Below are 115,943 nucleotides of genomic sequence, written 5' to 3'. Positions count from 1 at the left end.
TTTCGACCTTTTTTAAATCCAATTAATATGCACTAATATTACTATATGTGCACGTATAGTGTCATATTATGATCTTATAGTGTCATGGGATCACTTTATGTCGAAAAATAAGAAGGTCGAAATTTGGTCATATACTATAGTACAGGGATTTTTTGCAAAATCACCCAAATTTTGACTAATATTACTATATGTGCACGTATACATTATGTATGATATAGTAATTAGTTATCAATTATTACTACTTATTTATCAGTACAAAACTAATTTCCAAAAGTTCCCCTTATGAGCATTTCAAAATATATTTTAATGATTTTTACAATCACAAGCATGCTACTAATTCAGATTTTAAAAATACCCCATAAATATATGACCTGTGTTTTTCTAAAAATCAAGTGAAAACCCCCAAAATAAAAGAATATATATATATATATCATTTGTTTAAAGATGTATTGTCCCACAAAACATGACAAATAAAGATGAATGTAAAATCAAACTTTAAATAGACTATTTTGTAGTTTTAAGAAGATTATTTAAATTTAAAAAATGATTTCGGTTTAAAAAAAAAAAACCGAGAATTTATCTAAAAAACCATTTGACTTCCAGGCAATTGGCTTCCTTTTTCCTTTATAATTTTATAAGGTAAATCATCTATTTTTTGATCCATTTTTAGTCCAAGGTGAATAACTGTTATGTGACATTAAAATGGCATACAGCATAAACTAATTTCTTTGAATTATTTTTTGTGGGGACAATACATCTTTAAATCTAACTGAATAGCATCAATTTCCGTAATTCCAACTCTTTCCAACACTAATAACTTAACTCTGTCTACACTATCAACCTTAAGTAGGTATCTTAGAAACCTTATCTAATGGTTGGTTATCTACTCCATTTCGAAAACCTAACGAAACTGTATAAAATCGGCAACATATGTTTGCACATAGCAATTAGTATGAATACTATTTAAATAAACAACTGAGTTTCTAAAAATTTAAATACTGTATTTACAACTCCCCATCAAAAGCAAAATAAAAGTGGGGTGGGGTGGGGGAGGGGGTATGTGTGGTGGGGGTTAAGAAGCAGTTCTATCTGGAAGGGGTCAAGAATGTAACCAAATATATACGAAGATGTACTTTTGCCAAAATCTACCACAAAATCACAATAAACAACGAGGTAATAGTAATCTTCATTGTCAACAAGGGTGGATACCCAAGCCCATGGATCTACGATAAACTACAATTGTATTTTAAATTTAATAAGGGGAAATACATACTTAAATTTAATAAGGGGAAATACATACATTTAACACTTAATTACTGTAATAAACTCTTTATATTTTTTTTGTAAAAGGTTATGAAATGTTTTTATGAAATATACATGAATGAAGAGCGACCATTACTGTTATTTTTCAAAAAGTGGGTCTTATTTATTTAGGATAAATATAACATTATAAAAAAAACCCAAAACTATATAACATACAGGATCACAAATTATAATTAAGTAACACACAACGAGGAAAACTCATGATTTCTTTGTAAACTAAAGCTCAAATCAGATTTAATTATTTAACATTTGCTAGGAAATGCATAATGTATTTCAATAAGTAACGGCTATGTTTAAAAATGAATGAGATAAATAAAGCATAATTTATAGCTGTTTAATAGAGATACCAATATTTGATGGCAGGATAACCGTTCATTTCGTATTCTTTGCGTGCACGCATATACATCATTGCTCCTCTAATAGCGATCGTAACACCTGTTAAATTAAAACAATTTAATTAATCTATAGTCTATGGTGCATGGATCTTGTTTGTGCTCTAAAGGCTTTCAGATCCCATGAACAATAAGGTTTATCGCATATAGCTTGATTTCGCGAGCAACGTCATTGCACAATGCATGATGGGAAGGGTTTGGAAGCAAGTCGTGACGTTTGCTCCCAAACCCTTCCCACCATGCGTCACACACGCTATTTGCGACAAACCTTATAGACATTATGGTGTATGCCTACACAATTTGGTTTACATCTATTTATATTTGGTCTGGTTTACCCAGACATATGCTTTATGCCTATATTTAAATCTGGTTTACACCTACTCAATAGGTTTTATACTTGCTCTGGTTTATTGCTTATATTTAAATTTGGTTTACATCCTCCTACTTAATAAATGGTTCATGCCTACATATCTGGTTTACAACTAAAGTTTTTAAAGTTTTGGTATGTTTGGTTTTCTGTATGTTTGGTTTTATGTATGTTTGGTTTTTGGTATGTTTGGTTTTCGGTATGTTTTGTTTTTGGTATTTTTTGGCTTCGGTATGTTTGGCTTTGGTATGTTTAGTTTGTCATTTAATCACATACTATATGACTGTATTTCTTCTTTTAATTCACTGAAAAGTGGTCTTTAATTGGATTGGTTTTTTTAATGGACCTTATATGCTTGATTGCTTTTTGATACACATAACATTTATAAATAGCTTTAGACACTTACCACAAAATATAAGCGCCATGGACAAACACATCGTACTCGCCAGATAAGCTCTACAACAGTCCGAATACAGAGCTACTATAGTCCACTTAACCATTGAGATACCAAATCCACAGAGAGCACCACAACGGGCAGCTACTGCTGAGCTAAGGCAGTAGGCAACCAAAAACCCAATCCAACTAAATGTCACAGACACTGAAAAGAAAAAAAGATGAATATATCTTCAGTGAATTTTGCTAACAAATACATAGTAGTCAAGAGCAACTATATTATCATGTCCACATTATTCTACTGCAGTAATTTCTACTGCAGTTACTGCAGTAAAATAAAAAGAATTTGATATATAGTAACATTTTTAAAGTAGAAGTTTATGTGACAAAAAATGTGTATGGTTACCTAAAAAAGCTTTCTAAACAATTGCATGTTTAAAGAGTGTAACAAATAGAGCTACTGCAGTAACTGCAGTATATTAATTTTTGCATTGGTTCCTAACAAGGCTTTGTTATCCTTTTGTATAAAATAAACCAAAATAAAATAAGATATAATGAGTTATAAAACTGCATGTATGATTGTAACAGATGATTTGAAATGGCAACATAAAAGTATTATGTAACAAAATCATGTATAAGCTATGAATGACGTACTGTATACTGAACCTCATTAATGAATTATATATATAAGAAACAGTTTGAGAGAATAATAAGAACATTTCAATAGCTGACAAGACAATAATAAATCAATTTCAACATTTAGGGAAAATAAATTATATATGTAGATAAAGTAGAATTAGTAGTCAAAGCTATTATCATAAATCTGCCACATAAATTAGGTTTTGTAGTACGTTTGTATGATAATAATAATAATTTTCTCTTTTGCAACAGAGGCAAAATTCTTTACAGAATTCTAAACAAAAGTACAAGTGGTTTAAAAACATACATAACAATAATTAACATAAAATAATAGTTAACAAGTTGTAAGTAAGTAAGGAGAAATAATAATAAGTTGTGTCATGTAATAATACTACAATACTATAAGGTTTCATTTCGTTCTTTCCATGCAGTTTTAACAAATAATTTACAATATTTGTCAAAGATTATAGTTGTTTTAATGTTTAGTTCATAGTTAAAATTGGTTATTTGTTGAATTGGGTATTCTTTATGATTTGAGTCAAAAAATTTTTTCAGGGAAACTTGTGAATAAGTCCCACATTTTATGTAGATCATTGTGGTAAAGATCTTCCTTAAATTGTTTAAAATATTGAATTTCTAATATTACTGAAAGATGAAAGATTTATCTGAAAAAAATGCAAAAACAGCTGCTAGCCAATGGATTTTTGGTTGTATTTAACCATTTATTTTGTCATTTTTTAAGTGAAAACATTGTTTTTTCCCGTTTTTTTTTCTACTGAAGTGATTAACTTTATTAAAACTACAAAATAACCTATTAACAGTCTTAATAAATTAATTTTCATTTTTCATGTTTTTGGGGGACAATACATCTTTAATCTAGAACAACTGAATACGAAATGATCAACTGTTTCTTTTTCACCACAATTACATAATAAGCATAATCCGGAAGTTTGTGGTGACCAAGCTTCCTTTCTTCCTTTTAAGGTTTAGTTTGTTTTGAAACAAAGAACAAATTAAAATCAAAGAATCCAAGTATGATGAAATATGAATACACAAGATATTCAGGATAAATCTTTGATTGTAATAGAGACAGGTGTTTTTTAAGTGAAGCATTATGCAACGTAATTATGGTTGTACATAATTGATATACTCTATGACGTACAGAAGTTCATTATTAATTAAATACAACAAAAAACAGTTTAAAATAACAATATGAAATTTCAATGATAAAGCAATTAGCATTAGCAATTCAGTTTCAATATTAAATATAAATAAAAACTGTGGGCAAACAAAATATGCTATTTTCATTAAAAAAACACCAAAATAATAGTACTTACACATAGCAGCCCAAAAGAACACCCACCCACTGCCTAACAGAATTTCTGAGTCGCTTCCAAAATCATTTTCCTAAAAAAATGAAATATTTCTTAAGTAAAAAGAATTATAAAATATGTAACAAAATAAATCCACTAATTTGCAGCCATTTTTCAAATTACTGTACTCTTTTTAAGAAGGTGTAATTCTGTGGTCGTGAAATAATGGCACATCTGCTCATCAAGGGTAAAATTCTGTACCATAATTATCAATAGGTGAGTTTATATTAAAATGTTTTACCTGAAAATATTTTAATGCCTTGGACCAATCCAGGCATTTTATTCCAAGCATACTCAAAGAATGTAATTATAGACATGTATAAAGGTGTTCCTTATCTTGTCCTCAGACAAAAAATACTTACGGATAGAAGGCCTAGCTCTACAAGTCGTTTTCGTATTTCTTCATCTTTACGTTTGAGTTCCATTATTTTTTTGTCTTCTTCATCGTAAGGTGGTGGTGCATCTCCTGGAATTTGGACATAGCCTACCGTGTCTACAAGAATCAAATTTTATTTATTTCATGATTTTCTTTCACATATGTGGCCTCCGTCAGAGGCAGATACCAGGTGTTTTAAACAGGGGGGCTGAAACATATTAATAGTCTTTCAAAATGTCAATAATTTTAGCTGTCAAAGGGGGAGCGCGGCCCAAGCAATTACCCCCTGGATCCGCCCGTCCCTATAGGCCTAGTGTATCCATACTCATTTTTATTTTACCTGGGGTTTCAGGAGGGACTTCTTTAGTATCGTTCTCTGGAGGCACCACAAGTGCTAACATTACTTGGCCAGAGCTTAAGTTATCTTCTCCACAAACCTACAATACAAAAACATCACAGCACACAAATAAATAAAATGTCCTACTGCAGGCCAAGACAGTTGCAATTGAAATACATTTGTTATTTGATTAAAATTACTAAATAAAATAGGCGGTCTCTCTAATTCTAGTTCGCTAGAGAGAGAGGCTAGATTTGTTTTTTGTTTTGTATTTACTTGTTACTTTATTTACATAGTATTCCATAATGTATCCGGTATACTACGAAGTTTAGACAAACAACTAGCCTAGGCCGACCAAAACTACAGTCCTATTCCCGTACGATGAGTGGCTGGAGCTGAACAGGCCACTACTCACCACACACTCGACTGTCAATAACAATATACAATATGTCTCCCTCATGTAAACACGCATATTACTAGACAAAATTTACCCTGTAAATCATAAATATCGATCTCTAAATACCTGTTCATATTGTGGAGGAGGATCCATCTCTCTCTGGGCACAAGAATTAGATGTTAATATAAATTATTTGCCACTTTATTACCAATTTTCTAGCACTTTTTCTAGCTCAAACCTATTCCGATTGTCGCGGAAGTTGTTGATTGTATGTGTCGTCACAGTCTAGTCGACTAGCCTATCAAGACAGACGTTGACTAGCGGATCGTCATGATTATTAACGACTGGACTCGCACAATGATGTTCAGTCTTTTAAAAAAACATTTTAAAGATGATATAAAAGTGTTCCAAAAAGTTACATTTTATGTCTTCAACACGTAGTATATACTGTTAAATACTGCTGACTGTAATAGTATATTTCGGAGATGACGATAAAGCATTGAAAACAGCCCTAAGAAATGGGGAAAAAATCCGCTTGTGACGTCACAAGCGGAAAATGTTTGTACAGAGGAGAATATGAATTTTTGGGTTAATCGTCCACTGAGCCTAAACTATTTCGATATTTACTTATAAGCTTGCCAGTCTCATTCGTAAATGAGTAATGCATCGTAAACCGTTGAAATTATGGAATATTTCCACCAACTTTTTTTTTTAATCGATTTTTAAATTCACTTTCAGATTGTGGCACACTTCGTAGGGCAAGTTAATTTACATCAAAAATTCCATAAAGATATTGAATATTGTCCTACTTAAATTTTATTACCGTATACTGATAGCTCAACTATGACACAAACAAAACAAGCTAGTAGTAGGCCTATGTATATTATTAATTACATACTGTTTTTAAATTAATTTAAATTTGTGTGTAATCCAATTTAGATATACAGGTTAAACATTGCATTGGGTTAGTGTTCCTAAAACAAAAACAATTATTAAGTTGCATCATTGCAATACACTACAGTAGTATACTGTTTTCATTTTACAATCATAATCATGTGATAATTTTGGTCATTTTAATCACAAAATTTGACAAGTTGGGATTACACTAACGGTAGGGTGGAAGAATTTGGCTGTTTATAAGTAAACCAAAGACTAAAAGCATTCATTACTACACATTTTTCTTTTTGCTGCAATGAAAAAGACAAAAATAATACCAGGTACACTATACACAATGCTAGCAATAGTGAAACCATAATTACACAGGAAATACATAAATGGGAAATTACTAACTGAATTTAGCAAATTCTACAGCTAAATGATTTTTATAAAATCTACACTTTTTTTCATTTTTTTGCAGATCTCTGGTATGGATAAACAATTTGTATTCATTTATTGTTCGAGCCCTGATTGTTCTCCCGATTTTTATTTTACAATGCATATCGATGTTTAGGTAAAATGCAGATATGTTATCAACTTAAGCAAATGCACCAATCTAGCATAACTAGTTATCATTTATGACTTATCTAAAGACATATTTACATTTATAAGTGTAATATACCATATATAATGATAGTGCTTTATTTTCATATCAAGTATTTGCTTCAGTTTTTAAAGAGGTGAAACTATTTTTAGGTATTTTGCCTTCATTGAGCCCCCTTTGTGACATACAGTATCGTTATTATTTTTAACCAAATATGGTTATGATTTATTTCAATATTTTTGGTTTTAACCATATTTTTTTTATTAGGGTAACAATTTTCCATATTATGGTTACACCCTATACATATATAATGACATGTCCATATATGGTTATGATTTTATATTATCTATTAAAGGTTATCTACATATTAGTTTACCTCACTACATGGGTATATAGTCTATATATATGATCAGTCCATATATGGTGATGATCTGTCCATATATGGTGATGATCTGTCCATACATGGTTATGATCTGTCCATATATGGTTATGGTTATGATTTATCCATATATGACTATTAGTTTATACACATATGATTATAATTTCAATATTATTATTGTATAGTTCAATTATTAATTTCTTAATAACTTTCAAAATTACAATGCAGATGTTTCATTTTTTTAATATCTTATAATTTTACATCGCATATGAATGAAGAGATGAAATGTCTACCTCGAACATTTTTAGAGAAAATAAGTTTTTTGAAAACCAAGATAAAATAGGTTTTTTTTAGTCAGGCTATCTAAATAAGCTGATAAATTATACAGACAAAATATTTTTAGTGGTAATTTTTTTTTTTTCATTTTTTCCTTATTTTCAATTTTTTTTTTAAAGCACAGTACATCATACAATGTGTGCAATTATTTATAATACAATTTAACACAATCATCGGTTTGTTTTAATCAATTCCAAAATGGGAGGTCTGGTCCCAACCACATGAGAACAAGTTCTGCATTTATGTATACATGAGATTATTATTATTATATGAATAAAATTGGATATATTATATTCAGGATGTACATCAATCAAGGTCCATCTTGACATCTGGGTCATCTGCCGCTGGTTTTTCTTGAGCCGATGGATCGACAGAGGTGCCATCCTCCATTTTCACCTCGGTCGTGTTCTCACCAGATTCTTCAGTCTTCTCTTTCTCTTTGTCCTTTGGAGGCTCTTCCTTGGGCTTAGGTTTTGACTTTGTGACTATTGGTTCACAAACTGCTTTTAAAAGCTGCAAGAAAAGATTATTTTATTAACTTTTGGCTAAACTGAAACAAACCATGTTGACAATGTTTAACTATATTTCTTAATTACCAGAATAATCATGTTATTTTGAAATAAATGTCTGGAAGAGTATGGCGAACTTGGCTCATAAGGCGGAACTAGTTCGGCAAAATGCCACCAAATATTAATATTAGCATTTTAATATTCAACATTATTTCATTTCATTTGAAATAACATATAAATTCAATGCTAAAATGTCATCAATATAACCAGTCAATATAGTCTTTCAAATGAGTAACTCATCCACTGTCCCCAAAACAAACATCAAAAGCTCTGTCTACAATAACAAACATTATTTAAAAAAAAATGTGGTGTGCCCATATATGGACATGATGTCATATCACTACAATATTTAGGCATATTACTACCATATTTGGGCACATGACACTTTTTTGTAGACAGAGCTTTACATACTTCGCACGTACTTCAAAGTACATAAGCAAAAAGATTAAGGTTGCTTTCAGAATGCTCATCAACTGGACAATAGAGGGCGTAATCAGACGAGCATAAAAACGTCTGGATAGACACATCATATCATTTATAGAACAGTATACATAATCAAATATTATTATCAAAGCATGTAAACGTACCCCAGTCTCTTGATGGATTTGCGAAACAGTTACAACCGGATTTTCCGTCACTGGTACTTGGTTTTGTTTGTTCCAGTTTTCATCTCTCCACTTCGTCTTCTCCTTTATCTTGTCTTCAACCTTGCTCATTTCAGACTTCTCAATATGGTTGTATAATTCATCCTATTCAATTAAAATATTCATCATGATTAAAATCATTGAAACTTATCTAAATCTCTGTCTACACTATCAAACTTTATGTGATGTGCCCATATATGGACATGATGTCATATCACTACCATATTTGGGCACATCACACTTTTTCTGTTAAACTAGTTTGATAGTGCAGACAGAGCTTAACAACTATCTTGGATAGAGTCTCAACTCTGTTAACACAGTTTGTTAAACGTGTCTGATTAAAAAAATGACCGGGTTAATAATTTGCAGTGAATTGAGAGCTTGCAATATGCGCTATATAAGAATGAACGATTATTATGCGACAAAAAAATGTTATGTGCCCATATATGGAGACGATGATGTCATGTTACTACCATATTTGGGCACATCACACTATATTGGTCAAATTAGTTAAATATTCAGTCTATACAATAAAGAATAGTGGCATAATTATTAAAGAACAAAAACCCAGACAACCAGGAATTATCGCATGAGCTTATAAAAATAAAACATTCTTACCCCCTTTTTATACGAATCCAAGATCTTATTGTAATGTATGAGTGTTTTGCCCAACAGCTCAAATGCATCAGGTCTGTCTATACTCTCTTTATACCTCATTATTACAGGGTCTCCGTGTTTCTAAAAATATAACAGTTGTGTATTATGTGATGATTTTTTTTTCATAAAATCCAACATTAAGAAACCCAGTCTGCCAATTACAGAATGAATAAATTTATTTTACTTTGAGGGAGTAGAATAGAAACTATTGTGAGTTACAACCCTGGCATTTGGTTAGGATCGAACCCTGGACTTCGGATTGGAAGGCAAGTATGTTAACCACCAAGCTGGAGTTCCACTACTTCTTACCTCATGTTTATTAGTATAGCAAGTCTAAAGATCTGTTTACACTATCAAACTTTATGTGATAAAAAAATGTGATGTGCTCAAATATGGACATATATATGGACACAATGACATCACTACCATAATTGGGCACATCACACTTTTTTTGTCAAACTATTTTGAGTGTAGACAGAGCTTTCCAGCAATAAACAAATTTAATGTATATAATAAATGTTTGCCTACTTTTAATTCTTCTAGTTTTTTAATGTATATATTCTTTTCCACGTCTTCGCCATCTTCATATAACCAGTTTTCAGTATCATCTAATAATTTAGAAAATTGTGTTCGGTCCTGCAAAAGTAAAAAAAATATTCAATTATTAATATCTGTTATTAAATGTAATATCATAATAGAAATATTCTACACGTTTAATGGAAGATATGAAAGATCAGATATTGTTTTATCATCATTGAGCCTAGACAGACACCATTACCAACTGGTACCAGGTTCTAAGCACATCTACTAAGCATACCTTAGCAGATCTACAGATCCATAGTCCAGGGGATAGAAGGCATCTGCCCCTGTTCAACAATCTCTATAAACTCTAAACACCTTGATCTCAAATACTAGTAAGACACTAGTATCAAGATTAGGTAGATAAAGTGGTACAGAGACATTGAACCAGAACTGCTCAGAGAATGGATAAACAGTTACATCATTTCTAAAGCTCTGCCTACACTATCAAACTTTATGCGATAAAAATATATGTGACAAAAAAAAAGTGATATGCACAAATATGGTAGTGCTATGACATCATCATGTCCATATATGGGCAAATCACATTGTTTTGTCACATAAAGTTTGATAGTGTAGACAGAGCTTTATACCACCAGAATAACCAATGTTGCTGAAGCTATCACAACAGAGTTAGGTTTGTGAGCATGTGCAGATGCTTTCAAAGTTTAAACTTACATCTTCTTTGATGAATTTTTCCAATTGTTCGTAAATTTTTCCTCTCATTTCGTAGACATATTCTTCTACGTTGTTCCTGGCGTGACTCTTATCTCTTTCAAGTTTATCATTTGCTTGCATCTTGAACTGAAACAAAACAGTTTAAAACAAATCATTTTGAGTAATTTGGTCTTTTTTTAAAATTTATTTCAATTTTTCACCACATAAAACAAGATTTACTTACTTCTGTTTCACAAAATTCAGTCAAAATCGATGACGGAGGTTCATGGACGAGTGATTCTATCGCTAGTTCATGTTGCTTAGTAGTTTTCTTTTTCTTTTTCACTTCTTTTTTCGCTTCTTCCTTTTTACCATCATCCTTTGCTGCATCTCCTGAGGGCGCCTGTTCACCGTTTGGTTGAGAAGCATCGTCAACATTCATGGACTCTTCTTCTGTGCTGGTTGGTGTAGGAGGGGTCTCACTAGCAGTCTGAGGAGGTAACGTGAAAAGTAAAAACAGCAAATCACTAACTAAATTGTATACAGTTGCTAAAGGTTAACCTCGGTAATTTGCCGAAATTGAGAACAATAATAAACTTAATTATCATATACAAATTTCATATCTTTCTACAGTCAGTTAATTTATTCATAACATCATTTATCATACCTCATTAGCAGGTTTTTCTTCTGTATTAGCAGGTTTTTCTTCTGTACTAGCAGCAGCAGCTGTTTCTTGATCAGTTTCCATTGGTGTTTCACTCTCCTTTTTATCAGCCTCATCGGCCGCCTCTTCGGACGGTGCCAGCTTCTCCATCATCGATGCTGACGACACGGTGAAAATGCCGTGCCCATCAATTCGTACCTTGACTTTTACCTTAGAGCTTTCTCCGTCAAACGCTGGTTTTACGTTCAGAATCTTAAATTTGCCTGTTAAGGTAAGATATATTATATTAATCGTCCAACAACTACATTTGGCATTTGTAAAAACACTAACAATACAGAGCGAGTGAGTGGCCGAGCGGTTAAGACAGTTGAACTGTAATTAGGTAGCCATAATATCGGCAAGGTTTCTCGCTCCATGGTTCTGGTGGTAGAACGAGTCTTCTCAGAAAAGGACTATAAACCGTAGGTCCAGTGTACCCATCTAGCTCATGTTCACTTTAAAGAACCTAGTACACCTTTTTAAGATGAGTAGAGGGTTACTCTGGTGTACTAGTACATCACACAGCCACTGATCATAACTGGGCCCTCTGGGAGACCAGTTTTTGACTGAAGAGAATATATAAAACAGTACCTACCAATGTTGAGATCATGGTAGTTGAAATTGCTTGTCTTGGTGTAAGTAGCATGTAGTTCAAATGCTTCCTTGCGATAAAAAGTTAACATCTTTGAAAATGGCACAGAATGAAACTGTGGAAATATTTCAGCAGTTCTAAGAAGAAAATAAAATAAATAAACGTTTTTATTATTACACATGGTTTCATCAGCAACCACTATGGAGTGGAGTTGTGGCTTGGTGGTTATGATGCTTGGCTACCAATCAAAGGGTCCTGGGTTCAAGTCCTGTCACATGTCAGGCTTTTTCTAAATGACAAATTACAACTCCACTCACAAAGACTTGTAATAAGACTTGGTTTATGTAGAGCATCTTGTGTATGTTTGTCTTGTGAACAGGATTGCCACCTTTAAGAAGGATAGTGAATTTGCTTATGGTTATCAGCAGCAATGTTTTGATCACAAGACCACAGCATTGCTAGCTGCACACAACTTACCCAGGCTCTTCATCTTCATCAGTTGCCCATTCTAAGTTTATCGTATATGGAAGTAGATCTGTGGTCGAGAATTCACGTACTCGGAAAGTTGGTGATAACATAGCACACTAAAAATCAAGAAAAATACATTTAAAAAGAGAAATTAAAATATCTATGACAGGTAAAGATCTAAAGGATTAATTTTAAGCCAAGCAAAACATCGCCTAAGCTGAATATACAGTATGGTCTCCAAGTCCAGTATAAAATGGATGCATTTAATTTTCATACCTGCAATGCACATCCCCTAGCCACTGCTTCGTCCTGATTTAGTGTTGTGCTACAATCTTTTTTGAATATTTTCTGTATAATGTCTTTTACAGCCGGCACACGAGTTGACCCACCAACAATCTCTACTGAGTATATATCATCCAGTTTCAATTCTTAAAAAAAAAAATTATTATATAAACAATTAATTTTTCTTTATATTGTTGTAGCTACATGTCTATTGTTACGGCTGACTGGGTTCATGTTCTATTGACCATGTTTTCTGTAGTATTGTCTTGTAGACACAACTTGTCTGTTGCTTTTAAAGTACGTTTTAAACATAGATCAGATATTGTTTTATCATCATTGAGCCTAGACAGACACCATTACCAACTGGTACCAGGTTCTAAGCACATCAACTAAGCATACCTTAGCAGATCTACAGATCCATAGTCCAGGGGATAGAAGGCATCTGCCCCTGGTTTAACAATCTCTATAAACTCCAAACACCTTGATCTCAAATACTAGTAAGACACTAGTATCAAGATTAGGTAGATAAAGTGGTACAGAGATATTGAACCAGAACTGCTCAGAGAATGGATAAACAGTTACATCATTTCTAAAGACTTATCTACTTTGTGATGCTTTTGGCAATATTTAATTAGTATAATAAGTATTTATTTATTTTATTTGTTCTTTCTTTAAACTGAAATACACTTTCAATACAAATGTACTGATTTCCAAAGTGGTTCAGTATATTATCTTGTCAGTTAGATGCTCACATAACTGAGAACATCTGAATGAGTTATGTACTAGCCAGTCTGAGCTCCTTAAATTGCTGGTAAACGGAGTGCAATTATGTGGGTTTTTGTCTAGATTTATAGGTTTAACCGATTAGTTTTCCTTTGGTTCCTTGAGCACTTTGGTGGATATATGCGCTTAACAACAAAATCTTATTATCTTATCTCATTGTCCAAAATAAATGTATTAAATAAATCATGACAATGGCTAGCTGTTTGTTGCAAGTGAAAGTCAAAAGTAAAAGTAGTAACAGTTAGTTACATTGAACAAAGCAATTAAAACTAATAAATTCTAATCAAATTCCTATTCAATAATTTACTCACTACTTTGCTCCAGAAGTTGCCTCAAAACAGTTTCTATTCTGTCAAACAACGGCGAAGCCATATCTTCAAATTCAGACCTAAAGTTTAATTAGTGAAAATTATGATAATAATATAACAATATGATTTGACCCAATTATCACTACATTGTTACGCACGGTCATGCATGAATGCACAGCAGATCAATGGATAAGCCATATATTCAAATTCAATTTTTTAAATCAAAAAGTAAACATATTTTGATTTGACCCAATCATTACTATGTTGTTACGTAGGTCATGCATGAATGCACAGCAGATCAATGGAAATTTTCTTTTATGTTTGCCCTTACCGTTGCATTTTACCAGTCACGTCGATATCGTCCATTAAACATTCAATATTGAGTGGAATTTTAACGGAGTTTGCGCTCATCAACTTTTTCAGTTTTTCGCACTCCTGCTGAAGTCGAAGCCATGGACGTATTTTGGACTTGACGTCGATCTTGTACTTGGTTTTAAACTCGGACGCAAAGTGCTCAGCAATGAGACGATCAAAATCACGACCGCCAATCATCGCATCTGAACATGTAGCTAGAACCTAGGTTAAAAATAACAGGACTTTTAGTAAAATAATATTTATATGTTATGCCATAGAGCACAGTTGATTTTATTTATATACCGTTTATATATCCTTGGGCATAATCCTACCCCCTACTGTATATCGGATTTCACAAACCGGTATAGTCTCAGTATTTACTTTTGTTCTGGATGTAGGCCTCTCTATCTTTACAAGAAATGCTTACCAATATTTTTTTTTCCTAAACCAGGGTTTCCCCAGGTATATAGTACCCCCCCCCCTGCCAACCCCCAAAGTTTGTGTTCTAGGAGGGTGGGATTATACCAGAATAACGGTAATTGTAAAATTGAAATATTAGATACCCTTAATTTTCCCTTGTTAAAAGCACAGACCGATGTTTGTAGTGATGAGTTACCCATATCTACAAACACTATATTCCTTGGTTTCTCTTCTGGTGTAGGTAGATCCTGCTTGTAGATGCCATATGCAAGGGAAACTGTAGACAAAGTGACAACAAAATGACATTTTATGATCAAGTGCATCAGAAAAAAATGTTTTTACTTATAAAATGACAAAATAAATGATTAAATAAAAAAAAACATTTTAAAAATTTTCTGCTTTAAAATAGTTTTTTTCCATGAAAATAATTTTTTTTTTTCAATCCAATTTTTGGTCAAAGTGAACTATTATGTGATATTAAAATGGCATATTAAAAAAAAAAAATTTTTTTTTCAGAGGGATAATAAATCTACAACTATATGTTCAGAATAGGGTATTTGGTTAATGTAAGTAATTGGAATAAAGGGCTCACTCACCAGCTGTAGAATCGTTCATAACTTTCATGCAGTTCAAGCCAGCTATACTGCTTGCCGTCAATACTGCACGCCGTTCAGCATCGGTAAAATATTGAGGAACCTGCAAAGTGAAACAAATTGTAGCTGAACATGGGGTCACACAAAATCAATTTATCAAAAACAGATTTTCGAAATAATTATTTTAAAATTTTTTTCCCAAAACAAAACACCAGGAAATCCACCACTTAAAGGTAGAAGATAAAACCTTTACATTAAAACTACAGTAGGACCTCATATAAAGGAAACATTTATTGTGAAACGAAAATAGAACAATGTATATTATTCAGGGGACAACTCTATTAAGGGGACACTTTTCTGTAAAACAAATGAGGGACAACACTACGGCCAACCCCTATTCAGGGGATGCTCCTATTAAAGGGACACATTGGTGGGTCCCCAAGGTGTCCCCTTAATAGAGGTTCTAATGTACTAATACATAATTTATTATTCAACTCACTGAAATGACACAATCAACAACTTTTGTTCCTAGACCTGCCTCTGTAGACTGCTTTAATTTTGTCAACAGCATTGCTAGTATTTGCTCAGGTCTCATTACGGTTGGTTGGTTTAAATATTGCAACTGAAAATAAACAATAGTTATGTGAAATAAATGCAGTACATTATTACTGTAAAAAGTTCTGACAGTATTTTATCAAAATAGTAGAGCGGTTACGACAGTGGAGTCGTTTACCGTACTTAAAGAGCCAAGAATATTGGCATGGGTTTGAGGCTGACTCACTCCAAGTTCTGGTGGTGGAACAAGTCTTCTTGGAGAAGGACTATAAATGGTAGGTCCAGAGTACACAGTTATAACCCGTGTGCACTTTAAAGAACCAAGTTCATCATTCGAGACGTGTAGGGGGTTACTCCGGTGAATTGGTTCACAAATAGCCCCTGTTTCTTCATGGGCTTTCTTACCGCCTATCTGATAGGACAGTGATTAATTTACTATTGGTAATCCTTGGCCACATTTGCCCAAGACATAAAATAAAAATTGTTATCCAATTATAAGCAACCTCAGCCATAACTTTGGCGCAAGAACTCCAAATTGGACACAGGATGGAAGTTGAACAAGAGGCCGGGTACAGTACATACCTTTATACCAACGGAACGGTCTTCTAATTCCTGTAACTCGTATGGTAGCCATTTTTTCTCTAGTTGTACACATGGATTACTGTGTTGTTGAGCTAGCAACTTTTTAAAGTTCGTCACTGTGTTCTTTGCGTTTGATATAACCTAAAAATAAGAAATAAGTCAATCTAACTTGGCCATAGAAATCAGTCAATACATTAACTGATAAGTTTTGTGATGTAACAAATCAGTTTGAACAAATATATAAATGTATTGTTTAGCAAATAACTTAAAAAAAATTTGCCACTGTGTTCTTTGCAATTAATATAACCTTCTAGAAACTTCCAGTGATTACATTATAACCATAGAGATATTATAGCGATAGTAGAGATATACATCTCTATGCATTCACTAACCCATATTTGTGACAGATTCAAATTGATAACTGTCTATAAACAAATTTAACAGTTTGATAAAATGTAGTGTAGAACAAATAAATTAGTCACCAAGTTCTTTGAATTTGTTGATAATTAAACTAAAATGAGAAATCCAAGTTATTGAATAAACATGACCATTACAATCAGTCGATAGTGACCTGTTTGTGATATAGCTTATAATTAGTTACAGTATAGAAAATAATTAGTTGCACTAATGATAAAATAATTTTGCACTAATGATAAAATCATTTTGCACTAATGATAAAATCATTTTGCACTAATGATAAAATCATTTTGCACAATGATAAAATCATTTTGCACAAATCAGGACATTCTTGGAAGCCTTACTTGAGTTTTAGCTGCTGTTCCAATAATTCTTTGCTTCTCGCCAAACGATACTATTGATCTGAAAAACATAAATTGTATCCAACATTTTCATTAAAAATGTTGATTATTAATATATGTTTGGTTATTTGAATTGATTCACTGTATACTAACTTAACGTTTTAAAAATCCCACCGTTTACTTAAAAGTAGATACTCCATCTAGAAAAACATATAATATTCACTGCTCAAATATGCCAATTATTGATACATAATAGTTCATATAAATACTAAATCTAAATTCCATTTTTTTAAAAGGCACTTACGGTGTTAATCTATCACTGTACTCATTTGCTATTGTCTCAATTCCGCCACCACGTGCAACTGCAATATAACATGACTGATTACCAATATCTAACCCAACTACAGACATATTGTTTGCTGGAAATTTCTATAAAGTAAGCATAGAGTTCACTTCCTTCGCTTTTTGAGGGCTCTAACCTCAGTCACACTCCCTCCTGCACAGCGGTCGGTGGCTATTCAGTAGATTACTGCCGGTTAGGTTACTTTCGATACGATAGTGAAGCCTAGAAATCAATAGCTATAAATGATTGAAAAGAAAGCAACGTATTACAAATCCTATGCGTGAATAATCTTCAAATAATTATGTAACTACACAAGCAACTTTAACGGTATTTTATAGACTTACTGGAATTTTCTGGAAGATTTCACCGGCAAATATACCGGCTAACTGTTTATTCTACAAACTACTCACTGCACACTCGTGTGGCGGCGTGCATGCTTTTTTCTAGATATTTCCATTTGTGACGTCATTGCATGCGCCCTCTCTTGTAAATACAGGACAAAAGATTTTAGGTTGTGAACAAATTAATATATTCATTTAGAATTTTAAATAAGGTGGTCTTATGCAAATTTTGGTAGTAATTATTATTAAAAACAACACAACACTTATTTAATTAATTCATTTTATTTTACAAATTCTAGATATCATTAGAATATATAATAAATACAAATGGAATAAAAGATTATTAAAAACAATATTGATTCATTTTTTACAATGGTAGAAAAAGTACCTTTTGAAATAAGTAAATTCTCATTTACATAAAGTAATGAATATTCATAAGGCAGATGAAAATATGCAAAATAGAAGTATCAAATGTTGTATATATTACACACTTTCATAAAGTCAGTATTGAAACTTCGTACACTGTACACAGATAATAAGATAGACATTTCTATACAAATCTTGTTCAATATAACTTTTAAAAAAAAATTCAGCTTTATCTACCTGCCGGAAGCCCTATGTACCAATTTATACAAATGTTTATACATATTCATAAATGTGCTCATGAATAATTAATTAAAACTGAATATATTCATGAAATCTTACTCGATCAGATGGAGCAAACTTTTTTTCTATATTTATTAAAAACCACTTTTTTTTAGATATTAAAAAGTATAGGATATAAAGATGCTCTTTGTTTATAAATTCAGATAGAGCACTTCTTCAGGTGGCTAGAAAAAAACCACCGGAAGTCAAAATAAGTCTAGGACAACTACCCCTAGACAACCACCCCTAGGCAATCACCCCTCCCCAGACAACTATCCCTAGAAAATTACCCCTACCCAGACAACTATCATGGACAATTACCCCTCCCCAAACAACTACCTCTACACAACCACCCCTCCTTCTATACTTCTGAGAAGAACAAAAATATCCACTGAGGACAACCACCTCATGAGGGATGGTCCATATTTGGAGAGTGATATGTAGTACTGTTGCATATAGAAACCACAAATTTATTTTAACTAAAAATGTAAATAAATATGCATAGATTCAAATATTATTAATATTCTGTACTGGAAATTCACGGCCAAGCTACTGATTGAGGAAACATATCTATTTCTAGGCCTACAAGATGTGATACAAAGACTGACAACATAAGGATGGGTGACTAATCTGTATCTTAGAGACGTTAGGATAACCATCTGTTTAGTCTAAAGGACAAGGCTTAGCAAATTAATTAAAATGGTCGTGATCTTGAGGTAGTCAATTAGCTTCATGTCGTATCCCTGGGTTAATATTGCTCTGTAGGTTGCTATTAGTGTATGGATTTAGTGTGCTCTAGGGCTACTATTATTTGTCATGCAATATGCATTGAACATCATTTTTTTTTTGTGCTTTTGGATGGCTCATAATAGAGTGATCATATTTTAACCATTTATTAACATTAAGAATTGGATCCCCACTTCACCCACTCCCTCATTAAATACACCCTCCACTTCACAAAAAAAAAACTGGCATGGAAGAATTAGTTATAGTGATTTCAACTAAAGACTATGTTCTTTAAAGCATGGAAAACTGGTTCTAGGTTCTGGTGTTAGAGACAAAAACTGTTCTAAAACCTTCTTGGAGCTTAAATATATTCATTTATTTCTGTGCGACAAGCATCTGAATAATCGTCGAGAGTTGTGACAACTTCTGTTTTACTTGATCCGGTAAACAATCATTTTGACCAAATCTAAAAAAAAAAATATAAATAAAAATCATTATAAAGTTCAAGTATTGTAGTAACAAAGAAAAAACACACAAAATAAATGAAAATGAATATTTTATGGCATATAATACCACACCATAGATTACAACATTTTTGTTACATAGCAAAAAAACAATTGAAAGCACAAAATATTAGATTTTTATGTATTACAGATGCATGATGGGCAGAACTAGATTGTGGGTTAAAAAAATCGCATTGTGGGAATTTACATAGTGGTAAATTGCATTATGGGTTATAAAATTGCATTATGGTATTGAGAAATAATTAGAGTAGACAGTTGAATATAGGATCATATATAGATATCAAAAGTAATGACAACTTCCTGAAACCTGTGACTAATAAATATTAATACATCATTGAGTCAGAGACCGGCAATAAGCCATAATTTCATTTATATTATCAGTTTTTTTTCCTAGCTTCTGTATGACACTGAAACAGCGAATAGTGCATGAATGCAGTCTAAACTTTGGATTAATGTCAGTAACATAGTAGTTAAACTTCCGCCGACAATAAAAAAACGTTTCTTAGTCATAAATATTTTTTTGATGATGTGATAGTGAGTTTTGTAGATATTAATAGAACGTAGGTGATTATACTTTTACGATTACAGTTTGGTTTCACTTATTTCGTTCCAGATTGTTAACGTTCTTTTGAATGTTCATATAGTTTTTATTATTAAAATTGATCCTAATGGAATAAGGTAGTGCATTCCCACGGAAAAAAGCAATGAGGGAAAGAAAGAGGAAATTATGATTGAATGAAAATTACAAATTGAACAAGGACATATGGCGAAAAAAATGTATGCTGATACTGATAACAAGATTGAGGGAAAGAGAGTCATGACTTTTTCGGAAGTAAAGGAATTGGAACATTGAATTGTCATGAATTTTAAGGGGTAAGAGAGATTAGAAATTGCAAAAAAAAAAATAGGATAAAGTTCAAGAGGGGAAGACATGAATTTGATAAGGGGAGGGGAGATAATGTTAAAGGATTACGGGGATTGGATGCGACGGAAGTAGGAGAGGGGGAGGTTGACAAAATAAGAAGTACAGTGTAGTGGGGTAAGTAGATAAGGGTAAGGGATTATGCTGAAAGGCTGTAACAGGAGCAGAAGAAGTGTCCAACAAAGAAGTGGAATAAGCTACAAAATATTATGGAGAAAGAAAGAAAATAGATCAATTAAGAGAAAATGAACAGAAGATGTAATGATGAGAGGAATGAAGAAGAAAAAAGTGATTTTTAATTCAGTAATATAAATAAGAAACAGGCACAGTCCAGGAAACATCAAAGGTATATACACACAAAATGTCTCATTGAACTGAGCATGTGCTATGACCTCTACTGACCTGCTTAGCTTTCCATTAACATCAATGTATTTGACAGTCGTGGTTGCAGACTTGACAATTATCTGCGACCCATCGTTGTATTGTACCCAAATCTCACCAGATGACATCTAAGTAAAGAGAAAATAAATAAGTCATACACCTCCAATTAAAGACCACCTATAGATGACATTCTATCCAAAAAGAAACACTTTATTGGCAAAAGAAACAACAAAAGAAGCCTGTTTTAAAGTGTGTTTTAGACCAAAACTTATTATTATAAAATTATTTTACCTTCAGGACAGAAATTATGTTTTAAACCACTTACCTGAGATGCCCAGCCAACATTAGGAACAAAAACACTTTTACTGACATTGTTTTGTGACATAATACTTTGTTTATTAAAACCTAAATAAAGATAATAAAAAAAGGAACCATATATTAAATTAATACATTATACAAATGATCAATCTTGTACTTTTGAAAAATTACTGCATATTATAGTAAACAATTAACTATGTTGAGAAAACTTCTCACACCAGTTTGTTTTCCGTAAGCTCTCTCTACACTATCAAACTAGTTTGATATGACATCATCATGTCCATATATGGGCACATCACATTTTTTTTGTCACATAATGTTTGATAGTGTAGACAGAGCTTTAGAGTCTTCTCAAACAAGTTTGTATTCCTTAAGCTCCCAATATGGTAGTGATATGACATCATGTCCATATATGGCAACATCACATTTTTTTGTCACATAAAGTTTGAAAGTGTAGAGGCTTTACTTACCTTTCTCTTCATAATTATGGTTGTGGTCTTTCCCTGTTGCAGTACTCAAAACTGTTCCATCAAAGGAGCACACTGAAGCAGTCACCGGTGCCATGATGCTGGGCGATGATTGCAGAACCTTATCTGAAGTATTGCTCTTTGGTGATCGACATTTCATTGCTTTCTGCGATTTCGTATTCTCCTTCTCTGGATCCGAAGACGCTGGTCGTCTGTAAATATAATGGTAATGATATAAATGTGGGTTTTGTGTCAGGCTTGCTTTGTTAAGCTCTGTCTACACTATCAAACTAGTTTGACAAAAAAAGATTAGTCAACATGAAAAATAGTAACATACAAAAACCACATGTTTGTGTTTGGGTGACTGCCAGGTTGGATTTATGAGCTGTTCCAGGATTGCATTTTTAGGTAGTACTAGTTGATCTAGATTTAATGGGGGGAAAAGAAAATCACACTGACTTACCTGCACAAAATGAGGGGGAAGTACGGTCCTCGGTCAGTCTTCTTTTCCAGGCTGGCTATGGTTGTTTCAATGGTTTGGCATTGTTCATGGGACTGAGAAGATAAATACAAAATGGTAAATAAATATATATATATTTTAATAACCAAATAATCAAATTATAACTATCTATAATTAGAATACATTGATATAGAAGACAACAAAATTTAATGTTTATTTATAGGAATTCTTCTATTATTAGTATAGTGTATCTATATTACAAATGTTTATCTTTATTTTGTATGTCATTGTATTTTTATGTGAGCGATTGTGCCTGTTCATGAATTTCTGCAAGGACCAAATAAATCTGTTATAAAATTATGAAAAGAAATATAATCTTACGTCATAGAAATGTTGCAGAAGTTGCCTCATGAAACTGCCCAGGCCCTGGACGCCTCCAACTGACTGCAAGGTGTAGGCGGAACCATTACTTTCAATCAAACGTATTCCATTCACAGATTGCTGGATTTTTGCTCCTAATTATAAATATATAAACTTGAGATTAACAAATGTATCAATTTTATGAAGGAACAAATTAATGAATAAGTGAATAATTATATTTTTCATATCAGAAAACAGAAACTGACAAAAATGTCATACAAGAATGATTTCTATGCGTTAACTAATGAACTGTCTACACTATCAAACTTCATGTGAAAAAAAATGTCATGATGATGTCATATCACTACCATATATAAGCATATCACTACCATATTTGGGCACATCACACTATTTATGTCACACTAGTTTGATTGTTTAGACGGAGCTTTAGGCAGTACATTTTTACTGCAAAATTAGATGGTTACAAAATGGCCACCACTCAGTGTCACGTCACATGACCAGGTTGTCCAAACTATCACTACATCACTAATCAACCAGTAAAATGTCAACAGTATTATCCACACAGAAGAAAAAATCACGATCTTGAAAATAATATCAAAACCTATTTTATCTACAGGTGGATAAGTAGGATGTTTGAAATGAAACATTCCGCTAACTACAGGTACAACCCAATGGGACTACAAGGCAGGGCCTAGGTGTATCCACCTAAAATGAGTCATAATTTGACCTAAATAGAACAATTATTAATTCGGGGATAACAGGAACTACTAGGATTTTTGTTAAATTCACCAGATCATGACATTTTTTACTTCAGTAAATGAACAATAGTAGTGGAGTTGTGGCTTGGTGGTTATGATGCTTGGCTACAAATCCAAGGGTCCTGGGTTCAAGTCCTGTCTTGATTTTTTCTAATGGCAACTCCACTCCAAAGACTTAATAAGACTTTGTTTATGTAGAGCATCTTGTTTATAAGTTTGTTTTGTGAACAGGATTGCCACCTTCTAAGAAGGATAGTGAATGAATTCGCTTGGAAATTGACCTAAATATATAAACCAAACCAATAAATATCTTATACACTTACCATTGTAAAAACATGCTTCGAAATCAGGTTGGGGTCCGTTCTCCATCAGCATGCATTTAGCATGCTTCGTGTATAGCGTTACTTTGGGCGTCTTTGATCGCACAAGTTGAACAAACTTCACTGCGTATTGATATTTCTTCCAGTATTTCGTGGGAAGGTCGTTGTAATTGTATTTCAATGTTTGTTCTTTGTCAGCAGAGGGAGGGGAGTCGGTAACCGGCACACCTTTGCTACCGTTAGGATGGAACAGCATAACCTATGTAGGAAAGATTACAAGATCTGCATTTAACAAATATTGCCTTCATCTTAAGATCTGTCTACACTATCAAACTAGTTTGACAAAAAAAGTGTGATGTGCCCAAATATGGTGGTGATATGCCCAGATATGGCAGTGATATGACATCATTATGTCCATATATGGGCACATCACATATTTTTTGTCAAATAAAGTTTGATAGTGTAGACAGAACTTAAGATAATCTTCATACTAAATCAGATATATTCACATAATATACAAACACCTATGCAAAAGAGTATAATCAGCATATTATGGGTCATATAACATAATTTATTCAGCAATATTAAATAATTCTTATTAAATTGTGAATTTGTGAATAGTGAGTTTATACACTGTGGTTAAAGATTACAAGCCTACATAATTTGAATTATAATATTTGACCATTATTATACTTTACAGTGTCTTGCATATTTCCATGTGACCTGAACGAAGTATATATAATTAAATCTAATGCACTATGTATTACAGTAGATCTCTAGGGACACGATGGGGGTGTTGATATACTTTCTCATGGGTAATTGTTACAAGTTTCTCTCATGGGAGTAAGCTACTTAAATTACTCTAGGTCATTCTATATTTTAGCAAGAATCTTCCATTATTGTCGAAATAAACATTTATTCATTGCAAAAGTACATAGATCTTCTTATATTAATGGTCTGGTGATATTTTTTCTTAAATGAAGAAGAAAAAGAAGAAGAAACTTTATATTAAACAAAAAAAAAATGTGTCTGACAAATCATACGCATTGTATCACTTGAATGTGACATTTTAAAACGTACCTGCAAACCGTTGTCTGATATCTGGAGAACTTCTACTACTCTGTCTTGGCTGGCACGGGTCTTAAGAAACTCCAGACAGACATCACCAGTGTCAAGAACGCTCACCTTAAACAATAACAGCATAATTTAGGAAAACAATTCACAATCTATTTCTATCATTCAGATATACATTCAATATAAAAATTTCATGTGATTGTGAACATGTTTTAGGTACTATGAACAAGTATAGTAGATTCATTATTGTTTTTTTAAATGTCTCTGTCAATCCTTGTGCCATGTATATCAAAGACGACAAAGCAATAGTGCTCATAACTCTATCAGTGTTGTGATAGCCTCAGCATTCAAATTTACTATTAAATAAGCTTCCACCTACCATTGCATTGCGAGTCTTCTGTCTAATTGGTCTTAACCTTTTAGCATTAAGAGGTGGCGGTAGATCATTGTTACTCTTTGAATCTGCCTTTGAGACATCTCTGTCACTCTGCCTTATCTTCTGGTTGCCATCCTCTGTCCCATTATTTCTGCCACTCTTAGACCCATGACTATTAACCCTCGTGTCTTTTTGCTCTGACCTACTGTCACTATAATGTTTTCCTTGTGAATTATTTGTATTCATATGCCAGTCGCTCCCTCTATCATGATTGCTCCCAAAACAATCCTCTTTATGATGACGTCTTTTACTGGTACAATCATCAAAGTCCTGTTTGTCATGCAAGTTCAGTTCTGATGAATACTCCTTCCTGCTTTCGGCCTGTAAAGAAGCCTTCTGCGTTTGCCTAGATTCCGATAATGAGCTCAACTCTTGCTCAGATATTGACCTTTCACCCATACCGTCGTGAATACCAGTCCTTCGAAACAACTGCTCTTGAGAAGAGGAGAATTTATACCTCTTTAATCTTGGATTGTCGAGGTAATCAAATTTACATAAATTACTCAAACTTGTTAATTTTTCTTTCGACGAGTATAAATCCTCTTTACTGCTCTTCCATTGGTTCCTTCCATCTGGGTTAGTGATCATTTTCGATGGTGACCCTCTGCTGCTTCCTCGAAAAAATTCTGGTGATAAATTACTCTTCCCATCACCATCGTTTCCTCGCTGTCTTTCATAACTTAAGTTACAACTTAATTTTCCTAAAACAAAAGTTAGAAATAATGATTTAATCAGGGGCAGAATCAAGATTTTTTATACAGGGGAGTGCTGACATAAAAATATTAATTAATAATAGACATAAAAAATGTTATTTTAATTTTAGTTTTCAGAAAAGGGCGCCTGTAAACCAAGCGCTACCCCTATGTTAATTTGTTACCCCTAAGGGGGCTGGGGGATGTTCATATTATATCATTTATGCTTGTAACATTGTAGGAAGTGGACACAGGATGCGAGGCTAACTAAACATGAGTGATATCTGACTGATTGATGCACATAATCAATCATTTCCTAGCTGTGTTTGTACGGTACCTACCTTTGCCATCTTTGATACCAGCTAGCCATGAGTTAGAAGATGAGCTGCCTAGTTCCATTGGTGATGTTGCTTTGCCATTAAAATCAAACACTCCCTTTGAACTTCCAGAACAATTTGAGACATTTGAGCTAACAACAAATAATCAATAAATTATTTATCAAACTCTAATGATTAGTCAAAATGTTTTATTCATATTTAAAATGTTATTTTTCTGGTTTTATCAGATCAATTTAACTATATATAGCATCCTTAAATCTAAATTTATATCCAAAATAATTAAAAGTTTTCATTTCTGCAATGGAGTGCAATGGAATGAATATTTTCTTTTGTTTAAAGAATTATTTTTACCATTGCACTCATACAAAATTTGTATTTCATATTTGTACACCATCTGATGACTATTCAATGCATGCTATTGAAATTCCCACGCTACAACAATTTTTCTTGTGGTAATGACTGCAGGATTGCCCTTTACAAGGGGTTAATTAAAGGGGATATGCCTTTATACCCTTGTGAATTCACTTCAAATGGGTATAATTATCAAAGGTAATGAAATTATTGAAAGCCTACAGTAGCTAGGTCATCTACCTAAATGGTCAGAACAGTTTGTACAATTCCAGCGACGTGGATTCCTGACCGAAAGTACTTAATTATGATAAATTAATTGTACTAAATATCTTTCATTTTTCATCTGTGGAAAATTATTTTCATTTATTGTCATTTGCATATAAAATATACATAAATTATGTTTGCTCTGAGATATACAAAAACAGCTATATCCTGATTTTTAACATAACCAATAAAAAATGGTAACATGCTGATTACAAATTTATAATAATGAAAAAATTTAAAACAATTTTTTTTAAAGAATAAAGAGTTTAAAGTTCAGTTGTAAAGTTACATGGGAATAATTATAAATTATGGTTGCTCTGAGATATACAAAAACACCTATATCCTGATTTTTAGCATAACCAATAAAAAATGGTAACATGCTGATTACAAATTTATAATAATGAATTTTTTTTAAGAATAAAGAGTTTAAAGTTTAGTTGTAACGTTACATGAAAATGATTATGAAAGTTGCATGAAACAAAAAGATATAATAATAAATGCCAATTTGAAAATAAACGCAATCATTTAATGTCACAGGATATTGGCACTATCTTAGGAATAGAGAACAAAGGAAATATTACAATGCAATATTTCATGAATAAAAAAGTTCCACAGCTAGAAAAAGTCTTCTGCAATTTCAAGTTTCATTCCATGCTAACATTTTGACTATAAAAACGCATTTATACGATAAGGAATGGGAACTCTTATAACTTTATTTTAGCATGATTTTACTTACTTTCCGCGATGTCTCGATGGTGAAGTCTGTCTTGCATGTTTCGGCCAGATATCTTCTCCTCTCCCTAGCGAGTTGTTGTTCATGGAAGCTGCCTTTTGGTTGGCTAAAATCGGCCTTTCTTCTGGAACGACAGGTGTGAGGTTCGAGGTTGGAAAGGCTTTCATGGGTTTGTTTCGGGACGTCACTCGCCCGGCGCTGTTCATAGCTGATGTTAGCGTAGCCATTGTTGCGTTTCCACTGTCTAAGGAGGACTCAGTTGGTCTCTGAAAACGAGAGATACATTTGTTAGGCTTCAATTTTAAGCTTCAATTACTCTCTGGTAAACATGTAGCAAACTTTTTTTAAAGCTCTGTCTACACTATCAAACTAGTTTAACAAAATAAGTGTGATGTGTCCAAATATGGTAGTGATATGACATCATCATGTCAATATATGGTAACATCACATTTTTTTGTCACATAAGTTTTGATAGTGTTTAAAGACCTTTACACACTGTTATTGCATTGAATGCCTCATACACAAAAAAAGTACATGTTCATAGATTATTATACATAATTCCCAAATATGGAAATTGGCTCGTGCACATCGGTACTACTTAAACATAGCCAAGTATGAAACTATATTCAAGTGTATCTACATGCCAATAATGACCAAAATACAAATATAGAAAAATGATAAGCGGGCCTGATGAAATTATTAGGTAAGTTTAACCTTACAGAATGAAAGTATATCAACCCACACATAACAAAAATGATGCAAATAACTTCAAAATGGTTATATATTTTACTCAATACCTCCGATGAAATTATATGAACCAAAAAAAAAAATCAAAAAAAAGCCAGAAACTTGAACAAAAAAAAGAATTCATATCAATTTTTTAATGACATAAACCAGACAAATACTCTGCACTATAAATAGGATATAAATGCCAGAAACTACTTATTTAAACCAGGTAAAGAGGCTATAGCTGCAAATTGTGTCATTAACCCCATTGCCATGTCCAGCATAAATCAAAGCAAGCCAAACCCCATTTAATATTTCAATAATAATTAGTGCTATCCCTAACTTGTACATTAGTATAAGTATAGGTAAACTGCTCTGTACAAGTGCCATCAAAGACTATCTAAGACAGACTCCAAAGCCCTTATTTAATCCAGCTAATAACCTATGCTTTCTAGTGGTGTCATTCACCCCAGGCCAGCAGTTTGATCTGCCGCCTGTCAAAACAGGAACTGAGCTGATGTTTTGTGGGTCTGTGTTAGTTTAGCGGTGTGCGTATAGTTGATGTCTTGTGGTCTGTGATAGATTGCCACTTTGAGCGATTAAGCATTGTAGCTTACTCTACCTGAAAACTTAACTTATGATTCATTATGTTATATGAAATTGTTAAATCATGCAAGAATAAAGAAATTACAAAATGAATTTACAATAAATAAATATGTGAAGAAATAAAAAAGTAAGCCAAAAATAAATACAGAGAGACGATCTGTTTTGTGTACAGCTCAATATCTAATCTGAAGGACAGAGCAGGGGAAAACATCTTGACTATGGCCACCAAGATGATGCAGAAAAGTCTCAAACTCATGTCTTTACAAACAAACACAGGTTTGATTCCTTACCAGTGTGCCATCTTGCCTTCCTGTAGTATAACCTAAATTTATATATCTCCAAAGGCAAATTACTGAAAAAATCAGTGGCTGGATCTCAATGGAGATACAAAATAAAATAAGCACTGGAAAAATGATAATGCTGTGGGTATCAGTGGCTGGATCTCAATGGTGATACAAAATAAAATAGTAAAACAACCAGAAAAATTAGCAGAGCTTTCGGGCAACACTATCCCTTCATCAGTCTGTCAGTGCAGGAATAGCTGACCTAAATTTAATATATATATTTTTTTGGAAACTTTTATACCTAGATTTTGAGTGAGAATATTGAGAAGTTATTCCCATGATGATTAATAAAAACCCCCATCTTATCAGATCGCTGATTACATCTTAAGGCTGGGATATTGAAAGTGTAAGACACATCATCCAATCGGATTCACCGTTTCATATTATAAACGACAAAATTAGAACAACTTTCAAAATAGACTGCCAAGTTGAATTGACAAGAGTTGATGAAAATGGAGTAGTTGACCTTTAACCTTGGAGCTAACTTACAGGTTGGGAATATTAAAAAGAAATTGCGTTTTAGATTCTATGCATAATTAAGTATCTTCCCTGTATCAGTTTGACGATACTGACAATTCTGTCAAATAACCTATCCTCAAAATACTCCTTTAAATATTGATTCTTCTTGTGGTATTCAAGATAATTTACTTGGAGAGTGTTAACATTGCGTGTTGTGAATGTTTGGGTACATGTATCAAATTTTCTGGATCTGGCCCTGTCCATCTGCATGATCAAATTCCTGAAAACCTTGTGAGGAGACATATTGTCATTCATTGGAACAGTCATAGTGCCTAACCAACCGTGACTACACTGTTTTCCATACTACAGGCAAATCAGTGGAAATTTGACCATATAATACAGTGACAGCAAATTCCGTCAATCAAGGACTTAAAACAACTGTATATCACATCTAAAATGACAACGGAACATGAATGTGTGAAAATGCTCATTATCTTGTTAGCGGCTTTCAGTTGTTGGCAATAGATGATGATCATACTACGATAGGCCTGTTGTTTAAAGGGCAAGGTCAATTTTCTATACCTAGGATAGGATAAAGCTCTGTCTACACTATCAAACTTTATGTGACAAAAAAATATATGGACATGATGATGACATATCACTACTATATTTGGGCATATTATCACTACCATATTTGTGCACATCACACTTTTTTTGTCAAACTAGTTTGATAGTGTAGACAGAGCTGAACACGAAGCAAACATATACCCCTTTTCACATTTGAGTTTACACCGAGTTGTCAACACCGACGCTTTGTATGGTCTGTACCCCAGTGTGTGAAAGGGGTATTAAATTAGAAAGTAAAAACTACTGCTAAACATGGAAAACCGGATAACAAACCAATATCCAGTATGAAGCAACTTCTATTTCTTACAGATTTTCTCATTTTTCACCAACACAAACTCGAGTGAAAGTACATTTTAAGTTGTGAATGTTATACAATATAGTTTAAATTTGTTAACCTTTTTTCACACACAATCTGGAAACTTGAGCGAAAGTACAGTTTAAGATGTGAATGTTATAAAATATATTAACATATAAAATTTTTTTTAACCTTTTTCCACACACTGGCAACTATTGTACAGTAATTGTACAGTTTAAGATATGAATGTTATACAACATATTAAAAGTTTTTATTTTTTTACCTTTTTCCACGCACAATCTGGCAACTAGAGCAAAGGTACGTTTTAAGCTTCGGATATTGTACAATGCAAACTTGTTTTCAAGATTTCATAATTTGCGACAAACTTGAGAAGGTGCATTGAATTATAACTCATTAAACATTGTTTTCCTTAGAGCCAACGAACAGGGAGGTTATGTAAAAGGCAAGAGACGGAACAATAATTGGAAATCATAACATGTACAGTATGTATGCCTGTGCATTATCAACATACAGTGTTTAAACACATGTGCAGGAGAGCTGCATGCATTGCACATGTGTGTTAGGGGAATGGATTGATTCTTTGGGACAGATAGATATTTTCAAATGAAAAAAGGAAGACTGGTCTTTATTCTGTCAAAAGTAACCTTTTATTATTTATTTTATTTAGATTTCTAAAGATGCAGTGTTTTGCATTCAATGTAATACCTGTAAATTGTTTGTGCTTGTTGACCTATTTCACGCAAAACAGCATGTAGAGGCAACTGTCTCACTAAACAAGTCTCAATAAGGACATATGGAAAAACACAGACTGAACCTACTAACTTTTAAACTATACATTTTCAATTCAAATGCTCCTAATTAACTTGTTTTTAATACTGGATGATAATAACTTAGGCCCATATTCATGAAAGAGGACTATCTTTAATAGTCCTGAACAATCTCTGGATTTAGTCTTGGACTATATCAAAATGGTATTCATGAAAGGGGACTATTAGTCCTGGACTAAACCTGTACTAAAATCGGCAAAAGATAGTCCACCCAAAGGGTAGGTTAAAGAAAGTTAGTCCTGGACTATCTTAAGAATATCTCGAAAAAAATGGCGGCCTGAGTAAATAAATCTATGAGATGGTCCTATATTATGGCTTTGTATTGTGTCAAATATTGCTATATCATTAAAGCCTACATTTCAAATGCATCTGGCCACATGTCTAGGTCATGATGGGACAAATTTGACCTCTACATTGACCCTTTAGTTGAATCAGGGGTTAACAGGATGGACCCTCATATCAAACAATAATGATTGATTGACAGGCAGGTGTCAATATACCGACATGTGACACCGTGAGAATCACTCATGACAACAACAATAATCTCTACAAGTGAAAATAAAGCAACCCTCTTTTGACACTGTCTGAGATGCACTACAGTTGACATACAATTGTCACAATTATAGTTGAAAAACACAAATGTTTTTTGTAAAAGTAATTTACGCAAGATTTTCATCCACATGTTAGAAATTAAATTGTTTTGAAAATAGATAACTTTATAGTTCACAAAAGTTATTTTCACACTGAAACAATGTTCTAACTTGTTTTAACTTGGTCTCATTTACGCTAAAAGTTTTTTAGATTTTTCACCTTTATGCTAAATTGTCATGTTTTTTAAATGTCATCTATTCTCTGAAATTTTCTGAATGTGATTACTAATATTATAATTGTAAATTATTGTTAATATTAATAAAATATTGTGATATTAGAATAGAATAGATTGGCAAAACCATATAATCTTGCATTACATATATTTTATATTACATATTTTTATTATACCTTTTCAAGTAAAATAACTGAATCCATTAAACATAAATAAACATCTTTAATACTGTACCTGTTTGTGAGATGTACGGTGATCTTTATACTTTGCCCTGGTCATAAACGCATGGTCTAAAATTCCTATCAAAAGTAAAAACAGGTTTTAAAAGTTAATTTATGCGTTACTCTGAATTCTGAATTATGCTAATTCCATATTCTCCCTTCCCTACTTTCAATTTTAGAACAGAAAATTGTATATAATAATCAAGTACCATGTATTATCAGGTAAATTGAAAAAGGGTTAGGGGTCATCTTTATATGTATGTTAACAGTGGAAGATATTTTAATAATTTTTATCAAAACATCATTCTAATACAAAGGCATATTCAAGTACACTTTGGAGTTGCATTATAAGTATACACCAAAAACATTGTGTTGTTTTAAATCTACGAAACAAAAATGTACAGCTCAGAAAGAATTTCTTGTCATCTGTGATTCAATAAAGTTGACTGTCTATCATATTTAGTCACAATATTTAATTCTATTAAATCATTACCTGAGAGTGATATTCTGTCATAGGGATTCTTCTTCAGCAAATTGGAAATCAAATCTTTAGCATCATACGATAAATAACTAAAAAAAGAATAATATTATTTGTTCTTATCACTTATTGCACAATGCTTCTAAGCGCTTCATATTATTACCCCAGCCATTTTTTTGGGATTTAACACGTATGGAAACATACTCCCATAATGCAGCCTCAGCGCAAACTTGTGTCTTGATCTAACAGGGTACCCAATTATACACCTGGGGGGAGAGAGGCAAATGTAAGTAAAGTGTCTTGCCTAAGGATACAAGCAATGCGACAATTCAAACCCACGATCAATAATCCAAACACGATACACGCACTCAGTAAAAGTTACAATTTTAGCAAAAAAAGAAGCAGTTAGATACTCTTTCATATTTAATCAATCCCTAACCCTAACACAGCGCATACCTACTTCTCTAGCTACATCCCTGATCCACTAATTGACTAAATTTAGGTAAATTTAATGTTCAATATAATATCCTGGTGTATTTAAAAATAAAACGGCGGATATAGCCACTATAAAAAACCGAACATTATTATCTAATATCTCGGTATAATTTTTCTAAACCGTTGCATGTGCAGCTAAATGTATGCACTCCTGATTCGCATTATAGCTTTGTTCTACATCCTTCCTTTTAGTTTAAGTTTAGGGAATAAATTAAATAAGTCCATACTTGAGGTCCACCTTGAGGGAGTTTCAAACACTTGATCTCTTTCCTAGCTACCTGCCTGTCAATCCGATATTCGTATGAGAAAATGCAGCAATTTTTTTCCCAGGCTTTTCAAATTTTTAAAAGAAAACAAGTTGAGAGGAAATCAGAATTTTGACAGTTTTACATTTACAATAAAATATGGTTAATTTTTTTTTCTGAAAGGTTGTTGCAAATTAGAAAATAGAGTAGAACCTCTGTTAAAGGGGCACCTTTGGGACCCAAACAAAGTGTCCCCTAAATAGGAGTGTGCCCTGAATAGGGTGTTACACAGGAGGCGTCCTACTCTATTGGAAGGTACATTTAAGTATATTTTCATATACTGTATATCCTTGGGTATAATCCCACTTCCGGTTTAATCTCATCCCTACTTTATGTCTGGTTTCACAAACAGGCATATCCTCGGGTATAGTCCCATCCCCAAAGTTGACCAAATTTAAACGGATATACGGTATACCAAATTAATATTTGCAGAATTTAAGTCTTGTGCACTTCAGCAAGGGTAATCTTGTTGAAATCTCACTTTGATATAAAGTCATATGTTTGATCTACCCAGCAATAATTGTACAGTTGGAAAACTGAGCACAAACATTTGAGAAAATGGAGAAATGTTGTACTGTCTGGTAAACACAACACCACACAAAATCATGAAAATTAAGACCAAAAAAAATTGAAACCAATGCAAGGAAACCGTAGGTTAAACTTACAAAAGGGTGAAATAGTTTAAAAAGGGGTTTCCATATTATTACATTATATTTATAAAGACAAGCTGCAGGTTTATGAAATACTTTCAATTTCTTAATTTAATTTCATTAAATAGGTCAAGAATTGTTAACATATTTTTAGGTGAACAATGCATTCATGAATTTGCATATAGTACAAAAATAGTTGACAAATGTTACATGATTAATCACTTTTTTCACACATTATTTAAAATAGTAAATATTCATGTGTGTTTACACAAAATAAAAAGGAGACTTTTGCAACCCCATGTAAAAAAAACTGAAAACTGAGCCAAAAGAGAAATTACATGTCTGCCAAAAAATATCCATTTACAAAAAATATTCTTGTGAACATGCCAGCAGCCTTGTCTATAGACAAACCCCTACAACACCCATATTCAGTCCTCCTCTCCATAAGTTCGAACCCTCAAAACCTGAACCAGACCACTAAAAAACAGTACTTCACGTCATATTATAAACATTTGAATTGAGTAGATACCTAGTGCAGCTTACAGACATTACATAATTATCATACATCAACACTAATTGTATTAGCAAATAAAATCTTACTAGGAAAATAATACAGTACAAAAAATATTAATAAAGTTAAAAAAACAAAAGAACAATATATAAAACAAACAAATATTAAAAATAAATAAATTATGTAACACAAAAGTAAACAAAGACTAAAAGACTAAACCTTGTCTATCACATAGAGTGTAGAAAAACTCACCGTACAAAATATCCACTTTTAGTAAAAATATGCACACATAGGCGATAAAGAACTTAATGTAGACAAAGCCAACTAATGAATGACAACTCACTCCGACCCCCTACAAACGCAGGAAAGCTACGAAACATTGACTAACGACTCGTCAACCTTGGAATCTAATGTGCTTGGCCACAATGACGTCGACGTCGTTATATCACTGACTAACCTCAAGCCTCGACACGTTAGCTTCTTACGCGGCTCAACAGTGCAATCGCAGGATGTTGTTTAAATTAAGTGAAACTTCACTTCGGCAATGAGACGTAATTAATAATTCGTAAGCAGACAAAAGTTAGTAGACAATTTGGAAAAAGGGGGATTGTTGTTAGCGGTGGGTTGTGAAGGCAAAGCTTACGTACAAGTACGAATTAAAGTAGCGGCGTTATTTTAATTAACTGATATATAAAAGTACTCTTTACACATTGGTACAATAACACGTGTAAGAGGTGACTTATCATTGGTCATTAAAAGATTCAATTATATTTTTCACATCAAAGGTCATTTGCATATAAACATTAATTTAAATATTAATCTAATTTATGTAAAATATAAAATATAAATAATAACAAAGTTTATTCATCATAAATGAATAAAAAAAGAATAATATGATTAATTTTGTTATTACCTACACCAATTTCAATATTTATCAGTTGGTCTATAGTTTATTTTGTCAATTTTTTTTTTGTTATGTTCTCAAAACAATAAACAATTTAATTAGTCTAATCAGAGTGAAATTTCACTCTTCCCTGGTCTAATCATTGGAAGAAAGAGTATGTTAACAACATTATAAGGTACACTATATATTTTGTCTGCGATCTAAACGCAAGGTTACTACAGTAAAGATTCGTAACGTTAGGACTGTGGAAGCGTTCCAACTTTATCCAATACAATATGTGCCAACGTAGCTAAGTTTAAGATATTCCCAAGATAGGTACGGTGCATTATCAATGCCACGGCAACACAGACACGTTATAAACGTTGTGTGTACAATCTGACACAGGCCTAGGAAATCCTATAAAGATGACCTGCGCTAATAGATTGAAGGAGGTCAATAAACTGTAGTAAATTAAACAAAGAATTGAATATGTACTGTATGATTTAAAACCTGTAGTATTTTCTCCAAAAACAGTATTTATTATATTATTCTATCTGATGCTAAGCTCAAATAATTATCTTTAATTAAAGGTAATAATTGGTTGATTTTAACAAACCAAAAATAGTCATCCCAAATTTAGCATGAAATTTATATATTTTTAAAAACTCAATACCCACAAATTAGCGAATGAAATTTACAAGTTACATTGTACAGTTTTATGTATCTTGAAACCTAATGCATTACAATTTATACTGAATAAAACTCATTCTCAAAGTTTTTCTACACTTCCCTATTTACAAAATTAATTAATTTTCTGTATTTTTATATGTAAATTTGTAAAATATAACTGTCAAAAACTTTAAGTAAGAAATATTTGTTCTCCTCAAAAAGTTGAACAAACTCAGAAAAACATTTTCGCCGACACAACAATAAATTAGACAATTAATGGGTGTGTCTGTAAACTAATTTGACTTTAAACAGACAATTACAAATGAAATGACCACAAACAGGAAGAGAATTTGAAGTTTGTTGGACGGACGAACTAACTCCCTTTCCTTTTGACTTTGAACATTGTTAATGAAGTCAGTTTGCTTAACTATTTAATTTGTGTTATATAGTTTTTGATCATTAATATAATAACCTGTTTTTGAACAATTGAAATAGAATAGAATACATACTGTTTTAAAAGTTAAAACATCACACATTATCTTATTCTTCAAAGTATTTCCCTAATCAGTAGCACGACTTTGTTTAGGACTCTCTCTTATTTAGTGAACACCTCTATTAAGGGGACATTTTCTAGTGTTGAATGAACAAGGGTAAATATAGGTTTGAACACAACGGCCAATCATAATTTAGGGGACACACTATTAAGGGGACATTTTCTTGTGTTAAACGAAGGAAAATATAGGTTTTAACACCACAGCCAATAATAATTTAGTTGAACACACTATTAAGGAGACACTGTGGTCCTGCAGTTATCCCATATTACTGTACTATATTATTTATTGGACTGGAAGTTTTATATAATTTCAACATACATTTAACATACCCAAATGTATCATCAACATTCTACTACTGTACCTCTTGCGATTTTTTTCTATCTAAGACACTGGCACTTCACATACCTCTCAATATCATTTTTAAATTAAACCAAGATATTTATTATTGCTATGATGTGCCAAAGTGACATCTGTGATTTAATTAAAAATGCATGCTTTATTTCACTATTAAAGATGATAGGAAAACGTTGGTCTCCTGTACCATCAGGGACCTGGCACTACATCCCCCCCTTCATATTATTTCATTTTCCTGACCATATCAATTAATCAATTATGACTGAACCTAAATTATGCTCATTGTCATATCCTGCAATTAATTTGTATGAGTTACATTGTAATGCTTACTCTCAATCTCCACGTCCACTTTAACGGTCATTCATCATAATTGCTACCGGTAACAGTGATTTATTTGTACCGGTCATTGGTAGGGGAAATGTAATTGACCGCTATGACCCATGATTAGTAATTCTACCTTGTAAAAAAAAATGTTTGTTCATCCTTATGGTTGTTATTACTCAACAAAAAAAGTTAACTCACACAAGGATGTAGTCAGAATAGTCAGTCAGTCAGAATTTTGACAGGGGGGAGGGAGGCAAACGTAATTGCACAAAGGGTAAAAAATCAATACGATCTAGGCTAGTTAGATCTGTTTAACACATTTCAGCTGCTGGCCTCCAGTCTCAAAAGAGTACTTCAGGAAAAATATCAGTACACACTGATAAATATATAGTATTTTAAAGCTTTGTCTACATTATCAAAAAAGTGATGTGCCTAAATATGGTATTGATATAATAACATCATCATGTCCATATATGGGCACATCACATTTTTTTGGCACATAAAGCTAATACTTACCGTGGCATGTCATATTCTCCCAATACAACTTTATTCAATGTGCTCTTGACTGCATCCGTCTAAGAAAAACACAAAGATCTGCTAGCACAATCATATTGTAAAAGGTATCTTGGCAAAAATAAATTGCTATTATTAAAACAGACCATCTTGAATGCACATTAAGTAAGATTAAAACTGAGATTTTATAATATCTTTATCTAGTATTCATTTATTCAGGTCAAACATGCATAAAATACATGGCTTAAAATTGAACAGATAGAATAAAAAAATAACACCACCATTTTAATGGCAAAGATTGTCATTTAATGTTTATTGTTATAAGTGACAATCTGGAAAAGGGACAAACACAAGATGCTAGAATATTTAAACCAAGTCTTAGGAGTGGAGTATTACGGTACAACCCCTTCTTTGGGACAACTCTATTCAGGGAAACCTCTATTAATAATTAAACGAATGAAGGGCAAAATATGTTTTAACACTTCAGCCAACCTCTATTCATGGGACACCTCTATTAAGAGGACACTTTCCCATGAAACAAATGAGGGGAAAAATATGTTCTAACACTTCAGCTAACCTCTATTAAGGGGACACTTTTTTGGGTCTTGAATGTGTCCCTTTAATAAGGTTTCTACTTTGATTAAATTGCGATTAATTTAATTAATATGTACATTGATAGCCAGTTGACAATTATAAGCCTACACGGATAACTTTTAATGGTATAATCACCTAAAAACGTGATTCATAATGCGTGCCTTGGTAGCTGGATGACAATGAATTAATAAGCCTGGGTACTGCTTTAAACATAATCCCTATACACAAGCTAAGACCAGATGTTAAACTATGCGTCATTCAATAATGAATCATGTTCGTCATCCAACCAAAGAAACAAAAGGCTTGCGTGATAGTATGTATAAGGAGTTAAGCTCAGTCTACACTATCAAACTTTATGTTACAAAAAATGTGATGTGCCTATAATATATGGACATGATGATGTCATATTACTACCATATTTAAAGATGTATTGTCCCCCAAAAACATGAAAAATGAAGATTAATTAAATCAGACTTTGAATATTTTATTTTGTAGTTTTAATATAGGTAATCACTTCCATAGAAAAAAAAAATTATGTTTTCACTTAGAAAATGACAAAATAAACGGTTAAATTCAACCAAAAATCCATTGGCTGGCAGCCAATTTGACTATTTTTTTGCTTTAAATTACATTTTTTTCAGGTAAATACATTTTTTTTAGATCCAATTTTTGGTCAAAGTGGATAACTATTATGTTACATTAAAATGAAATATTAAAAAAAAAAATGTTTTAAGAATTATTTTTTCAGGGGGACAATACATCTTTAAGCATATCACTACCATATTTGGACAAATCGCACTTTTTTTGTCAAACTAGTTTGATAGTGTAGACAGAGCTTTAAGGCTGTTTTTTATCAGCGACAAAATGCAGATTTTTAGTGCAAAATCAGAACAATACACTGATTAAATTATTAAAAGTGATTAACAATACAATGCCATATTGTTTTCTATTTTAAACATTCTTAGCATTTGAGGATATTGTTAAGTAGGCTACGCTGCAATTCAAATTATTAATGAAAATATTAAAAGGTCATGTTTCTTTTTTGAAAAATTGAATTGCCAGATTATTATCATCTGTATAATAAATGTCTGTACGTATTGCTATTTGATATCAACTTTGACTGGGTGGTTATGCTTGCAGTCCCAGGGCCTTGGGTTGCAATCCTGGCTTACGACCAGGATTTTAATCACGGCCAAATCAGTTGTTACCACGTAATCCTTATAATGAGACTTCAGAGATCAATAGGTATAGCTGTATTTGGCAATATCACAAGCAGTTGGATCTACTTCAATTGAGATTTAAAAAAATGATTATTAAAACTTACGTCAAAGGGTGGCTTGCCGGTCAGAAAGGTAAATAGCATGCAACCCAATGACCAAACATCTGATTCCAAACCGTGAGCGCTACGGGTAGCAATCTCCCTGTAAAAGATTAAACATTTAATTTTAATTAAGAACAATATATAATACTCTATATCATCACCATGTCTATAAATAAATTAATATGTATTAATGTAGTAGAGCTTTAGCTTGGTGGTTAACGTGCTTGCCTTCCAATCCTGACCTAGTGCCAGGGTTCAATCCTGACCTAGTGCCAAGGTTTTAACTCACAACTCTTTCAGCTCCACTCCCTAAGCCTCAAATGAGACTTAGTTTATAAGCATGATAAATTATGAAATAGTTTATTCATCCTGTAATTGGTGAGTTACTTGCTGTTGGATGCATATGAAATACAAACAAAATAAAATAAAAAATATAATAAATTTCCAATAAGAAACAAAATAAGTACTGTACATGTAGAGTACCTTCTGAAGGGAAGCATTTGTGAAATCATATAAATTATAATCAGTACTCCAGCGAGCAGGGGATACATAAAAAAGTAATAATTAACATAAAAACAAAGTTGTTTATTACTAAAAATCTTACATTTACAAATTACCAAACCCTCGGTTGTCTCCCCTTGCGGCAAGGTTACATCCTTTTGATAAAAACGCAAAAATAATTTAAGAATGTGACTCTTTTAAAGGAAGTTGAAAATATGGGAAGTGGTAATTAAAACAGTTTAAGGAATTGTATTATTGTGTGCCTATCCAAAGAGACCTATTTCCTTTTTTGTGTAGTAAATGTCATTTTAGAGACATCTTGATCTAGAAGGAAGGGCGTTTATTGATGCCGCTCTGTGATTGCATTCTAAATATTCATCAGAACTGTCAAAACAATGTACACTTTGAGCTGTAGCTTGGTGGTAAACATAAGTCCGGGGTTCAATCCTGACTTAGTGTCAGGGTTCAATCCTGACCTAGTGTCAGGGTTCAATCCTGACCTAGTGTCAGGGTTCAATCCTGACCTAGTGTCAGGGTTCAATCCTGACCTAGTGTCAGGGTTGTGACTCTTTCTATACCACTCCATAAGTCTCAAATAAGATGATTTATGCACGATATAGTGAGTTATTGGTGAGTTTTTGCTAATTAATAATTGTTCCCCTGGAAAAAATAATTTTGTCAACATATTTTTGATGAATATGCAATTTTAATGTTATACTGTATAATTGTTATTCACTTTTACCAAAATTTGAAAAAAAAAAAAAACCTTAAAAAACATTGGCTGCCATTTATTTTGTCTTTTTATAATGTTGCATTTATTTTCTACAAAAATGATTAACTTTATTAAAGCTGCAAAATGGACTATTCTAAGTCTAATTAATCTTCATTTTTTAAAATAATTTACAAAATACATCTTTAATAATAATAAAAAAACTTTTTTCAAACATTCTTCATTAATTACTTATTTGATTTTGTTTGGTAACTCACCAACATTTTTTCATGTATTGAAATTATCATTGCAACTTGTAGCATGGAATAAATTAAATTTAAGTGCTTCTATTAGTAGCGGTCTTTCAACAAACATTACTTCGCAATTCACGACAATTTGTAGATACGATCAAATTAAATTCATGTTTCTCAAATCTGGACTTCTAAATACTTTCACATGTCAAGACCAGTGTTTGTCAAGTTTCATTTCAATTATTTGAATGTTTTAAATCATAAATTTGATGTAAAATGTTAGTAAATTAGGCTATCAAGACATATGCACAAAGTAGTCCCTCGTTTACGTTGTTGGTTAATACATACTTTTCATTCAATAGGTCATACAAATGACATTAAGTCCTAAATCACATAAACTACGTAAGCAAGAAATGCTTAACCTCATTCTATTTCAACTATTCATTAAAGAAATTTAAACCTGTTTTCGTTTTGAAATAAAGTCAGAAATAATGATCACTTTAAAATCACTCTCTTAAGGCTCTGATGTGGCCATACATGTACAGTATATGAACATGATGATGTCATATCACTACCATATTTGGGTATATCCCTACCAAATTTGGGTATATCACTACCATATTTGGACACATCACACTTTTCTTTTGTCAAACTAGTTTGATAGTGTAGGCAGAGCTTTGGACACAACACAGATTTTATTGTTTATTTCTAATATTAAATTAATTTTATAATGTCTCAATTCAATTTTGCTTAAATTAATTTATTTGGGATATCCTGTAAAATATTCAGTAGCTGATGAGGATTCAAATATTTGAATTATTATTTTTAAACAATTCTCATGGTGTGAAAATAAAAACATTATATTGCTGTGTTATTATATTATTATATTTTTAGAAAAAAATAGATGATATTTAAGAAAGCTAAAAATAATTAAAAAAGAATAAAAGAGGATGTGTTAAGTCCTTGGAGATTTCCTATTGGCCAAACACTAAGAACCAAAGCTTTCTATTGGTTGACAAGTTATAATATCCTTCAAATTGAACTGCAGGAAACCAATCATGTGACCTGAATAATTAAATTAAAAATCAAATGTTGGTTACATTTAATTAAACATAGTTTACAGAAAATAATCAGACAGCTTGATCAAAAAATAGATGAAATTTGTTATGAAATGTACTGTAGAGCCTATTTGAAATGTTTAAAAACCATTGCAGGTTTGACATTTTAAGCTCTGTCTACACTATCAAACTTATGACAAAAAAAATGTGATATGCCCATCTCATCACTACCATATTTGGGAACATCACATTTTTTTTTGGTCAAACTAGTTTGATAGTGTAGACAGAGCTTTAGTTCTTCAGTCTAATGCTTATGATACAAATATATTGGCAGTATGCAATTTTTAAATGATATTTTTTATTTCTTCCACCTGATGTCTTTATAAGTGTGTAAGTATTAATTGTTCTTTAATTAGGAAGTTGGCAAATACAATGTTTCTATAAAACATGAGTTTAACCTGTGACCTAGTTTTACTGGAGTACACATATGTACCACATCAATACGTCCCTCTAAAAATTAGTTAGTTATATTACATTATCATGTTTTAGGAGAATCCAACCCCTATTTAGAGGTAAGGGCATTTTGTTGGGTCCCGAAGGTGTCCCCTTTATGGTACTGTTCTTTGGAATCGATTTCACACGTATACAGTAATATAATTTATATTATTTTATATTATTATATTTCTACAGCATTCATTACAATACACTTTAGTAAAAGTTTGGTACAACACTTATTCAACAGAAAGCATATCCTACAGCTGTGCTTAGCAAAGATGGTTTGGCGCTGTGCTTAATTGACATTGCTTTTGGTATATGCTTGTATACGGTACTGAAAAAGTCGGAAAAAAAGTTTTAAATAGGTTAAGATAAGATATCTGATGAGGAAACATTTCTTATGTTAAATAATGAAAGATTTGAAGAAGGGCATCCAGATACAGCCTTCCTGTCTTCTCTAGGTCACGGCTGAATTAACATTATTTCTCAATAATAATCATCTTTTTTAACATTTATTTTGATTAAAAAATAATTTCCTACATAATTGTAGGAAGGTCAAAAAAGAATCATCGTTTAAACCATGCATGAACTAATAATTAATAATAATTGAGTAAATTGTGAAATTATTTTTAATAGAGAATAGTCATTATATAATAAAAGCTAATAAACACATTCATTTTCGTACACATTTGAATATTACTGTACGTGTGAAATGGATTCCAAAGAACAGTACCACAAAGGGGACACCTTCTGGACCAAACATGCTTAAGTTAGCGTTTACCGACCGACCGACATAGTGAGCTGTAGAGTCGCGTTGCATGTGACTAAATAAAAAGTAGGTCAGAGGTTAAACTCATGTGGTATATAAACATTGTATTTGCCAACTTCCTAATTAAAGAACAATTAATACTTACAGACTTATAAAGACATCAGGTGGAAGAAATAAAAAATATCATTTTGAAAACCAAAATTAAATTCTTTTACACAATACAAATAAATATACTTTATAAACCGAACGAAACTCAAAATAACCAACCAATATTGATGTGAAACGTGAGGAAATGGTAAAGATGAGATAACCTATAAGTGAATCGTGCCGTGTGTTTTTATCGCAAACTTCAAGCACCAACATCAAGTTGGTTTAGTAATGCTCCAGCAGGCGCTGTCAATGTCATACTCATTCATTCAGTTTAGTCTGTTTTTAAAGCTTTTCTTAAATGTTTACGTAAGATTAACTGTACAATTCTATTATTTGTAAGCAACCATAACTTAATTACAGACCTTTACTTTAATCCCTATACTAGAATACACATAGAAACTAGAAATGAATAGATAAAGTCTCCAAGGATAAAGCTCTTATGCAAGTTGGTAAATAAAGTACTGTATATTTATTAAAACTAATAGTTCCCATTTGAACACAATGCAACAATTTTTATTATAATTACCACATTGTTTATTGTATTGTTTTACCATTGATAGAGATTAATAAATGTTGAATTAATCAACGTAAGTGCAATGCAAGTGAGTTGACCAATCACAAGCTACAGTTTGCATGACCCATTGAATCGTGATTGGTCAAATTAATTGCAGTGCGCTTATTTCCTTGTGTTGTATCCATTGCGCAAAAGAAAAAAAATTGTGTTGCCCAAGTGCATGGACAATTTTTTGTACTAGTACAGAGCTTTCAAGGAAGACAAATGTAAAAATTAAATGGCTCCATAACCAATACATTTCTACCTTTTCAATTGTTAAGAATTAACATGTAAACTAACCAAAATTTATTTTTTGTTAAGCCCTGTCTTAAAATGTGATGTGCCCATGGACATGATGTCATATCACTACCATATTTGGGCATATCACATTTTTTTGTCAAACTAGTTTGATAGTGTAGACAGAGCTTTAGTTGATAATTGCTGAAAGAAAAAAAAATAATTTTCAAAAGTTTTTACAAATCTAACCGACCCAATAATAGATTTGTATGACATATGCTTACTTTATAAAACGGTTAAAGAAAAACATTATATTGCAAAATAGATCGTATTAAGAACAGCACATGGAAAACCTGTTTACTGTTGAAAAATCACATACAGAAAGAAAATCTAGGTCAGTGAATACGAACAGTGAACAGAGTTCACCTGACGACGAGTACTTCCATGAAATAACAAAATTCACGTCTACTTACTAATTAAATAATGATAACTAGAACTCATTAATCCACAAAAATTGTCTTTGTGTTTTTAACATGACACTAGTTAAGCTCTGTCTACACTATCAAACTAGTTTGATAAAAAAAGTGTGATGTGCCCAAATATGGTAGTGATATGTTCAAATATGGTAGTGATATGACATCATCACATTTTTTTTTCACATAAAGTTTGATAGTGTAGACAGAGCTTTACAAGTGGATTATATTTGCCGCTGCACATCACAGTGTAAATAAGTCTGCCTCTCTGGTTTTTTTTCAGTATTAAGTGTTATAGTTTTTCGAGCCTCCTATCTTTTATCACTTGGTTGTTGTGCTGTGATAACGTGTAAAGAGCAGGCTATGAAAGCCTGTCCTCCCACCTGTAGTGGATTGACACATTTCAACAGGGAAAAAAATAGGCTGAGAATATTCTGTAAATTCTTGTTTTTGATAAATCTACTTTAATAATGTAAAAAAGAATATAACGATTTCATTTATTTGGAAATGGAATGAAATGGGTTAGAGAGATTTAAATAGGTGGGCTGGGATTATAAAAGCTATGTAATAATTATTACAGTATATTAAAGGAAATTTAAAAAGAAGAGGCTGCAGTATTGAGACAAAGAGGATGACCACAGTGTAAAGCTCTGTCTACACTATCAAACTTTATGTGACAAAAAAATGTGATGTGTCCATATATGGACGACATGATGATGTCATATCACTACCATTTTTGGGAATATCACTACCACATTTGGGAATATCACTACAATATTTGGGCACATCATACTTTTTTTTTATCAAACTACTTTGATAGTGTAGACAGAGCTTAAAGTTACAGTAGTTAAAGAGACCCAATCATAATGGCCACATACATAATGAATTTTACTTGTTTGCAGAGATATTTTTTCAAAAATAGAAATTAATCAATGGTATGTAATTCCCTGTTTATCCGTAGTTCAAAGCAAGTATGTGTTTTCCGCCATTTAATTCCCGCAGGAAAAGATCACTCCGTGTATCTGACATACAGACAGAAGCTGATTATGTGGGTACTTGACATTTCTCTCTTGGGAACTCATTTCATTGCTTCCTTACTTATTGCTGACCATACTTATAATAATTTAAGCATACTGAACTTTCATTTGTATATCTATTCAAGATTAACAGAATAAACCCATTTAAAGGAAAAAAAGAGATTTTAAATTTAAGACATTCACAAAATGTCCTAATAAGGAAAAGTATGAAAAGCTATTAAAACAAAATAAACAACTTTTAACCCCCAAATTCACCAATATGAAGATACAGTTTGTGTATCTATTCTAGATTAACAGAATAAACCCATTTAAAGGTAAAATAGAGACTTTAAATTTAAGATATTTACAAAAATGTCCTAATAAGGAAAAGTATGAAAAGCTATATAAAACATAATAAACAACTTTTTCCCCCAAATTCACTAACATACAGTTTTTGCAGCCCCTGATGTCAGTGAATTTGCAATAAATTAATTATGCTATATAACAAGCTTCATTAACTTTTAACACAAAGTGAACATGTCCATAGCCTGGGAGAACATACTGGAGCTATAGGAAACAAAACTCAACAAAATTATAGCTAGTTGTTGTTGACATTGTTGGTAGTAAATAAAAAAAAAACCAAGATAAATGTACTGAATCTGATTAATTTATATCTTTGTCTAAAATAAGGGTAATTTAATTAAAAAGGGGGAACGCAATGCATGAAACCTGACAATGTTAATTGACCGACTTCCATTCTGTTGATGTTATTGTACTTTTTAGTATGACCTATTTAAAAAAAAGTGCTAAAAACAACAAAAAAAGAAGCTACATCATTGTCATAAGTATTTAAAACAAGGTTATGACCTTTGTGTTACCCATAGGACCAATCAGTATGGTCGCCTGCCTGTGGGTGTGGCTTAGTTACAAGAAGAGCCGCTCCCTTATCTCATAAAGAGTACGCAATCAGGCTATTATGACATGTGGGAGTGACCAGGCAGTTAGCTCTGTCTACACTATCAAACTTTATGTGACAAAAAATGTGATGTGTCTATATATGGACTTGATCTGCTCATATATGGACATGATGATGTCATATCATTGCCATATTTGGGCATATCACTACCATATGCGGGTACATCACACTTTTTTGCCAAACTAGTTTGATAGTGTAGACAAGGCTTTATACAGTTTTAAAATAGCAATACTTATTTTAAAACACATAAATCATCTCATAGAACCTGGCAATAGCCAAAGAGAATGGGAAAGGAGCCATCTTGTATCATCATAAAATGAATTTAGTTCAATTTTGGTAAGGAGGTTATGATTGATAAACAACAGATAAAGCCTTCAACATGATTCCTGTCTGCGGAAATCTGTTAGTGTTTTATTTAAACTAGTCATAATGATGGTATGTGAAGCGCATTTATATTGAATGACATGCCTTTTATTTATAACATACATTAATGTATAACGCTCATTATTGTATTAAGCTCTGTCTACACTATCAAACTAGTTAATGGTAATTAGGTAATGATATTCCCAAATATGGTAGTGCTATGACATCATCGTTTCCATATATGGGCACATCACTTTTTTTTCCACATAAAGTTTGATAGTGTAGACAGGGCTCAAGTTTATACTAGAGCCCATGTGGTAAAGTAATACAGGTTTTTGTGTACTTACGGTGATATGTAGTTTGGGGTTCCACACATTGTGTAGTGTTTATCACTGGGTAGATTCAGCTTTGTTGCTAGGCCAAAATCAGCTATTTTCTAGAAGATCAGATGTGATGTCAATGAAAAGCGAAAATTCAACTAAATATGAAATTAGACATTCTTTGTTTCTGTATCTCAGTGATTTTCTATTTAAAAGTAAAGACAAATCAATTCTTTTACTCCAGTTCATAATAAGGATCAGCTGATTTTAAGCTCTGTCTACACCATCAAATTAGTTTGACAAAAAAAAGTGTGATGTGCCCAAATATGGTAGTGATCATCATGTCACACTTTTTGTCACATAAAATGAATAGTGTAAACAGAGCCTAAGGTTAGATGTAAGGGTTTTGTAACCTGTAGGCTGTGTACTATATAACTACATTCTTTATTTTAGACATTTCATACATAGCGTATACTAAACTTATGGTAAAATAAGAGATTCTAGACAGAATGTGTACATTGATTGAACTTACACAATTGAGATCTTTGGTGAGTAATATATTAGCCAGTGTGAGATCTCGATGGAGAATGCCATGAGAATGCAGGTAAAGTAACCCAATCACAATCTGGTTCATAAGGTGACAAGCTGAAGAAGAAACAGAAATGATTAATAGAGAAATACGAATAAAATAAATAAATTTGAATATGAAATATTTTGGATCTGGATTTCAAAGATCATCATTCAATATTTCAAATTAGTTTCAGTTTTAAAAATTAATTAAAATACCTTTCTTAAAAAGTTACATTTTTTCATAGGGTTCGGGATGTAAACTGTATTTATATGCATAAACAATAATGTGATAAACAATATGATTGAATGAATTATTTTCTCTACAAACTTGTTCTTATTTAGAGAGGGCAGTACATAGAATTTTGTTGTTGTCAAGTTTAATCTGATACTGTAATAACATGTGTTGGCTGAATTACATACAGTAATCTATATTTAGACACAAAAGAAAAACAAACCTTCATCCTCTGTGAATACTCTGTTATGTGTTTTCATAAATCTATTCAACTCTCCATTGTGGCACATTTCCAACACAAGATACACATAGTTGTCATCTTCAAAATAACTGTAAAGCTAAAAAAGAAGAAGTTCGATTTATATTAATGCTAACAATCATTATTTTAATAAGAGATAAAATGGAATGAGCTTTTGTTTTTTTAGTAAATCTAAATGTAAGCTGTTGAGTAACATTAGTTAATTATGTAATTGTGTATTTTGGCCTCCTTCTGTACACCTTTTTTGTCTCATTGTAAATGGTATGTGTGTGCAGAGAAACAATAAAAACAAACAAAAAAACAAGTCCGAATAAAGATGAATGAATGTAGCAACAGTAGGCATTCAATTTATTAAAAAGTGTAATTATTGTTTTTGAAACTTAGTTTTTCTTGAAACTATTCAATTCAAAAACCTTTATTGTCCAATAAATCATAAAAACATAAAGATGGAATGTGTTTGCTACGCTCAGTAAAGAACACACAAACAGCAAGCAGAACAATTAACGGTATAACTATAATTAACACAAAATAATTATTGTAAATGAATGGTGATATTACCTCCAGAATTGATGGATGTTTCAGTTGACAGTGAATCTCAACTTCATTGCGTACTCGACGCACCATTCCTGATGACTGCATCATCTTTTTGTCTATCTATTATTTAATGGGATAAATCATCTACATCTTAGCAAATCAAGATTGAGATGGTACCAACCTCAAATGAACAATTTAAGTTAATCTTGTGAAAATGCAAATTAGTCATTGTGAAATTTCTATCTATCAAAAAAGTATTATTTTACCAAATCAATGATCGTATATTAAAAAATTATACTTCTTACCATCTTGATAGCAACTTCGAGTCCTGTTGTCAAGGATCTGGCTCGATACACGCATGCGAAGCCACCTTTGCCAATAAGATTGAGGACTTGGTAGTCCTAGAAATAAATAAAATGTATGTTAGTGTGGTACAGGCCTACGTACGAGTATTATATTAGGTTAACTAACTAAAAATAATCTTATATTATAATAATTTTAATTGAATTAAAGTTTTGAGTAAAATCTTGTAATTGTATGATTTTGATAGTGATCGGTGTCCTTAAAAATCTTTAAACTTTTAGGCTCATCAAGACGCCTTTAAATTATAAAAGTGGTGTTTAGTTTACAAAACATTCGTCTAGGCTAGGCCTAGGCCTAATCTCACAACCACCCATCATATTGCACTCACTGCATGCACGACACAGAGGCGGCCAAGTCATGAGATGGATGACTCTCGCTAGCCTAGCTAGCGCCAATATTTACGTTTCATTTTTGGTTTAAATCCAGCCTTTGATATGTATAAAAACAATCAATAAATTACCTCGATGCCTTCTCCTACCGGTGACGACATTTTGGTTTTCTACTATCTCAGTAATTTTAATTTATTTGACGGTAAAACATCCATGTTTACAAACATTTCTTGAAAAAATACAGCAGTCTTGATTTTTGAAAGGTCGCGGCGGCGTTTTTTTCAAAGCAATCAATATATTGAGGGCGCTGTTTATAAAATTATGAGTTTCTTCTCTGTTACTCCACAAAAAGCGCGAAACTAGTTTTTTAATTACAGTAATTAATACATTTAGTAACACTGATATCTCCCGAGTGTAGCATGCATTTTTTTTAATTTTTTTTATATTATACTTAATGTAGGCTACCCATGTTTTATCTTTATTCTTTTATATTAAAAGTTGCCATTACATACATAAGTTCAAAAGTACACATTATTAATGAAACTACATTACATTTATAATGTTGCTATCAACTTTAATATTATTCAACTTGTACAAAATAGAAAATTATGTATCATACTAATAGCATTTTAGAGGGTTATCCATGAAAAGTGTGTTATTTAGTTATTTCACATTAAGCCGCTGAAACCCCTTTTCTTTACATCCTCTCCCCACAATATCAATGAAATCACTCGGAGATAAAAATGAGATAATCTTGGCAAAATTTCTATACATTACAATAAAGGATAGACTTGTTCAAATTTGAAGTGCAATGATCTAAAAATAAATCTAATTTTACTTAAATTTATCATGAGTTGTGAGCATGGCGAGTCTTTGTACACATTTTTTTTATATCTAAAGCTGTCTACACTATCAAACTTTATGTGACAAAAAAATGTGATTTGACTATATATTGACATGAAGATGTCATATCACTACTACCATATTTGGGCACATTTCACTTTTTTGTCACATAAAGTTTAATAGTGTAGACAGAGCTTAAAGCATATTACAGTACAGAATTGTAGTGCATCTATGGATAATTCTGTCATACAGTAGTATACTAAAATATAGTCTCTTTAAATTCATCTCGTTGATTGTAGCACGGCGAGATTCCCATACAACACAGTAAACGGTCAGGACTGCAAGATGACAGACAATTCCAACAATCAAGACACTGGTCCAGATATCACTGACTTCATTAAACATCTGACAAGAAACAAAAGTAGCGAGTTTATGTTTAGAAATTACAATTTCATGCATAAGTCTGCAAATAATAGGATACAAGTCACTTGTAAGTAATTTATACAGCTAAACCTCAGGTGGGAAATTTGTCCTAGGGTTTTAATTGCATCAAACAATAAAATAAAGAAGTAGATTAAAAGCATAAATAAATGTAAACAGACATTATTTTGCAAATTTCCCAAAAGCATTGCTTGTTTTAATATCAATATTGCAAAAAAAATATTGCCTTAAAAATGCATAAGGAATTTGGACTGAAAAAAGTTGATTTTGTGGAGTTTCTCAATTTCTGTTTGGGAGATTACATAAAGTATAGTACAGTCAACTCTCCCAATACCAGACACCTTTGGGCTGGCCAAATATTTCCAGAAAGTCCGATATTCAGAATGTGTTTTTAATAGTAAAGACAAATTTAGAACCTTTTGGACTTTGAGAAAAGTTTGGTTTTGGGAGAGTTTCTGGTTTTCAGAGAGTCTGGTATTGAAAGAGGTGACTGTATATATTACACACTGAGGGCAAAAAGATCAAATTAGACAGTGCAGACAAAAACTATGATAAACCTGTGTTATCTAGGGTACTTTACACCCTTTGATAACCACACTAAATTGATTAATTTAACATGATCAATACCTTTGAGTTATAATCTGTATTGATAATATTCATAACAACAAATCAAACACCATGATACATTATGCATGCATGGCTTCACTCCCATATGCTGTGTGTATTGTTCTATGATTGTTATTTGCCTAAACAAACTAAATGTGTATAGACAAAGTTTGTGTTGTTACTAGAGTTCAGTAGTGGAATGCAAGAAAAGAAACATGGACTTCTTTTTGGTGAGTAGTGTTCATTTAGTAATGTTCACATTTTTAGAGTTTTTATAATGTACGTATTTATCATTGCATATGTTGTATGTTTGGTTTAGCCCAAAACGTTTTTTTTTCGAAGTTAGTTCTCATCAAATATCAAACTTGTCTCATCTAAAATTATTATTTGTAAAGAGCAATAACCCTCATTGAAAATATAGTAAAATATCTAGAATTTACACATTCTAATTTAAGTCTTATTTTATATATATATATATATATATAAATTTATCAGTGCATATGCTGTATGTTGATTAGCCCAAAACTCTAGAAAAATGTTTGACAAGTTAGTTATCATCAAATATCAAATTTTACTGAATTCTTCTCTCATCTGTCTCATCTAAAATTATTATTTGTAAAGACCAACAACCATCATTGAAAATATAGTTATCAACTCTAGAATATATAGAATTTACACATTCTAATTAGTCCCACTTTATACTGGAATTTAAATGTTATTTACTAAAACGGTGTGTGATTTTAATTTCTATGATTAACCATATAAATCATAATACTTTAATTTTCTCGTTTTGTTTTTCATCAACTTTGTTCTACCTTGACAGATATTCTGGAAGGGATCAAGTCTAAGTTACTAGACAAGATCAACGACAAAATAATGGCTTCTGAAAGGAGTAAAGACTTCAACTTGTTTGCCTGCCCAAAATGTAGGGTGACATACAATCGCAACGGCCACATGCCACGAGAACTCAGCTGCAAACACATATTCTGTGAATCATGTATAAACAACATTCTGGATAAAGAAAGTACAGAACCAGAAGAACTGAATGTCACCTGTTGTCCAATATGCCAAGAGTTTGTGCCGCAGTCGATAAAAGCTGATGATCTGGTTCCTGCAGACTACATATTCCAGATCAAAGAGGCACTTGATTTAGACATACAAAATGTTGTATCATCTTGTCAGGCTTGTAAGCTTGGACAGGATGCAGTCTCTTGGTGTGGTCACTGCCGTCAGGATATCTGCCAATATTGTGCAGAGGTCCACTCAACTATGAGCAGCTTTAAAGAGCATGTGGTGACCCCATTGACAGTTCCTGATATCGATACACTGAAAATGATTGAATATTGTTCCTCTCACACTCAATGTACTCTATCCTATTACTGCACAAATTGTAAAGAAATTATTTGTTCCAGTTGCAAGGAACTAAACCACTTTGATGCGGAGCATGAGGTCGACGAACTTCAAGATATCCAGAAGGTTCGTGATGAAGAGTTCAGTCAACTGATCACTGAGGCAGAAAGAAAACAAACTCTATCTATTGAATACATCAGCAAAGCAAAAATGTCTGAAGCCACTCTGCAAACAAATGTAGCTCTTGCCTCAAAGCATGTTTACGAGATCCGAAAAAAGCTGGATGAGGTTATCGATTCCTGGATGAAATGTCAGCTAGACAAAATTGAACAAATGCAAGCAGATGTTTTAAACGACATAGTGGCAGAAAAAGAACAAATACTTCTAAAGTTTAACTTTCTTGGTCAGGATCTCGATTATCTGAAACCTCTGATGGACTCGAGTCAGAGCATGAGCATCAGATCAGCACAAGAGCACTGCAAACCAATTCTGGAGAAGATGGTTAACCAGACAATACCAGACCAGCCAAAAGATGCTTATTTAGTCTACAAATTAAGTCCGGAAAAGATCGCATGTCTTCCAATGATTCTAGAGGGGTATGGTTTGGTTCACACTAAAGTAAACATATCAAACACATCTTTTGACATTCCTGCAATCTTGACCAATCAAAATGCAGAAATAACGATTCTCCCTTCTGATGATAGTGGATCGTCATCAATGGGTGGATTACAGATAAATGCATCAGTTACCAATCCAAATGGCGAGTCGGTAGAGCCGGCTGCTGTACTGGACAACACAGATGGAACTTACACAGTCAAGTTCACACCTAACGTGAGCGGTATACACAAACTGCAAGTGTTATTTCCAAACCAAGACAATAGCACATTAGAACAACCATTCCCAGTACACGATGTCAGCTACCATCAAACCACAGAATTCAATGAGTTCTTTGATCTGACGATTGTTCCTGTGAAGAAGACGAAAGCTGAAGACATTGCAAAGTTGAATGATGTTATCACAGAACTGGTAGACCCGACTGGAACGAAGATGCAAAGCACAGAGAAGAAATACGCAAATGGCGTCTACATCCATCGCTACAAACCAATTTTATTGGGCGATCACAAGATTCATCTGTATCTTAAAGGCAGGTTGATTGGCAAACTTAACATCAACGTGTACCAGTCATGGAAATGGGAGAATGGCGAAGCTACCGACATAATGGCAATGAGTAAAGACCAATTCTTTGTCTGTGGGAGAGGAAAATTTAACAAAGATAAGATATTGATGATTGGTTCTGATGGTAGATACCTTACAAGTGATCATCTACCAGAGCATTGCCTGTTACTAACACAAAGTCACGATGACTTGATATATGGTCTTTTTAAAGATGGCAACAACTACAAGGTGCATTGCTTTGACCAGAATTGGCAGCAACTGACAACCACCAACATCAACGGTCTGTCACAACCGATGGCTATGGTCGTAACAGAAGATAAATACATCTTAATCTGCGACAGAAAACAATGTTGTATCTTCATGTGCACCGAAGAGAGCAACATCATCTCCAGAATCGGCAGCAAAGGAAAAGAACCAGATTACTTCAATGAGCCGTGTGACATGTGCATCACCAGTAATAAAGAGCTCCTTGTGTGCGACAGTGGTAACAAACGTCTACAACTTCTGGATATGCTGGGTAAATGTCAAGAGGTATTCAATCAAGCCGTCTTCAACGATTGCCTGGCAGTGTCTTTCACCTCTGAAGATGATCTGGTTGTTGTCACAACAAAACAATTACATCATATGCAAAAATTATCAAACACTGTTCTTCAAACTACAGTGGAATTGAAGTGCTTGGGAAATCATACAGGGTTTGGTAAACAAATAAAGCACAAAGTGGCATGTCTTGGGAATAAGTATGCTGTGGTCATATGTAGTGTGCAAGGCTTAAGATCTACCAGCTCAATGTTGATGAAGTATTCAATTTAAGCAGAAGAACATTCACAATATAAAGCTATGTCTACACTATCAAACTAGTTTAACAAGTAAAGTGTGATGTGCCCAAATATGGTAATCATATGCTTAAATATAGTAGTGATATGACACCATCATGTCTATATATAGGCACATCACATTTGTTTGTCACATAAAGTTTGATAGTGTAGACAAGGCTTTAAAAGACAAAACTGCTTTTAAAGCTCTGAGCATTATTTCCTCTATGCTCTGAAATACATTAATTGTATAGTATTTAAATTCAATATTGCTACTTATTCTATTTATTATATATATCCATTTTAAATATCCTTACAAATTTGTATTTGTTTTCTCTTCATGGTTTTTTTTAATACAATATAGTCAATTGTTTGCTCTTAAACTTATGCATTCAATTATTAAAGCAGATATGTGAATGAGTAGTGACATTGAGATATAGAACAGTAAAATGAGAAACTTTACCTCTATTGTTTGATAAAGACATTATTGTCACCTGCCAAGCTGCTGAGGAGCTGTTAGTCCTTGCTCTATTAACTGTACATCTTCCAGATCACTTTTGATAGTTGCAATTAGATGACTCAAGCCTTCTTGCTGTTTTTTCAGATGCTACCAAAATATAACAATATTCAATTCAGGAAGGGTAGTAGGGGTGTATGTAAAACAAAGCTTTGGGTTATATTTGCAACTTAAGGTGTAAGTGCTCAAAATAATGCATGTGGGTGTGGCCAATTACATGACTCAAGCCTTCTTGCTGGTCTTTAAATGCTACCAAAATATAAGATACACAATATTCAATTCTTAAAGGGTAGTAGTAGAGTGTATGTATGCATCCTTTTGATTTGTGTAAAAGTTTTTACTAAAACATGGCTTGGGGTAATAATTACATCTTGGGTTATAATAATGTAAATGCATCATAGGTATAAGAGAAACTTAGGGTACAATAAGCACACACATTTTGGGGTAGTTTTTTTTTTCTATGTGGGTCTAGCCAATCCACTACATTTCAGTCCTTCAGTAAACACCTCTTCTGAATTCCTGAATTACCTGTTTGATTTCCAACTGGAGATCTTGATCAATACCGTAACGTTCCTCACGTCCAGTGCTTAACTGATTCTGCATGCGGATCTGAGACATCATCTCATTCAATCGACCCTAATTAATAATGAGATTTAATCAATTTTATCATGAGTGGAATATCCCATTCTAATTCAAGGGTGTATTGTTTTTTTTCCTTACATGGCATTTATCTGTTTATCTTGAGTTGATTGAGTAATCATAACAAATTATTTTCATCTATTCATTGTAATTTTTAATAAAGTACAAATAAGATATATATCACAGGGAATTATTAATTAAAATTTATATTAAATCATTACTCAATTTTAAAGTAGGACAGTCTTACTTTCATCTGATTGGGTGCGTTCAGTTCCGATTGTAACCCCTCTAGTTGTGTTCTTAATTGTTCTTCATCGTGTTGAATTGCTAAACCAGCTTTTCTCTGTACTTCCATTCTTGCTATTAGCTATTTAAAAAATAGTTACAAGAAACAATTTACTTAACAAATGAAAAAAGGATTTTAGCCAGCAAACTAGAAAAATCCTATCACACCAGCTGAATATGCATATAGTTAGAGCAGGTAAAGTTTATTTAGTTTATAGAAAATTATTCAATATACTAAAACATTCAATTGTCAACAGCTCTGTATTTTTTCATTTCTCAACACATTATTTAAAGTCTATTGTCTTAAGCTCTGTCTACACTACACATCAAACTTTATGTCACAAAAAAATGTGATGTGCCCATATATGGACACGATGATGTCATATCACTACTATATTTGGGCATATCAGTACCATATTTGGACACATCACCCTTGTTTTTGTCAAAGTTGTTTGATAGTATAGACAGAGCTTACTATTATGGCCAAGTTATTTTATGTGTGTAAATGCAACCTTACCTTTAATACCCTGTGTGACATCTCAATATGTTTGCGTTTATGCTCTGCTATCTTGGCTTGCAATGTAGACTGTTGGTGTTGAAGTGTGCTTATGTCTTTTGCAACAAGCTGTAAACAAATAAAGTTATAGTAACCTACTGTAGGCCTTGTATGTGTGAGCTACTATTGCAAACTATGGTACTAGGTATTGTCATGTAACAACCTTGATTGGAAACACCTAACAAGAAATCGTTTTCACAGGCCTAGCAACTTACGTCAAGACGTCCCTGATGATTCTTGGTTTCTTGATTCTGTTTTTCCAGACGTAGACGAAGAACGTCAAATCCAACCATGGGTACTGGAATCAGCCTGAAAACATGAATAGAAAAACAATTTACAAAAATCAATACTGAAAACATAGCCTAGAAGAATCAGACAGTTTAAAGTTATGTCTGTAGACACTATCAAACAAATGTGCCCAAATATGGTAGTGAAATGACATTCATCATGTCCATATATGGGCACATCACATTTTTGTTGTCACATAAAGTTTGATGAAAGCCTTGTATTTGATACATACTTTTCTGGATCAGGATTATCCATCTTGGCCTGGCTCCACAATCTAGGATCATAACCTAATAAAGGAAAAAAAAACAGTTACTATTATGAAAAAGTGAACATAAGACTGTCAAAATATCAATTGGTGTGGACAAACTGACTGATTTGTAAAGCTCTGTCTACACTATCAAACTTGATGTAACAAAAAAAGTGTGATGTGCCCAAATATGATAGTGATATGACATCATCATGTCCATATATGGGCACATCACATTATTTTTTTCACATAAAGTTTGATAGTGTAAACAGAGCTCAAGAAACTAACCCATAGGAGGTGTGGTGAGGTACTGATTCAACTCTTCTTCAGAGAGTCTAGTCAATGGCACCATATTGGTAACTCCCAATGTGCCCAGCTGGTTCTTCTGCGATGCTTGGCTCATGAACGTGAATAACTCGGAAGCTTTGATACGTTGAGATTTACCCGCTGGTGTACGTTGTTGCACGTAGATTGTAACTTCGGTTCTGTTGAGAAAAAAAGACACAGAAACTTGATCAAGAGATTTCACACTCAGGATTAGCTTATGACTCCTTATCTTGATTAAAATTGTGAGAAAATTGACATACATGAAAACAAACTTACTTTTCGTCTGGAAGACCTTTGACATCCTCGACACAGACTGACAAATCTGGCTTGCTGCCAAGAATTCGGAACAAACTGTCAACCAGTTGTTGTTGATGTGCCTTAATGTAGCTCTCATTCTTGTTGAAGTGAAGCCGCAAAAGACCGTCTTGGTCACGAGCCTGTGGCTTCATGCTGTAGCCCACAGTCTGAAAAAAATATATTCATAAACTTCATAAATTTAAAAACAATAGGTTCTTGAATTTTATTATTGCAAATCATTATATAAAAAAATTTGAACATAAAAAATGTTATACAAAAATTATTATACAGATAATATTCCTGAAATATTGAAAATAATGTGAGGGTTGGAAAAACATGCTTACCTTAAATCTGCAGAAGGGGTTTTCTGGTTTGAATGGCACAACGCCATTTTGACTGTAGTAACCTTTTCCAGTTCCCCAAAACGCCTGTATTTGATTCCACTTGGCTAAAATAACATCACGCTCATCTCCAAATATGGCGGGCATAGAGAGGGCGCTGGCAATTTGGAAAAGTTCATTTTGAACACCGCCAACTGTAAATATTGACAGAAATAATTTTCATTAAAGACCCCTTTCCTACGTTTTTTAGATCTAATTTAAGATCACAAACTATATTGAATGTAAAAATAATAATATATGGTCCTATTGCGATAACATTTTGCGTCTTTAAACGGTTAAAAATGTGAAAAATAAGTCGATTCTAATATTATTATAGCGGCCCGCTATAAATCCCAAAATGCATTGCGTGCGGATTGATATTTTTGTTTTTCTTCTGTAATTCACCCACTTTTCGATCGATCGTGAGGCCAAAACAAATGGAAGATAAAAAGACAATTAATGCAGCAACTATACAATGTCAGGTTAGGTATATAGCTAGCGTACGATGTTCGTACTTTACCGATGTTTACCAGCTAGGCCTACAAAACTAAGCCTAGCTAGGCTAGGCCTAAAGACCGTCCACGAGAGGTCATTCGCCGCGAGCTACTTAGGTAGTGCATTGTTTCTCACTTTTTATCATAATTTACCATAAAACGTACATTTAAGACAAGGAATGACCTGGTTTAATGTTTTTAAAGTAATATATATGTATTATTTTTACAAAACGTCACAAATTGTAGGGAAGGGGTCTTTAAGAGATATATACACTATTCCATACCAGAGTCAATATATGTTATATATAATGTTTAACTTCTGCATTACAATGAAATTAATGGTTATAACCTGAAACCTTGTGCCACTGTAGTGTGGTAACTAAAGCTTGCATTGTAATCCTATAGTCTTTAGTTCAATCATAGATTTAGTACCAGGATATTTAATGGATAAAACTAAAAGTACAACCATTATAACAAGATTAAAAAGCATCAGATAATTTTCACCCTCTGTCTACACTATCAAACTTTATGTGACAAAAAATGTGATGTGCCCATATATGGACATGATGATGTCATATCACTACCATATTTGGGCTCATCACACTTTTTTGTCAAACTAGTTTGATAGTGTAGACAAAGCTTTAGTTTGTTGTGTAACAAAATCAATTAAATTGTTTACCTTGTTGTTGTTGCTGCTGACCTAGGCCACCACCCAAGCCGAATCCTACAATAAAACAGAACACAATTCTGTAACATGGGAACACACTGTATTATTGCAGAATTATGTCTTGTGGGAATATGCTAATAATTGTTTACTTAAGCTCTGTCTACACTATCAAATAATTTAACAAAAAAAAAGTGTGATGTAACCAAATATGGTACTGGTAGTGATATGACATCATCATGTCCATATATGGGCACATCACATTTTGTTGTCACATAAAGTTTGATAGTGTAAACAGAGCTTTGGACTGTTCCAATTATCTTTTGAGGGGTGTCCATTCTGGCAGTAATGGCATTAGGCTGGCTATATGCAGGTTAGTAGTTCATTAAAGGTGACTTACCTGAGCTAGTACCTCCTAAGTTAAAACCACCTGTCGTTGGTTTATTGAATGAAAATGATGAAGTGGTCGTTGTTGGCACTGAGCCAAAGTTGAAAGAGGATGCAGCAGTTGTCTTGGCACCAAACGACCCAAAACCTATAAATAAAAGACATATTAATAAATAGTATATTTGAAAATGCAGTCTGGATGTAAAATATGTTTTTATGATCAATATACTTATGTCTACTTACCACCTGTTCCTGTTGTTGCACCAAAGTTAAAAGAACCGGTGTTTGCAGTGGGAGCTGGGTTAGTAGTACCAAAGCCAAAAGATCCTGTTGTTGCACCTGTGTTCAGACCACCAAATCCTCCAAAAGTTGAGCCACTGGAAGCGGTTGTTGTCGTCGTCCCAAACTTAAAGCCTGACGCACCAGCTGTTGTATTGCTCGATGGTGTACCAGTTCCAAAGCTGAAGCCACTTGTTGTCTTTGCTGTATTTCCAAAGTTGAAGCCTAGAAGGAACAAAAATAAAGATTCTCACATGTCACAACAGCAATCTATTTTTTTTCATTAATTAGCTGGAAAGTGTATTTATTGCAGCATTAGACTTAGCTAAAATGCCAGAAATGCCTGTGTAAAATTCTCAGTACTATAATAGTCTTAGTGTTTTCTCTTAATAGGGGGCCTAGCCTATAGCCTAGTACGACTAAAATATCCTAGGCTAGGCCTATCCTACTTGTTTATGCCTTGGAGGGAATCAATGGTAGGCAGCGGGACAATAATCATTAATCACGTTTTGGACTCGAGTCAGCCTGCCTAGACTACGTATTAGACCTAGTATTAGGATAATCGGCACCTAATACCATTGCATTTTAAACATTATTACCTGAAGCTGATCCTCCACCGAATAAATTTGAACCAGCACCAGTCGTTTTTGCTCCAAATAAATTACTTGTTGTTCCAGTTGAAGGTGTACCGAAGTTGAAAGCCATCTTGTTTTTTATGGTGACGATAGAAAATAGAGGGCGCAATTAAGTTTACTAACCAGAGCCCTGCGGGAACCGAGGTTTCTATTATTAAATTTTTTTTATAAATCAATGTGCGATTTTAAAGATTTGCGCAATTTGAATGCAAATAGTCGATTCACGCATGTGTACAGTAGAAGGGTAAATCAACATGCTTAGCCCATTGAGTTTTTAAATTTGGTCTGACTGTTATTAAATAAATGTTTCAATCCATAAATGTTTCAATCCATAAATGTTTCAATCCATAAACATTTCATTTCCTATTCATTACACCTGTGTTCCACAGTACAGTAAAAAAATGTCAAGTCAAAAAATAATTTAATATTCTCTATATAGTTATTAATCTTGTATATTAAATAACAACAAATTACTCAACTCAACTACTATACGGATATTCATTTATTAAAAATACACTATTGACTATGAGATATACTGTATATTGTTAGGATAACTAAATGACTTGATTATTTGAGTATAAATACAATTTCAGCAAAACAAATTGTAAAAATATTGCACAAACATATTTGAGAAGAATCAAGCAAACTTGTTTAGAAAATTAATAATTATTATACTTCCTATAAGCTCTGTCTACAATATCAAACTTTATGTGACAAAAAACTATATGGTAGTGATATGACATCATCCTGTCCATATATGAGTACAGCACATTTTTATCACATAAAGTTTCATAGTGTAGACAGAGCCTAAATAATATTTTTTTCATTAAAAAAGAACAAAAAAATCATATATAATACCTAATACTAGTAATAATAGCACCTCTGTATTTAATTTCCAAAAATATATTTATCGTTCTTCCACAATTACCAATACTTAAATTAAGTTTGCATAGTATTTAGTACAGCAGCACATGCATCATCATTTTACTATGATTATATGATTTGAAACATATTTTATAAACGGAAATACTTTATAAACGGACATACTTTATAAACGGTTTGAGGAAGGTGTCCCAGATAATGGTGGAAATAACACTGGTATATTTGAAGTATTTTAAGCTCTGTCTACACTATCAAACTTTATGCAACAAAAAAATGTGATGTGGCCATATATCTACATGATGATGTCATATCACTACCATATTTGGGCATATCACTACCATATTTGGGCACAATTAGTTTGATAGTGTAGACAGAGCTTTAGTTATAATGTTCAATTTAGGATCAATTGTCTCATTCTGAAATTATTTAATATATAATAAGTACAAATATTTCGTGTTTGAATAGAAAAGCATTTACTCTTCCCTAGCTTAACAAACATATCATTCGTCAAGAGAGCTTACAGTATACAAATGATTTCATGATTATCTGCACTATGTTCACATGGTATTTTGGCAAAGGTTAACTAGTGTGGCGCCCTCTGTGGGAAAACGTGTCATAAACCAGATCCAAATGCTAGTTTAAATGCCAGCTCTATCGCGTTCTGACTCGCAGATTCGTGATAGCAGACGTAAATTTCCCGTGATTGTTTCTCAGCATACAGCCGCCTACGAAAAGAGAAAATAAACAAATTTAAAACCATGGGAAAAGAGATCTTATTTTTATTTTAAACCCTGATTATTATTTAGTTTTTTTGTAATTTTGGCCCAATTGCATGTATTATCACATAAAATAATGTTAATATTTAAAGATATATTGTCCCCCTAAAAAATAATTTTTTAAATTTTTTTTGTTGAATATGCCATTATAATATCACATAATAGTTATTCACTATGACCAAAAACTTGAACCAAAATGTAATTTAAAGCAAAATATACCTAAATTGTATGGAAGACAATGGTTTTTGGTTGAAATTAACCATTTCTTTTGTCTTTTTATAAGTGAAATAATTATTTTTGATGATTTTTTTTCTACAGAAGTGAATAACTTTATTAAAACTGTGAAATTGCCTATTCAAAATCTGATTTTATTATCTTTATTTTTTCATGTTTTTGGGGGACAATACATCTTTAAAATTAAATTAAAACAATTATACACAAATCTGTAATAGTAGTAGTGCCTTTGTAAAAAACAAAATTTCTGATTTCTCTCAGGCAATGCCAGGCATGCCAAGTAAATAAATGTATATACATACCCTACGACCCAGTACTGCATTGTGGGTGGAGCTTTGCGTTGTTCTGGCCAATTGGGAGAAGTACAGTGAAACATGATGCCTTGTTCTTTAACATGTCCCATCCCCTCTTGTTTGTTGATCAGCTGACCATTGTTCATTTTGGTTTTCTGTGCCTAATAAAATATAAATGTAGCCAATAATTAAATTGAAAGATTTATTGTCGCCCAAAAACATTCAACCAAAAATATGACCATTTTTTTTGCTTTAAATTAGTTTTTTTCAGGTAAATAATTTAGTCTTCTATCCAATTTTTGGTCAAATTGAATAACTATTATGTGACATTGAGTATATAAATATATATATTTGTTCTTCACTGGGGCAGTGCACATACAAAAATACATATTTAACAATCTTTATGTTTACAATTTCAAAAATGATTTCTTTTCAGTCATTTAACAATTATGAATTCTATATACAATATATTTGTTATGACTTACTTTGCGTCTGGCTCTAGCAAATATTTGGCGTATTCTCATACAGGCCTGATGAAAGTTTTCCAGCAGCTGGGGGTGTAGAATTCCCCCTAACATTGCAACATCACTGTGGGTGGGACAGATCACAACACCTTCTGTTGTGTTTACATCAATAAAGTGGAAGAGGGTGTTATCATGGCCGGCAGTTAACCTAAATGCAAGAGAAAAAATTCTTCATTTTGATGTATTTTCCCCCCAAAAAACATGAAAAATGAAGATTAATAAAATCATACTTTGAATAGGTTATTTTGCAGTTTTAATAAAGCTATTCAGTTCTTAAAAAAAACAAACCAAAAAATAATAATTATTACACTTTTAAAATGATAAAAGAAACGGGTAATTTTAACCAAAAACCATTGTCTGACGGACAATTTAAGTATATGTTGCTTTAAATTACATTCTAATTTTTTTCAGATAAATAATTTTTTTTTCACTCCAGTTTTTGGTCAAAGTGAATAACTATTACGTGACATTAAAATAGCATATTCAAAAACAAATTTAAAAAAAAAATCTGTTTTTTTTAAATGTATTTTTATTATTCAATATTTTAGTTTTACACAGAGGCATCTGACAAGGTGAAGCCACTATGGCTGCTACCTTTGGAGTAAAAACAAGCACAAGAATTATACAGGCACATACTTGGTAGCAGATATAATGTCCTTGTATTCTATCTCGGCTAATTGGTGCTGTATAACTCCTAGATTATATGGGTCAGGAATAATCCTTCGATCTCGGCCACTCTGAAAAAAAAAGAGTATGTAAACGAATTAAAGATACACTGTAACAAAATATCAATCAGGATGTGTTATAAAGTTATTCATTTAAAAAACGGATGAGTTATGGATTATTTATCAATATTTCAATATCCAAATTGGCTGTAGTCATTTAATTGATGCATATTGTTTATCCAACGAATTTGTAAATTGGTATTTAAAGATGACAATTTTTTCAGTTCAATCCACTGTAAATGTTAATAAGTTCACATTATTATTTATTTCATTACTATGGCTCGAATTTCACCCTAGAAAACTAGAAAATTGCTAGTAGATTTTTCATAATTGCTAGTTAAAGATGTATTGTATTACATTTTTTTTAGGTAAATATTTTTTTTCTTCGATCCAATTGAATAAAGTGAATAACAATTATGTGACATTAAAATGACATATTCAACAAAAAAATTGTGAAAAAAAAAAATTTGTTAAGAATTTTTTAAAGTAGCTGTTTTGGAAAAAATAGTTATGTTTTAGTCTAGCAAAGCTTGATTTGCCAGTTTTTGTAAATTCAAAATTTGCAGAATTTATTAATGTATAAAAAAAAAATTGCTTACTATTTGTTACATCTAGTAAAGGTTGGATTAAAAGTGAATTAAAAAGAACATTCCTAGCACAAATTACAGTGAGTTAAAGGCAGCTTTAATATCTTTGCAATGCAATGAATTTGGTATGCACTGTCCACAGGTGGTGTAAAAACATAGAGTGTTGACAGATTTGTGTACTTTTGCAGGCATTAACAGATTCATGTTTATTTCCTTTCAAGTTTAAAACGTACCTAATTTGAGTACCAGCAAACGTGTCGGGGCAAAGCTCACCGTCGATGCGATAACATTTTGCTAATAAAAATACCACATTCTCACACGCTATGTTTGGAGTCAAAATCGACCGACTTTATATTTATAGGTAAAAACAGAAAGTTATGGCAAAGGAAAAGGTAATTTTTTTCAAGGCAATCCTGCCACAAGATTTCATCTTTTTGGGATCCTGCCTTCGTCCATTTTTTGAATAATCTCAATCTGTTTTACTTTTTGTCTTTTGGACGTAAATAAATGTCTTTTGAATTTAATTCATTTACATCTAGTAAATTAATTTTGCTGAAATATTTCGTCCACAACTGTATGCAATTAAGTTCAGTAACATTTTAAAATGGTCTTACTCTGTAAACTTCACTACTGCCCTCCGACCCAGAAAGGTCAGAGTTCATTCTCTGGTGATCATGCCTCCGTCCTGAATTTGGCGATGACTGAGTGCTGTTGGCGCGTGAATTCATAGGGCTTACTTCGCTATCATTGTCCGATTCTTTGTTACGTCGTTTGGAGGCCGGAGTTCCTAATGAAGGTCCGGACGATAAGGAACTCCGTCTACTGGTGGGCGTCTCAACGTGAAGTGTTTTACGACCTCTGGCAGGTGATTGGCTATGTAGTTTACTTAGCATTGGCGATGCTTGCAGCGCTTGTACCGATGTCCCGGTATCACTGGAGCCACGCGGAAGAGGAAAGAACCAATCAGCACAGGATAAGGCCGGGATTGGTGGCACAGTTAACCTGAAACGAAAAACATTTCATTTGCTCAAAAAAATCAAGATAAATACTATGACTAAAGTTCGAACTGTAAATAAAAATGTTGAATTTAATTGATTGAACCCTACACAAGAAGTGAAGTAGTACTCAAGAGAGGCTTATATTATTTGCCTAGCCTCTACAGTATATCCCAGAATTAAGCTTTGCTGTTCTCCAGCTACAAGTATACAAAGTACAGTATGAGAGCCTACAATTCAAAATGCAGGCCTAACTAATCAGCTTAGAGAGGTATTAATTGAATTCGTTATTGAAACATTTTGAAATTAAATGAAACCTATAATTCTTCATTTCAAAATGTCATGGCTATAAAGTCAGAAAACAATGCTACCTAATGAATTGACTGGAATCTTGTTTAATCAAATTAACAAAAGCACAGGATACAGAAGCCTTATAATTGAACTTTCACAGTAAAACAACTATATTCTTACAAGGTTGATAGCACTTACCTATCTTCACAGGCTTTAGGGATGCCAATGGCGTCAAGGTGAAGTAAAGTAGCCCTAGCTTGGTCTACATAAAATGGGTCTGGGCTTGGATTGCCTATAGCCCTACAACAGTAACAAAACAAACACAATTAAATAAACCATATTATTATCAAATTCATGTTCCACTATTCACCAGCAACTACATGACTCGCCAATTACACTATGGAAAACTCATACAGTACTTATTAAAATTAAGTCTCTTGAGGCCTAGGTATTGTCCAACTGGATTGTGACTAGATTTGTATATAATGTGTTATTGTTTGGTGTAAGTGTGTTATTGTTAGGTGTAACAGAATTATTTTTAAAATTTAATTATTGAAAAAATATAATGTACATACCTTGCAGCACAACCAGCAGATTCTAATAACATACATAGAACACTATGTTTCTAAAAAAAGCACAACAAATAATTGTAAATGAGACAATATAACCTATAAAGGCAACATTTTTAGTGCACATCTGAGAGCATATACAATTCCCTTATGCAACAAAAAAAATGATGCGAGCTGTATAATAATCACCAGGATTATGTGAATGTGTTATAACAAGGCAACCTAACCACAGGATGCTGAGCTCCAGAGATCAAAGGGTTTATCTGTGGCTGCGATATGATCAGTTTTACACCCCTTAACAGACACCGCAAGTGTATATGTACATAGTACAGTACTGTTGGTATTTGACGCAGCCAGACATGCGATCAAAGGACTGTTACGAGTTCCTATCTTGTCAAGGCGAGCTCAGTGTCCTGTTGTTAGCCTTGGTTATAATAATAAAGAAATGAAATACTTACAATTCCTACGATTAAAAGAAAGTAACGCCCATGAGGTCGTGTGTAGCCGGTAGATTCCGGTTCGTTGGAAACGGAAGGAAACACCTCGCGCCATACAACAAGCTGTCCCATGCGTTGTTCAGTCGCCAACGACAACAAACAAAAGTAACGGCAGTAGATATCAATATCTAACAGATCGTTCTTTGGCAAATGGTTCGCTAGTAAAAAGTCCTTATAATAGATGCAAGTACCGAGGATCACGTACGGCCGACGATCGTCGTAGTGTACGTCCGACATCTCGGCAAAGTCAGCCGCTTCCAGCTCGCTCAGACTGCTGTCTACGTTGACTTTGTGTTCTTCTGGAAGATCAAGACCTCTGACGGCAGGAAGCAGGTTGAGGAAGACAAGACCGTGGGAGAGTTTTGAATCAATGTCAGGGTTTAAAAGTTGTTGGAAGAGAATGGAGAATAAATGGCACAACCTAGGGTGATTATCTGCTTCTGTGAATGCTCTGACAAGAAAACAAATAAAATAATGTCAATATCTCTTCCATCCATAGTTTTCCATCTATGCAAACATGTTAACAGGCATAATACAACATTTTCACCTGATTATCCACATATAGTGCTGTATCTCTACATATGACAATATTTGCCAAGTATCGTAGTCTAATTCCATAATACAGTATCTCATCTGTATCACATGTGGTGTTATGTATGTACTGTTAATGGTTAGGCTATGGTCTATGATACAGCCATCACAGCTGTATCACAGAATGTGCCTATGATACTAGACAAGTTTAGATACAGTATAGAGAATAGGCTCCACTTTCCCAACTCAAGATATTAATTATCCATTGATTAGTTAAGATAAAAATAAAAATTTAATGAGTTAAACTCAAATTAATACCAAAATCGCATTTACCTTGGGACCGAACCATACATATACTCCAGTAGTCGCACCGTATCATTCATTATCCCGACTATTTGGTAACGTGATAAATTCTTAGCTGGAGCCGCTAACACCATCACCTCCGTCTCATGTTGATAATAGGCCACGTGGATTGTTGTGCCGCCAGATATAACGGAAGAACTGGAAAAAATGATTTAAAAAAGTAGTGATTAAATGAGAAAATGTATTCATTGTGTCTGATCATAGAGCAATGGGTTTAATGCTATATTATGATTTTTGACTATTTTTTGCTTTAAATTACAGTGTTTTTTTTTGGGGGGATCCAGTTTTCGATCAAAGTGAACTATTTATGCGAAATAAAAATGGCATATTCAAAAAAAAAAATGTAAAATAAATATTTTTTCAGTGGGACAATATATCTTTAAATAAATGTCATAAACAATCTGCATTATACAGGGATTTACATCTAGGCAAGTTAACAGGAGGACTAACCTTGGCAGGCCTAACCCTGTCTCAACCATGTACAGTATCTCTCTATAGAAAATACTCAACAATAAACTATTGCAATTGATTTGTTTAGTAATGACTGTTTTGTTCAGGGCTTACTATAGTTGAAATGAGGTGGAAGTTGTCCCTGTAAGGTGTTATTGTGTCTAACTTACACACATGACTAAATCTTTACTATCAAACAATGCCAGAAGAATCAGACACAATCTAGGACCTGTTATACAAGGTGTCAAACAAACTCAGTAGCCTAATTCTGAATTCTATTTTATCCTATACAATATTTGTGGTGTTTTGAGACTGTAATAAACACTGTATGTAGGAACATTTTAATGCTTTAAACCGGGGGCGGATTCAAGGGGTAGGGGGAGGGGTTTTCAGCCAGCCCAGCCCCCCTCTAAATTTCACAAATTGTAATGCAAAAGATGCAAATTAAGTTCAGCACTTCATTTCTCTCTTTTCTCTACAAAATCCAGGATCCACCACTTTGAATTGAAAAGCTCTTTATTCTGATCTACAAGGCCATAATGAACATTGAGTTATGACCATTGCTTTACAGTAAATGAGAAAATCAGATTCCAATTATCAGCTACAAAATCATGATTAAACTACTGTAGAAATTAGGTCGGTCATAGATATTGAGTTAGTTACCAAATTACACCATGACATTTGACCCTTACAGTATCAGATAATGGACCTATACAAACTAAAACAAAATGGACAAGTACGTGTGCATTTTACGCATCAATAAATCGACTGGTCATTTTCAGAGAATTGTAAATTCTTGCTTCTTTTCGTTCTAGTGTGTGTGTAAGCGATTCAAATATTGAACCTATTTAATTCCTTAAGTTTTATATTCACAATCAATATTTATACAAGTTTGCATTTTACCATGCTTGTTTTATGGTAACAGTTACCACACTTAAATATTTACTTAATATTTCAAGAGCCTATCAATGACAATAAACCCTAGAGAATGTCACCAATATAGCTATATAGACTATAAAATCCATGTATACCTGGCAAATACAGTATGCACTTTCTTTAAAAAAACAAATTTGTTATTTATACTGTACTAACTACTTGTCCAAACAATAGTTTATAGAAGTTAACTATTAGTTATACCGCGTGTGTGTATCAGGTATATTGCAAAGGCAAATAACAGTACATGGTACTATTGTGTTGTATTGTGTCTACAACACAAACTCACTGGGAGAATTTTGATCCAGCTCTATTACAATAGAGGTTGTAATGGCCGACGGAGGGTAATAACTCCCTAGAGGTCAACTTAAGTAGACAATGGTTACTGTTAAAAAGGGTTTAACTCAAATTACAAGCTAGCATAGTGTGAGTGTGGTGTATTAAACCTACAATAACATACATATCTTGAAGTCGTGAGAAATAAGGTTATTTTATGATATTAAACTGTACTATGAAACCTCCAGTGGTCTAATGGTACTGTAGGTTATCTGCATATCAAGCAGAAGATTCCTGGTTCAAATCCAAGTTGAGGTAGTTTTTTTCACAAATCTCTTTAACAATTAATATCACTAGGTAGTTTAAAATGTCTCTATACCTGTAATAAAATCTCTTTTCCTATAGGTCTAATTATCAAATTATTTTTACTTATTTTATTATATTTTAATTAATGATTTTGATGATTCTTATGGAATAAACTCAGAGATACCTACAAATAAATAAACAAGCTTTGGCGACATCAATACATACCTGGTTACCTTGCTGCTCGTCAACTTGAGTAACATGTCGCCAAGGGTGATAAACAACCCCTGAATGGCCGATAGCTTCTGAGATGCACTGCCTTCTGGGTAACGGAATAAAATTTCCTTAAAACGAAAAAAAGTATGTAAATAAATAAATATTTAAATGTCTAGTGTTGAGAAAGGTGCAACAGTATTAAATAACAGATTTTATTTTCTCAATCATCATAAGGCGTTCTGCGTAATGATTTAAAGATAAACTTAAAAGAGTATCTAGTACAATCTAACATCTACTTTATAACTCCAAATTTTAAACAAACTTACAACATATTATGTCTAGTTTATTTAACCCTGTCTGTTACCACAAGCATTTATAAAAAAAGAAGCACAGACCGATTTGCACAGGAGGATGGACTACCTTTTGTGGCTGTGCACGTGTACAGTCATTCAGGCTAAGCATTGTGTATGCCTATAGCAACCTTAGTGCCATTTAGCACAGCAAAGCAATTTATCCTGTAATCCATCAATTTGACAACTTTACTGTGGATATTTTTAGCAGAGAATAAAAAGAAAACTGTGATTTTCAATATAATCTGATGAATACATTCCCTCTTTCTTCTGAATGCAAATTTTTAGGTTAATATTGTGTTTAATGAATAAAAGTGACAATTAGGAATTTGCTTATAAATGTCAATTGATAAAAGTAATGCAGTGACGTAATGCACGGGGATAAGGCCCCTGGTTTAGCACCCCTAAGGGGCCCTCCAATGCTGAGCAGTTGCATTGGGGCTACTCATGATCTGTGGCTCCTTAAGCTTGGTTCCCAAGGCGCAACACAAGGACGTAGACGCATCGCAAGGACGTAGACGCATCGCAAGGACGTAGACCCAACACAAACAAGTAACAAGTAATCCATTGCTTGCTTGCTTGTGCTTGTGTTGTGTGGCAACTCTAGTGGGAACCAAGTGTAAAGCTCCATAAAGCTTTGCGGTCCCTAGGTTTGGCTAGTGAGTGCTCATAGCCACTATGGCACGGCAGTAGTGACAAAATGAGGGTACTTACATTTCCAGAGTCTTTGTCATCTTTTCCCAGGGTGAGGAACATAATAGCATGTGGCGTGCCACTAAGGGTCTGCTGTGTCTCTTCTAGTCTTTCCCCGCTAATAAGTTTAACCAAGTTGCTTGTGGGTGGCGATCTAGTTGGTTGGGTGATAAACGTGTCCTTCCCTTCATATCCTAGGCTTTCTATCGTAACGTTAACCTGATAAAAAATTCATTAATTATTTAATTTATTATTATTTAATTACTTTGACAATTTGAGTGACAATTGTATTTGTTTTTAATGTTCTTGGACAATTAACAATTCAATTCAGTATATTAATCTATATGTCAAAAAAACAGAAATAAACATTTTCTGGGGTGGAAGAAATTCTATATCATGCCTTAAATAATTTGCATAAAATATCTGACAAAGACAAACTTAATGTTGTTTTTAAAATTAAATTCAATATAAATATCCGATGATTTTACAGTGCTACTAACTACATAATAATAGTCAACTTACAGTAGGTGCATTTGGTATGGATGTCAAGACATTATTAAGATTGTGAAGTCCAACTTCAACATCATTGATCGCTACCAACCAGTCACCTGTGAAATGAAGGAAGCAGAAATGAAAGGGGTCATTCAAATCTACTGAGGCTATTGCTCAGAGCAGAAGATTGCAGGAAGCAACAGGAAAAGCTGATCAATAGAAAATATATTATGTGTCAGATGAAGCCAGCTTTAGCATGAACAATACAGTTGTATTGGTTTTCTTTTATGGATGATGATGTATTGATGATTATGATGATGATGATCATCATCATCATGATATGATGTTGATTATGATGATATGATAATGATGATGACAATGATGATTATGATGATAATGATGTTAATGATGGTGATAATGATGCTGATGATGATAATGATGAAGGTGATAATGATGATGATGATAATGATGAAGGTGATAATGATGATGATGGTGATAATGATGATGATGTTAATGATAATGATGATAATGATGATGGTGATGATAATGATAATGATGACAATGATGCAGATGATGATCATCATCATGATGATAATAATGATGATGCTGATGATGATACTGATGATAATAATGATGATGATAATGATGATGATCATCATAATGATGATAATGACAACGACAATGATAGTGGTGTTGCTGATTATAGGAAGTTTAGTAATTATGATGTACTTTATAGTTTATTCAAAAGAAATGCTCCAGAAAAAATTGGACAGAAATAAAACTAATATACAGTACACTGTAATATATGACAGCAGCATACAAAAATTGATTATTTCAAATTGCACGAAAGCATACTCAATATGCTGTATAAAAAAATCCTGACAACAGCAGAACATATGGTGTAAGAAAGCTTTCTAATTTTACATGTGTAGTAACAGTTTAATACCCAGTTAATACGGTTTATAGGCTCACAAATTCCTTTTACAGACTCTCAAATACTCCAGTTACAATAACAAACCTCTTTTAAAGCTTTGACATTCCTCCGACGACCTACATAATGCCTACAGCAGTGTGCACAACAACCACCACTCCCTTTTTCTCAAGGGTTATCATTTAATTGGTAGCTTAACCTAAGTAATTGGTTGTTTTGTTTAGGATAACCCAATTTGTATTTCTGAGATCTGGTAGGTACTGGATGTTTAATATCACTAATGAATACATTTTCCTCTGAGCTATACATCATCTACAGTAATCACATACAGTAGACCTGGTTATACATAAAAGTAGTAAAGCAGTATTTTCCAATTAGTAATTTCTTTAAAAAATTAGTTTTTCAGCACAGTACTAGCTTTGATTGTTGTTCAAATCTTGAATACATTTTCTATAAAATGTTGCATACTGTAGAATCAAGGCAATCTAACAACAGGACAATGAGCTCGCCTTGGCAAGATAGGAACTTGTAACAGTCTTTTGATCTTATGTCTGGCTGTCACAAATACAAACAGTACTGTACTATATATTGTGGCGCACTGTGTCTGTTGTTAAGGGGCGTGTCACAGCCACAGTTAAACCCTTTGACCTCCGGAGCTCAGCATCCTGTTGTTAGATTGCCTTGTTAGAACTCTGAGTCAGTATATGCAATAACTAAATGTAGTCACTTTGATAGATAGTGTACGGTACACATTCATTGTAAACAAGAAATAATTATCCTGGTTGGAAACAGATTGATTTTAATTAAAACATGAGTCAATTTACTAATTATGAAATTGATTCTAGTATGTCAGTAACCAAGGAGACATGATCGCATGCTGTTAATTACAGTATAGTCTTTTTAAGTGGTGACAAGCTAAATGAAATATTACTGTTTTTTACCAGCATTTTTACAAAGAATAAAACCTCACCTATATTAATTTGTCCAGATTCCAAAGCCGGTCCCGCAGGCAACAATCCCTGAACCATTACTCGCTTATCAATCTCCGTCACCTTTCCATTTCTTAGAATTTTATCCCCCGCAGCCGACACCGGTGAATTTGCCGACTTTGAAAAACGTCCAGGGATAATTCCCAAAAGGGTGTCCAGTCTTGTTTGACCATTGCAAGGTTCAGAGGTCAATTTTAATCGAACAATCTTTCGCAGTGTGACCTTAGCATAGTTGTTAGTGATGACGGTACCATTGTGGTTGAAGTCTGGTAAATGTTTTTGCAATGCGCCATTTTTTCGCCTGACAATTTTCTTTTTCAATGCATGGAGTTTGTTCTTGGTAGGTTCTGGTGTTCCGTTTATCTGCGGAGACTCTGGGACTTTATCCGATGAGGTACGGCCAGGGTCAATGAAGAAAAGGTCACCTTTTGGTTGTACAGCACCTGCCCACACTGGTTCCAGACCACTATAAAGGAAATTAAATATTTTAAGTATTTAAAATTGTTATCAAAACCTGTTTAAAAAAACAACTTTTCATTCTCATGTTTCAAATTGGAAAGAATTCTTGTGAAATATTGAATTCTAGCGTAAAACAATCATGCCTTGTTGAGAGGTCTTGGACTGGAAAATAATATATGCGCGTTTAGTAGTTTCAGATTAGAGCGCTACCATAAATATAAGTGATTCATTTATACACATTGATTCTGACAACATGGATTGAAATAAATTAAATGTTGAACAATTAATCATGCTCACTATTAGGACATGTGATAAATATCAGGTTGTGACTGCCGTGTACTTTACACCTCAACCTGCATTCATCACTATGACATACAGTATGCCTATTGGTCGTAAGTTTAAACACAAAGTTTAGGACATTTGGATTAGATCCTCTACTACTACTACTACTACTAGTGGATCCAGAATTAAGATGTATTGTCCACGAAAAACATGAAAAATAAAGATTAATTAAATCAGACTTTGGATAGGTTATTTTGTAGTTTTAATCAAGTTAATCACTTTCGTAGCCAATTTGACTATTTTTTTGCTTTAAATTACAGTTTCTTCAGGTACTGTACAGTTAATACATTTTTTTCCTACCCAATTTTTGGTCAAAAATGGATAATAACTATTATGTGACATTAAAATGGCATATTCAAAACAAATTTTGTTTAGAATTATTTTTTCAGGGGGACAATTATTAATATTAATTAATATTAGCCATAACAGCTCTGTCACACATTTTTCAATAAATTCTATTTTGGATTTGTTTTGCAGTCATACATTATACATTACTAATATTAATAAACACTATATTTCCTAAACCCACTTTTACCAGACTACGCATTCTTATTGTGACGCTACTGCTGTATGTCACACATCGTCCATACAAAATGCATGGCACAAACAACAAAAACAAAAATAGGTCAAGAACAAAAACAGGCCTACAGTACGACACAAAATACATGGCATAACACACAATAAAATAGGCCTACTGTACGACAGTTTGAATATGACTATTGTAGAGTTTTGACAATGCCACAGTAACCCATGGCATACAACATGTTTACATACTGTACTTCACAAGACAGTTACGAGAACATAAAAGTCAATTTATTGGTTTTTTTCAAAGTCTATTTGTAAATTGAAGATGTTCAAAATATTGATTGCTAGATACTGTATATTATACAGTAAGCAAATGGATAATTAACTGGTGTTATTTGTGGATAATTAACTGGTGTAGTTTGTAGACACTTATATGCACTTATCAATTGTATGACGGTACTGCCCACTATACGACCCACGGGAGAGGTACGTCATGTACAAATAATTATTGAGGAAAGGATGCGTAAAAAAAACCTAGATGGTACGTCACATCAATGAACAATGGCGTGTCAATGCCCGCCACTTTACCACTCACAATATCATGAACAACATCATGATGACAGTGCATTTCAAAATGGGTGCGTTATGGTCACCTAAACCTAAGTCATTTTTGTTAACGAATGGGTATGGTATTCATAAGGTATGACACACATCGAATAAATGATGCACCTCTCCCGGGGGTCTAGAGATGGTAGGAGCGGCATTTCAGTAAGTTCAGTACTATCATCAAGACGAACAGCCAACCGTGCAGATAGGAAAATAATAAATAACAATAACATGCATGGTTGTAACCGTGTCGATAGCCACTTGCACTTCTTTAAAATTCGTGACAAGTATCAAAAAGCACAAACAATACATTTAATAAATATTTAGGCCTAGGCGGCCTAGTATTTAAATTAAAATTAAATTAAAGACAATAATTTATTATTTATTTAATTATAAAGTGAAAATATACTTAGTTAGGCCTATCTATAATTTATATTATATATTTTATTCTGCGTGTAACTACTAATTTATGATGTTTAGGCAAAAGAAAAACGTTAACACCGAAAAGTAGTTAATTATGATTAATTAGTCTTAACCTAGCTATGCTAGACCAAGACTAACCCTAGCTAGCTAGGGTGGGCCTTTAGTTAGAGCCTCACTCAGCTCAGACACTCATCAACTTACTCATCGTCTGAATAATACGACTCCGAGTCCGTGTAACTGCTGCAGCTACTACAATCGTCACTTATTTCTTCTTCTAAAATACTTCTCTGCTGCTCAAAATTACGGCCATCATACTGCCGGTTATAGTAGCCTTCATGAGAGTCATCATAAATATACTTGTAAGCCATTATTCATCCTAATTAGTGTCCCTTTTTATAGCCTACGACTTCGACAAAATTTCTCGCCATTTTTGTTTACCTCCTTTTTTCGAGACAAGAAAAAAGTAAGAACGTGGAGAGAACACATAGAGGGCGGCAACACTCATTTTTTCATTATCACAACTTAACGATTAATATTAATAAAGCAATACACAGTATTAAAATCTTTGTCAAACGGCATATATTTTTTTTATTTAAACCATGGACCTATAAATTAGATTAGACTAATTTATAGGTCCATGTTTAAACAAAAAAAACTTTAGTACAACAATATAAATATTACACAAATAAAACAAAAATTAACCTACTCTTTATCTAAAATTTGTATGAAAAAAAGTAAGTAAATTTCAAATGATAACCAATGTTTTGGGATTTGGTCGCAATTAAATAATACATGATTTAAATATCTTAGCAAAAACCTTATTTGAAAAAAAAAATGTTATTATTATTATTATTAGGAACTAAATACAATTAAGATAGGAAGAATGGAAACAAGAAAGAAACGTTCACTCAAGCCAATAACTTAATATACCGCCCTCTTTCTTCGGTACATGATAATTATCGTACAACGAATGACTTTTATTTGCGTATGAACGAGAACCTATATAATAATAAATAAAAGGCATGGGCGTTTTTAAACAATACATTTACTTAACTCACTATAAGCAGCATCGAATAATAATGATAATAATACCAAAAATTAATTTTACCTAATTAATTACCTATAAACTAAGCCTCTATGATAATAATAATAAATGTGACCACATTTTATATAGCGCCCTTTTCATGAAAAAACATGCTCAACAACACGCATTAACTCACTAATTTAACAATATAAAATTATATTTTCTATGTTAAGAGTTTATTGCCCTGGTCGCGTACTTTTCAAAAAGATTGATGGATTTTCACCATCGGCGTTTGTTTCTAAGAAAATATTTATTAATTTGCGAAGAATACTGTAGGCCTACTCTGGGCGTGTTCAAGAAGACAGATGGCCGGGAGAAAGCGACCGTGGCCTTGTAGGGGGAAATAAGATTTCTTGTTTGGATTATCATTGTGAATATTGTATTGTATCACGGCAATTATCAGTATTGCTGCTGCTGAGTATATCATCTTTGATGTTTTAGAGCTGTTGTTTTTCTGGTTTGAAATTGGCGACGAGCGTCGATTAAAAACAGCCGAAAGCGAAAACTATTGTTATTATGTATGTGTGAATGATGCTATTTTATTTATTATTTTGTAATCATTTTTATTATTATAAAATGTGTTATTTTTCCTAGTAGGCTAAATGCATGAAAGAATATTATAAATAGTTCCTCCATAGTAATGTAAGCTACCTTTGTAACATAGGCTATAGGCTTGTGATTGTTGTTTTTCCTAGACTCCTTTTGACATGTTATTGTTTAATCAATAATCAGAGTGAACAGTCTTACTAAACTCTAATGTGAACCATCATTATATAGTACGCTAACATAGGCCACTGTTAACATTACAGGTTATTATAAGCAGTCGTTTTATTGGACTTTACCACAGTACAATCCCCCGGGAAGCGAGGCCTTTAATTTTGACTTATCAACCGACCAGGGTAAATAATCTTCTTGCAACTATTTGCACTGAAGGATCGGAGTACATTATTGATTTTTTCATGAAATCTAGCGCATTTTCTATTGACAAGCTCAGTCAATATTTACACTTTCGACATTAAACAACAGAATGATAATAGTATTGCCTTATTCAGTTCCGTATGATGCCGTTTTAATGTGTAATATAAACTAAAAATAGGTTTAGCGTAAAGCCACGTTCACAAGGGCCCGGATTAGGTCCAATAATTACGTTCTATTCTAAACCTCTGTCTACACTATCAAACTAGTTATGTGACAACAAAGTGTGATGTGCCCAAATATGGTAGTGATATACCCAAATATGGTAGTGATATGACATTATCATATATGGGCACATCACATTATTCTGTCACATAACTTTTGATAGTGTAGACAGAGCTTAAAACACTATATATATTTTCACGATTTTTATCCAGACCGGACCGGAATCTTGACCCGGTGTGTAAACGTAGTTTAAGCCTTCTATACCATATGTGTACCATGTTTATGACGAAAGCTAATTTGTACAAAATTGGTATTATATTGGGGATATTTCTTATAATAATATAGAGACACCTCTCATCTGAAACCGATCATGTTCTAGAAATATATCCGTACCATCCATACTAATTATATTTACTATCACATACTTTGTGTATATCGATTGGAACCTCTAAGACCATGTAGTAAAGGTCAGACTGATCATTAGAGAATGGTCAACGATCGATTATTAGGTGATCATTTAGAATAAAATGATCACCTATTGTTATTGTATAAAATCTTTATTATTATTTTTTTTAGGTGATCATTTAGAATGCTAAATGATCACCTATTGTTATTGTATGAAATCTTTATTTTTTTTCTTTTTATTGTTTCTGTACACTATTTTGTGTAACAATTATCTCAAAAAGTTTAATGTCAATGATTACCAACATTTCAGAATATCTTTCAAATAATATAACTTAATCCTAATAAGCTTTCCAGCATGATCACTCATCCGTGACGACATTTATACGCCATTTTGCGAAATCACATTATCAATCATATCTCCATAATTCATTATCACATATTAATGAAATTCACTACACGTAAACTTCAGGTCAAGGGTAAAAATATTAGCAAATAAAAACGCACGCGCACGTAGGTTCATGCGCGTGATATCGCGCGTTAAAAATTTAAACCGCTCAAAATTAAGTTTTGATCAATTTAGAGCATGAATTAGGCCATTTGCGTGTTTCAAAAAACTACTGCGCAAAAATGCGTTTTTGCGCGCGCGATACTTAAAAAGCGTAAAAAATATGAATTTTTTTTACAAATCTCATTCTACTCACTATCCTTAGTACATTCACCAAATTTGAGTCAGTTCCGACTTAAAATAACGCTATACGAGCACGTTAAAAATGACAAAATGCGCATATTAATTTTACAAAAGTTCTGAAAATGGTGAAAAATAGGTCTTTTTTAAAATGAAAATAATTCTTCAGAATGCAAGATGACCCCCGATTTTTTTAACTTATTCTGGAAGCCATTGAGTTGTAGATATGAATTCATGTACACACTTTACGTACAAAATGTTTTGACGTCATCAAATGGCCACTTGAATTTAAAAATTAGGATTTGTTATCTTTTTGTGTAGATTATCACATTCAACAGAGCGCATCTTGGTTATGTGTGCTCGAATTTCGCACAACTTTCAGTATGTGCTTGCTTAATTAATTATCTTTATCATGAGTTGACACTATCTTCATTTTAATGACGTCATCACGCGTAAAAACTTGAATAACGTAGGCCGTGTAATTTCACCTTCGCAGTAAATTTGAATATCTTACAGCTCTTCAGAATTGAAGGTTACCTTGATGATTATAATTTATTATGAAAGCTGATGAAATGTAGATATTAATTCATATAAAAATTAAGCCTATCGGATGTTGTGACGTTAACATATGGCCAGTTGAATTGAAAAAGTAGTTTTTTCAAATTTTTCGTCAAAGTTATACACAATTCAAAGAGCGCGCACAGCGCTTCTACGTGCCAAATTTTTTTCAAAATCTTATATTTTTTTGCTCAATTAATTATCTTTCGAAATTGTCATCTTAAAGTTTAGTTTGATAACGTCATCATGCCAAAATATTAGAACATGTGTGTCCCGTAATTTCACCTATGCTACACTGTATATAGATATACAGTATATACTGTACATATTTTATATGGCATATAGGCACAACTCAGCACTATAAGCATATAATAGGATGGCATACATCAACATTTTCCGATCGTATGTTAACGTACGTGTATGTTTAAAAAAAATTAATTTCAGTAAAATGATAAAATGATCACCTATAATTCGTCAAAGTGACGAATTAAATTCTAGTTTTTTATTATTTTTTTTCTTTTTATTGTTTCTGTACACTATTTTGTGTAACAATTATCTAAAAAAGTTTAATGTCAATGATTACAAAAATTTCAGAATATCTTTCAAATAATACAACTTAATCCTAATAAGCTTTCCAGCGTGATCACTCATCCGTGACGACATTTATACGCCATTTTGCGAAATCACATTATCAATCATATCTCCATAATTCATTATCACATATTAATGAAATTCACTACATGTAAACTTCAGATCAAGGGTAAAAATATTAGCAAATAAAAACGCACGCGCACGTAGGTTCATGCGCGTGATATCGCGCGTTAAAAATTTAAAACGCTCAAAATTAAGTTTTGATCAATTTAGAGCATGAATTAGGCCATTTGCGTGTTTCAAAAAATTACTGCGCAAAAATGCGTTTTTGCGCGCGCGATACTTAAAAAGCGTAAAAAATATGAATTTTTTTTACAAATCTCATTCTACTCACCATCCTTAGTACATTCACCAAATTTGAGTCAGTTCCGACTTAAAATAACGCTATATGAGCACGTTAAAAATGACAAAATGCGCACATTTATTTTACAAAAGTTCTGAAAATGGTGAAAAATAGGTCTTTTTTAAAATGAAAATAATTCTTCAGAATGCAAGATGACCCCCGATTTTTTTAACTTATTCTGGAAGCCATTGAGTTGTAGATATGAATTCATGTACACATTTTACGTACAAAATGTTTTGACGTCATCAAATGGCCACTTGAATTTAAAAATTAGGATTTGTTATCTTTTTGTGTAGATTATCACATTCAACAGAGCGCATCTTGGTTATGTGTGCTCGAATTTCGCACAACTTTCAGTATGTGCTTGCTTAATTAATTATCTTTATCATGAGTTGACACTATCTTCATTTTAATGACGTCATCACGCGTAAAAACTTGAATAACGTAGGCCGTGTAATTTCACCTTCGCAGTAAATTTGAATATCTTACAGCTCTTCAGAATTGAAGGTTACCTTGATGATTATAATTTATTATGAAAGCTGATGAAATGTAGATATTAATTCATATAAAAATTAAGCCTATCGGATGTTGTAACGTTAACATATGGCCAGTTGAAGTGAAAAAGTAGTTTTTTCATATTTTTCGTCAAAGTTATACACAATTCAAAGAGCGCGCACAGCGCTTCTACGTGCCAAATTTTTTTCCAAATCTTATATTTTTTTGCTCAATTAATTATCTTTCGAAATTGTCATCTTAAAGTTTAGTTTGATAACGTCATCATGCCAAAAAATTAGAACATGTGTGTCCCGTAATTTCACCTATGCTACACTGTATATAGATATACAGTATATACTGTACATATTGTATATGGCATATAGGCACAACTCAGCACTATAAGCATATAATAGGATGGCATACATCAACATTTTCCGATCGTATGTTAACGTACGTGCATGTTTAAAAAAAAATTAATTTCAGTAAAATGATAAAAATGATCACCTATAATTCGTCAAAGTGACGAATTAAATTCTAGTTATCGATTAATTGTCTAATGTGAATGAAGTAAAAACATCACTGGGTTAATTAGTACCACGAACAATAGAGATACATGGGATCATCCTTAACAATTTAAATGAGGTTCAAACGAAGCCGACGACATCGTTGCTGACAGGGGTAACATGCCAATTTGTAATATTGAATGTAGGTCTAGCCTCTTGTTGTGCTGTGGATTGGTTAATACTGTATGGACATCATTTTATGACGATGAGGCTGACTAATAAAGTATGCATGTATAGACCTATCCAAAAATACACTTGGCGCGCATTAGGCCCTTGAATACGGGAAATTTAAACTTGATCATACTCGGATAAAACATAAATACATTATCTATCGTTTCATTATGTAAACTTAAAATGGACCGTTATAAAACTTTCGACCAGTGAACTGGTCAAAGGTTGGAACTATACGCAGTCACAGTCCAAAATTGAAACTAATAAAAGGACCCGGAGATATTGCAAAACTAAGAGCCCACGAAAATTACCTTAAAGCTTGGTTCCCACTAGAGACGCAACGCAAAGACGTAACGCAACATAAGTGATTTGACCAATTACAAGCGATGGATTATTCGAACAGTGGCTTGTCATTGGTCAACTCGATTGCGTTGCGCGTACGTCCTTGCGGTGCGTCTCTAGTGGGAACCACGCTTTAAAAAGGTCGGTTAGTATGATGATAAATGAAATCCGTTTTACGTACCAGTTAGCAACGACGAGAGCCACATTATCAAAATCCACAAAATCGTGTCTGGCAGAACGTGCGAGCGGAAATTCTCGTCCGATATTGAACATTATTTTATAGCAGACGACAAAATCCAACCAATAAGTTAATCACGTAAAGTGTACCGTAGGCCTACTCTTGGTGTAGAACATGGTAGTGGTGGTGGAGTCACTGTAAGGTCAGTACAGGTGCATATTGCTTTAAAAGTCGATTTATTCCGAAAAGGTGGCATTTTGTAGTATGAACATATCGTCTGCAAAATCGCGCTAAAAAAATCAGCACTGCCAAACAGCATCATAAGCCAACATAGCTGGAAATTGCATTTCCTCTCGAATTTCCTAAAAAAATAACGTCAACAGCCTATTATGTTCTTGATTAACTTCACCTGATTACCGTTATGTCATTTGGCCGCCTGTGTGTAGATAATCCATGTCGGCTTACCGTTAACGAAGTGCTTGCCGTGTTGATTAGCCTATATTACGTCAATATATCTTTACAACAAGGGCAGCAAATAGAACTTACAAACGCTGTTGAATTGAGAACTTGGCCTTCTCAATGGCCGTACACAAACCCTCTCTGATGATAAAACCCTTCTGCAAACAAGCAACTATTGCTCAATTGTTCCTTTTTTCTTGTTCAAGTATCGAGTTGCCGATCGTCGAAAAACATTTATCTCACGTGAATTAAATTCGTATTTGCTTTGCCGAGAAAAATCCCACTAGACCAAGTTGTTCAGCGCGCAGGTATATTTACTTTTCAGCAGACGTCGTGAGCGAAGATTGCCGCGTTTGTATATGTGTTGATCTCTACGGAGAAGGCGATGCGTACTCCATAACAATTATTATAGATATATAATCAAATCCCACTTAATCTACACACAAAAAAGTGATTTCAAATTTTACACCTGGTTCGGCATAACAATGCTGTGCAGTAGCAGACGACTGAATGAATCACTATTTGACTATTTACTTACAGACACACAAGTAGTATAGTTGTATACCGTTCAATATCCATCGATATTTGAGGGAAATACTTACTGTACTTTTTATCTATTTTATCGTCTGTTTCTTATACGCGCTATTGTGTGACGTAAGCGCTAATAGTACACGCGCCCCTTTTAACCTAGATGCCACACTGTATAAACTAAACAAATGGAATACTCTATTTTATTACATTTTCGTCTTTTGTTGTTACATTTTTACACATCGTTTTATTGCTTTTTAACCACTTTCGAAACTGATCAACCAGAATATTTTGAATGAAAGGGGGGAGGCAAAACATGAGCTACATTAGTTGTAGGAAGTTCTATTAGTACTTCTTAAGATCGATTCCTTTGTCATTGGCATACATTAATTGAAACATAGTGAGTCGATTTTTCAACGAGTTATTCTATTATTATCATTATTCATAATTATTGTCTATATAGCCACAAAATAAACTTTTTAATTGTCGCGTCTCAAGCAGGCGATGCTGTGGGATACAAAGCTTCCCCTTCGACTTTTATGTTCTCTTTTTTATATATACCTAGGCCTAAGGTTTTCAGTTCCGGTTAAAGTACTGGATTTGCTGTAGGAGCCCCTGGATCAGTTTGAATTAATCGGGACTCCAACGACCGCTATTTAACGGAATTTGTACGCGGGTGTAAACTAGACGCACCACAAAAATGTATGTGCGCGGCGCGTACCAAAAGACGCTTTTGATAAAATAGGTTGTGTCGCAAAATACGTTGTCCATTGGATGTGAGACGATTAAAATATCTGTTAAGTCTCCTATAAAGAAATCCCTTTTTTCGAAAGATGGGCCTATACACGAATTTATCATTCGGCGGGGATGGGCTTATGAAAGAATACAATGTATACTGTTCAGTACATACCACTGCATTCCCCTCTACTGTTTTGTGACCGATTTTATAATTTGGATGAAGTATGTGCAATATACAGGAATCAATTTTCCTATATTTATTATAGCATTAGCCCAGTTCTATAAATATATTTTGTTTTGTAATCAAGTCAAGATTAAATTAGAGTCTTATTGAAATCACATTAAATTATACGAAATAAATTCTTTCTTTCTTTCGCAACATGAATACACGTTCGTTAATTCCTCTCGTATTTCATAGTCAAATCGATTGCGGCAAATGATACACATATTCAATGCAATGCAAATTGACATTTTTGACAGTCATATTTCCGCTCATGATTTTTTTTGAAACACAACTATTTACATAGATATGTACATTCATGTTTTTATTGGATTCAAATCTAGATCATTTAGGTCTGCGCTTTCACGGCAAAATACAGTAGCATATAGCATTATCGCACTGTAGCCTAAAACGCCTCTATTCATCGTGTGTGTGGATGATAGACTAAATTCTACACAAAGGGTACGCCCTAATGTATTTTTCCACAAGGGAAAAAGGGAAAAAGGCCTAGGCCTACATAATCTTCACTCAGTTAGATATGTACTGTAATCAGTGTTTCGTGAAGAAATGATGGTTAAAGTTCATTAAGAAGTTAGAAAAACATTAGTTAAAACTAGTGTATATGCGGTTGATTGATCATCAAATCTATTGATTACGTAGTATTATGATGAGTGCGTAGGCTAGGAACTGTGGATATTTTAGAAGTGTAACTAGTGCTTAGCCTAACTGTACTTGCTAAACGCATTTTAATTGGTAAACAGTATTGTTACTAACGCATGACTGTTTTCTAAACGCATTCTGATTGGTCCACAGATGAATATTAAACAGTATTGTTGCTGCGCGTAACTGCATTTGCTAAACGCATTCTGATTGGTCCACAGATAAATTAAGTTTTGCTGCTAGCGGGCGTACCTGTATTTGCTAAACACATTCTGATTGTTCCACAGATATGAATATTAAACAGTATCATGTTGCTGCTGCGCGTAAATGTATTTGCTAAACGCATTCTGATTGGTCCACAGATGAATATTAAACGATGTTGTTACTGCGCGTAACTGTATTTACTAAACGCATTCTGATTGGTGCACACAGATGAATATCAGTTAATAAGAATTGCTATTTTCCGGATTATTATTTGATGACAAAATGTTATTGTGTAAAATCCAATTGAAGTAAAATCAAATTCCATACATTCCAACACACACTAATGCGTTGCTAGGCAGCGTATAAACAATCTTTGTGCTAAAAACGATCAGTAGAACCCCCAAAAAATCCCTTACAGTATTGTCCTTTTATTATGTATGGTTGTAGCAGGGAGGTGGTTGTAGTAATGATAAATATATTGGAATAGCGATATTATAACTAATAATCCAAAACTAAAAACGAGAAATTTGAAACACAGGAAAGGTACACCCTTAAATGTTAGTTCCTTCTTCCGATAGTGGTACTCTATTATCTTGGTAATGCTGTTAAAGGAGCAGCCTGAAGAAAAGGAGGAGCCAAAAAAAAAATCCCAGTCAACCATCTTCCAGGAACGTGGAAATAATAATTATAGCGCCACCTATGATACCAAAGTTTAAAGATGTAGAGTAATATCATCGCTGGAGACCAGTTGGTTCATCGCACTCACGGGTGAACATCAAACAAGTTATACAGCGAAGAGGCCGGTTTAAATGGAACATTAAAAATAAACAAACAAAACATGAAAGACGGCATTGTATTGTCTAACAAAACAGTAGTATAATTTCCACGAAAACACCCATAAAGACTGAAGAAGCTAAGCCAGGTTGGGCCACAGTGTGTTTCAAAATGACTAAGTATACGGGACTTACCTTTTGATATCAGCTGGAGGTTTTGCATTCTTTTCAGCAGTTTTACGCTTGAGATTGTGTCGAATTTTACGCCGATGGTATCTTGTATTTCTGTAATAGAAAAACACAACAACAATTTAAAAAACGAGACGCTATTCTTGATATTATAGAGTATCGTTTGACAACAAGCTCGAGAACCTTTTTCTTAATATGAAAAATGTGATAAACAAATTAAAAACTAGCCAATGGAATACTGTTGAAAATGTGCAGAAATTCCGAATATTATAACTCAATATAATATCAAACTTTACGTGACAAAAAAGTGTGATGCGCTCATATAAGGAAATGATGATGTCATATCACTACCATATTTGGGGATATCACTACAATATTTGGGAATTTTATTTGTCAAACTAGTTTGATAGTACGTGTAGACATATCTTCAGAAATTGTACGGAGCTGACGACAGAGTTGAAGAAAACCAAAGTATATCTCTGTCTCTATCACAGTCTCACCACACATAACAAGTAAAGCTATAAAAGAAACAATCAAACAGAATGATAATAGGAATCGTAGCAGGACAGGGTTCACAAAGTGACCCAGATAAATAGCAATATTAAATAAAGTTAAACACAGTAAAAATACCAACCAATTCAATTTAAGTCGCTACTTAACTTTAACTTCATGGAAACAATACATTCAAATACCAAACTCGTTAAACTGGTCGCCTGAAAAACACCTTTGACTATTTACGAATACAAAGGTAGAATTGATAATATAAAACAAACTCCGAAAAAACTGAGGTAAGCCATAATGATTCAATATTTCGAACTTTATTTGGTCATCAATACATTTTAGCTCATCAATACATTTTAGCCCATCAATATTGAACTAAACTAACCTTTACTCAGCAGTAAAAATATTTAAAGAATTAGTCCTATTAAAAGGTGCACCCTTTATGTACAGATGGAATATGAAATAAAAAACAGAAAAGGTTGGTAAGCAAATAAGCTAAAATGTACATGGCAAAAGTTCGAATGAACCATGCAAGAGATAGATTTACCAGTCAAATGAGTAACCGGAAGTTAGAAAAAGTCTAGTAGAGAGTGCAGTGAAGGAAAGATAGATTAACCTAACTCCGAACAGAGTGAACCAGAAGTTAAAAAAGTCTCATATAGAGAGTGCAGTGAAGGAGGGAAAAGATAGATTAACCTAACTCCGAACAGAGTGAACCAGAAGTTAGAAAAAGTTTCATAGAGAGTGCAGTGAAGGAGGGAAAAGATAGATTAACCTAACTCCGAACAGAGTGAACCAGAAGTTCAAAAAGTCTAATAAAAGAGTGCAGTGAAGGAGGGAAAAGATAGATTAACGTAACTCCGAACAGAGTGAACCAGAAGTTCAAAAAGTCTAATAAAAGAGTGCAGTGAAGGAGGGAAAAGATAGATTAACGTAACTCCGAACAGAGTGAACCAGAAGTTCAAAAAGTCTAATAAAAGAGTGCAGTGAAGGAGGGAAAAGATAGATTAACGTAACTCCGAACAGAGTGAACCAGAAGTTCAAAAAGTCTAATAAAAGAGTGCAGTGAAGGAGGGAAAAGATAGATTAACGTAACTCCGAACAGAGTGAACCAGAAGTTAAAAAAGTCTAATAAAAGAGTGCAGTGAAGGAGGGAAAAGATAGATTAACCTAACTCCGAACAGAGTGAACCAGAAGTTAAAAAAGTCTAATAAAAGAGTGCAGTGAAGGAGGGAAAAGATAGGTTAACCTAACTCCGAACAGAGTGAACCAGAAGTTCAAAAAGTCTAATAAAAGAGTGCAGTGAAGGAGGGAAAAGATAGGTTAACCTAACTCCGAACAGAGTGAACCAGAAGTTAAAAAAGTCTAATAAAAGAGTGCAGTGAAGGAGGGAAAAGATAGATTAACTTAACTCCGAACAGAGTGAACCAGATCGTGGGGGAAGATTAACCAAACGCCGAATAGTGTGAACCATGGATTAGAGATAGATTTTTTTTTCTAGAGTGAACCAGGGTTAGATTATTCAATCGTACTTGGTTTACTCATTAATGTAGACGTTGGTAAGCTTTGTTGCTAAGTGTTGTTATTTAAGAGAACAGCTCCTGTACATTAATGCCACATAAAAACGGTGTTTCGCATAGTTCGTGATTACCATACACGCCTGTACAGAATGGACACGAATCTCATCGAGTTACGTGGCTAGAATCACGTTCAAATTAGTACCAATTTTTTTTTGATATTATAATACTAAACGAGGGAATGCCCCATTACTTATGTGTAATATTAAAACATCCATAAGTGGTACCGGTACATAAGTTTTACGGTATCTCCTTATATTTAAAAAATGTCGAAGATTGATTGATTATAAGTGTCCAGTATCATAGGCAAATACGTCATACAGTGTAACTTAGGTATCACATGTGACGCCTGGTAGGCCATGAGTCAGTCTATCCACAGTTAGCATGATACATGTGCCACATATGAGACATAGATGACACTGAATTTGTCTATATGCTCTTGACATTGTTATAATGGTATACATATGGAGACACAGTACAGAGAATCGGGTGCACCAATATACCACAGAAAGATCTCCTCTGCGGACAGTGGGCCTCAGAATATGTATAATCTAATTAAGACTAATATTTGATGAGATCTAAGATTCGAGAGATTTCCTCTATAGTATTCTGGTGTTTTAATTTACTATCTTACCTGTATAGGATGGTCAGTTCGTCGTTGTAAGAAATCCTAGGCGTGCCAGACTTTGTATGCATTTTATACCACCATATAGTACTTTTATCTGTGTCTATAAATCCGTCGACGCATAATATAACTTTGCCCTCTGTATAGGTGAAACTTAACTTGACGTTAGAGCCTGGGAATATGTAGCGAATACATTACAAAATACTTGCGAACAAAGTGTAGGTGGTTCAGTTCTCAATGAAAACTATCATCTTGAAGTATTGTCAATTACTTGACACCATCACCGTAAATAAGACAAAAAGCGTCCTATACAAATCCATGTGTATTACAGCCTGTACTTAGTGTATAGATAAGCACACCTCTGTTTTTACCATTTTGGCTCGCTGTAGCGGTTTATGACATTTGTTTATTTCCATTAACAAATAAATCTCCTGGGCATTCACTTTCTTTCCACTTCTACAAAAACCTATTATTTCCAGATTACTCATATACAAAAAATCAAATACCGTGTTTGTCGAGTGCTGCGGCTACAAATCGTTTCAATAAAAGAATCAAACGAAACAAAAACGGCAAAGCGATCATAAAAGCATCGAACCTGTTCGGCATGCACTTTCAAATATTTCCGTGTTGAACTGTCTCGGCGAGAAATTAAGTGTCAATTCAGACACGTCAGTAACGTAATGGCTATAATTAAAGGCCAGACACATTACAACATGTACTTAAGACATTATTAATGTGATCGGATGTTTAAAGATAAGATAAAGTTTCGAGAAAATGTCAACTTTCTTTCAAAGGTGAAAAACATAAATTGTGTAAATAAACATTACTATATAGCTGCTGTATCATATAGTAAAGGTAAAGGTAAAGTCGAAACCTAAGCTAATGCTAACGGCCGTGGTGCCCATCTCCATTTCCTTAGCGTTTGGGCCAGACTTCACTAAGTGTGTATGTTTGTGGGGGAGGGGGTGGGGGTGGTACGCCACTCCTCCCGCACAAACGAATCTGATTTACCTTCCCAGTACTTTTTACATACTGGTACCCATTTCTATCACCTGGGTGGGGAGGAACAATGTGGATAAAGAATCTTGCTCAAGGACTCAACACTGCAGTGATCGGGCCGGGCATGAACCGGCAACCTCTTGATTGCAAGTCCAATGCTCTAACCACTGCGCCACAGTGCTCCACTGTATCATATACACAGTTTTTACGAGCGCAATGCATCAATTTTATCAAACTAGTTGATAGTGTAGACAGAGATTTACATTGTATTTTGCATTAGTGCCTAATAAAGAAAATGAATTTTGAGGTAAATTCTAATTTTGTATGTAATTGTATTTGTTTATATTTTCGTTTACACAATCATGCATGTCATGAAGACTTCGTCAAGAGTGACGTCACCGGGTTGATTTTACCAGATATAATTATCTTTATGTTAAATTGAAATCCGATTAAAACAATCCAAAGTTACATTAATAGGGCGTATTTCTATAATTAAAAAATCTAATAACAAAAATCCAAGTTACATTTAGGGCATGTGACACATTTCAAAGTATCTATTTAGGGCCTATTGCTAATTTGATTGATTGTAAATGAATGTGATTTTAAAAATTAATTAATTAATAGGGGTGTTGTAGTTTGGCCACTTCATAACAATTCCGACTCAGTCGAAATGGTCGACTAGACACAGAATAGATGGCAATTAGTAGAAAACGAAGACTGCCACTGTGACGTCACCAACAATAAATCCTAACACTTGTTTTTATTTTCGGTTGAGGCATAAACAGAGATGGTCATTATCAAAATAATATTTAGAAGATGTATTCAATTAGGAGAATCAATGAGAACAATAACTATAAATATATTTAAACGAGTTAACTTTGGGGTTGAATTTAGGCTATATATAATTTAGGCTATACATAATTTGTAATTGAATGAACGGCAGCCGTTTGTTTGCCTACGTGCAAATGTAATTTCCAAATAATGGCGAGGGCTGTTAGTTTGAACTGAGGCCAGTTAGTATAAGCAACAGCCTGTGTGGGTCGTCACATTTGAAATATGGATGTACATAGTAAATCAATCATTAATCTCGCGCTGGATGTTAGTGTTTTAGTGTTAAGTTTTAAGAGAATAGACAATGGTGATGCGAATTAGGTGCTAATAGCGATAACCTTTAGTATTCACGACGCGCACGCGATAAACTTTGATTATTACGCAGCTGTCGAGTCGAAAAGTCATTCAGCAACATGAGCATGCACAGAATGACCGTTAGACTTAACAGCTGCGTAGTCGCTTAACAACGAAAGGTCGCGATATTAGGTTACTACAAAAATCGAGAAATACTTTATTTAACGTCAGTATTATGCGCTTCTTCAAAAAGAGACTCCATTTCAATATGAATCCACACCAACAACTTACGAACTTTAAACAGCGAACCTGCATGTGCGGCTACTACGTCATCACAGAACGTTGTGACGTAATCATTTTGTGAATGTTTAGGTAATTGATTTGTTACTGAAATATTTCACACACAAAATAGTATAGTATTTTAAAAAGATAGTTTATTCCTATGTGATCATTCTATAACTTCAACAAACAAAGACAATGACAGATAAAGTATTTGTTTAAAAAACTGCTCACTTTATTTTCATCATATTTATATATTATTTGTATATATCAGTCTTCTCAATGATATTCGTATCAGATCATTTATCGCAAAGCATTATGAAAACAAAGACCAATAAATAATGTAATTCAATTCTGTTTCGTATCATGCAGTCTAATATTGTACAAGTTATGCCATGCGGTATTAAAACAATTTATGTTATATCCTCCATTTTATGATTCATCACAACAAACAGAAACCTAAAAATGAAAAAAAAAGAGAAATCCGTTTAGTATTCAAAAAGGTATACTAGAGGTGTTTACATTACACATCAAAGTCGACCACGTGACTGGGCTGACTAACGTGAGCACTTACCTAAAGTAGAAGACGCTAAATACAATCTGGTGAATAATACTCGTCATCTATTCGACTTTCTTCACTAGTTTATGTGACTGCCCCAGTATCCTAATTTATGCCCCTGGTCACCTATCCTTGCTGTATAGTTCCATCTAGCCTGTCTCTTTAAAAACTCCAGCCTCCACCCCTCCTCTACCAGACCACCTCCCACTACTCCTCCTCGTCCACCGCCTCTAAGACATCGTCACTAGTTTATGTGACTGCCCTAGTATCCCAATCTATGCTCAGCCCCCTGGTCACCTATCCTTGCTGTTAGTTCCATCTATCCTGTCTCTTTCAAAACTCCAGCCTCCACCCCTCCTCTACCGGACCACCTCCCACTACTCCTCCTCGTCCACCGCCTATAAGACATCTTCACTAGTTTATGTGACTGCCCCAGTATCCCAATCTATGCTCAGCCCCATGGTCACCTATCCTTGCTGTATAGTTCCATCTATCCGGTCTCTTTCAAAACTCCAGCCTCCACCCCTCCTCTACCAGACCACCCGGTTCCACTACTCCTCCTCGTCCACCGCCTATAAGACATCTTCACTAGTTTATGTGACTGCCTCAGTATCCCAATCTATGCTCAGCCCCCTGGTCACCTATCCTTGCTGTATAGTTCCATCTATCCGGTCTCTTTCAAAACTCCAGCCTCCACCCCTCCTCTACCAGACCACCCGGTTCCACTACTCCTCCTCGTCCACCGCCTCTAAGACATCTTCCAACACACCCTGTGGTTCCATTAATGTTTGGTTGTGTTGTTGCTTCATTCGCAATTTCATTCTTCTGTTACGTTCTCGTCTTTTTGCCATCTCGTTCATATTGTCTTTTAGCTTTAGCTATAAAAGAGAAACTTTGTAAATTTATATTGTAGTTAACTTTATAATGAATTATTTTTTTATTTCTTACTTTTTTTTTAATTACTTACTTGGCGGTAGCGATTTAGTATTCCAATTTCTTCCATCAGTTCACTGTCATTATCTGCCTGTGCCATTGTAGAAAACGCAGATGGCATCTCCCTGTTCACGTCTCTGTAGGATAAAAGTAGTTCGTCCTCGATGCCGAACCGCGATGGCGGTCGGCGACGACGTGTAGTAAGTCTGCTGTCCACAGACAAATCTTGGACATTGCTGAATAAAATGATAAAAAATATAATTATTATCATGATAGTTGATAACAAATGATGATGATGATGATGGATGATGATAATGATTTAATAAAGACGATGATGATTATACAATACCTTCTGATCACACGAGTAGGAACATCGGTCGGTAGTATATATCTGTCAGAGAGTTCATCTGTAAACGAGAAAAACAATCTTTTATAATAATTTAATATAATTCAAAAATATAAACAGTCTAAACACAGACAATGTTGTCTATAAACTGTACCCAATTTCCTATTGCCTTCTTGAACCATTTTGTATTCTTCAACGTCTAAATCTGAGTTTACACTATGTTTGTCGCCCTCCTCCGACGAGTCTTCTACGACAGTAAGTTCACTTTTCGGGAGTTCAGGGACAGGCAGCTCACTAATAGATTAAAAAAAAAAACAAGAATTTAAAATTGACGTCTTCACATAAATCAATTAAAATATTAGGCCTAACATTTAAATATCAATTTTTGTTTTCAGTTTTAGCCTTACAGAACATTTTGCTCTTCCAGGTCCTCGAATTTCATCTCTTCTTTTACCTCTTCGTTATCCTCTTTTATACTAAATTTAGAAAATAATTAATTAATAATTAATTATTAAAAAAGAACAACTGACAATCGAGAAATAGCAACTTGAAGTCTGAGCTTGTGTTTAATGCTGTACTGTATTTTAATCAAATCAAAGATGGTAGGTAGGCTAGATCACCTCAAGAAAAAATCACTGCTCGTGGAAGGACCCGGCCCTAACACACTACTACAGGTACTAACCCTAGTCCTACAATTCTACACTAATCATTATTGGCAAGTATTAATGCGTGACTACACAGCCGGTGTCAATTCCACTAAAACTCTTTTATACATCTAGGCCTACTTAGAAACTAAACAAATTTAATATAACTTAATAACCTTTCATTTGAATCTGCCGCCTTGGTTTCAACAGGTAGTGGTATGTCCACGTCTTGTTTGACAGCAGCTGTCTCTCCACCATCATTGCAGTCTTTCACTTTATATACATCTCTAACCTCGGCCATGGTTCTTCTCTGTAACCTGATTGACCGACGGACTCTTGCGAAAATTGAAGTCTTCTTTTTCTTTTCTTTGCTATCCGTACCGTGGCTATCCGACAGATCCTCTACTGGTGGGACGTCTGCCAACGCAGTTGCTGAGGAACCATTGGCATTGTTATTGTCGTCTTCAGCTTCAGCGCTTTCGGTTGGCACCGATTGCATAGGTCTAGGATTATCAACATCAGTTCCTTCATCTTCTTCTAATTTCTCGAGATTGTCCACCACGGCGGATTCAACAGTATAACTTCCACAAGAAAGTACGCTGCACTTATTACCCATTATAACAATGAACGAATTAATAATATAGATAAAATAGATTTAACAATAACTTCTAAAAGTTGTCGATAGTTTTCTGAATTAGATATTATGTTCTGTATCGTAGGAACTTTGTGACACACGCACTATAATTGGCATGGAAACGCGATGCGCACGTCATATAACCACCACTGCGCATGTCTGCTCACTCTCTCGATCGACTCGACTGCGCATGATGGCGTAGATAACATTCTTTACCGCCCTCTATACATTATTAACTGTTCAATGAAGGATCTTGGATTTAGGCTAATTTATTATCTTTACCAATAACGTTAGTTTTAGTGGTTCTTAATCAGACCAGTGAATAAAAAGACTGAATAGAAATCAGAGATTAATACTATAGATGGCGTATATCAAATGCTGTACTCTTAAATGAAAGAAGGGGTTAGGATGAAGTGAAAGTTGGGTGTACCGTGTGGGGAAGGGGGATGGGTAGTCTTACAAATAGCCTATTAATGTAATCTATACTTTTGGTGGATTGAGAAAGTACAGATAGATATGCAATTTATTTATACTTTATTACGTATCAGAGTGTAAACTAAAATCCGGAATTACCCGCAGTATGACAAGATTCGGTCTCAGATTAATTTAAGATGCATTTTTTTAAATCTAATTTTGTTTACAGCATGCATACAGTACATTAAATAATCTATCACTCGACTTGCATATAGCGCGTAATAATCGAATGCACATGATCATTCTGATAAATAAAAATGTTGCAACCCGGAATCAAAATTCCTTCTATACCGGAAATACATATAATTGCAAACATTTAAACGGAAAGAACATTCTGTTTTCGCACATGAGATAACTATTATTAATGTACATCATGTCATTAAAGCCCTACCTATGTCTGGAAGAATTTTAAAATAGAATTCATATTTTGCAATTTAAAAAGCACATGTGATAACAATGTATGGTTTAAAAAAAGGCTTTAAAAGATAGTTTATCCTATGTGATCATTAACTTCAACAAAGACAATGCCAGATAAATTATTTGTTTAAAAACTGCTCACTTTATTTTCATCATATTTATATATATTATTTGTATATTCTCAGTCTTCAATGAAATTCGTATCCGATCCTTTATCGCAATGCATTATGACATCATCATCTTATGAATACAAAGACCAATACATAATGTAATTCAATTCTGTTTCGTATCATGCAGTCTAATATTTTAGAATTATCTTCGTTATGTAACGACATGTGCCATGCGGTATTAAAACCATTTATGTGTTATCCTCCATTTCATGATTCATCACAACAAACAAAAACCTAAAAATGAAAAAAAAAGAGAAATCCGTTTAGTATTCAAAAATATAGGCCTATTATAAACAGTTTAACTAGGGGTGTATTCACATTACACATCAAACGTGAGCACTTACCTCAAGTAGAAGACGCTAAATAAAATCTGGTAAATAATACTCGTCGTCTATTAGACTTTCTTCACTAGTTTATGTGACTGCCCAAGTATCCCAATCTATGCTCAGCCTCCTGGTCGCCTATCCTTTCTGTAAGTTCCATCTGGTCTGTCTCCTTCAAAACTCCAGCCTCCACCCCTCCTCTACCAGCAGACCACCTCCCACTACTCCTCCTCGTCCACCGCCTCTAAAACATCTTGCCACTAGTTTATGTGACTGCCCCAGTATCCCAATCTATGCTCAGCGTCGTGGTCACCTATCATTGCTGTTAGTTCCATCTGATCTGTCTCCTTCAAAACTCCAGCCTCCACCCCCTCCTCTACCACCGGACCACCTCCCACTACTCCTCCTCGTCCACCGCATCTAAGACATCTTCACTAGTTTATGTGACTGCCCCAGTATCCCAATCTATGCTCAGCGTCGTGGTCACCTATCATTGCTGTTAGTTCCATCTGATCTGTCTCCTTCAAAACTCCAGCCTCCACCCCCTCCTCTACCGGACCACCTCCCACTACTCCTTCTCGTCCACCGCCTCTAAGACATTTTCCAACACACCCTGTGGTTCCATTAATGTTTGGTTGTGTTGTTGCTTCATTCGTAATTTCATTCTTCTGTTACGTTCTCGTCTTTTCGCCATCTCGTTCATATTGTCTTTTAGCTTTAGCTATAAAATAGAAACATTATACATTTATATTGTCGTCAACTTTATAATGAAGTATTTGTTTGTTTCTTACTTATTTTTTTGTTAATTACTTACTTGGCGGTACCTATTAAGCATTCCAATTTCTTCCATCAGTTCACTGTCATTATCTGCCTGTGCCATTGTAGAAAACGCAGATGGCATCTCTCTGTTCACGTCTCTGTAGGATAAAAGTAGTTCGTCCTCGATGCCGAACCGCGATGGCGGTCGGCGACGACGTGTAGTAAGTCTGCTGTCCACAGACAAATCTTGAACATTGCTGAATAAAATTATAAACAATAATATGATTATTATCAATGATGAAAGATGATAACAAATGATGATGATGATGATTTAATAAAGACGATGATTATACAATACCTTCTGATCACACGAGTAGGAACATCCGTCGGTAGTATATATCTGTCAGAGAGTTCATCTGTGAACGAGAAAAACAATCTTATAATAAGATAAATAGTTTCAAAAATATAAACAGTAGTCTAAGAACAGAAAATGTTGTCTATAAACTGTACCCAATTTCCTATTGCCTTCTTGAACCATTTTGTATTCTTCAACGTCTAAATCTGAGTTCACACTATGTTTGTCGCCCTCCTCCGACGAGTTATCTACGACAGTAAGTTCACTATTTGGGAGTTCAGGGACAGGCAGCTCACTAATAGATTTAAAAAAACAAGAATTTAAAATTGACGTCTAATACATAAATAAAATATTAATGCCTAATAATTGAAATATCAATTTTTTTTTAAATGAAAATAGTTTAGGCCTTACAGAACATTTTGTTTTTCCAAATCCTCAAATTTCATCTCTTCTTTCACCTCTTCGTTATCCTCTTTTCTACTAAATTTATAAAATAATTAATTAATAATTAATTATTAAAAAGAGAAACTGACAATAAACAAAATAGCAACTTAAAGTCTGAACTTAGTTTAATGATGTATAGGGCGTACTGTATGTAATCAAGTCAAATATGTTACAAGGTAGGCTAGAACCGATCGTCTCCTCAAAACAAAATCATACTGATCGTGGACCACACGCTATACTAACCCTACTCCTAATTCTACACTAAACCTAATTGGCAAGTATTAATGTGTGACTACACAACCGGTGTCAATAAATCCCACTCGTCTTTTATACATCTAGGCCTAGGTATACCTACAAACAAAACACATTTAATATAACCTTTCATTTGAATCTGCCGCCTTGGTTTCAACAGGTAGTGGTATGTCCACGTCTTGTTTGAGAGCAGGTGTCTCTCCACCATCATTGCAGTCTTTCACTTTATATACTTCTCTAACATCAGCCATGGTTCTTCTCTGTAACCTGATTGACCGACGGATTCTTGTGAAAATAGTCTTCTTTTTCTTTTCTTTGCTATCCGTACCGTGGCTATCCGACAGATCCTCTACTGGTGGGACGTATGCCAACGCAGTTGCTGAGGAACCATTGGCATTGTTGGTGTCATCTTCAGCTTCAGCGATTTCGGTTGGCACCGATTGCATAGGATTATCAACATCAGTTCCTTCATCTTCTTCTAATTTCTCGCGATTGTCCACCACGGCGGATTCAACAGTATAACTTCCACAAGAAAGTACGCTGCAATTATTACCCATTATAATAAACCAATTAATACAATAGATAAAATAGATTTCACAATAACTTCTAAAAGCTGTCGATAGTTTTCTGAATTAGATATTATGTTCTGTATCGTAGGAACCTTGATGCGCGCATGACAATTGGCATGGCAACGCGATGCGCACGTCATATAACCACTGCGCATGTCGGCTCACTCTCTCGATCGACTCGACTGCGCATGGCGGGACGTAGATAAAATTCTATACCGCCCTCTATACATTATTAACTATTCAATGAAGGATCTTGGATTTAGGCTAATTTATGATCTTTACCAACGTTATTAGTTTCAGTATTTTTTAATCAGATCAGTGAATGAAAAGACTGAATAGAAATCAAAGATTATTGCTATAATTGATAACGTATATCAAATGCTGTACTCTTAAATGAAAGAAGGGGTCACGGTGAAGTCCGGTGCACCGTGTTGTTGGGATGGGGAGGGTAGCCTTACAGTACATATAGCCACAGTACATATAGCCACAGTACATAGAGCCTACTAATGTAATCTATAGTTAAGGTGGATTGAGAAAGTACAGATAGGTATGCCTACGACGTGCACATTATTTATACTTTATTACATATCAGAGTGTAAATTAAAATCCGGAATTACCTGCAATATGGCGTGATTTGGTCTGAGATTAATTTAAGATGCATTTAAAAAAAATCTAATTTTATTTACAGCATGCATACAGTACATTAAATAATCCATCACTCGACTTGCATATACGCGTAATAATCGAATGCACATAATTACATTCCGGGTGATCATTCTGATAAATATAATGTTCCAACCCGGAATCAAAATGCCTTCTATACCGGAAATACATATAATTGCAAACATTTACGGCAAGAATATTCTGTTTTCGCACATGAGATAACTATTATTAATGCATATCTTGACATTATTGCCCTACCTATGCCCTACCTATGTCCGGAAGAATTTTAAATAGAATGCCTATTTTCATTTCTACTGTACCTGTCAGAAGGTTTTGTGTTTTGACAGTTAATAATATTACATAAATACTGCAGGCGGAGAGCATATTCAAAGAAATCAATTAAACGAGATTAACTGTCAACGCATTAAAATGTGGAATGTGGCGTCAATATTGAGTATTAGTCCCTCGAGTTAGTCCATGATGGGTAGGTAATTTATTAAACGGAACAAGAAAATGGGTTACCATTTCAACGATCAGCTGATTCAATACTGAATGTGTTTAATCTATCCAAGAAATAGATTTTTTTAACATAAACATTTAGTAACCATTATTTTCATGGCATAAACCTCTGTCTACACTATCAAACTAGTTTGACAAAAAAGTGTGATGTGCCTAAATATGGTAGTGATATTCCCAAATATGGTAGTGGTATGACATCACCATGTCCATATATGAGCACATCAATTTTTTTGTCACATAAAGTTTGATAGTGTAGACAAGGTTTATTGTTCGCAATTGTTTTAAGTGCGGACTCAGCATTCAGCACCCGTCGGCGTTTAAACCGCGATATATTGCTACGCGCGCGTCTAAATTCTGATAAAACTCTTATAAGCGCACGTTTTATTGATGAGTTAAAATTGTTTGTCTTGGCTGTTAATAAACTTTCAAGAATATGATGAGTTATTTCGTGATTAGTGCTTTTTAATTGAGCCAACATTAATAGTTATAGCAAATCGTTATTTGTGTACATGAAAAATTGTTTACCTCGACGACAATTACATCATGCAATGGAACATGAGAATTGGGAAAACATTATGGGGAATAATTAAGCGTGCAAAAAGTGTGAAAACAAATAAAATAGGCCTGGATCATAAAAACACAGATCCCGTAAACCAATAACAACATAGAAGTAAGTAACCTGAAACTGGTTAGCTAATCGAATTGCATATTGGAAAAAAGATGCTACTGGCAAAACGAAGGAAAATACATCGAAATGTTTATTAACGGCGACATTCAACGACTTGTTTTAAAGAGTGTGTAATTATTCGAAAGATGCTTAAAATTATCATAATCAAAGACTGTATCAAAATAATAATATGAACAAGTATTTGCAGTCGAAATGTTCAGCTTCAATCAGATGGTGTGGCAGGACGCTTCTTGTCACTGCTGGGACATGAAAGACGCGGGGAGGGAAAGAGTGACATGGCAAAAACTGTTTTACTTTTGTGTTGTAATGTATAGATTATGACAAAATATTCCCGCCACTTAAGCTTGGTTCCCACTAGCGACGCAACGTAACGCAATCATTCAACGTAAGAAAATGCCCTTCTAATCATTGTGTTTTCCCCCGCCTGCCTGAAATCAAACCTGCGATGTTTGCAGCACTATTGCGTCGTCGGTTCCCACTTGTGATTACGCAATACAGCACTTTGCGTCGATACGTCGCTGCGTTGCGTTCTAGTGGGAACCACGCCTTAAAACGCATTGACAATCACACAACCTTTAAACAAAACATTAAAAAATACCTATTTGACAAAATGGTCATTTTATAAACTTTAGATATTCTAAATAATCATAAATGTGTTATGGTAATCAATTTAATCAACAAATTAAATTATATTTTTATAAATTAATAATATAAAACATACATTTTTGTAACAAATATAAATAATATTTTTCTAAAAATGAGTGTATATAAAATTACAATTTATTCTTTTTTAAATAAGTAATAATATAAAATGACTCTCATCTATTAATTAAAGTATGTAAATTGTAGTATATAACTATAATATTATATATTTCTATGTCTATTGTCGAGGACCCCTTCTGAAACAAGATTCCCAGCTTAAAGGGTTATCATCTGCTATTCCATAACTGTTTAATTATTTAGTTTTTGTTTGATTTTGTTAATTTCAAACTATAATGTATTGTATTGTGTTTTTTATGGAAAGCAATAAATATTACAAACAAACAAACACACATTTATTTATAAAGCTTCGTTCCCACTTTGGACGCAACGCAAGGACGTAAGCACCGCCAGTGAGTTGATGAATAATCACAAGCGACAGACGGCGGATGATCATCGTCATAATTGCTTCGTACTTGCGGTGCGCTTTATCCTTGCGTGGTGTCCAAGTGGAAACCAAGCTGTAAAGACACCGGTAGCCTAAGCCTATGTAGCCTAGGCCTAGGTAGCCAGAGCAAACCAATACACGGATTACCTAGGCCTAGGTAGCCTAGGCCTAGGTAATCCGTGTATTGGTTTGCTCTGGTTATGCTTTAACCTCACACACTCAGTCACCTCAATATTGAAACACCTGATGTGTCATCTTTTGCAATTTAAGTACATCAGACAGTTGCTTTAATTAAGATGGAAGCTTATTCTTACTCTGATTACATTTCACAATCTTTCATTTGCTAATCGATTTTTCTATATTTAACATTCAAATGCGTTTGTTGATTTAATGAAGTTTAATTCACACATGGAGAGGAGACTCTTAAGAGTGGAGATACACGGGAGTGGAGGCATTCGACAGTGGTGCAACACACGGGAGTGGAATCACACGGAAGCGGAACCACACGGGAGTGGAACCACACGGGAATAGAACCACACGGGAGTGGAACCACACGGAATAGAACCACACGGGAGTGGAACCACACGGGAATAGAACCACACGGGAGTGAAACCACCCACACGGGAGTGAAAACACACGGGAGTGAAACCACACGGGAGTGAAACCACACGGGAGTAGAACCACACGGGAGTGAACCATACGGGACACAGGATCAAAAACTCCACAAGGACTGAGGCACACGGGATAATGTTAATTCCATCCATTCCAAATTTTCAAAACAAAAAATTCAAACAATTAATTATTTGGACACAATTACAAATGTTCGTCCTTAAAAAAATAATAACACAACAATATAGATAAAAACAACACATTAATGTAACCGCAAATATTCTATAAATGTAATACGTAGGACTGCATAAAAAGGAGGTTACAAAAACTACAACTATATTTACAAACACACCCCTCTCCCCACCCTCTACCATATTATATTATAGTTGACACAGTAGACGAGGGAAATACGAGGTTTCTGTCCTGCTGACAGCCTTGATATTTTCCGAGATTGAATTAGACCTCTATTATCAATGAATTGGTTAACCTGATAAACTATGAATTGGCAATATGCATTTATAACAACAAACGCAAACGTGACAGAGCATCACATAAACGCGTTCCACTGGGACGAAGCATCACATAAACGCGTTCCATAGGGATATGATTTGAGCGAGTTTTAATATTAACCGGTCAAATTAACCAAAAGTAATACAATTTCACACCAATATTAACGCTTCAATTGTGCACTAACGTTTGATGTAATACTCAACATTTGCCCTCCGTGTCATCTGCTTCTGTGTAATAGCGTAAAGCGATTATTAAAAGACTGATCGATAGAATCAAACTGGGATTAGTTTAATCCAAGACTATTTTCGTCTCGTTGAAATTGTGAACTGAAACGAGAAATTTATATTCACGGTAAAAACTAACGAATGTTATATTCAAGGGCGCCACCAAGCGGACATTTCCTGATAATAAGTTGTTGCACTGCCGGTATAAATGCACCGTTAGTTATAGTGGTAATCAGTCGTCGACGGACCAGTACTCAACCACCAGCAAAAATGTCCTCAATGCCGTCGATCGCCCCAACTGTCGTTGAACTTAATGTCGGCGGTCGTCAATATGCGACATCGCTTACGACTCTGACGAAGCATAGCGAGTCCGTCATTGCTGAAATGTTCGCCGATCCAACGATTCTTGCGAAGGACACTAACGGTAAATATTTTATCGACCGTGATGGGGATTTGTTTAAATATATATTAGATTATTTGCGTAACAGTACCGTAGTTCTACCAAGTCGTTTTGAAAACATTAGCAGGTTAATAGCTGAAGCAGAATTTTACCGTCTGCCGGAACTTGTTGCTTTATTGTCAGAAAAACCGGACCGAATAAGTCCATCGGAGGTTTTGCCCACGCCCAAGGAAAATTTGCAACCAGGTTGTTTGACGCTTGGTTATCGAGGCACATTTGCTTTTGGTAGGGACGGCTTGGTGGATGTTAAATTTCGTAAAATTCTACGGATTCTAGTATGTGGACGGGTTTCTATTGCGAGGGACGTGTTTGGCGAGTCTTTGAACGAAAGCCGTGATCCAGATCGCGGATTAAGCTCTAGATATACTAGTCGTTTTTATCTCAAACACGTGTTTCTGGAGCAAGCTTTTGATATGCTTTTAAGTAAAGGTTTCAGACTTGTATCAAGTGCAGGTACTGCTGCTTCGGGAACATCGAATGGACCTGCCGAAAGCGAGGAGAGTAAGTGGAACCATTACAATGAGTTCGTTTTCTGCAGACCTTGAACACAATTAAAAACAACTAGAAATTATATTATACGCAAAGAGCGAATGGAATGTACAATTAAAACAACTAGAAATTATAAATACGCACACAGCGAAGGGAGTGTACGATTAAAAACATAGACATTATAAAAACGCACACGTAAAAACAACTAGAAATTATATTATACGCAAACAGCGAATGGAGTGTACAATTAAAACAACTAGAAAAATTATAATATACGCAAACAGCGAAGGGGGAGTACGATTAAAACAACTAGAAATTATAAATAATCAAACAGCGAAGGGAGTGTTTTTAAAAAACAACTAAAAACCATACGCAAACATAGGGAGTGTACACAATATGGGATTGTCGGTTGGTGTTCAATGCGGACATCCTAATCCAGGCAAAACAATATCTTCCGTTTTATAAAGATCTTTTTCCGGAGTAGTACCAGCCAACCAATTACCACCAACAGGATCGAAGGAATAGTTGTCAGTGATATACGAAAAAGAACCTACTGTATATAATAAATAAGGTGTGTACACGTCCACCAATATAGAATTGAAATTTCCATTTTCCAATTCTCTGACGTCATTCCAGGAAGATATTGAATGTTTATCACGTTTTCGTTTAGGATTAATGTCATTTATTTCATAATGTCAAAATGTGATTATTTTGTTAGCAATTCTGTATGGACTAGGTGTACTGTTTTAGAATAGAAACAATTATTTTCTTCATTAAAACCTTCACAATCTGCACTGTAGCTAAATCAAGCATTCGTCAACTTAACAACATCAACTTAATCAAAGCATCGAGAAGATAAACTCAACCCTTAAGCAATTTTTTTACAAAGTTATAATAAGATTTGATAATTCTGCGCACGTAAAGCGCATAGTTCACGTACAGTTATTTTATACAAATTAGGGTATTTCATTGCATATATGTTGTTTATAATTATGCTCTGCACGTGTTAAACTCGGATTATCATTTTTGTTTTACCCTTTTACAAGATGCTAACTAACATTATTTTATATTCATTTCATATTTTATTTGTAAAAACAATATCAAGTGTAAGCCTAAATATGAGCAAATTGCTAAAAACGGCCAATTTAACTATATTAACAAAAATGTTTGTCTTCTTTAAAAAAATTGTCTTTCTAAGTATATGTTTTTACGGCGACCACTTTTTTTTGGCCAAGATGATGTGAATTAATGAGATATTTAACCTATATAATATTTGAGTCGATTCAATTTTTGCAGGAACAACATTCGAAAAATATTCATTGTTAATTCAATAATCTTAACAATGCCTAATACGTGATTAAGCATTTCCTGTTTTTTTCAGTATTTCTTTGAATCTGGTTAGGGATCATACCAAATCTATTACTGCAGTTACTGCCGTAAACTGTTTAATGAATACCCAGTTGCTAATAATCACATTAACATGTTTACGAGTAAAGTAAAATGTGGGCCTAAAGCTTGGTTCCCACTAGCGACGCAACGTAACGCAATCTACGCAACGTACGAAAATGCCCTTCCAATCATTGTGTTTGCCCCCGCCTGCGTTAAATCAAACCTACGATGTTTGCAGCACTGTTGCGTCGTCGGTTCCCACTTGTGATTACGCAATACATCACTTTGCGTCAATACGTCGTTGCGTTGCGTCCAAGTGGGAACCACGCTTAACTGCAATAACTGCAGTAGAATCCGCACTACACAACTTTATCTGATATAAATGCTTGGCAACTATTTATACCAAGGACTCGTGTAGTTGTAGTGCGGGATGTTAAAATTGCCAATCACGAAAGATCATGACGTTTTAACTTTCAGTTTAATATACGCTTAAGTGAAGCATTTTATCCACATAATCTCTTCTGCCAGGAGCATAAGTGGGTACTTAAACATACGCGCGCGTGTAAATGCAATGATTGTAGATTCAACATTGTAGAGTGGTTATTCAATCTATCATAATACTGGGGTCAGTGTGCTTAAGTGCAAACCGATATACAACTTTGTATGACCACGGAGAAATAACCTAACTTATTTCTCCGTGGTCATACAAAGTTGACAATTTTCTTTAAACTAATTTTATAACCTGGGTAACAAAAATATTATCAACATTTATTTTATTAAATAGGCCTACACACAGTTTATTTCATTTTTTTAAATGTTAGTAGAAAATAATAATAGGGCCTATAAAATTGGCAATAACAAATTAGATAAGTGCTTACCCAAAGTGGTTTGGTTCAGTTAATTCAATTTGTATTTTATCACTCTGACCCTCTCCTAGTCATCAAAAGAATGAAAATTTAATCTAAAAGATTGAGATTTCAATCTTTTTTTGTAAGGAGAGCCATTGACGATCCATTACCAACCAAATTACTGAAAATTCAAATGGAAAAAAAATCTATAACATACGATTGATACAATTTTAGTAAACAGTGTAAGCTATTTTTAGTTCATATTACGTAAAAAAAATTCAAGACTGAATAATAGATTGATAATTGAATCTAATATTTTCACATAGGATTGCTCTGTCGTTAATCCGCGGATTATACGCAAAGGGAACGGTGTAAGCTATTTTTAGTTTATTTTCACGTAAAATTTCAGTCTTGGTAAGATTGATTATTAGATTGATAATTCAATCTAATATTTCCGCATAATGATTGCTCTGTCGTTAATCCGCGGATTATACGCAAAGGGATCTTCCGTAATTATTGGTGTGTTTTAACAAATTGTTGTTCAAATCTGTCACAATTGTTTAAATCTGTCACAGTTGAATGGAACACAAATTCACATTATTACGTCATACAAAATCCATTGTTTGTTTTAACATTTAGTTTATCTGTACACACTCCCTGTATGTTTCGTATAGTAAAGATGCGTAATGTTATTATGTTGTGCTCTATCCTAATAAACGATTCCATATTCAAAAATACGTTTATGCAAATCACATTAGAAAGTATTATTATTATTATCGTATTATTATTATCATAGGCCTATTAATATTTGTTTGTAGAAGTAGAAATATGTCATCCATTGTACATAGTAGAAACTCTTATATAAATAATAAATATATACTCGATAAGTTATTGAGATGTTTAAGATTATATTATGTTGTTTTCAATTTAATTATTGATTGTAATCATTTTGCTTGACGTTATTTCAGAGTAAATCTGTTGATAACTTCTTCTGAAATACAGCAATCGACTCCTTTTTCAAGTCATCGAAAGTCATGCTGTTGACATTCAAAATGTCATTTTTAATGAGAGTGACCATAAAAATGTATGGCTACATAATGTGTATGTGTGACGTATAGATTTGTTCAAATGACGAATAACCCTTTAGTTAATGATTCCAATTATTGTCCATAGGCGGATTCAAGTGGCCCCAGACTCCCCTTCCTCAATTTTGCAAATTAAAATATAAAATAAATACTTAGTTTAATTTCGGCACTTAATTTTGCCATTTTTAAGGCCTGTCCCGAGGCCTCCTGTACTGTGGTCAGTCAGTCTCCCTTCCCACCCACCCATGTTATGTTTCCGCTAGCTGCAAAGTCGCGCTGTGCTCTCCGTGTTGCTTATCTTGTATCCTTTGGTAACATTGAAATACGTCGTATTCTGAACAGAACACAGTAACTGAACCACTCGACGACTAAAGGCCAATTTACACAGACGAGCGTTAATCGTAAGCGGAAAACCGCGTAGCTTGCCCCACGTAAAAGTCTGTATCTGTCCTGAGCGGAAACCGCCCGTTCACTTCGCGTTGTGTGTAAATGGCAAGGTCGTAGCAAGAGGTTAAAACAGAGGTTATACAGACGAGGCAAAGATGCTTTAAATATAACATGAGTGAGTGGCCGAGCGGTTAAGACAGTGGAACCGTAATTACGTAGCCATAACATCGGCAGGAGTTCGAGGCTCACTCACTCCATGGTTCTGGTGGTAGAACGAGTCTTCTCGGATAAGGACTATAAACCGTAGGTCCAGTGTACACAACTAGCTCGTGTGCACTTTAAAGAACCTAGTACATCTTTCGAGACGAGTAGGGGGTTACCCCGGTGTATTAGTACATCACAGCCACTGATCACAAACTGGGCCCTCTGGGAGACCAGTCTTTGACTGAAGAGGTTACCCAGTATAAATATATATTTCAATCAATCAATCAATCAAAATATGAAGATCTGTGCTGGGGAATTGGGGTGGGTGGGGAAAATTGAAGATTTCAGACGAGACAAACGAGATTCTATATTTTTATTACCGTTCGTCTGTGTAAATAGCTCATCTAAAAGTTATCAGTAAGCACGATCTTGATATCATTAAATCTTTCGAATCAGATATATATTTTATCTTTCCTAGAAAAAAAACATTATTTAATTGCTTTGATCAACCATTAGATTTCAAACCGATGTAGACCGCCGCATCTACTTTTTTTTTAATTGCAATTCATAATGCTTTGCATCTTTCAATGTCATAGCCATTATATTGATTATGATCAAATCGCCATGACAGAAGAAGCTACTGCGCACAGAACATGAAATATTCCCGACATCATTATAATATAACAACAATGTATATTGTTTTCGATTATTCAATAAAAAAATGAATACAATACGTTCAAGAACATAAATTCACAATGAATTGTCTGACGAAAATAATATGCTTGAATATAATTGAATATCGTACGTAAGCGCCACTGAATATAATGTACTTCATATATGCTGAAATCGTATTACTGTATATGTATATAAATCGCAGATTCCATATTTAATCTGCTGGTTCCTGTAGTACGGTAATACGGGATAGTTTGGGTTGGGCCTAGCGAGGGTGCGAGAAATAAAATGCAGGTTATTAATAGAATACTGTAGGCCTAAGTTTTAATATTAAATCTGTGATGCAAAAGCACCATTGATCCTTTTTATAAAATTCGTAAATACGCCAGACAGAAAAATAGATTTTCTCAATGTGTCCCGATAGCTTTAAAATAGTAATATTAATATCAATTGATGTAAACAGACTATTCTCTCTAATGACTATAGCGAAGGCGATGACGTCATTGAAAAACAGTTTTATCAAACGTTCCGTGTTAATAGCAATGAATCTACTTGGTTACTCCAATGTTGTTGTCATCGTGGATTTCAGTATTGCTTTTATACAATAGTATAATAATAGTATCAGTAATTACCCTACCAAGGATATTGTGCTGATGTCATTACGAACAATGTTTTCAATGTCAATTTATCCCGAGTTTTTCCTATTTTTATTTTGAGAAACCGAGGTCGACGACAAAAAAAACATAACAAATAATAAATGTTTTGTATTCCTGGAATAGGGAGAATATTTTTATGACTTGAAAGATCGACAGTTGTTCAAAAGAAAACATTCAACGAATACAAACATAATTAGTTTTATAATAGGCCTATACAAATGACATTATTATTCAATCAAAGACTATGCCGTTTTAACAGCCAACGCTCGGATTTTGGTAACAGAGTATCACAAGCTATAGATTGGTTTTTTTACGCAAGCAGTCACCAACCTCGCGTTGCACAACATTCTCAAAATGTTTCTTTTTTAAACCTGAACGTGCAATAGAATCATCATCATGAAATTAATGTAACGTTAAAACTTCATACAATTAAATTCCTTCGTTTTGTCGACAAATTGGAGCCATAATCAATATTTTAAAGCACATTCGCATATTGACTAAAGCATGGGTCCCACTAGCGACGCAACTTAACGCAACGAAACGACGTATTGACGCAAAATGTTGTATTGCGTAATCAAGTGGGAACCGACGACGCAATAGTGCTGCAAACATTGCAGGTTTGATTTCAAACAGGCGGGGAAAAACACAATTATTGGAAGGGAATTTGCGTAGGGTGCGTAGGTTGCGTTACATTGCGTCGCTAGTGGGAACAAAGCTGTATGTACACCCGCATATTGACGCACCAGACAGAAAACTAACGCAATTCAGTTTTTCTAATATTTCAAGAGTTCCGTCAACGCAACCATGTGCCATTTATGATCTTTTGAAAATCAGACGGTAATCGATTTTGGCAGACTATTGAATGCGATGTCTGGGTTGATATTTTATTAGTAATTTAAGGCAACAATTGTTCTAATAACAATATTACAGTGATATCCGGGTATCATTTTAATCTTAAAATTAAGCGTTGAGAAAAGCCATTGTTTATCAGAAACGTGAAATGCTGGTACTTGTATTACCAAGGTCGAAGTATATATTTGAATTTGTTATTTATTTATATAGGCTACAACACGTACTAATTACAATACAATACAAGATTCAATGGTTTTCTCTGCCTAAATAGAAATATCATAGGCCTACATTGAATAAGATCGTGTTGTGATGTAACGTGTCGTGGTCGGTCTCTTTCAATTCAATTCAATTCCACATTTATTTAGAAAAGGCATGGATGTTACCGAAGAAAGTGGCATGATTTTTTGCAGTTTGTAAAAGTAACATTTAAAAAAGGCAGAAGGGCACACGTACAGGGAAAACAAATAATTTGCATGACATACAGGTAGCTAGTCTGAGTTCCAGACGGAGTTTTGACTTAATATTAGTAAAAAGATATTATATATTTTGGCACATATGGCGTTTCATACGTGTACTACATGAGCTCGAACAAACATCGAAATAACTACAGACTTATGGCAAGTCTAACCGGTAGCTTATAATTAATATTTCATTGAAATTTCATTAAATAATTAGTTCATTGATTGCTATATAGCAATATTACACAACTTACTTTTAGCATCAGTTGACGCGCGTTCACTATTTCTTTCTAAGTTTTAAACAATTTAAATTCACTTATGTTATAATTTTCGAGTTTAATATTAAACATTCTTTAGGAGTATGAAACCATATACAAGTGCAACAAGGCCATATACATGGATGCAGTCGCGTGCTCAAATTTGTGTTAGTGTTTACCGACCAACCGACCGACTAACCGACCGGCATAGTGAGCTGTAAAATCGAGTTTGCACGCGAATAAAAATGTTTCTCTTTATAAACAAAAGAGATGAATTTGCTTCAAAATTGTGATACCCTTGCAAATAATCCAAGTGACGTCACACGTTTCATCACGAACAAAATAGCATCGGCCTTGTATTCATTTTCTCTACATAATAATCAATGATATTGAAGGGATCCAGTGTATTGATATTGACGAGGTCATAAAATTGAGCACATGAAAACGCATTAAGAAACGCAGTGTCTAAAAATATCGATGTGTATATCTCCTGTTTATTCGATCTCATTTTTATTTTTCGTCGTCAGATACGTCGAGGATAATAACATAATAATAATAGATATGATATGGTAAGGAGCTTTATCGATCGTCGGATAACTAATTTGCATAATTGAGGTGGTGCGTTGCTTTTTGCGTTGTTACTAAGACAACAAGTTGATACACGTCGGAGCAGCTGCGGTGATTAAGACTTAAGTACTAAAATAATACAAAACCGTACAGGACTATTACGATGATGCCATAATATATATTACAATGCTGGTGTATTTGAGAAAACAATACATTCAAAATGAACAGCAGAGGAAATCTCTAACATCCCATATGTATACTAGTATACACACAGCCACTGTCACTCATCAGTCATCCTTGATTGTCAGCACACGCTGTTACAGCGTGGTTCCCACTAGAACGCAACGCAGTGACGTATCAACGCAAAGTGCTGTATTGCGTAATCACAAGTGGGAACTGACGACGCAATAGTGCTGCAAACATCACGCAGGTGGGGGCAAACACAATGTTTGGAAGGGCATTTTTTTACGTTGCGTAAGTTGCAGTGGGAACCAAGCGTAAAACTAAAAACTCGTCCATGCAAACGCGCATATTACTTATTTTCTAAATGAACACATACTTATATTGGCTTAACAGTTGGAAGTGTAAACGGAGGAGATAATTGCCACTTTACACTGTAGGTGTTGGCAATTAATATAATTAATAATGTTTCCTACACGTCATCAAAAAAGGAATTGCGTTACATTTCACAGGTTCGTTTAACTATCCTTACCATTTAAAAGTACAGATGACGTTTTTTCTATAAACCAACTTGCTCTCAGTATCTTTCCTAATTGTTCCACTGCGGTTACTGCAGTAAGTTCATTTTTATACTACAAAAACGTAGGCCTATGCTTTTAGTTTGTACAAGTCAGTGACTGCCAATAAACACACAGTGTGTATGGTAACCCACAGATAATTGCATAAACAGATTTAAAGAATAGCTTTCATCTATAATGCAATGTTATGGAATAGTACATATATAATTTATGCAACAAAAATTGCTATTTGTAACAAAATAATGAATTATTCGTACGCGTTCCATTAATTATGAATCATAATTAATGGTCCATTATGATTGAGGCATCATTATTGTTAATTAAACATCACTTAGTTTAATCGATACAAAGGTTAAGTTTGGGTTAGCAAGCAAATAAACCGCCATCAGGTCTTCTCCTTAAATGATACATTATTTATAATGAATTGTGATACATTCATAATCTTGGTTTAGTTAGTAAAGTCGGTTGGTAAAATAAAACGACAGCTCTTCGGTTGGCTGCGGGTAACAGTACTATTGTCCGGGCACGCGTTTGGTTCCCACTGCAACGCAATAAACGTAGGCACAACGCAAAGTGACCAATCAGCGCAAGCGACAATTCGCATGATCCATCAAGATAAAGTCCAATATCTTACAACCACTACACTAGCTATTATTTGTCAATCGCGAATCATGTTTACATACTGATGGTTACCAATCCACTCAATGCTATTAATAATAAAAACAAGCAACGTCGTAGAAATCTCCAGAATGCGTGTAACAAACAATAGCGTACATAATTAGTTTAACGGATAATGTATCGTGTCATACGATATACTGGATTTTGGCATAGTGTATTGTCCTCCAAAAACATGAAAAAATTAAGATTAATTAAAACAGACTTTGAATAGGTTATTTTGTAGTTTTAATAAAGATGTTTTCACTTATAAAAATACAAAATAAACAGTTAAATTTAACCAAAAATCCATTGGCTGGCAGCCAATTTGACTATTTTTTTGCTCTAAAATACAGTTTTTCACGTAAATAATGTTTTTTTCGATCCAATTTTTGGTCAAAGTGAATAACTATTATGTGACATTAAAATGGCATATTCAACAAATTTTTCAAGAACTATTTTTTCAGGGGGACAATATATCTTTAAAGATGTGTGTAATGAAAAATCATGTGACGATTATGAATATGTCACTTCTAAACCTGCTGAATTTAGCAGTGGACACCATAATTACCCTATATTAATTGGTCTATAAGCAACTTAATTTTTATGTGTCTATAGTTTCTGGTATATTGCACATTTAGCGTGCCATACTACTGTATGGTTATCTAATATACTAGATGCTTCAGTAGTCTTTCTAAGATGGCTTGGCAATACTTCTTCTCTTGAGAGGTCATTCGACTGGTCAAGAAAAGTTATTCTGGACTAGGATACTAGGTTGACTGAAACGTGAGAATGTCACATCTATCTTACTAGTGGATGTTGAGACCATGGGAGAATTAGTATGAACACATTCTTCCATGTAAATAGAGTGAAGTGGAGCATATCACAAAACCATGTTAGCGTTTAGAGATTGTTTAGATAGTTGAAACGGTTGCATTGAAGCCTGACTAACACATCAAAGCACGGTATGCAAGCGGCATCATCATTCTGCTAAATCGAGTACGTAAGATGAACATATATTTAATCATCTCTCCAATAAAAATATATTAACATTTTTGTTTAAAAGGTGCACATCCATAGTTATAGACTTATAGTTAATCTAATCGTTACAAAAACAGCTAAAAAATATAATAGGCCTATAATATAGATATAAAAAAGGTCTGTAAAAGTGTCTGGCCTTTCCTTAAGCTGTCTACACTATCAAACTTTATGTGACAAAAAAAATCGATATGGACATGATGATGTCATATCACTACCGTATTTGGGCATATAACTACCATATTTGGGCACATCACACTTTAGGCATAACTTATTCTACAGAAATCTTAACACATTTCTTCTAAGGTGTTTTAATTAACAATCTAAATTGTCTTTAATTGGTTCACAACATTATTACATTTCTTGATCCAATACAAACGCAAATGACACATAGCACAGTAAACACTCATCGATCACACCGCGTCTGCCGCCAGTGTAAATCAAAGTCTGCTGTAACTGTATCATTCCACAATAATAACAACAGCTTAAATAGCAGCTCTATTTCGCGTCAGTTCGTTATGTAACGAGTCTTCCAACGTTTTGTTATTAAATTATGATCGATGACATTATAACAAACGTATTATATTGTCGCTCTCCAATCAATGACGCATCAATTACGTAGTTCTGTACGTACGTGAGTTCTGTACCAGTATTACAAAACGGTAAAGCGTTACGTTGGACGGACATTACTAAACGGTAACGCGTTACGTTTGACGGACAATACAAAACGGTAATGCGTTATGTTGGACGGACATTAGTAAACGATACGGGTATTACAAAACGGTAACGCGTTACGTTGGACGGACATTACTAAACGGTAACGTGTTACGTTGGACGAACATTACTAAATGGTAACGCGTTACGTTGGACGGACATTACTAAATGGTAACGCGTTACGTTGGACGGACATTACTAAACGGTAACGCGTTACGTTGGACGGACTTACAAAACGGTAACGCGTAATGTTGGACGGACCTTGTAAAACGGGAAAGCGTTACGTTGGACGGACATTACTAAATGGTAACGCGTTACGTTGGACGGACATTACAAAACGGTAACGCGTTACGTCGGACGGACATTACTAAACGGTAATAATTATAATCACGCTTTACATCATGCCCTAAAGCTTGGTTCCCACTAGGACATTGACCAATCAAAAGCGATGGATTATTCCAACTGTCACTGGTGATTGGTCAATTTGCTTGCAATATGTATTTGAAATTGCATTACGTTTCTTTATTTTTAATGCCTGTAACCTTCAGCAATAATTAACTATCAATGTTGAAATCTTATTACTGTATCTTTAAAACATAATTATTCATAAAGGAATTTTGCTTAAAGCAATTTTAATGTGATATCAAAGTGTGACAGTTAATTCCAAAGTTCAGATTAATTACATGAAAAAAAGCAGTGTTATGACGCAATATTTGAT

The 115,943-nt window shown here is 33.8% G+C and overlaps 8 protein-coding genes across 11 annotated transcripts; 1 reads left to right on the top strand and 7 right to left on the bottom strand.

The window, feature by feature from the left end:
* Positions 1 to 278: 278 nt before the first annotated feature.
* LOC144842740 (NEDD4 family-interacting protein 2-like) lies at positions 279 to 5,880 on the bottom strand. Its single transcript, XM_078699259.1, has 6 exons — positions 5,724 to 5,880; positions 5,204 to 5,300; positions 4,850 to 4,980; positions 4,452 to 4,521; positions 2,489 to 2,680; positions 279 to 1,758 (listed from the first exon to the last, which is right to left on the bottom strand). Exons 1-6 carry the CDS (start codon positions 5,748 to 5,750, stop codon positions 1,658 to 1,660), a joined length of 618 nt encoding a protein of 205 aa, XP_078555385.1. The 5' UTR covers positions 5,751 to 5,880; the 3' UTR covers positions 279 to 1,657.
* A 515-nt stretch (positions 5,881 to 6,395) lies between these two features.
* On the bottom strand, positions 6,396 to 18,087 carry LOC144841853 (97 kDa heat shock protein-like). Its single transcript, XM_078698115.1, has 19 exons — positions 17,984 to 18,087; positions 17,601 to 17,875; positions 17,300 to 17,357; positions 16,539 to 16,679; positions 15,901 to 16,023; positions 15,405 to 15,504; positions 14,952 to 15,085; positions 14,366 to 14,610; positions 14,038 to 14,114; positions 12,938 to 13,089; positions 12,671 to 12,777; positions 12,197 to 12,330; positions 11,566 to 11,825; positions 11,143 to 11,388; positions 10,920 to 11,045; positions 10,191 to 10,298; positions 9,624 to 9,743; positions 8,949 to 9,110; positions 6,396 to 8,305 (listed from the first exon to the last, which is right to left on the bottom strand). The coding sequence occupies exons 2-19, from the start codon at positions 17,705 to 17,707 to the stop codon at positions 8,099 to 8,101; spliced, it is 2,607 nt and encodes an 868-aa protein (XP_078554241.1). The 5' UTR covers positions 17,708 to 17,875; positions 17,984 to 18,087; the 3' UTR covers positions 6,396 to 8,098.
* A 268-nt stretch (positions 18,088 to 18,355) lies between these two features.
* Positions 18,356 to 50,730, bottom strand: LOC144843038 (serine/threonine-protein kinase PLK4-like). Its single transcript, XM_078699690.1, has 21 exons — positions 50,660 to 50,730; positions 50,142 to 50,237; positions 49,861 to 49,956; positions 49,267 to 49,381; positions 48,774 to 48,886; positions 48,269 to 48,357; positions 40,374 to 40,470; positions 38,459 to 38,517; positions 33,213 to 33,289; positions 32,733 to 32,797; positions 27,774 to 28,036; positions 26,426 to 26,553; positions 25,336 to 26,093; positions 24,963 to 25,067; positions 23,886 to 24,141; positions 22,805 to 22,938; positions 22,427 to 22,518; positions 21,967 to 22,175; positions 21,504 to 21,583; positions 21,200 to 21,306; positions 18,356 to 19,817 (listed from the first exon to the last, which is right to left on the bottom strand). Exons 1-21 carry the CDS (start codon positions 50,687 to 50,689, stop codon positions 19,727 to 19,729), a joined length of 3,060 nt encoding a protein of 1,019 aa, XP_078555816.1. The 5' UTR covers positions 50,690 to 50,730; the 3' UTR covers positions 18,356 to 19,726.
* A 346-nt stretch (positions 50,731 to 51,076) lies between these two features.
* Positions 51,077 to 61,842, bottom strand: LOC144843047 (nucleoporin p54-like). Of its 2 annotated transcripts, none has more exons than XM_078699702.1 (14): positions 61,716 to 61,842; positions 61,081 to 61,341; positions 60,851 to 60,985; positions 60,466 to 60,510; positions 59,257 to 59,447; positions 58,892 to 59,079; positions 58,577 to 58,773; positions 58,274 to 58,328; positions 57,969 to 58,062; positions 57,715 to 57,822; positions 57,160 to 57,279; positions 56,802 to 56,909; positions 56,220 to 56,363; positions 51,077 to 51,776 (listed from the first exon to the last, which is right to left on the bottom strand). In XM_078699702.1, the coding sequence occupies exons 1-13, from the start codon at positions 61,819 to 61,821 to the stop codon at positions 56,247 to 56,249; spliced, it is 1,725 nt and encodes a 574-aa protein (XP_078555828.1). In that variant the 5' UTR covers positions 61,822 to 61,842; the 3' UTR covers positions 51,077 to 51,776; positions 56,220 to 56,246. The 2 variants fall into 2 exon arrangements, with proteins under 2 accessions (XP_078555828.1, XP_078555829.1); XM_078699703.1 differs by having other exon boundaries at positions 51,077 to 51,792; positions 56,238 to 56,363.
* A 399-nt stretch (positions 61,843 to 62,241) lies between these two features.
* On the bottom strand, positions 62,242 to 83,845 carry LOC144843040 (protein inturned-like). Of its 2 annotated transcripts, none has more exons than XM_078699694.1 (14): positions 83,625 to 83,845; positions 74,633 to 75,117; positions 72,762 to 72,847; positions 72,261 to 72,458; positions 71,209 to 71,324; positions 68,989 to 69,156; positions 68,086 to 68,575; positions 67,634 to 67,683; positions 67,257 to 67,358; positions 66,387 to 66,774; positions 65,097 to 65,197; positions 64,422 to 64,608; positions 63,946 to 64,097; positions 62,242 to 63,358 (listed from the first exon to the last, which is right to left on the bottom strand). In XM_078699694.1, exons 1-14 carry the CDS (start codon positions 83,714 to 83,716, stop codon positions 63,247 to 63,249), a joined length of 2,727 nt encoding a protein of 908 aa, XP_078555820.1. In that variant the 5' UTR covers positions 83,717 to 83,845; the 3' UTR covers positions 62,242 to 63,246. The 2 variants fall into 2 exon arrangements, with proteins under 2 accessions (XP_078555820.1, XP_078555819.1); XM_078699693.1 differs by lacking the exon at positions 83,625 to 83,845 and adding an exon at positions 77,208 to 77,445.
* A 9,010-nt stretch (positions 83,846 to 92,855) lies between these two features.
* On the bottom strand, positions 92,856 to 95,745 carry LOC144842273 (uncharacterized). Its single transcript, XM_078698699.1, has 7 exons — positions 95,157 to 95,745; positions 94,744 to 94,812; positions 94,491 to 94,630; positions 94,340 to 94,397; positions 94,025 to 94,226; positions 93,073 to 93,935; positions 92,856 to 92,957 (listed from the first exon to the last, which is right to left on the bottom strand). The coding sequence occupies exons 1-6, from the start codon at positions 95,594 to 95,596 to the stop codon at positions 93,783 to 93,785; spliced, it is 1,062 nt and encodes a 353-aa protein (XP_078554825.1). The 5' UTR covers positions 95,597 to 95,745; the 3' UTR covers positions 92,856 to 92,957; positions 93,073 to 93,782.
* LOC144842274 (uncharacterized) lies at positions 95,499 to 99,062 on the bottom strand. Of its 2 annotated transcripts, XM_078698701.1 has the most exons (8): positions 98,935 to 99,062; positions 98,524 to 98,592; positions 98,268 to 98,407; positions 98,116 to 98,173; positions 97,813 to 98,014; positions 97,020 to 97,719; positions 96,648 to 96,909; positions 95,499 to 95,579 (listed from the first exon to the last, which is right to left on the bottom strand). In XM_078698701.1, the coding sequence occupies exons 1-6, from the start codon at positions 99,057 to 99,059 to the stop codon at positions 97,567 to 97,569; spliced, it is 747 nt and encodes a 248-aa protein (XP_078554827.1). In that variant the 5' UTR covers positions 99,060 to 99,062; the 3' UTR covers positions 95,499 to 95,579; positions 96,648 to 96,909; positions 97,020 to 97,566. The 2 variants fall into 2 exon arrangements, with proteins under 2 accessions (XP_078554827.1, XP_078554826.1); XM_078698700.1 differs by lacking the exon at positions 95,499 to 95,579 and having other exon boundaries at positions 96,647 to 96,909.
* A 4,907-nt stretch (positions 99,063 to 103,969) lies between these two features.
* On the top strand, positions 103,970 to 107,806 carry LOC144842294 (BTB/POZ domain-containing protein KCTD16-like). The gene is made up of 2 exons (XM_078698727.1): positions 103,970 to 104,842; positions 105,026 to 107,806. The coding sequence occupies exon 1, from the start codon at positions 104,008 to 104,010 to the stop codon at positions 104,740 to 104,742; it is 735 nt and encodes a 244-aa protein (XP_078554853.1). The 5' UTR covers positions 103,970 to 104,007; the 3' UTR covers positions 104,743 to 104,842; positions 105,026 to 107,806.
* The last annotated feature ends 8,137 nt before the right edge of the window (positions 107,807 to 115,943 follow it).

This window comes from Antedon bifida, chromosome 5 (assembly GCF_963402885.1).
Source record: "Antedon bifida chromosome 5, ecAntBifi1.1, whole genome shotgun sequence".
Classification (NCBI taxonomy): Eukaryota; Metazoa; Echinodermata; class Crinoidea; order Comatulida; family Antedonidae; genus Antedon; species Antedon bifida.
Note: the sequence above shows the minus strand (reverse complement) of the source record. Positions and strands in the feature narration are given on the sequence as shown.

What these genes read in the sequence shown, in the direction of transcription:
- LOC144843038 (XM_078699690.1), bottom strand. Translation starts at nt 50,689, where the DNA reads ATGTCGTCACCGGTAGGAGAAGGCATCGAG. An exon ending in TGACAGAATATCACTCTCAG is followed by an intron (nt 32,798 to 33,212) that starts GTAATGATTTAA and finishes TACTTTTGATAG; the next exon opens with GAATTTTAGACCATGCGTTT. An exon ending in ACCGTACATCTCACAAACAG is followed by an intron (nt 28,037 to 32,732) that starts GTACAGTATTAA and finishes TCTCGTTTTCAG; the next exon opens with AGACCAACTGAGTCCTCCTT.
- LOC144841853 (XM_078698115.1), bottom strand. Translation starts at nt 17,707, where the DNA reads ATGTCTGTAGTTGGGTTAGATATTGGTAATCAGTCATGTTATATTGCA. An exon ending in TACAGTGATAGATTAACACC is followed by an intron (nt 17,358 to 17,600) that starts GTAAGTGCCTTT and finishes TATGTTTTTCAG; the next exon opens with ATCAATAGTATCGTTTGGCG. An exon ending in TTGTTGATTGTGTCATTTCA is followed by an intron (nt 15,505 to 15,900) that starts GTGAGTTGAATA and finishes TTCACTTTGCAG; the next exon opens with GTTCCTCAATATTTTACCGA.
- LOC144843047 (XM_078699702.1), bottom strand. Translation starts at nt 61,821, where the DNA reads ATGGCTTTCAACTTCGGTACACCTTCAACTGGAACAACAAGTAATTTA. An exon ending in AAAGGTCTTCCAGACGAAAA is followed by an intron (nt 58,774 to 58,891) that starts GTAAGTTTGTTT and finishes TTTTCTCAACAG; the next exon opens with AACCGAAGTTACAATCTACG. An exon ending in TGTCACACAGGGTATTAAAG is followed by an intron (nt 57,280 to 57,714) that starts GTAAGGTTGCAT and finishes TTTTTTAAATAG; the next exon opens with CTAATAGCAAGAATGGAAGT.
- LOC144842273 (XM_078698699.1), bottom strand. Translation starts at nt 95,596, where the DNA reads ATGGGTAATAAGTGCAGCGTACTTTCTTGTGGAAGTTATACTGTTGAA. An exon ending in CTGGAAGAGCAAAATGTTCT is followed by an intron (nt 94,631 to 94,743) that starts GTAAGGCTAAAA and finishes TTAATCTATTAG; the next exon opens with TGAGCTGCCTGTCCCTGAAC. An exon ending in TACTAAATCGCTACCGCCAA is followed by an intron (nt 93,936 to 94,024) that starts GTAAGTAATTAA and finishes TCTCTTTTATAG; the next exon opens with CTAAAGCTAAAAGACAATAT.
- LOC144842294 (XM_078698727.1), top strand. Translation starts at nt 104,008, where the DNA reads ATGTCCTCAATGCCGTCGATCGCCCCAACTGTCGTTGAACTTAATGTC.
- LOC144843040 (XM_078699693.1), bottom strand. Translation starts at nt 77,374, where the DNA reads ATGGCTTACAAGTATATTTATGATGACTCTCATGAAGGCTACTATAAC. An exon ending in ACGAGCAGCAAGGTAACCAG is followed by an intron (nt 69,157 to 71,208) that starts GTATGTATTGAT and finishes CATTTTTTCCAG; the next exon opens with TTCTTCCGTTATATCTGGCG. An exon ending in GACATTATATCTGCTACCAA is followed by an intron (nt 64,609 to 65,096) that starts GTATGTGCCTGT and finishes TCTTGCATTTAG; the next exon opens with GTTAACTGCCGGCCATGATA.
- LOC144842740 (XM_078699259.1), bottom strand. Translation starts at nt 5,750, where the DNA reads ATGGATCCTCCTCCACAATATGAACAG. An exon ending in CTCCTCCACAATATGAACAG is followed by an intron (nt 5,301 to 5,723) that starts GTATTTAGAGAT and finishes TTTGTATTGTAG; the next exon opens with GTTTGTGGAGAAGATAACTT. An exon ending in TAGAGCTAGGCCTTCTATCC is followed by an intron (nt 4,522 to 4,849) that starts GTAAGTATTTTT and finishes TCATTTTTTTAG; the next exon opens with GAAAATGATTTTGGAAGCGA.
- LOC144842274 (XM_078698701.1), bottom strand. Translation starts at nt 99,059, where the DNA reads ATGGCTGATGTTAGAGAAGTATATAAAGTGAAAGACTGCAATGATGGT. An exon ending in AGAAGGCAATAGGAAATTGG is followed by an intron (nt 98,174 to 98,267) that starts GTACAGTTTATA and finishes TCTCGTTCACAG; the next exon opens with ATGAACTCTCTGACAGATAT. An exon ending in CCTACTCGTGTGATCAGAAG is followed by an intron (nt 98,015 to 98,115) that starts GTATTGTATAAT and finishes AATTTTATTCAG; the next exon opens with CAATGTTCAAGATTTGTCTG.